The 144,179-nt window shown below is 38.6% G+C and overlaps 4 protein-coding genes and 1 long non-coding RNA gene across 9 annotated transcripts in view; 3 read left to right on the forward strand and 2 right to left on the reverse strand.

The window, feature by feature from the left end:
- Positions 1 to 16,253: 16,253 nt before the first annotated feature.
- On the reverse strand, positions 16,254 to 76,642 carry LOC128876872 (uncharacterized). The gene is made up of 2 exons (XM_054123626.1): positions 76,036 to 76,642; positions 16,254 to 23,295 (listed from the first exon to the last, which is right to left on the reverse strand). The coding sequence occupies exons 1-2, from the start codon at positions 76,090 to 76,092 to the stop codon at positions 21,457 to 21,459; spliced, it is 1,896 nt and encodes a 631-aa protein (XP_053979601.1). The 5' UTR covers positions 76,093 to 76,642; the 3' UTR covers positions 16,254 to 21,456.
- A 22,704-nt stretch (positions 76,643 to 99,346) lies between these two features.
- LOC128876220 (uncharacterized) lies at positions 99,347 to 109,815 on the forward strand. Of its 2 annotated transcripts, none has more exons than XM_054122396.1 (4): positions 99,347 to 99,631; positions 104,796 to 104,890; positions 106,145 to 106,531; positions 107,267 to 109,815. In XM_054122396.1, exons 1-4 carry the CDS (start codon positions 99,617 to 99,619, stop codon positions 107,478 to 107,480), a joined length of 711 nt encoding a protein of 236 aa, XP_053978371.1. In that variant the 5' UTR covers positions 99,347 to 99,616; the 3' UTR covers positions 107,481 to 109,815. The 2 variants fall into 2 exon arrangements, with proteins under 2 accessions (XP_053978371.1, XP_053978372.1); XM_054122397.1 differs by lacking the exon at positions 99,347 to 99,631 and adding an exon at positions 103,372 to 103,415.
- Positions 109,816 to 120,455: 10,640 nt separating this feature from the next.
- LOC128876238 (pupal cuticle protein 27) lies at positions 120,456 to 129,106 on the forward strand. Its single transcript, XM_054122425.1, has 2 exons — positions 120,456 to 121,627; positions 126,370 to 129,106. Exons 1-2 carry the CDS (start codon positions 121,610 to 121,612, stop codon positions 127,261 to 127,263), a joined length of 912 nt encoding a protein of 303 aa, XP_053978400.1. The 5' UTR covers positions 120,456 to 121,609; the 3' UTR covers positions 127,264 to 129,106.
- Positions 121,583 to 124,059, reverse strand: LOC128876239 (uncharacterized). Of its 3 annotated transcripts, XR_008456978.1 has the most exons (4): positions 123,862 to 124,059; positions 123,035 to 123,138; positions 122,005 to 122,169; positions 121,583 to 121,947 (listed from the first exon to the last, which is right to left on the reverse strand). It is a non-coding gene; the product is annotated as an uncharacterized LOC128876239 (long non-coding RNA). The 3 variants fall into 3 exon arrangements; XR_008456979.1 differs by lacking the exon at positions 123,035 to 123,138; XR_008456977.1 differs by lacking the exon at positions 123,862 to 124,059 and having other exon boundaries at positions 123,035 to 123,337.
- Positions 129,107 to 137,822: 8,716 nt separating the features above from the next.
- Positions 137,823 to 144,179, forward strand: part of LOC128876897 (transcription factor SPT20 homolog) — a 25,621-nt gene continuing 19,264 nt past the window's right edge. For both annotated transcript variants that reach the window (XM_054123709.1, XM_054123710.1), the window contains exon 1: positions 137,823 to 137,891. In XM_054123709.1, the coding sequence (XP_053979684.1) occupies positions 137,874 to 137,891 (18 nt within the window). In that variant the 5' untranslated portion in view covers positions 137,823 to 137,873. The remainder of the gene's footprint in view (positions 137,892 to 144,179) is intronic.

A 144,179-nucleotide genomic window follows, 5' to 3' on the forward strand; every position in this document is an offset into this window, starting at 1 on the left:
CAGAAACAGAGTCAGTCCAGAAGCACGAGCTTATCCTCCATTAACGCGGAACACGCCGCTCTCGGTCTTACCTCCGCCTTATTTTCGATTCCGGGTTCGACCAAAAATTTTGACGGAATCCACAGAGCACCATAATGTCTGCCAAGTCGACCGTATGATTGCCATGGGATTACCATTTGCTCTAGTGATCCCGAACGAAAAGACGTTCCGGCTAGGAAGATGTCAACCTAATTTTGCAAGATCTCTTCCTTGGACTCGAGGACGACTTAAGAGGGCCCAGCGTTTCTTCTCCTTTAAAGACAGATCGCCCTTTGATCCTCGATAGACAGAGCACGATGTTACTTTTTGTCGCGAGATTACACGGGCGTCTTAAGTTTTAATCTCTCGAATTGCCGATAGGCGGAAAGACTTTCGAGATTCCCTTGTATTTCATTATTCAGGGTGAACATTCTCTGTTGATCCGTGCCCCAATTTAATCGTTCTTCGTTATAATGTATTATATTTCAACATTCTTCGCACGATTAACTCCTTTTTGTCATATTTTGGAGTTTCGTTGTGAAATTCTGAGTGGGTAATATTTTGTTCTGGGAGGAGAATAATTTCATTTCAGGAAACTGCTCTTTCTGAAAATTTGTAGCATTATATTCCATGGTTCTACCAATTATTTTTATTGGCTAAATATTTCCTTGGAAAGAGTAAAAAAATAGTCGAAATATCGCTTAATAAACAGTACTCCGTTGTAACTACTAAAAAAAAATCACTAATCAATCCAAACAACTACCAATCAAGAATTCAAACCAAAAAGATCAGTTCGCGAATCTTATTTTTGATAAATAATTATTATATCCTTTGTAACTTCGAAAATACCAATGTAGGAAGATTAACGAAACTCCACCCCTGGATACGATCGCCTGATCTATTTTCAATGAGCCTAATCAGTGAACTGCACGCGTTTCGGCACATCATATTTCATCGGGTAGTATCCTGGTCGCGTGATACACGAAATCGTTTTATCTGGTTGGCGATTAGAAAAATGACGTAGCAAGGGAACCTGTTGCTCTTCTGTCTAAGCAGAACAGCGTGCACGAGTTCCTGACGTCTGGGAAACGCGAAACATATGGTCGGATCGATAGCGTACGAATACGAACATCGCCGATGCCCTCGCGTTTTACCTGAACGACGAGGGTGGAAAAGTGGATGTTCTGTCCGATGAAACGAGGTACGATCCGCCATATGCGAAAGTTATGGTCTCATGTGAACACTCGAGCCTCCCCGGTTAAATGCAATTTGACATGGGAAGCGTTCTTTCCCGCGATCGCGAAAATATTACTCGTCAATGATTATCGAGGACTCTCGTATTGGGTTCGGGGGAAACCAACAACTGTGCGGAAATTCTCAAGTCTTCACAATAGTTTCAGGATAGGTTGTTAGGTGTATATAATGAAAATACATGTGAGAATGTACATGCCTCTTAAGTGACCTTAATATTCTGGATACATTCAGGATTTTTTATCAACATGTTGAAATCAATATGCATAGGCACAGAACTTTTATGATGTTTTAATTAAACTTAATGTTCTGGGCATGGGTATTATAAGTTGTATAATTTGTTCTAATATTTTCATGAATTTTTATCGACATGTTGGAATAAATATGAATAGTTTCAACGATTTTATAACGTTTTAACGAGAGTTTTCTTTTGCTCTCCATGGATACAATTTATTTCTTTTTACGTTTAATAATCAATTTATAGGAATAAAGGAGAACTTGAAGTCTCCCACCAGTAAAATGACTTCGTCCCCAATTTTAACGATCAATTCGAAGCACTTGAAGAGCACCTCCCTGCACTTGGCCCACCGTCGTGCCAATAAATAAAATATATCAAAATCTATATCGCTGCAAACGACGAGAGAAAGAATTCGCATAAAATTCCAGAAACAAGTCACGAGACTGAAAAGAGGATGTCGCAAGACGTCTGGCCTGGCAGAGCTACAACGTCCGTTAGTCGGCCGGAAGCCCACTGTTATGAAAATCAGTCGTCGGTTAGGATCTTGAAAAACCTAACGAACTTCTCACCGTTTACGTTACGCGTTTCATTCGACGAAAAAGTAGGCGTGCACCGGAGTGACAAGTAGCTGCACCGGCTACCAGATCAGAAATCAGAGACGCTACACCTCGAGGGGTTGAGAAGAAGGCGAAGAAACTCCTTGAGGTACCTTGCAAGACGTGGATCTATCCTGGGCGGGAACATCCGGCCTTTGGTTACGCATTCAACTATCCAAGAACTATGAAACTGCTCCTCGTTATTGAAAAAGGAGGAACATCAGTGGGAATATTTCTCCTCGATTCAGTTGGCTATACTATTCCCTCCTGCCTCTAAACGTTGGGTCTGACAAGTTGGCAAGTTCTTGCATTGGACACTGCTTCAGCATGTTTTTACCACCAATTCATCAGACATAACTCGTCGATGAACAAGATTTTACTAAGTGATATAAATTGAAGGAATATATTTTGTGGGCTAATTTTGATGCAGAGTAGTAGGAAAATTATTATTAAATACATGACCAAAAAAGCAAAATCCTAAAGCCCCCTTGGAAAAACTCTTCATTTTAAGCTCTAATTTTGTTTAGATGTTCAGGTACTTTTGGAAGAAGGTGTACAGATTTTAAGATAAGAAAAAACTGTAGGTAAGGTCCATGTTCAAGAATAACATGTTAAATTTACAAAGAGAACGTTTGAAATAAATAATAGATAATCCATATACAAAACCACCATTAAATTAGTTTCATGACAGTCTACGTTACTCGTTCTGATTCCATTTTCTGATATATAATCAAAATTTGTATACAGTGCTTCTATTCGCGTCTCCTATACGCAACGACGATGGTTACCAATAATAACAGTAAATTTAAATGAAAACAGTGTCCATCAATCGAACACATCCCTGCAACACCGAACAATCGAACCTCTGCTCTGATATTCATCCCCGTTTCCAACAGCCTATCGCGAGGAACCATACGATCCTCTGCTTTAATATCTATTCAAGCCTTCAGAGCATTTTCCACCATACGCGAACGTATTCACGATGGCGGGCCTCGTTTCGGGCCGAACCACTCCCACCTCTTCCATGAAAGGGCAAAGACGTCTTCTTGTCTCCCGAGCGAAAAAGATCCCTCCGGCGTTCTTGGCTTCGACCATAGCTCGCCTACCCGCACTGACTGTGAGCGAACTTTTCAATGGCCGTCCTGAAAAAGCACAACAGCCTAGCCAGTGACGTAACTCGAGCCCGCTGTCAGTGCTGACAGCGCTTACGGTCGGTCCTTTGTCAGCCCACTAGCTGGCCTCACCTACTGCAACCTACCTTTTTCTCTGCCTCTCCCGTTCAGCATTAGCTTCTCTTTTTCTCCCTCAGGGGCTGTAAGCATGCGAATATGCAGCTACAGTACGGGCTCTTAGCGATCCCGAGGTACCCTAGCTACAGGGGGGGCCAGTAGGCCCCAAACGACGTACCAAAGACAATACTAATGTAAATGTAACGTACGAAGTTGCGATAACGCGAACTGATGGTTGATTTCTGATTGTTTGTCCAAAATTAAGGAGTTTTGTGAGGCAAAATAATGTTAAGAAGAATTGAAATAATAGTATCATGATGTGTGGATCGAGGGGAATAAATGAATATAATGAATGATAAAATTGATAGAACAGAGGACTATCTCTGTGAAACAAGACCAGTGTAAAAAAGAATAAAAATGAATCAATTTAGGAACGTGAAAGTAACGAAGAAATAATTTGGTCATCGAAAGTATATTAAAATTCAAACAACGAAGAATTAACTGATTCCGAAAGTGATCAATTTCACCAAGTACTACGATAACATAGATTAAAAATAACAAACTTGCTACTTCTCAGCACCGATGACGGAATCATGGATATCTTGTTATTTAAATAACACTGTTGAAGAGCATAGATAATCTTTTTTTTCTCGAAAGACATTCGATGCATAATAGAATGCCCCCTCCCTTTCTCCTGTCTCCGTCCACTTTTGTTAAGAGAGGCCCGCACCGCTCTCATTTCGCTTCCAACGGGTCTCGAATTTCGTCGACGCCGTTTTGCCGTTCGCCTCCACCTTTCATTCGCGTTCTCGCAGGTCGATTCGGCTTTTGACGAAGTGCTTCTTTAGTTTGAAATGCGCGTCATTCAATATCCCCCCGCGCCAAACAAAGCGCTTACCGGAAGCGCCATGAGGTTTAACTACATCGCGCGGCGCAGGTAGATCATGCTTACTGATTTCACGAGTTAAAATCACGGTCGCACGACGCTGGGTAATTTTTGCTTCGGGATATTGTCCAACCATTCTTTCCTTCTTGATATCCAACGCGATATCCAGTAATATCAACTTATTCGGTAACGAATTATATGTTTTTCAACATTAATGTTGCGTTTAATTTTAGCTACATATCTAAATGTCCATTAAGAAAAAGAATTCTTTTACTATAAATGTGAATTCATCGAACTATAATCGATGATAATCCACATTGACTGCCACTACCTCATTATAATGTTCAGTTACAATTTTTCCACTGACTCTAAACTGGAATTCAATGTCACATCGACATCATAGCTAATGAACATAAATTTCCTAAAAGATTATTTCGAATAAAATTTGAGAGAAGTCTCCATTCACTCCACCTTCCCAAATGCTACGAGCACATCTCGCACCCTTCAATCTGGATGCAGTTTAAAACGAATATACAGAAATCCTCGTTTGCCTGGTCGCCACCGTTGCAACACACTTTTAATCCACGGTTGACCACGATCGTCCAGGCACACCCTAACACTCGTCGTTTACGGCTCTTTACGCTCGATTTCCGATAATCGCCAAGGGGTTGTTTCGCCGTTTTTGTTGCGGTTTTACGACGGTCATTTTGCGGGTACGTTTTGTTCCCCTAGGTGCAATCGCAAAACGTAACAAGTCGTAGCAAGGTGAAAATATTGCCTGGCGGGTTTTTCCCGCCTTGAGCCTTGGATCCAGCGTTCGCTACCCAATAACCAGACGTTCATAGATCCCTTCGCTGCCATTCTGTCTAGTCTCGAGTGGTTTAATTTATAGACGGCGCACGACTGACCCGAATTCCACTAAACGTCCGCGAGGCTCCATCGTGTCATATCTCATTCCTTGTTGTGACATGGCACGCGACCACAAACGCTATTTATTGAGACCATTCTCTACGAAACCGCAACAATGACTCCACCAATGGGCCATTGACTCCCAGAGAGAGGTTTGCAAGGCACGTCCCTCTTCCTTCATGGCGTCCACTGGCAAATTTACGAAACTAGACGCGAATCTCAGTAACTAACGATCTAATCATCTCTCTTTTCTGCCATCTTTTTTGTGTAGCATGTCCTCCTTCGAACTAAACAATTTTCTCTTGCGACATGTCTTCGTATCATTCCAAGCGACAGAGATATCTCAGGTACATAGCTTAAAAGACTCACCCTGTATATGATATAATACATTGGCCCCATTAATTTTTTAAACAAAATCTACACCTCGATAAATCTTTAAATACACACGCAACAAATAAATTCGACATTCTCTTGTTCATCCTAAATTCATTCTTACCCGAAGCTTGGTCCACGGAAGATGTTACTTCCTCTGATACATCCTAACAACAAAGAAACTTGTGCACCACTTCAGGTAAACAGATATGCAATAGTAATTAAAAGATTGTGCTCCTCGGGCTTAAGTATTCCAAATATTTAGCCCAGTGACATGAAGAATTATCCGCCAGTTCAGGTAAATAGGAATGCAATAATAATTGAAAGTACGCGCTCTTCAGGCTTAAGTATTCCAAATAGCAAAATTAACGCACGTTTCAGTACGCTTAATCCATAGAGATTAGCCCCGGACGAGACTCCTCCCCGAGAATCCGGAGACAAGGGAGTCTTGAACGCTTCTTCTTTTTTTTTTTTCTTTCTTCAGCTACACGGGAACGCAAACTTTCAGTTTAATTTGCGTATACGCCGCGCGAGACAACACAGGATTACGTAGCGCGGCCAGTGCCGTTTGCCCGATGCCAGTGCTGGCTTAAGGATAATGAAAAACATTTTTACGGAAGTATTAACGGTCATTAGTTTGCAAAGGGGAGAGGGGGAGGCCTCGGGTTACGTACCTGACGATCCGTCATAAAAATCGGCGCCGCGCGGATCGTGCATCGGATGGGAACCTTTCTGGCCACCATAAACTCCGACGTGCAGAGGTGAGGCTATCGATTCCCGGGGATACATCGCAAAACGATGCGTTTGTCGAGTGCTCGAGTCGTTTGATTTGTTCGTTACTTTTTGAATAAAGACTAAAATTTGAATTTTAGAGGGTTTTTCCTTAAAAAAAAAATCCTAATAGTGTAGTTTTTAAAGAAAACTGGTCTTCCTTCGTGTGCACAAATAAGGATAGCGTCGAATTTGTATGCGGTAGTTGTGTGTCCTCCATTATGGGCACTAGGTCTGAAGGAGTTAATATATTCATATGTAACTATATTTTATTAATCTAACGTTCTGTTTCTGTTATATAAATATCTGTCTGCAATACTGATATTTAATAGAAATGAAAATGTAATAAATGCAGTTAGCAAAGTTTCTGTTTGCCATCCTGTTTTTCAGGAAACTTTCTTCCTGCAACTTTTACCATATCGCATGATCCTGGGAATATAGCGTATCGGTCGCGTTACACGATACGCGACATGTTCGACGATAATCGCGTTAATGGAATCAGTAATTTGACAAGTAGGGAAAAATTATTACCATCCAGACGTATCGGGAGGATCCGGTCAACCTCGTATTACGATAAACGGAGGTCGAACGAGGGTGAGATCTGCACGATGGGATGTGATTCATGCGAGCAACTCACGACGTCTGACGCGATAGGAGAAAAAGATGGAGAGGGAGCGAGCACCCTGCGAGGAGAAGGAGGGAAAATGGAGCACGTGTTTCTTCTATGGGAGAGTTCACACGGGGACCATTTCTCGTCAGCTAATCTAATCATTTGGTCGTGAGGTACCAAACTCATACAGGGTGTGCCGAGAATCAATCGAGAACGTGAAGAAAATTGGGAATATTCTAAATTTCAGTCTTCATTTGATATAAACTTTTAATCTTTTTAAAATAATTTCGAAGTGGTCAGGGAAAATCTAGCGTTCCTAATCGATAAAAGGAGCATGAAAATTTAGATGTTATATTGGATCCACCATTTTGAATTTTCAAATTTCAAATTCAGATTTGGAATCAGCGACCCCAAAAACTCCTGCGTACCAAGTTTTATCGAAATCCAATCACTTTTCGCATTTTGTGACGTCGTATCGTATCCGCCATTTTGAATTTTCAAATGTTGAGTTCAGATTTGGAATCAGCGACCCGAGAAACCTTTGTGGACCGAGTTTCATCCAAATCGGATCACTTTCCGATATTTTCTAAATTTTTAGTTCAGATTTGGAATCAGCGACCCCAAAAACCCTTGTATACCAAGTTTCGTCAAAATCGTTCGAAAGGAACTCATTAAATATTCAAGACAATTTATGAAAAGGTGATTGTTGCCATCTTCTTCCGGGAAATGCTACGAAACGCACTGTGTTTACGATTTTTTACTACTTTACTACTAGTGCGTACGCACTTCCGGGTGAGAATGTAAGTCATGGATCAGTCACTCATTCATAATTTTCTATTGAATAGGAAACTTTGATGTGACATAACTCGGCGTAGAATCGTTGGATTCGATTCAAACAAAATTCAAATTAAAAAGCAGAATTTCTACTATTTAATGAATACTTATTATCAATGTTAGATATTCTTGAACAATTGTTTTGTTTATTGCCCCACAAAAAACTTTAAACTGTCGTAGCTCAGCGTGGAATCGTTGGATTCGATTCAAACAAAACTCAAATTGCAGAGAAGAATTTCTACTATCTGATAGATAATTATATTAGTTTGTATTATAAATGCATATAATCTGTAGTATAATAATAAAGAATGCAAATACAAAATTCTGAGTGTTTTAAACTATCTCGGGTCTTCATTGAATTAAAATTGCTGCTCCTTCTAAGGAAGCTTCGAAACGATGAAGATTTTTAGATGAAATTTTACTCTCTCTAATACCAAAAAGAAATTGATACAAATCTCGTGTCGGTACCTTATAACCAAATCATTCTTGAAACTTGATGTTTCAGGTAGCAAATGAGGTACGTCATGAGTAGGAATGTACGATACACCCTGTATAGATGCTTGTAGGTGTGAATAGGAGGTTATCACCCTCTCGATACATCCTTGTTGGCATCGTCACGACGTCGATCTATTTACCCCCACGGCACGACATTTCGCAGCCGTGTCAATGCGACCCCCGTTGAGAATTCCATTATCGCGGCCACGATTTATGCCCTCCTTGAGCTGCGTAGAAATGGAGCCTCTCATTTCTCTCCGTGCCATACACGTCGCCAGGAACCGGAAAAATCAGATTTTCGCTGATTTAGATATTCCTCGGTTCAATGCACCGAGCAAAATCGCCATTGTTAATTAAATATTGGTATTTGCTCGCTAGAATACTGTTTCTTAAACATCTTCTTGTAATCTCCTGAATAAATGCAATTTTTCGGCAGAGCTCTTAAAGTAGAATTAATTATTATTTTTTAAGTATATTTTAGAATTGATTTTTAGAAACATGTTTACATTCTATACAATGTAATTTAATTTAGATGACCGTTTATTTCAGTTGAAACTCTTTATTTGGACATTACCAACGCAACAGACGAAAATATGTAGGATAAAAGTTAGAGTGTTCGTCAATCGTAGATCGTTCGACAAGGACTTTTAATACTAAATGAATTTTGTTTACTAAGTAGTGGATGTTGATACTATTATAAATGTATAAAAGAAATTGAGCAATACGAAAACGCATAGTATGGATCAAACGAATAAAAATGATAAATATGAGTACATGGTAGATAATTTGAAAAAATATGTGCTACACAAGGTGGTAATAGAACCATTACGTTCTAAGGGGTAGTACGCACCCTGTTGGCCACCACGCCTCTCCTAACACCCGCCTACAAGAACTTCCTCGCATGCGTGGTGAGTTCATCTCTGAGTTTCTCCAGATACCGGATCATTAACTCGTAATTTCGATATTTAATTTTATTTAATCATTCTTCTTTATATCCCTTTTTGAATTTTAATTAATTTTACTTGATCAAACTTTACTTTATGACTATATGTTCTGCAATAGCCAATTAAGATAAACGAAATGCACTTGAAATATAGGATAATTAAAGACTGTCGGCAGGTGTTCACACTGAAGCGTATTTGACAGTATCATTAAATGGTATTTTAAAATGTAATCGTGAGACACGACATATTACTTCCTCGCTAGAGTAGTGGCTTGGTTGCGTCCCTTGGGAATCCACGTTCGCATAGCTATCATTAGTCAAGTACCTAATGAATAGTTCACAATTGGCGACACATGTTACAATTCGCCTTTGACATTAATGCTTCGGCAATAGGAGAAAACGATTCAAAGTACACAATGCAAAACGAAACACATCACTTATAAACACTACACTTTTATACACTACATATTTAGAACATTGATATTTCGAAATATATCTTGTAATCATTATCTTCGCCCAAGCGATACCAATACAAAGTTGCGATGTCCAGTTTAAAAATGTTATTATTTTCGCCAATACTCGGTATTTGAAACGTAAAATACATGCCGGTGGCGAATATGTTCACATTTTCTCGCAAAATAGATTTCTACACCATTATAAAAAGGAGGAAAAATGATTGGTATATACTATACATTTTACTATCTAAAATGCTCGATCCTCAACGTTCTCGAGAAATGCAAAACAATATACGTCGGCCGACACACGATCGTGGATTGACGTTTCGTGTTCCCTGGAAACTTTCCCACAAACTTCTGACAGGAGAAGACATGCGGGTCGATCTCCGTGAAGGTAGTTTTTTGTCCCTTGAGTGCTTTCCTCCGCTCGAAAACCAACTTGCAAACACAGGAGCGTTAACACATTCACGGACGAAACGCGCACGCCGCTTGAACGGTACACCTTGTCGCGTTGCCATTATTTTGACCCCCTTGCAAAGAGTACGCAGCCCCCTCGCACATGCTCACACCCTGGAGATCTCGGACCGGCACTTGGAAGACAAATATTTACATCGCGAACGCCCGCTGCGCCATTGTTGAATTCGCGGCAACTCTTGCTTCCGTCGAAGCACCTTCTTGCCGTTCACGGTTTCCAACCCTCGCAATTACAGTTTTTAGGGGAGGTCGAGGAGGCCCGCTCTAGAACTGTAAAGACTCTTCAGAGTGGAGAAATGCACGCGCGAGACGGGGAATTTAAGGAAATCGGTTGTGGAGATCAAGGGGTTGCTTTGAGAAACTGGAAGGTAAGGTGAATTTTCGAATTTGTGTTTGCAAACTGTGACTACTTGGGTTAAATATTTGTATAATATTATCTGAGGATATATATAATAAGAATATTTTGTTCTTATACTTCTACTTATTTTTATTCTTCTGTCTATTTTAACTCTATACATAATAATTGATTTCTTAGTTTTCTCTCTGCTAATCCTGGTAATTTTTCTGGTTTTAATATCTCATTCAAAGTACAAAGAAATTGCTAAGGTAATTGCTTTTGGAAATATTTAAAAAAAATATGGACCCATGGTAGTAATTAACTTCACCAATGATGTATGTAGAATAATATATACGTAGAAATAAAGATTGCATATATAAAATAACAAGGACCCATCGTAGTAATAACTTCAGGCACCAATGATAATAATAACATTTGCAAATTTCATTGTACTCCACGTCGAGGAACTTCACGGTTTCTATTTTCGATAGAGTAGATGTACCTAATTAATTCTCGTGTCGAACACAATCACTCCATCGCGAACAACAAGCTTCTCGCACCTTTGAAACATTTTCGAATGGACATGATTGATTCGTCTCCCCGCTCGAGGACGAGGAGCGCTCCGTGTGACACTAATATCTCGTCATTAGCTCGTCCCGACAGGACTAAAAGCCGCCCTCCCCAAAGAATCGGACGTCTACAATCCGCTCCGATAATGCCGGGTCTCCCAGATGGCAAGGACGAATCACTTAACGCGATCTGGCTGTCTGCTCCCCGTTCCGCGTCCTCACTTCGCGGTATGACAAATTATTTTCCATTATCACCGTCGATGGCGAGCACGATCGGAGGGAAAATACGAGGACGATCCTTTCGGAAAGCGGAGCTTAATTAGGGAGATTGTTTCAAGAAATCTAAGACGTCGCGACGTTTTCTTTAAAGAGCTCCGATTAGACCAATGTTGCAGCAGTCGACGTTGTTTAGGTTGGTGGATCGTTTGCATTGAGTTTAATTTCAACAATTTTTGCTTCATGCTTTACATGGTTAGTTTAACTGGACATAGGACCGCGAGAGATCTTGTCAAACTGTTTGTTACGTATTTGCTGCCGAGATTTTAGAGGGAATTAAGTGTTATTATACGTCTCGTTCCGTATAATTATAGGTTATTATCGTTCTTTATTACACGAGATATTAATCTCCTTTCAGGACTAGTAAAGTAAACTTTTAACTTTCAGGAATAAATTGTGTGCGAAAGTCGAGGGCCAACTGCAGTTGTATGTATGATAGTAATACACAGTATTATCTCACAATTCCTACCATATACTCCGTTTCATCCAGTGGAATGGACGATCGCCATCTTCGCCATAACGTGAAAAGGACCGATGAAGGTACACGGACGTGTCATCGGAATTCTATGACAGCTTCGCTACCCCGTAGCATCGCCATGCGTGCTTGTGCACCTCGCAGGATCGAGATGAGACGTCGTTTCCAGCGCGTTTTCTAGGGCCCCGAGACGCACTCGAAGGGCCAAGGAGGAGAGCTGACGAAGGACGGCGATACAAGGCATGAATGGCCCGGGCATTCAGTTTTTAATCAAGGATCTATGCCGGCTGAATGCCTCCGTGGAGTACCTTTGTGCCAGTTCGCGTTACGAGGCGAGTCCTTTCTGAAAAATAAGGGCGTGGGAGGAGTGACGACGGCGGAGGACGAAGGATATGTACGAGTGCCTCTTTCTCCGGAGAACCCCGAACGCTTCGTCGGAGGATAAGGCACAGGTGGCCTCTTCGTACCTTCACGCACCACTAATTTCTTCCTCATTATCCTCCGCAGGCGGTCATTCGAGCTTCCGAGCTTCTTGTTCCGCGTTTACCCACCCATTGTCGGGGGAAGGATCTCGCGGATCGCGTCTTCCCTCTCGAATGTGACCTTCCCTCCATGCTTCGTGAACGCTGAGGATAGATGGCAGGGTTCTTTCGGGGCTGGGAGGAATTTACCTCTCGCGCTCGTAACTTTTTGCGACCATGTATCCAGCGGAATTGTCCCCGTGTGAATCAATCGAGGGATAAAGATTTTCGGATAGGAGAATTTTGTATGTTTTTACTTTTTTAAAGTGTTTCATTGAAGCCATTTAGTTTTACACGAATTATCCCCAATAAATAAGCGCATAAAGATTGATGATTTAAATATATATTCTAACGCCTTATTATACAAATTTCTTCGATAGACAAAGAGGATACGAATATTTATGAGACCGACTGTGTATCCTACTAATTAATATAATAATATTAATATTTCATTTTATATCAATGCATATACCTTCTGGTTATATTTACCATATATCAAACTTGCTTGCGTCATGAACGCATAAGATCCGCAGTTATCTAAAAATGTCGCACCCTTCAATTGTCACCGATAGACGAAGCCAACTAAAAAAGATACGGAGTACTCACGCATATCCCTAAAATTTCCTTCGGAGGGTTAGAAGATCTACACGCAATTCCTGGCTCATGCGTAACCGTCCCGTTACGTGAGAAGTAAGAGGGCAGGGGCTTAAAAATGCTTGGAGCGTTTGCATGCGATGTCACGTGTGCAGCCGCGGGCCGAATGCGTGTCGCGTTTGCTTTCCGCTCTTGCGGCGCGCATCGTTCCGGGGTTACACCCTCTCGAGCACGCACTCTTAAATGCCGCTCGACCGGCTCGATTAAGGTGACTGTCACTACCTCGGCAAAGGGGATTAGTATTTCAATTATTTACACAATGAGACGTTGCGTGTCTTTCTCCGTCTTCCTCGCGCCCCCGTCACGTGCGCCCCACTATCCCGTTGCTTTTAGGGGTAGTACGCTCCTCTTTGTCCAGTGTGGATAACGTCGAGTGGCAGCGTCACGTGGCGATGTTTACTCGTCGACGATTGAAGCTGCTCAAAGCCTTTTGATCGCCCCTGCTGCATCGGTAATCCAAACCGTGCCGCGGTAAGTTATTTCTCTACCTTGTCGACCTCTGTAACGTTGTCGATTTGGTTGCAGGGCCATCAGGCGCGAAACGACTATGAAAAATAGTATAAAATTTAATGCTTTGCACTCGAACGTTGTCTCCCAGGGGACATCGCAAGTTTAGGAAACTCCGTTAGCGATTATGTGGGATATATTTGTGGGGGTGCAAATTCGTCACAAATGCATGATTCGTTATATGTTGAGAAAATTGTTTAAGCACATATCTACTGTGAAGTAGCTGTTATCGTACCGAGTACTAAATTTATTTGTGTACCATGTACTTTATCTACTTATTCACAAATACTATATTTATTTGGGTGCTGTAAGTTTGAGTTAAAAATTGATTCTATACGATATTAAATCATAATTTTCTGGTGGTATCGGCGGAATTGATTCGGTATTATTCCCATCACTACCCAGGACACCAAGGACGTTCGTTGCCCCCGCAACTAAAACGTATAGTGGGTCGCGATAGTCCAGCCTGGCGCCAGGATAATGAAGCGGCCCAACCTGCTGCTCGACCGCGGAGGAAGCTATCGATCTATCCCCACGTATATTCTAATTTATCGTGAATTCTGTCTCCATTGGCTGGGACTAAACTTAACGGGCCTACCCGAATCGAGGATAAATACCTAACAGCGGCCGCGACAAGAGGAAAAAGAAAGATCAAGGTAGCATCAATGCACAACCGTGAAATGGTTGGTTCCGAGCAATCGGGACGATGTCGACCGCCACTGGTAGCGATAGGACTAATCCAGCGACGTAAAGGGCGTTTCAAAAAGGGACATCAGTGCTCTGTGTTTTAAAAACAAAATACAAGTTACCATAGTCGTGGTGGACACTTAGATGGCGTCATTTTTCAAGTTTAACCGCCTAAAGTTGATGTAAAAATTTGTGCAAAAATGGAATATGCTCTACATTATCTAGGCTTTATTAAAAATAAAAATCCCGAAGTCCTAATTAATGTATTAGTGTGAATGTATCAAACATTACATAATTTAATATGAATATAGAAGTATCAGTATAGAAGAGTATAAAGATAGGTAAGAATTAATTTCAGAAGACGTCTTAGTCCCATCGCTAGCCATCGGTTCTCACTATGAAACGAAACAGCAAGGTGGATAAAAAGAACATGAAGGAATTTGACTAATATGGCTTGCATTCGTGAAAACCTGTCTGTGTTTTCGGTGAAAATGAATCGTGGCAACAAGTTCGACTCGAATACACGAACCGGATCAAACACTAACATATTTTCAGTGACTCGAACATTAGGAATTTGATAAAGAATTCGAACGATGCGACTGGTTTGAACCAATTGCTTGGATTCAATCTCGCTCAAACCGGGACAGTTCTAACAATAAAGAAAAGAATAATTTGAAGCATAAAAATTAATAATAGGAAGCACAAACAAAGTGCAACCGACAATTAGAAAATGCTAAACAATACTGTACTTGAGATGAGAAATAAAATTGAAACACATCATACATATATGAATTACTGTTTACACGGTGCACTTGAGGCGAAAATAAGATCGATATTGAAAAGAAGAATGGAATTATTAACGTATGAATTAATCTTCACACTTTGTACTTAACTCACTCGTCCTTCGCGATCAAGAATGCGAAAAATTATGCTCCCAAGCCAAACCGTATACATTACGTTCAATTGTCGTACCTAAAATATTGGTTAAACAAATAAAAATTGATGATATTGATGATAGCATTTCTGAGTCACTGTACCCACTGTAATCATCAAATACTGTACGCCACACATTCGAGACATGTTGTAATTAATGTCATCGTGATCGATGATCTAACCACACCGACAATGTTTCGCGATTATACCCAGAGATCAGCATGAACGTGATCTTTCTACCGATTGGATAAGATTGTTGATACGATGATCAGGCTTCGATATCTGTATTAATCGAATGTTGATTTATCGATACGAATTAAGGGCAATGTTTGCCTGAAATCAAACGGTTTGATTGCTGCTTTCGCTACGACGTATATTTATTAAATTTTTTAAATAGATGGCAGGAGTATCGACTGGTGTAATTATTAAATTTGTATCAATTTCGAATGTCACATGAAAGATACGGCGATAACAGTGGACTTACCAAGTGATTTATTACCCAACTGCGAAACGCAATTAACGTCAGAGGTTGAGGATGGGAAAGAACAGCGTTGTTAGTAGCGATGCGTGTACTTGATTTACATCTAGTCCTCGAAAGCTAAATCAATGGTTAGGTGGTCTGGCTTCCGGATACTCACTTTAAAAAAATGGTCCGTGCTGCTGGCCTCGTGAATTTATTCATCCATATAATAAGACGTCATGAGCGTCAAATATTCCATAGCCGTGGGCTGATTAAATTAATTTTTCTTGAGCCCGGCGATAAAATCGATGCTCTGAGAATCGGTAGAGGCCACGAATTTAACATCACGAGTGTGAATTATCGCTGCGCGATTTGCTTTGTATACGCGTCGAGACTCAGCCCGGCAGTGCCTTATTTTCACGAATTGATCGCTTCATGTATCGGGCGAATCCTTCGAACCCTTTATTATGGGCTCGTCTGAGTGTCGATAATGATCGTGTAAATCGTTTCTTGTCCCAATAAATACCATGTGCGATAAGTATTCTCAATTTTCCAGCAAGCAACCTTGCAGAGGGAGCTTTAGATCTTCCACCTTTTAATTTTAAACAATCATATTCTAAAAATGAAATTAGTGGGATGTTACGAACTATAATGTTTTCCAGTTGAGGTCTATTTAGAGATTTAAGGGTTGGTAATGGTTATTATAATGCAGAAGGAAAAAGAAGAAAAACATGGTCGCTTATCTTATGGCAATGGAATTTATTACAAAGTTGTTTTGAATTATGACAATGGTTGCACAGCGCAACGCATAATATTTTACGATAAACATTAGCTACGATGTACATGTACGTCTAACGTAAGAGAGTCCTTATCGTAATGATATCACCTGTAACATATCGAAATACTTTTATCGTTTAGATACAAAACAGAGACAAATGGACGCGCGTTTAGCCTAGGAGGATGAGCAATGTTCGAGCGAACACGTACAATATCGATTTCGACGCGGCCAACGTTTCGAGGTATCGAAATTATTCTTTCGAGAGCGATGGCGCTACTAAGGCAGCTCAACCTAGTTTTAGATCATTTAAATTTGTTTGTATACGCAAGTATGCAAGGAAATGGTTTCAAATAATATTTCAATGAAGAAGATTATAATTTACAAATCTGAGAGCCTTTTGTTCAAGTATGACTTAGTTGAGATGCTAAAAATATTTATGTCAAATGACGAATATTCTCAAGTTGAGATTTGATTCGATTTTGAGAAATATTAGTCCATGGATAGTGATAGTTATCGCTTGTAGTTTTTCACTTTTTTTTAGTATAATTCCCCAATGAAGTTTTATAAAATGCCGGCAAGTTTCGTGCCATATTGATGTTCGTTGATGTTTAGTAACGTCCTCGTTAAAATTCAGAATTCTGAATAAATAAATTCCAGATTCCTACCTACGAATAAAAAGAAATGAATCCTGCTACCGCTCACCCCGAAGTAACCAACGTCGTACTATGAGAGTAGAACAGCCTCAGGAGGATTCATTTGTTTTTACCTCTACTAATAATTCCAAAATTTTCGTTCTTTATTTTATTAAACATATTTGTCAAACTAAACTTCCAATTGCGCCACTACTCTCGAGGGTTCTCTTCGATGGGAAAAGGTTCGAGCGAACGTATATAATTTAAGGTGAGTACTCGCGTGATACGTTATTTAAATGGCAGGAGGAACTATCTCAAAGATTGAGGTAATGAGGAGGAATGAGCTATTTAACTCTAAAAATAAAATAAACGTTATCCGTCTTACGTCCTACGGTTCGCCCACGAACGCGTGAGCTTCCACGTCGTGGAAGGAGTTCATGTCGACGCTGAAAGCGTCTTAAGAACCTAGGAGAACTTAAACTTAGGGTCGCACAGAGACGCTGCCGTGACAAGTCAGCATGCTCGTCGCAGCTGCGGAGCCATTGAGTGGTGATCACAATTTTCTCGGAAGGATACAGTTAAATTAGTTTCGCGGAATCTAGAGGGGAGGCTCTGGCAGTTGCGACTGCTCTATACGCTTTTTCATCACAGAAGCGTCGCCGTGACGGAAGCACGCGACAAACACGTTCAGTCGATTCTTTTGGGCCTTTCGTTGATTAGTTAGTCGCAATTATAGTAATGGTGCATCGGGTGACGGAGTAATTATTACGTGGGTGACGAGTGTTTGTGTTTTTTGAAGCTTATTTCGGTGCTTCTCTTGGTTTCTTGGTTGTGTTGAAGAAGAAGCCTTGGAATGGAGCACTGACGAGAGCGAGAAATGATGGAAACTGGAAAGGAGACAGGAGAAGGTATAATGCTCAAACTAAATAAGAAGCAGTGAGGAGAAGAAGATTTTTATGTTATATAAAAGTAATGCCAATGTCAGACAAAATCTGTAAGTGGATAATTATTTAACCATATATGAAAATTTTAACAAATCCGTATTTCCCTCATAGCTTCTAATGATTTAATTATCGACTGTGAAATTGGGATGATAGACACAATCAAGGGACTGTTAGACACCATTGTCGTTCGTGCATTTTCGAGTATTTTTCCGCTTTTCGTACGATGCAAATGAAGAAGCTATCACGCAATTAGACATTCACAGACGTCACACGACTTCATTCAGCTTTGAGTATTGCGTAGATACAAATACATAAAAAGATGGCTGCGAAACTTTCGTAAAACATACAGATACAAGAAGTGTACAATTATAATAACAACAGCTGTGATAACAATAAGCTTCGTCAGTATTTTAAAATTGTCGACTGAACCACGAGACACCGTGATTTTTCCACCATTACTCAGTGGCTCGCACTCGAAAACGTCCACCATCCTCGTATTTATATTTTCAATCATAAAGTGAAATATAGATTTACTTTCCGATCCTGCATGGATGAAATATTTCTTAATCATAATAAACAAATAGAAAGCCTCGATTTTTCATCATAATTACTAAAACACATTTAAAATTGAATCCAATTGAAGTCAGTTTTCGTACGACTGACAACTGTCAACATCGAGGGCCTGTACTTCTTAAAAAATTTCAAAATCAGCAATTTGATATCTTAAGCCCCACCTAATTTCACCTAAACTACGACATACTTCGGGTCGAACCAAATTCCAAATATACACAGTTCGGAAATGATCGATGAAGTGCGAGGTTGGTGAACTATTTTCGACGCGGCCGACTGTACCGTACACCTAATCGTAAATCATGACAAATAACACGCTAGCGACTAACGCGATCACAAATATTACGCAACTACGTAGAGCCACGAGGATCTTCTCGACAGCGGGAAACGCGATCGCCGGACGAAGGGAAAAGAAATCGGACGATCCGAGGGGGACGTCGTTGACGCGATCGTCAAAGGCCACCAGGTAGCGCACAAAAGTTCGTACTTTCGCTACCCAAACGAGTAACTTTCATCTGTCACGTTTCGCAATGGCCAATGGCCACCACTTCGGATTCCCCTGGGTCTCGTCCGACCGAGTCGTCCAGCGACCTTTCCGTCTCCGGTCGACGGAATGGACACGCACGTCGACGCCCAATACGCGAGCTTCCTTAGATCCTAGAAGGCCGTCCTTAAAATTAATCGTTGAGGCAGTTGCGTGTGGCAAGAGCGAAAGAATCAGTCGTTTTTATTTTTTTCGTCGATGTCGCTGCAACGCTTCGGGCGAGTCATCGTTTCGACGTTTTCATCGAGCTTCCAACGAGTCTCCCAAAATGCTTTAATCGCTTTAGGCATCTATCCTCCTCCTGAGATCTTTATGTGGCCGTGTTCAGCTCAGTTCCCTTACAAACACGCGATATATTAAGGAAAATGTGAGACTATCATATGGGATCAATTACTTGTACTAAAAGAAATCGAAAAGTCCTTAAACATTTTGTAATCCGAGCCTTAGTTACGCAGATATAAGCGGTTACATTTTGTAATCAAGTGGGTGTCACGCAAGAGCGCACCCAACGCACCCAACGTCGCAACAGTTAATTTGAAGTGTTTATATCTTGATAACGAAGCTTCAGATTACAATGTGGTACGATACTTTTTGGTTCATTTTTCTGCGAGGAATTGACCTTGATAAAAATCCTACACTTTTGTTAATATTCTATCGTGTAACGCTGGAAGTAACAATGATTTTTTTCGATTTAGCGCGTTAAAAGTATTCTGTGTTCGAGACAGGGCTTCAGGGTTTTAGGAACGTACGGTACTTTTAAACACTTAAATCAGTACTTTTTTTTGATACGGGATTTGGTTTATAATTATATTAATGAAAACAACGTTGTGAATTTTTGAAATTTAAAGTGATTTTACTGTCACGCCAAATCCTCATGAGACTATGTATCATGTTGATCACAAAATCTATTTTCCCAATTGTATGAACAATGCAAAAAATCTAAATACGAAAGGTAATAATCACAATTACCGAGTTTCTATAACGTATGCTAACTAGAATTAACTAACAAAAGTGACTTGCGTTTCTTTGACAAGTAACTGTATTGCGTATTACTTCAAGAATATGTACTTTCCATGTACACCTAAAATCCTGAATCCTTCTTTCTAAACACTCTGTAAAAGAAAAATTGCATTGCCGAACAAGAAAACGATTCACTTGTCGTTACGTTTGGAGTACAGAAAAAGTTGAATGCTCGTCATTGAGCTGAACAATACGGTTTTCTTTTAGTCGTTGATGAACAATCCTTAACTCCGTATTCTTTCTAATCTCAACCTCTCTGATGAAAGACTCGATCGCGAAGCCTGCGGAGGATCACCGTGACCTTTTCCAGACCTTAGAAACGACGGAGTGACGACTAACCGAAGATTACCGTCGCCATTAACGAGCTCAACCAGCTCACCTACCTGTGAAACTTAGGCGTACCATGCGTTTATCAGAATCGTTCCCCTAATACACGTTCGGCATCGAATCATCGAAGTTACGCCACGCGTATTCGACAACCGCGTTACGAGCACGTGGAATCCTAAATTCAGGGCGACTCCTTTAACTTCGTCGAGTAATATGCTTCTCTTACTTGCGAGACCAACGTAACATATTTCACGGGTAGGAGGTTCATCGTTCCAAAATATAAATAATAATACAACGTATAACTTAATATAAATTATAACTAGATCGTGGATGTTTACGCTGTTCTTATAGATATATAACAAGAATTGAATCTTAAGCGAAGTGTGTTTTATTTAAAACGGTATAATATGTGTATTTTTGTTGATATTTTATGTACTTTTGCATTTGTGCACATATAGTGCACAATTTTCATTTTCCATAAATGTACAAACATCCGCAGTCTAGTTATAATTATAATTCGTCTGGTTCATCATGTGTTCCTTCTGTTCGATTGAAGGACAGTTTTTCCAAAGATAGCCTGTATCGATAACTTCATTTTCCATGCGCATACTTAAAACATTAACAAATGTCGTTAGGGATGTATTATGACATTCGTTAAACTTTTAAAGAATCCTTGCTCCTACACAATCGTGTAACAGCTCACACCATCTCCACAAACAAGAGAAGCAGTTCAATCATCCCACCTTACCCTAACCTCCGCACGACCTAGTCGCAATTCATAACCATAAATACACACGTCCAAGGAGTTAGAATTCGCAAAACAGCTCCGTGGCCGGAAGTAAGAGTTCGTTTCCCTTCGACTCGTCGCCTCCCGCGTTTCCCAGCCCGGTCGTCAAACGAACACTTGAGAAGTCACCAGAGATCGACCGTGCACCATCGACCGATCGACAGTCGCGAGAGATTTCTTAGATATCCTAAAACATCGTTCCTTAAAATTACATTCTGAGGCAGTTCAGTTGGAAAGAGCAGAAGGATCAGTCGTGTCTAGCTTCGATCCGTCACCGTCGAGCAAAGTCGATCACGGATCGACTCGCCTCGGTTACGGTTCTCTCTATCGCCGTGTCCTCGTCCCTTGGGTCCCTCATAGTGCGAGGAACTTCATCAGTGCGTCGTAAATGAGTCGAGGATTGATGGTGCCGTCGGCAGTGTATCGGACACCCCTCAAGGAACCGTCGTCGTGACTAACAACCCCGTATTCCCCGACGATGAAACCGTCGGGTGTTCTCTCCTCGACCCTGTACTTCCTGTAGTTCCTACCCTCGACGACGTAGCCCACCTTGTGGCCGTCCTCGACCTCCGACGAGTTCGTGGACTCCGTGAGTATCAACTGGGGCCCGTGAGCGTTCCCGTTACTGCTCACGCTGACGGACTCGTCGATCTCGTAGTTGGCTTCGTCAGGTTCTCCGTCGTGCTCGCGATTCAGCGGCTGGCCTTCGGAGTCGTAAATTCGACTGGGTTCGCCGTAGACCTTCGCAGGCTGCGAGTAGATCTTCGCTGGCTCGGAGTACACCTTCGCTGGCTCCGAGTAGACCTTCGAGGGCTCCGAGTAGATCTTCTCTGGCTCGCTGTAGATCTTCGCAGGCTCGCTATAGATCTTCGCTGGCTCGCTGTAGACTTTCGCAGGTTCGCTGTAGACCTTGGCAGGCTCGCTGTACACCCTGGCTGGTTCACCGTATACCTTCTCAGGCTCGCCGTACATTTTCGCTGGCTCGCTGTACAGCTTAGCTGGCTCGTTGTACGGCCTGGACGCCTTGTAGTTCTTCGTTGACTGACTGTAGCCCTTTACTCCAGGGCGATTGTAATGAGAAGTATCGTAGTGTCTGCCAGCCTTCCGACCCTGAGCCTGAAGACGCTCCGATTGAACCTCCATGGGCTCCTCGTTGAACTCTTTCGACTCTGCGTTCTCCTCTGGGAGCTCGTAGTTCTCCTCGGTTGGCAGAGTGATCATGTCCTCGGGCTGGTTATGCGAGTCGGAATTGGCGTGACGTTCAGCGACGGCTGGCGTGTGCCTGTTCACCGGTCTGGGTGTCACCGAGCTGTGACCTTGCCAGCTGGTGCTCGGGGAACCCTCGTCGACCGAGAACTCGCTCCTGTTAGACTCGGACACGATGTTGTTGAGTTCCTCCGTTACGAAACTAGAGGAAGGCGGTGTTGTCGTTGTCGTAGTGCTGGCCATGGTCGTCGTCGCCTTTATCGTCGTTGTAGCTATCGTTGATGGGCTAACAGTCGATACTTTCGGCGTGGGAGCTCTAACCGTAGCATTGTTAGGTTCTTTTGTGGTTTCCTTGGACGAAGAGCCGCTGGAAGACGGTTGTCGAGCGACGACCGTGGCGTCGGCGTTGTCGTAATGCTCCACCCTGACCTTGTACGGCGTGGCTTCCACGGTGGATGTCACACTGACACCTATCACCTTTTGTCGACTCACAGGTTTGCTCGACGGGTTGCTGGTAGCGTTTGTCCTTGACGGGGACTTCTCTTGAGACCCCACCGACGTGATTGTCGTCGACGAACTCTGCGGCGTCAACCGCGTCGAGGATATATCGCTGGTGGTTCCCAGCTCATCGATCAACGACGCTAGGTTCTGCTGTCTGTTCTCCAGCGTTTTGTGACTGATAGGATAGAACCGAACGACCTCCTCTCGACCACTCGAGTTCCGCGCCCTGGAGACGATCTGCTTGTTGGCAGGATTCCGCGAGATTCGGTAGATCGACGCCTCGTGCTGGTGGGATTCCGCTGTCGCGCTGTCCGCGGCCGATGACGCCGCGTGTCCTCCGCGTCTGAAGCCTCTGCGTCTCTGCGGCGGCGTGGCCATGGCTCCGTTTATGAAGACCGACAGGAATTCCGTGCCCGCGAGTATATCGTTCCTCTTCGCTGGAGCGCCGGGTACTTCGTCCCACACCAGTGCCGCCTGCAGCAGTACCTGGAATATGTTTCATCGGTCAACGCAATGCGGAAACTGTTTCGGGTGTTATGGAATGGGTATCGTGGCAAGCATTATTCTAGGGTTACGGTTAAGGTAATATATGTTTTATGGACTCATCGCGGGATTATGTTTATCTCATTTTACACTCTTCGTTCTGTAGTGGTTTTAGTGGATAATAAGGTCTTTTATGTGACAGTCTGCCTTTTATAGTTATGGAGAAGTTGTACAGGGCGTGGAAGAACACGTGAGATTCACTTTGGTGATGGATTGGGAAGGTACGAACAATGAAGAGAATTTATTTGGGCATTCAACGTTTCCTAGAGATGTAGGTATTTTCTTTTTTATAAATCAAGAAGTTTCGATCACATACTGAATCACTGTCTAAATTAATTTGGAAATGGAGATAGTTCGTGAAATAGTTCGTCATTTTTACTTGATATTATTATTCTATTGCTACGTATAAAGTTATAATTGCTGAATTAAACATTCGAATTTTGAGGAATAGATTTAATACAGTATTTATATTTCTGGAGGAGGTATCTTATTATTTCGTGTTACTTTCTTTTATGCTTTCTATTTTACGTTGTAGCAACAAGAATTGTAAAACTCGTATGCGTAAATTGATTAGTATACATATAGTTCATACCTTTCTCATGATGGTGAATAAAAAGAATTTATTTTACTACTTCACAGTCGAAATCTTGCGACTACCATTTTCATTTAGACGTTATTCATTTAATTATTCTATTAGTTCGTTTTCTACGTAGACAAATGTAAACAACAGAAGAATGTTAGAGATTTTCTAAATTCGTAAAATTTTAAGGTGCGTCAATAAATGTTTTAGGACGCAATTGATAGAAACAGGATTAACTTTCTTTTTTCGTCGAGTGAAAGGAATGCTTAGATAGAAAATTTTAACCTTTCCATATTATCTCATGTGTGGCTTAAACCCGGAAAATGGAGACGGCATCTGTTAGTGTCATCGTATTTTAAAGGGATTTCACGGTTTTATCATTGAATAATAAAATTTTATAATACAAGAAGGGTATTCCCGAATTTACGATTGCTCAAGTTTTGCTTTTATACAAAAGCTGTTATATTTAATTATTACATTTGTTCATTCAATTTTCACGTAATATCCAATTTTAAAATCCCAATAATACACTGTGAGAAGCTTTTTAGCAAAAAACGATCATGTCCGATAATGGAAACGTTTCACGTTCAGATTCTTCCATGAAAAAGAGGTTAAGAAGTAAGATCAAGGTAGCAAGTACATGAAAATGTGACAACTAAACTGGGAGCTATAATGCTGCACGAAATTATTAACGAAGTGTCGTCGAGCGAACCGGTTATTTCTGAAATCGACCAGTCGCATTGTGCCAAGGGTCGGTTCATGAAGTGTTTAACTTACGTTCACGGAGTGTCTAATTTACGTGATTCGGGAGGGATCAGTGGAATAATCAGTTCGAATCGGTGGAACGCGTGCATCAAAAGTAATAAACGCCGCGTTTCAAGTACGTGTACCGCGTAGTATGAAACTTCAACAAACTGTTGCTGGACCGTTAAAGCCATTTGGAGTCGGTGAACAAGTTTTTAAGGACTTTATGTTCCGAGCACAGGCGTAGCTGGTGTAGAACCTCGATTATTGTACGAAAGCTTAGTTCAGCGGACACTGTAGGCAAGTGGAGGAGATGGTCACTAAGAATGAAGAAGCTATGGCTGGACTATGAGTAGTTTGGGGATATTCTGAGTGGGGTTGTTACACGTTGGATTGGTTGCCTCGATCATTGCAAAAATTTTTAGCTATGACTTCTTGCAATAATCGAGGTTGCAATTTTTGACACTGTTATATCTTTTTCCATGAGTTCGATGTTAATAGATTCATGAGTAAATCGCGAGTAAAGCACTTATTGTTGATTTAAAATTGCGATATAATTGTCGTATGTTCATCTAATTGTGTTTAATAGATAGTATTATATAATATGTATTATATGAATAATAGTAGTGTGAAGTAGTGGACATGTTACACACTTCAGGAATGTAATTGCATTATATTTATTTAAAATTTGAATAAAATTCAGGAGTCCAGTGTAATTCCTTGGCTAGTGGTCTAAAAGTCTGACAATGAGCTACGCCACTGGCACGGAGGGAACACGGAACACGTCGGATTGCGTTTAACTTTTAATCCGTGAGCAAACGATAAAATGCCTTCGCGTTTGTCCGTCCTGGATACACGAAGGTCGCGCCAGGTGCATTCGAGCAATTTATAAATTACGTTACAGCCGCTGTAAAGTCTCTGAAAGGGCGCAGCTTATTACAACCAGGAAGGGGGAGGGAGGCCTCGGCTCGTGTTTCTGCGATGTCACCTTGTTATCTTCTGAAACATCTTATTTCCTAGCTCATTCGAAACTGTCGGCCTTTGCTGAGCGTTCAAATCGTACGTTCGTTAATGGAGTAGTGATTATCTCTTAAAACGAAAAGCATCATCGCTGGAATATACGATTTATTTATTACTAAGGGTTTCGAACGTTCTGGTGCTTAGTTATTTATCAAACTTTAATTGTTCTAATCGAAGATTTCTGTTTTCCCTTAGTGCAGAAGTTCAGACATGTAACAAGCCACCGTTTTAAATAAATTTCAAACATATTTCAAATGTAAACATGTTTCCATTAAATGTATTCAATTAATCTATAAAAATAATCTACTAAAATCGATACGATAATACCGAAGTTAACAAGCATAATTTAAAATAAAACCAACGTTTTCCATTTTCGATTTTGCAAAATCACTTCCTGTCAATCTCATTACTCCGATATGAGAGTCATTGCCCAAATTTATTATATTAAATACTCGCGCAAGAAAAACGTGTTAACAGGGTATTCGGAGTTATGGCTCCATTTTAAATTTGCAAACAGTAGTTCGCGTCATATGTTCTCGAGATGCGATAATCGAAAAAAGCGAGAGGATCGTCGTTGACGTGTCGGTAGGCACGACAGGTGCGAAACACGTTAAACACAGCGTGAAGCGTTCAGTGTTGCAATCAATATTCATGTATTCGAGTGTTGTAAATTAAGCTAAGTGACAACATCGTCAGCGTGACTTTGACCGTGGAATTTTGGAGCCTACTTGACACCGATCACCTGTGGTAATGGAGTCAAAGAGCGATTCTTAATAAACAATCGTGGATGCACATTAATGGAATATGAATCGACACAGTTGTTCAAGATCTTTTCAACTTTGATTAATACATGGAGTATACCGAAAGATGATCAAGTCATTGAATAAAATTTATCGCGTTCGTTTTCCTTACTTTATCTGTAAACTGATGATAAAAGGACAAATGGCTATCAAAGCGCAGGATCGGAAAGTAAAACGAATCGGTTGGTCGTGCTGACGCAACGACCGTCGGCGACCTTCCGTAAGATTGCAAAAATCCGATTCAGAGCGCTTTACGGCGAGCCCAGTGCGGGACGACAACACTGAAAAAAACAGCAGTAAAACCGAGGTCCAGAGGTATGAGACTCTTTAAATTATTAACGGCACGGCGTCCCGCGCTTTTTCACTGGGAATAAACATTCTTCCCTGCCGCCAGTTCGTTGTCTTCCAACCACGTCGAGGATCACGTAATAACGACATAAATTAAACCTTTATGCCCCGTAGAAAGCGAGCTGTTGTGTTCACGAAGATTCGCGAAATCTCGGAGCTTTTATCGAAACGAAGCATTTGTGGAGCTCCGAATAAAGAGTCAGTCGAATTGATTCGAAATAAAGTCTTCCTTGATTGAGTCTTCCATGAATTGCGACATAAGCATTCGATAGTTAAATAAAATATAATTCACACTTGAATGAAAGATAGGACGGACTGTAATATAGGTATCACACACGATCAGTTTATATGAAATTACAGTGTGTAATAAATACTGCATTAATAACGATCACGGAACTTTGTTTTACAGTTGAATAAAACTTGAAAGCACCAGAAACATCGATAAACGTCGACACGTTTTTATTAGCAGTTTCGCAATGCTTTCCACCTGTTTATATGAAAGTGATTATTATCAGAAATTTGAAAGTACTTAGCTCTTAAACCTGAACGTAACACTATTTCATAACTTAGTGGTAATAATATAAACTTTCGATACTGCACTGTACATTTCTCTCACATCACAGTTTATCAAACAGTATCCAAATCCGAGACTCGATTTTTGAATAAAAGAAATAACAACTTTAGAAAAAGAAACCTATAAGTATTTTGTTTACATGTTTCAGCCAAACGAAATGTAGACTTCTTTGTGTGCGTGTAAATATAAATCTTAAAGTAAAAACTAAAAAACAGATGTTTAACTGGGATAACCATAAGAAAAACACGAGCAGAGACGACTCGAGTGATAAGAATAATTACTGACAAATTTCTGGAGTCTTTGGAATTATCGATGAACATTCCAAGCATCTTCGATCCTTATTATTATACATTTATTTTCCACTTTGCCAATCATTTGCAGTAAATGTTTCATTCGGTCTCTTCCGATACTTTCTTCTTACGGTAATTGGAGCGAACAATTTGCATGACGTCAATAGAATTCTTTAAACATTATGTCTGCTTCTTCCTTATGGTAAATTCTTAAATTTCCGCGAGCACGACAGATAACAAAAATTGGTCCCATTCGTCGTTAAGATTACAGTAATTCTGCTAAATTATAAGAGTCGATGCGATCTGTAGATACCATTAATTTTATAAAATCTCGGCAAGATGGTAAATATAGATATTTCTGATTACTTCGAATTGTATGTTGTGTGGTATGTCCGGAGGTATTTATGATAATCCTTCGATCGGTTAACAGTTGAACAACCTTGAATATAGGAGCACAGGAACGCGGAATTTCAAGTAAATGCAAGGTAGAAATGATCGCATCGATTCAATGGTGAAACGGATCGTTTATGATGACTGTTGTAACATTATCCTCTAGGGTATATCTTGACTTCGTCGTTGGTTATAGTCGAAATTAAAATTCATTTCTTATTATTTGTGTCACAAATTATACTGCGGGCCCACAGAAATTACAAATTATTTAAGTTTGATTATAGAATAATTACCCTTTCACTATACCGCAGCATTCGATACCCAGTTATTTTGCACGGTGTATTTATTATAATCCACTGACAACGTACAACTCAATTTCCAATAATAAACCGATTGAAAAAGAAAATTGGAACCTGGAGGCATTTTTCAGTAAATTATCAATAATTATTATATACTTATAAATATCTTAAAGTAATAATGTAGGTAGTCGTTCGTGATCCTTCGAGCATAAATATTAGTTGAACACTTTCGTGAATATTAAATTTATTCGGTGATTAAGTAAAAATTTCTTTTTTAATTATGTACAAAAAAAAAAATGTAGAAAATGAAAGTTAGCAGTACAAGAAGTAGATGAAATGAATGCTAAAATGAATACAAAATTATAAAAAAGATAAATGAGAAAACATCGAAATTTGTATTTATTTTGTACAGTGTTTTTAATGTACAGTTGTCAAATCAGTACCAACTAGAACGGGATATTCAATCGGCGATATCCAAAATTTTTATAGCCACTTCAGGTTCCGAATAACATAAACAAGCGAGATAATATGAATGCGAATTCCTTTTTGCCGTCTGTGAACGGACGCATGCGTTGTCGTATTTTTCGAAGATAGGAGAAATGGAGTGAAAAAGGAGCAAAGAGGTGAGAACGTGCAATGTGGGTACTCCGACAGCTACTTTATGATGCTCTAGGCTACAATGTATTATTCACCTGTGAATTCTTCAACGACGTCGTTTACACTGAGAGAAATACCACAGGAGGGGTCTCGAGTATACATCCAACTCATTCAAGTAATTTCTGAGACTTGTCGGACACCGATATTATTCACATAGATCAACGTTCCTCCTAATCTTCGTTAGTTATGAACACTTTTATCCTACAAAATTAAAAAATTATAAAATCTCGTAGGCGTATTGATTAATCAGAATTTATTTATTTTTGTAGAATCCTGTTAGAATCAATAGCGACTTTTGTTTGAGAATCGGGAGTTAAGAGTGTTGTCAATTTATAATTTCAATGTGATTGTAATATTTGTTGGATCTAAAGATAACTTATTACTCAAATGATATAGGACTCATCTTATATATGTTTGCAGTAACGCGCGTAGTGTAGGTTCGTTTCACTGAAGGAAATTTCCGAATTATCGTTCGCATGATTCGATGCTCATAAATTTGTTTACCGCATCGACGCGGGGAGAGGAGAATCGTTTAATCGAAGAAAATTAAAGGGCATGCTTGGCAGAGGCGAGATTAATATCACAGCCGGTGAATTCCGGGGTTCACCGGAATTAATAATCACGAGTTCGGCTCGTGCTCCCATAAATCGTGCGCACGCAAGCGTGCATACGCATGGGAGATATTTGCTCGATTTACAAAGTGGCCAGCAGCGTTTAAGCCAGCCAGGACTGGTCTAGAACGGTTTCCTGTTGAAAGGAGAACGCGTATCACCTCGGATGAGGTCACTCGGTGCGCCCACTTATTACCCTTGCAGATGGCTCCCATTCGCGACGCGCGTTATTTTTCCAAAACTCGTAAAACGACGACTTTTTTCAATTACCACCTCCACCAGATTTGATGCAGTAAACGAAATGATCGATACATCGAGCAGTTTTCTAAAGCGATGATCATCAAGGACAAAAACATTCGTTTGATCATTCAAAGTCCTTTTGCACTTCTAAATTCATTCTGCAATTTTCGTACAATAATATACGTAGTTTAGTAATGGTGATAGTGATAGTAATAAGTACATGATTTCAAAAAAATTTTTTTAAATCGTTAACGATGATTCGCTTTTATGTGCAGTCTATTAATTATTCCTGGAAGTGTTCAGAAATGTTCAGGTCAGTAAATCGAGTTATTATTGTGAATAGTCTAAAATCTACGATAACATTAAAGAACGTTTAATACATTTTCCTCTTTCTAAAACATTTACCCATAAAAATTATTAAAAGATTTGTTAATTTATTGAGAAACGTAATAATAAATTTAAAGAATAAACAGAGTATTATAATTAAAATGAACTTTTATTCGATCAATTGCCAACTTCATCTTCGACATTAATTCTGTAGCATTCCATTAATACCGAGACAGGAACCTTGCCAGTGACCTTCTGCGATGATTTCGTTTAAATAGCACCACAGTCATTGCTATCCGATCCAATTAAAGTCACTTCGTCGACAGGTGTCCGAGGATAAACGCTTTTTCAACGATTATCTACATGATAAATCGATCAGTACGGGACAGATACCGAATTTGGCTCATGCTGTCAGGTTTCTTTAATCGTGTAACATCGCATTTGTGAAAATGATAGACGTTCGCTTTATTCTCAGTCAGACGTTAGCAACGGTACGGTCGAAGATTGAAATAATTCACGAACTCGATGTAAAATCAGAATTGCAAAATATTTTTCTAGTAGCTGGTTGTCCAAGGTTAGTAAAGAATCGAATGATTTTTATAATATTGCATGGATCACGTACGGTATAAATTATAGATGATAAAATTTATCATTGAATCTTTGATGTCTCAACGCAATACCTATTACATGTGATGCGATCTCAAATAAATTAACAACAAATCTGAATAATAACTAAAAATTAAAGATCCCATGTCTTGCAATTTTTGCCCATCAGAAAATATAACCTTCATTATTTCATTCCTTGTATTTGCATTCCTCGTCTGTTAAAGGTATGCAAATTTCAGAATCTATATATCAGTAGCCATAAATGTGTTGTTTACAAATTTTTCGGTTTAAATTGTTAAAATTAGCCATCAGACGACGTCGTTAACGGAACACGAGTACGATCGAGTCGTTAAACGCGAATGAAAGAATTTGCGTGGGTACCAAAACATTGTATTGGAGCGAACAGATATATCCGTACGTTATAAACAATATGCAGGTGCGGCGATTTTAAACACAGCCTCGTCACCGTGAAGGAATCGTGGTTTTTTGAAGAGTGCGAATGAGCTCAGCGGTGCAGGACGTCGGTATTACGTGTATTCGATGAAAATAGATTAGACAGTAGCTATTAGATAGTAAGCTAGATTAGATTGTTTTGTAGGGAACATGTGTCACAGCTAATTGCATATTGAAATACTTATACAGGATACGCGAACAGTTTTTAAATAAACTCCAAGTAATTCGAAATCAACTCATCATGGAGGTACTGCAATTTTTCCATTTTCCAAGTCACTCGTCAGGAAAATTTACGAATTCAGACAAGAAATATTCTAAAATGGAAATTTAAAGTATACTGTCGTTAGAAACTGATCAAGATTAGTAGTTAACGTAGTCAAAATATAAAATTATTTTAATTCGTATAATTATAAATTCGTTTTCGTTTCGAAGAAATTCGAAGAATACCTGGACAATGGTAATAATTTTTAATGATCATTCCAGAATTTCTCTACAAACAAATTATTTTCCGCAAGCGTAGTGGTCACTTAACTTCGAATTATTTTTTCTGAGGATGATTCAGAAATCAAAGGTCAACAAATGGAGCTCTGAATTTAATTTTAAATACAAGTAAATATAGGACCTTCCAAACAAAATTCTAAATTGTACACACGAAGCAGAATAGTTATACTATTAAAATTCATAAAAAATCGGTTCGCGTTATTTCAAGTACGTTTAACATTGATGCAATCGAAAGCAGTAATGTAGTTACGATACTGTACGATACGAGGGAAGATATGAATGACGATTCACAGGTGCGGCCGTTTTAAAGGCAAACTCATCGCGAAGGAATCACGGATTTGAGAAGATGCAAGTGGGCGCAAGTTAACCTGATGCTGTCGCCCCCGTTTCGATGTGTGTTTTAATGTCTTGCTGCGTGTAAAAGTAGTCGTCTGACCCACTTATACGTGACCAGCCTGAAGACGGACAACAAACTGTGCCAGACGTAATAATTCAAGATCCTTTACTCCACTTTACTATATACATGAAAAAAAAAAAAAAAATTGAGTGCATTAGATTCGAGTCACGCCTGACCAAGTTCGTACCCGGCAATTATTTTCCTCTCTACATGGTATTGGTCGCTACACTAAGAGTCCAAGTTATTAATAGAATCCGGATGTTAGGGATCTGTGACAAACGTAAATGTGGAAAACCCACGCAGAACGTGTATAAAAGGCATATACTTCTAAGAAATAATATATTTATATTCGGTAGTTTTAAAGAATATTCTGCATACGTTTTACATACGTTATCCATATCGGTATCCGTCCGTAAATGCACGAAATTCGTAATCTACTTGCCATTGCTCACACTTTGCTACGTGAAGAGGTCTAGGTTACGACTAGATTAGCCATAGATTTGACATCGATTATTGTTTACAAAGAGTATGTTATCGCCGTTAACAGGCTCTTGGTTAAAAGAATACAGGATTGATCCAAGTTGGGACATATTTTTCAAGAAAGACAATAAACGCTCGCGTCTCTTTCTCATCGGCGTTGTTTATTTCTGTCGGGGCTGACGCGTCCGGTTTCTTGGCCGGCAGACGTGCCGACGTAAAGCACGTGATCGAGAAATCGTTCGACTCTGCCGTATATGCGAAGTAAATGACACGAGCGTATCAGGTTCTGAGGAATCTGCAAAAGAGGCCAATCAAGGTTGCGACTGGGCGCGGTGCGCAACATCCGTGCAAACGTGCACACCGGGCCTTATCCCTTCCCCGTATGTGGCCCGATCGACTCGTTCCGCCCAATGTTAGCGAGTCTTTTCGCCTAATTGCCCGCTGCGTGACGCACTGTCCGTCAACGATCGCTTTTGTCCTGACAGCTACCGAACGACTATGGTCTCGTTCCGTTCTGGTCCCCCGAGGTGCCGTGTCCATGACGCTGCACATTCTGCTGCTGTCAAGGTCAACGCTTTAATTCGGTCGTTGATTCTTTGTGGTGGAAAAGCGCCGGCTGAGTAATTTCATGTCGCTAATAACAATTTGTTAGGACATAAATTACATTTGCATTCGTAATAACAAGAAAAGTGGTATAATATTACATAAACAAAATTCTCAAGCAATACTGTATAATGGACGTAATGATACTACATCTTCCGGCCTACAAGTTTATTTCAGTAATAAATAATTGTAATTAATTTTATTTAATGTATAGGATATAGTTTTCTTTCAAATACTTCTAATTTAAAATGAATTCCAGAAATATTCTCACTGTTCTAACCATAGTGTCTTAACATGATTTTTGTTGACAAATATCATGCATCATACTTTTATTTGAGTATAAACATTCTAATTTATGTATCAGATATTTTAATGTAAATGTTGTACTTTAATAATAATAATTAGTACATGGAATACAATGTAAGTATCAAAACAGTTAAAAGAATATTTTTTATAATAAAAAGACTTCCATTAGCATGATGTACTTGGTACTTAGTCATTCAATATTTCAACTTCGTAAGTGTTGGTTCGAACATGACTTAGAAACATGAGTCGAAGCGTTGTAAATAATGTAGTGTTTACGTTGAGATTTACAGTATCAATTAATAAGCATCGGAGTCTCGTTGCAACAATGGTAAATTGTTCGATTTGCACGCCGATTGCGCAGGGCTCTCGAGTATTCCCACGCCACTTTTGGAAAAGACCGTGGAATTATGATCGGTGCAACACTAATCACGTTCCATTAAATGAACACCCCGCTCGATATAACGCTGCTTTATATTGAACATCGCTTATGCAAACGCCATAGCAAACATTCCTGTAGCAATAATCCGTATTATTGAGCAACATCGATAATATTATTGTAACGACGTGATGCAAGAAGACTTGGAAACTTTATTTAAAAAAAAAAATCAGAGTCGCAAACTTGAAGTGTCGTTACAACAATTTGCCACTGAAAGTGTTAGATAATTTTCTATTAATGATTCATAACTAAAAAGTTTCAGTGTATCCTAATACAATGGTTCAACAAATTTTTGGAAGAAAGGAAGAAAGGAATTGTAATTAAGAAAAATTTCGAAACAATATTATTAATGGAGAATCACGTTTTAAATTTTCCGTCCCACTTTACATTTTGACTTTTAAAACAAAAGATATTCTTCAAATATAAATACGTAAAAGTAAAGTAAAAAGTTGAATCATTTGTATATACTCTTCATTCTGTCAGTACACAAAGATCTGCAAAGTGTGCATCTCTGTTAATAAAAAAAAAAAATAAAGTCCCAGCCTCGAAGTGCTTCAGCAATAGCCTGAGATAACAGGAGTCAGACATTTTCTTTTTAATGCGTTAACGCTAAGACTCTTCAGTGGAACATAAAAGCTTGGTGTAACCTGTTGAGAGCATTCGATGGTGTCGATTAAGTTTATGATTAAAATAAGGTAGCCAGAGCTACGATTGGACAATAATCGCTTCTTAAGCACCGCGTTATCTAAATTTTGTCACAACATTCCAGTCACTACATGTAGAAAATGCGTGAAATTTACAACTCAATGAAAAAGAGTGCAACTTAATAGCACCACGTTAAATACAAAACAAGAATTAGCTTGCTTCGTAGACGCCTTCGTTTAATTACAGAACCTCGTGTTTTATTTACCTGACACGTTTACCTGCTTTCTATCTACGATCGTACTGTTTTTCTGCGAATGCGAAATGTGCAATAACTTTCTGGCTGAATCATTCTCCTTCCCTCGGTCGTGTCGGAGTGCTCTCACTAACGAGATCATAATCGTGTGTATTTTTTTCTAACCGTGATAAACAATGTCACGGTGGAGTTGTTAAGCAGTTTGTCGGTGTAATTAAGTGGCCCATAAACCTGACTTAGTTTGAAGATGGAATGCTTGCCCTGGGATAACTATCCTTCTAAACCAGTGCTTCTCAAAATGTTTTGGCTATGCAGTGGGTGAAAGGAGTTTCGTAACTCGCCTACTTTATCAATTCTCAGGTGATGTTTTTCATTCTGATCTAGTTTATCTGGCTTCAACTGTTTCTCAATTCATTTACCTTTGAACGTTTTCTGTAGTTGATTTTCTTACTAATGATACATCGTAAATGAATTGTTACAATTTTAATATGGTCTCCTCTTAAAAGCACTTTCTTTTTTCAAGAGTATTTCTCATAGATCTTCAGGTTTCGGAAATAATTCTTCATCTCACCTTACATAAATTAACAATTAACAATTATGTGCTTTGATTGTTCTATCTTTTATAATTTTTAATTAATAGAGAAAATCCAAAAATTAAATGGCCACAAACGATTAAAATACTTTTTACAAAGAAAAAAAAAATTGTATATGGATCGAATAAAATGCTCGACTCATATGTAAGCTGTATGACCTGTTCTAACTCAAAGATTAACCACTCTGAATTCATAAATTCCCGCGTGTATGTATCATTTGAAACCGTGCACGCAGTAACGGAGGGGTTTGTCATCGATAAAAGTAAGGGTCAGTTTTCAATGTCTCACCAGCGAAAGTTTAACTAGCATGCGTGTACGCCTGGCAATGCTTACACAATGCACAGTGGCGTAATTTCGTACTCGGGGACACCGTAATAAATGTTTCAGTCCTCCCACACTCCAGTTCTATATAATTTACGTAAGGTGTGCGGGCGCGCTTTATACAGACAAACTGGAATGCAGTAGTTACGACTGGGTTCTTGTTTGTTTCGGTGAAAAAGTCGACTTTCTTAATCGTTGAAATAATAATTTAATATTATTCACGTATTCCACAATCATGAGAAAATCAAAAGAGAAAAACTGATATTAATCGTCGTATTTGCATGATAACCTTCATAGATTAAATATACAATAAATTCGATTTTTTCCATTTCTTTTTTCAATATCTGGATAACATTTTTCAAGTAACGCCGTGTTAAACGATACTATGAGACCAATTTTTGTTTGTTTGAAGGTTCAATAAAACATCATGAAAATTTTCAGACAACTCATCGTAGAATGCATTTACAAAGAAATTTCTGAAAATATCTTTATTTGGGTCCATTGCAGTGTTGCACCCCTTCAAATTTGAAGTTAGAACTACCAGAAACCCTTTATATAATTAGTAGATAACATTCGTCCAATCTCGTAACACCGATCACAGCAAACCCGTCGCATCGTCGACAAACCGCGACGAACACCTACGCCGCTCCACGGAACCATCGATCAAACCGAAAACGAACAACGTCACTGAATCACGCACAGGGTCGCATGACCTTTCGCTCGGGCTGCAATAGGTCGCGCGAAGTGTGCCGATGAGCGCAAACATCGTCGTGGCGACGAAAGGCCGTCTCGTTTCGGGACTATTTTCGTTACACGAAAGCGACCAACCGGAGTAGATACGATCTTCCGATACGACGCATTTAAGGACAGAGGTGAAAACGTTTACGTACATTCTTTCTCCGGTATTGGATAATCGCGAGGTCACGAACCGGGACCAGGACTGACGAAGCCAGGAGCGCATCTACCTTGAGACCGACGAAGCCTCGACTTAGGCCTGCACGTGAAAGGGGGCACGAAATAGCTCCTTGTTTGATCATTTTTGCAATTTTATTGCTATTTGAAAGCAGGCTGGAGAGATAGTTTTGATTCTTGAAGAATGGCTCGGTTCGTGTGCAAATAAGTGAAGTGGGTATGTCCGTGGTCAGACATGTGTGAAAGATACGAAAAATATAGAAGGAACACTTCCAGCGTACAAACTAAAAGTGCATTACGATGAATGACAATGTATGACAATGCATAACAATGCATGACAATGTATGACAAGATATGTTGATGTATGAGAATAATGGCGTATGAAGATATGTGACGATACCAAACGAATATATGACAATATATGGCTCTGCTTTTCGATGTAGGACACTGTATGGTAATATATGACTGTGTATGACAAAATATACGAAGTTGTATGCCAATACACAAATGTATAGCGATACGTGACAATCAAAAACACTGTATAACAACATACGGCGATGTATGATAATGTATGACAATATAAAACGAATATATGACAATGTAAGGCAATGTATAACGACGGATAAAGATATATGGCTATGTATAATGGTGTCTGACGATGCATGACGATACCACTTACACATTTTCCATGCATCCTGCATTTACGCATGAATTCCGCACACGAGTATATATTCCGATTGTTTGCATATAAAATATCAATCTGCATAAGCACCCGCAGTCTGTAAATAACTATCTGCATATCTGATATTGCAGTGGTTATTCCGCATTGCAAACGTGCGTACACGATGCTCAATCATGCTATATTAGAGAAGCATTAATAGCAAGTAATTCAGCATTATCTGAATAATTTTAGGAGAAACATCATACAAAATACAAATTGTAAGATCCTCTTCCAAGATTCTTAGGATTGAATCCCTAACTACGAAACGGGGTAACTGATCTAATACCTTACTCCAGTTGCGTTACAGCGATAGAAAGTTGCGATTGTTATAGCGCGTCTTCCCCTCGACGAGAATGCATCGAAGAGGAACGCTAATAGGAGAGGAACAATAAGAGAACAAATATTTTTATAGTGACAACTAATGTTTGCCTTTCATAAAACATATTATAAAAGGTACTGACTCTTCGAAGCAATCCTTATATAATCATCACATGTCGAAAAGTAGTCTTATATAATTTGATGTCGCCTGGAGCTGTAATATTGTTCTAATCTACTTGTGACCTGACGATTATAATATTTCGAAGAACATCTACAGGTCGAAGTAGACATCAAATTATTTAAATGAGCGTTTTTCTTAATCCTCTGTTGGCTTATCGAAACACCGAGTCGTCGATGACCAGCTAAAAATCCAGAATCTTTCCAAGTGTCCTGGTAGAAGAAACTTGAAAAAGTTTAGGTATTCTCTTGAATTCTTAAACCTAGCGTTTCTACTTTCAGAACAATCTAAATCTCTCTTATTTTTTGAGAACATATATCAAGAACATGTTCCTGAAGAATATATGCATATAGTCGAAATATTGAATCGAGTACGAATTAACTTACTGTACTTGCTCTTATCTCCTAACAGCAACGCATTATTGTCTCGGATTAATTAGCTTCAGGCTCTGAAAACTTTATATCCGCCACTGGACGAAAGGAGAAGCGTTCCTTTAATAATGTAACGAATAGCCATGTGAAAAGTATTCGGGACATTGCGCGGCCGAGAGGCGCCTAGTATCGGATACATCATCCTAATGACTTCCTTATGCGTGGGCGGGTGTTTGGATTCTTCAGCGGGGGGCCTGGCGACCGTGGCAACGCGGTGACGACGTTTTCGACGCCTGGCGCCAAGAAATTCGATTTGTCTTGGACTTTCGTCATCGAGTCGAGGGAGCCCGAACTCAAAGCAATATACATATTCATTTTCACGAGGAGAGTTTACGAGGATTATAAGTCGAAAACGAGAAATGCTCGTATTCTGGCCAGAGTGAATTATGGCGACTAACAATTGCTAAACGAAAAATAAAGTGGGAGGAAATGTGCGTTGCCCAACAGAAAACGTAGTCTTTATTCTTGGAACGTGGAAGAAAATAAGGGTTGCTCAAAAGGTAGCAGCAGTGCATGATATCATTACAGGTACTGTAATTTCAATGAAACCTACAGTAACATCCTAATTAATGATAATTGAATTTGAACCAAACGTAAAGGTGCAACGACACGAATAAAATATCGTTTTCGATTAAAGGTCATAACCTGATTAAACATGAACGCAGTTTCCTGGGATGAACTGGCACTGGGGTGAACTTGTTAATTCGTCCAGTAGTGATTCAATAATAAAGAAATCCACGATTAATCTCGGACACCAGCGGGAAGCCGCGACGACTTCATTACAAGGCATTATAGGCTCATCAAGTAATTACTCGCGATGCGGTTTTGCGTTACACCGGTTGAACGAAGGTTAATAAATCGTCCAGTCTCGATGCGCGTGTTCATGCACTCGTGCGGCGTGACTTCGTTGCACAGAATATGGTCGCAACGGGGGTTATTATTAACGTCGTTCCTTGTTTATAATTCGTGAAACGCGGGACGATAAACGATTGCCACGACCAACAACACGAAACTTCTCGCGCGAATACTTCGGGAGAAACGATACGGAAACTTGGGGGTTACGCCATCTTTGTAGCTGAGTAGGTCCAGAAACTTCCTTTTCTATGAAGTGCATCCTTACGAATTGAGATATCTCAGGTTTCATTCGACAAATCTTAGTAACGATCATGCCACCCTTGTAGGGAATCAAATATCGAACAACCTAATGGAGTTGTGGCTTGATAAGTGGCTTACGTAGCGATAAGTAACGGATCAAGTGGCAAGTAAGTCTTGTCACCTTGCATTAATTCAAGGTATTATGACAGACACATTTCTAATCTCGAATTTTCTTTTCCTATCATGCTTAACTATATCCTGAAGTGGTTCGTTGAAATAAATGCTAGTTTTTTAGACAAATGCTGAAACCTCGTAACAAAAATTAAAATTCGTGTTTGAGGCAGATGTTTATGAGAAAGAATGTCAGCAATTTTCATGGTTCACGTGGCTTTAGAACTAGAAACTAGACTTAGATTTCATTTACGACAACGAATCAACTAGGTCTAACGACATTTGAATTTCAATGTTTAAGGCTAGTTTGTATGTAAATGACACGCCAACTAGCTTTAACGTTCTACATTTATTGATACCTGTTGGACAGAGTAGTTTGTGTCTGGCTACGTTCAGAAAGTATTTATGCCAATTGCGACATTTTCCTGGAACCGTTTAAGTAATAATGCGATTAGTTTACATGAGATTAATCTGTAATTAAGAGAGAGTATGCCTCCTGATTATAGTAATTGCAATGACTCGTCTAGCAGTCTTACATAGGACAACATTTCGTAGGTCACATGCTCCATATCAAAAGTATCGATTTATTATTCTTATCGCCCATTTATTGTTCTATGATTGGCGTCCATCCATTTCTTTGTTATACTCATAGTAAGAGGACGTAGATTAAATAATGGTTCTTATATTTCTATCTAAAATCGTACTACTTTATATTTAAGCGAGTATTGCTGTACAATTTTGTCGCATGTGATTGTACACGAAGGGCCTAGCCTTACGAGGAATGCGGAAGCGACATGTAGCCTTTCAATGCCAACAGGCTCCCCACACCTGACCTAGACAATTTATAAGAAATCCATCTTTTCACTATCTTACGATGTGTTACGGGAGAGTTGTCGTAACTCTTGCACCGTATTCTTAAAGTACTCTGTGATGGAAGAGTCTCCGTGTACATGGCAAGCGTATAAAACCTTATTAAAAATAAATATTCCACGTCTTCTTAGTGACGCTAACTAGAAAATAATTATACCGTTTATACTTCTACACAACTCTTGTATTTTATAATGTATTAGTTGACCATAGAGCAATGGATTAGCAACGTATTTTTAGACATGGAATAGTATCGTTTAAATTAGAAGTTGATGTTTTACGGTTCCATCTATTCAAGTAGAAAATTTTACTTAGAATGCAAAGGTGAATTATTTAAAATGTTATTCACCAACATAAAGGTTCTTTTTAATGGAGCTACAGAATTTTGTTATTTAATAATAATATGCCTCTGTCAATGTCGTCATGGTGGACACTTGATCGACATCATCATCATCTTTTATTTTGATTTAAGATAATAAAATGGGATTGAAATCTAAAGCTCTTTATAATAAATTGTTTTGGTCAGAAAATAATAGCGTGGTCCTTTGGCTTCTGACAAAAGTGGGACGGCCTTTAACACGAGAATTCACGTGAAAACTACAGCCCGCGAACACAATTTGACGTACGTTCGTATGTAATTTGTAACAATTATCGAAATGAAAAATTTCAAAGGAGATCGTATCGGATAATTCACGATAATCGCTCGCGAGTAGCGCGACGTATTAAAAACGACAAATTGCAGCAGGAAACTGCAACGGATGGATGTTAGGTGAAACGTACCTAACCGTCTGGAATTCGCGACGAAAACAAAAGAACTGGCTCGGCTCGGATATTACGGAGAAAATATGTAAATTTTTCGTTATTATTTACGGTCCCCCGGGTTAATCGCGCTACTTTTCTGATAATTATCCACAACGATTTCTCTCCTGTTATAGTGCTTCTGGATAATTATCGCGCTGGCCCTTTCGATCACCGTGCGAATATTGATTACGACAATAAACGTAGTTCGGTTTCCTGTGAACACATTACTGGCAATTTATATGCTAATAATCCACACATTTTTTGCATAATAAAGCTGATATCTTCGGTAGACGCGTACAATCGTTCCTCGCGAAATCACCGGTTTGCTTCTTGTGTTATTCGTTTTGAGTACGAAATTGAAAATTCCTCCGTTTAAGTGATTTTTTTACACCCTTATTTCTGCTAGAGTAAATGTTAGAATTATTTTACCATCACGAACGATTTCGTCCGATGAACAGTAAATGCTTCGTTATAAGATTATAAGAAATATCGTAAGAAAAAGAAATTGTTTTACATTCACAGAAAGTTTCGTTTAAATCAGAATTTTCAGGTTTGAAATCTTTTCTAATTTCACGTATATTTAATTAGCTGCCGTATTACATGGTTCTGTTAAACTATGGAACGTTTTGATCTTGTTATGCGAGGGTTTATTTGCGTCTACGTTGCGTGCAACACGACAACGCCGAACGCGTTCAAAGTTTCGCGGCAGATCGTTATGAAATCAATTGTTCCTAGCGTCTTGGCGACGAACAGGTCGTTGAGAACGATTTCTTAGCGCGGCCTTGCGATATTACGTCAGGAAAGCAGAGCAGGAGAGCAGTTTATCTGCGGATATGGGGTCTAGAACTCGCACACGCGAAACGTGAACCGCGTGCCCCGTGTCTATCCTAACGCGGTCTTTGATCGTGTGTGATCGTGAAAGGCTTATGGCAGCTACCACGTAAACACTATTAGACGACTGCCGGGACGTGTCGCGTTCGCTGCAGTTCTCATTTTAAGGTGAATAATATAATTAACCTTCTCGGACCGGCTTGAGATTATCATTTGACACGATAATTGATTTTATAGTATATCAAGTGTTACATGTATATAATTGACTTCTGTGCGAGCTCGTTTTTACGATAATTTGTGTTTGTTGAAAAGTGTTGCAGGTAGTCAATAGCAATGCAAAGCAGTAGTAATGTGAAGCAACCCCATACCGAATAAAATTGTATAATACATTTAACACTGCTAGTATTAAAAAAATAAAATAGGAAATGTTACATATAATATATATGTCCATAATTAACGTTTTCATGTTAATAGTATTAATATTTTATTAAGAGTTGCTCTATTTTACCAAAGAATACCCACGAGTGGGACATGTACGTGTGACACATAAAAGTCAAAAAGAAATGGAAAAAAAACGGAAAATTGTAATTTCTCAAATTGCAAATACTTTTGCCTAGAAGTAGTTTTATTTGAAACAATAGTGGTTTGTTGGTAGAGACCATAGACGTTAACTGGGTAACACCGTCGGTCCGAGCGAACTTGTCCACTCGTGAAAGGAGAGTCGAACAACCTGCGGCGGGAACGCAGAGCCACGGAACGTAACCTCCTCCTTATTTCCTCCGTCCACGAGCTGCAAAGTAATTCGAACGACCGCCAGTTTTTACAGCAAGGTTTAATTGAGACGTGAAGGCTTTATACGACCAGCGCAAGGTCGTCAACGGACGTTCGCGATTCCTTCGACATGCAGAGAGCCATGTCGTTATTGGAAATGGCACCCCGTGTCGGTCACTGTAAATATTTGCATCCCTGTTTCGAATTATATCCCAGGACATGCGTCAAGTGATTGAAATGGGAAGCAGACGGAAAGAAGGTCGAAATTCTCGGTGCTCTTCCCCGAACATCGTCAAAGGAACATTATCGGATGCAAGATCTTATAAACGATTCTTTGTAACAAGGGGATGTAGTCGAAGCAGGGTTGAAGTGAATTTTATTTATACATTCCGACCTTGTAATTAACAGTAGGTGGTCAAATTATTGTCTTCTCTTAAAAATGATTAATGATCTATTTGAAGATTGGAGAAGAATGGAATCGAAAATATACTCGATACACAACAAGAATTTTTAAATTTTTAAAAAGGATATTATATTTAATCCTGGACAAATAACGCTTTTCCCAATTTTTTTTAGGTAATTCGTATCAATGTTTTTCTACTAAAAATTGCCTATTAAAAAATTGCTTACAATTCACTACATCGTCTCGTTCTCCTTTAATTCCACCCAATAAAAATACCAGAACACAACATTTCAGTTCAAGTTTCAATGCCATCAGCATTTCACAGTTAATAATTCCTCCACGAAATACGAGAAATTGAATCAAAACGTCCAATTTGCAAGCGAGTAGCAATTACGGCTGTCGATCCCTACGCCTGTCGTTTAATTTCCGACGAAGTGGCTAATTGAATTTTGAAACTCTTCGAACGTATTAACGGACCAACTCGTAGAATTTATTAGTCGTACGTGAAATCCGTAATGCGAAACATGATATCGCGTTTATGCGGTGTCGGGCACGCTTTACGGTAGCCAAATTTGGAACCGTGATCTTATCGGCAATAATTATGACGCGGTTGTACATGTAAATGAGGAACAGCGAATTGAGCCAAACGCAAGCTCGCGGAACACTGTCCGGAAAATTGATGTCCCGTAATTGTTTCGGACGTTACTGTTTACATACTTCATACGTGGCATGTGTAATAACGCGTTTAATTAGTCTGAGTGGCACATCCGACTTTGACACTTGAAGTATCTCTTTCGCTTTTGCCGGTTGAAAAAACGTTTACCGCGAACGTTGTTTTTTTTTCTGGTATATGGTATGAAAGATATATTTTTCACTCTAACTTGAAATATTGAGGAGAAAATAACCTTGATTTTATTTACACAGTGAGTGGTAGGAGTTGTTGCCAGTGTTTGATACCAGTTAACACGTCAACACTATAGCTGTAAAGCTATAAAATTTATTCAATGAAGAGAAATTAAATGAAAAATATTTAACAGGAATAACGTTAAGAGGGAGTTTAAATTCTTTTCCAACATTGAAGAAGAGGAATTTAAATTTAAAAGGAAATGGAAGAAAGAATTAATAGATAAAAGTTTCGGTTATCCAACGAATGCTGATTGTTAGTAGCTTGTTAATTCGATGAACCCAATTCGATTCCACTTAAAAAAAAAAATATGCATCACAGGATTTCGCGAACGAAGTCAGTTACTCGTGACCCGTATGTGAGCTTATTTAATCGAATTCCATAGATCCAAATATGTTCTAATGTTGCGATTGCATAAATATCTGCAATGCAAGAAAGATGCAACATTAGCCAGTCACGAATGTGCAAATGGGATTACACGCCGCCGGCAGACTCATGGAAAATGACGTTCACGGTGGTCAGCGATTTATCCTCGAAAACAGGTCAACGTCATCGGTACACGTTTGATCTTGGCATTTGCGAGGAGTAACGTGTATCACGGTGAATTAGTGTCTTGGCTGTCAAAGCTGGTTTAGCTGGGAATCGGGTACAATGCCAGTGTCAATTGCTGTTTAGATGCTCCGAGTGCTACTTTGTATCCATTATATATTTGTTGTGCAATAGACATTTTCATTCCGTGTGTAGGTAAAGCGAACCGATTCACCTAGATTAGACACATCTATTACTTGATATTTAATAATATTCCACGAGCGATCAAGGATGCCCTCGCACGCGATTAGTCTCCAATAATCTTTTAAAGTTCACCTTATATAATCTAAAATCAAGCTGTTCCCATTCACAAGCTGACCACGGCTGCGGGTCTACATACGTGCCCTGTAACTGTGATCTGTCTTCTTTCGCGATACGCTGCCGATTGCATAATCGATAAGTCGAGACAGAATTTCAATCGGTATTGATAACCAAACTGTTCACAATCTCTTAACAGTATACTATGTTACATAGTGCATTACGGAGAAATGGTTAAATACTGAAGAAGAGCATAAATTACAACAGTAAAAACATCTGTTAAATCGAGTGCTTGTTAAATAAAATTTAAAAAGAAAGAAAATTATTATTCATTCCTGTCTCAAAATACCTATCACCATCTTTTCGTCTTTAATTGCGAGTACTAAACAGAAATTATACAAAGAATATCAGAACACCCTCTTTCCAATTCATAAAAAAAAAACGCAAATCTAATACGGTTACTATCGCAATGAAAAGCAGAAGGCTGCGTCAAGTAGGCTGTCGGTACTTTCACCGCAAACAATTTTTTCTAATTCTTCGGGCACATCTTCGGTAGCCCCTCACTGGAGTCCATGCTCCAATTACGCAACGTTTAAATCATCGGTAGGAAGGAAGCCGCGACTGGGCCAGCATCGACCTGATCGATCGATCGAACCATAGCCCTAACGATCAGGTTCCGACGAAGTGGGCAGGTACATCGCTCTGGCCTCGAATAACGAAACGTCTTTCGTGAATGGCTCGTTTTCGACAAAACGGAGCGTCCCGGCGAGAAGTTATTACTTCCATTGCTCCGCTGGAATAGATAGGCTAGATCTCATCTGGGAGGTGGAGTACGGAGAGCCGCGGCCTGGCATTTACTCACAGTTATGTGAAAGGCATATCGGCCGTACCAAGGTACTCCTACATACTTGCACAATACTTTGTGCACCGACGTTATTGAGTCCGACCGTCGCGTCGGTGAGACGGCAGAATAATTGTCCACGGTGGAGAAACTATGATTAACCAAAAGGTATCCTCCGTATGCCGGGTCACCCCCTTTCTCCTCGTACGGGGGTCTTTCTGATTCGCTGGTTACCAGTAGTTCAGCGAGGTGTTGGAGACGAATAAATAAGTAATAGTGAAATAACTCGTTACTATGTAGTTACTCGCTTAAATAAAAAACAGGAACAGGTGTTGTAGACGAGATGCTGAATCTGTTGGTTGAAGTTTATTTTCGAGTGATTCTTCAAATTAGAATAGCATTCTTGTAAATAGATTGACTGGTATTTGAGCGTTAGTATTAATTTATAACTTCAGCTCTTACTTCATTCGATTCCCACGGTCTTCTTCATACCTTACTATTTATTCTGGATTTTCGTGTTACAGAGTCGCTTTCTTTTAGTTTTTTAAACACTATATTATGACCTGCAGAGGGATCCGAGAAAGCAGATTAAACGTATCCACATGATTAAAAAATACACTCCTTAATAGAACTTCTTCATTCATTATTCCTGATGCTTTAATAACTCATCAAGAAGGAAGAACTCGGCCTTGATATACTTGTTAATTTTATTTGAAGATCGTCACATTTAATAATTCGGTATCGAGAGTTTCTTTTACTTGCGACAAGTAATTCCAAATAAAATCGTGTACATGACATTTTACAATTTATCTTTCAACCTTGATGAGTCCCCTCCAGAAATGACTGTTTATCGAACAGGATATTATAAAGAAAATTAATGAAGACAAAGATGATCGATTGAACAAAGAAGATAGATTGTGCAATCATTTTAATGTTTCACTATTTAGTTAGCCTCATACCACAAAAATGATTGGTAAACACAAAAAGGTAATAACGGGCAATAAAGAGTTATTTTGAAATTGCTGTTCATTTTACAAAACACTTGCAAATATTCAGAAGTACAATAACAAAATAAACAATAGTAAGCAGTGTTTCTACAGGTTCTATTAAAATATTCATCGACAGCCAGGATTCAAATTTAAAAGAAACAGGTTCCTCTGCGAGTTACGTCGAAAGAATTTCCGATAAATATTTAAATTAATTTGTAGCGAACGCTGCCATTTATTTTCCAACGAATAGGAAAAGGACATAATATAAATATTTACCTCCGAAAGAATTTGTATGGGATACCAGAAATTCCTGTACGAAATTGTTGTGTTTCCAAAACTGATGTTTCTTTCCTTTATGCAGTATCGATAATAAACAGGACGCTGGTATTTAGTATATTAAGTCTATATTTTTTGCAAGTGATTTATTGTTTGGACAAAGTGTAGATCATTAAAAAATATTTTCGTGAACATTCTTTGAATAGAAAGCTGTTACTTAATATATTAATCTTTCTTTTTCTGCAAGTGATTAATCGCTGGAAAGGAGGCAAATGTAGACCCAGTAGGAAGACCTTTTACATCGCTATTTGCCAGTTCCCGTGTATGTACACGTGTACGCGTGTGTAAAACGCCCGTGGACTTGTTGCGTCTGGAGAGTAATCGCGATAATCGGTGTAACGTTTCTCGTTAATCGTTCGTTATAACTCAATCGTGGTTGAAAGGCGGCCTTTTATGAATTACAGATAGACGTGGAAATAGAATCGCGGGTCTTGTTAGAGGCGCGCTCGTTCTTCAACAATGAGACGGGGAAAAAAAGACACCTCCGACAGGATTGATTTACGGTTCTCAGTCAGTAGAAGTCACGAAATCGACGATCGATCCCGTTCGATCGTCCGCTAATTGGCGAACGACATAATAAACGGGCGTAGTCGCGAATTGGGAACCGTTAGGATCGTACGCCTTCATCGGACTTTGGAATAATAATTATGTCTCGCGATGATTTAACTGGTTTTAGCTGATCGAGTGCTTGATTGATTAGTATGTCGCATTGAAAATACTGAAGGAAGCAGTTAATATCATTTTGACAGAATGAAATATAAAGGGGTTTTAATGGATGCGTTAGAATTTAATTTTTAGTGCAACACAAACGGTATGGAGCTATCTCTACTTGTTTATTTGAAATGAAAGTATGCATTGCAATTAAACGTGTATTAATAAAATACCAAAGGCGCTTTGTGTGTTTTTGTATGTTAATACGAAATATGAAATCCCGGTCCTTACACGTCACTTACACATGGAATATTGTAACTCAAACAATTTACGCTGACATAAATTAAGGGAATAGACCCGATGGCTCAACACAGTGAACTTTAATTTCTTTGTGATTGCCTAGACCCAGGCCAGATGTTTGACCACACAAATTGAGATAGTTAGGTTAATAAAAATCGATCCAAGTACGAATCGAGCGTCTTGTTCGTTCGGATAATTTGGGTCGAGATTGCGCGATTGATTATCTTGTAATTTACTTCTAAAGTAATTACCTTGTACTGACGTTTCGACCATTTGTATTATGCCCCCCTTTAAGTCCAACCTTAATACCAAATAAGCCAATAACAAAAGAAATTTCAGAAAAACGAAAAAGAAAATTATAAAGATTGTTACTTATAAATAAGATATCAAATATTTTACTGGGAAATTTTCTGAAAATAGTGTCCCGATAAATATACATTTCGGTACAGAAGCGTTTTGTTCGCACCAAGTCGGCAGTCGTAAGGATTATGTCATCGTATATTGTATCGCAATTAAACACAATCGACTGTTACGATGATTACCTGCAGGTAGTAGGTTTAAGTGGGCCGAAGGTGGAATAGCTGCGATTGAATGCACGAAGTTGCAGCAGGTCGAGACCTTATCGGTACACTCGAGCGATGCATCGTATGTCTCCTGTTATTTCCATTCCCTCCACGAGATGCAAACGCTGAAGACGTCTTCTACGAGGAACTTCATACTTATGCGTGGGAACAGTCTTTCGTTTCGCGGCATTTAAGCTGATGATCTCTCGTCTCATTCAGCGTGAATGTCAGGGTCACGTACGAGATTCTTTCGCGAATGTGTCACTTCCGGTGATCGAAGAAAATTTATTTTCACGAATAAAGTGCACCTACATTCGCAGTGGTTTCGAGAAAAAATATTACATCTTCTATCTTTGATAACACGTATACCTAAATTTATCGATATTGGTAGCATTGTAATTATTATTTTAGACATGACAAATAATGATAAATTCGGGTGTGAAATAATTAAATGCATTAAATGCATTGCACTTTGCACATCGCTGTCGTAATGTTTTTTAAATTTACATATTTTCGAAACAGTTAGGATTTTAAAGCTTTCAAATCTTTTAAAATATTTCAGATTTTCAAAACATGTTCGATTTACAAAATATACTTTATATATATATATGTAATCAACAAGGCTTTTTAACCTATTCTAAATACCTAATAAAAACATTCGCGTTGCTTACAATATATTGTGAAAATATCCTCGTTAATGTAAATTCTAACAAGGAACTCCAGTAACTATAACACTTATATAATAAAGAATAAATTATCTTCCAATCCTTTACCTATATTTTTAACAATTCTCTAACGTCACGATTTCTTTAAGCAAGTCCAAATCTCCTCCAACGGTGCCCTTCGTGATTTCGGTCGCGACAGATCCGTGATAGAGGGATTCGCATGACTATTTTACCTCGCGACCGTTACGCATAATTCACAACTCATTAGCCTATCATTCGTTTCCATTATGTCGTTTTTACGTCTTATTATAAATCACCGCGTCGCGTTACGAATCGCTTATGCGACCGTGACAAATTGTGCGAGATGTAAATCTGTTAATACGGCATAAAGGAACGAAGCAACAAGCCGGCGGCGCGACGATACGATCCGGGCGACAGCGGCTGAAACAACGATCCACCGAACCGTCTGATCGATCGCGGATGATTCCGTGCTGCCGAATTTTTCGATGACCGCGCAAGATTCAACGGTGACTGATGACAGCCACTCCCGCTATCTGACCGCGTAATGGATGCTGCATCGTCTTTCGGGCTGGCCATGACACCGTCTCGCGGATTCGCGTTTGCAATCCGCTTGTGAAACGCTAAAAACAATGCACCCGAACGAATCCGTTTGGTGGCGTGTCACGCGAGTTCGTTAACTCGCGACGTGAATTATTGTGGAACGGTCGGGGACTCCAGATCGACTTTTGGAAGTTCTGCGGTACCACGGCCTTGTGCCACATACATCTTTTAATTCTTCAACGTTTGCCGCACGGCCCTCTTAATCTACGCGGGAGATTATGTATAGCCTGTTCCGTTTCTCGTTTGTAACTGGCGAGGGTGTCTGCGAAACGCGATAAATCGATTACTGTTTGGGAGACACAGGAGAATTGGAAAGGATGGCCCATTCCATGGTAGTGCTTTGGATCGATGGTTAACCCTTTGCGCTCGATAAGAACTATTTATATCTTTATTGTTTGTTTCGATTAAAAATGCTGGGTGTTTCCAAGCCAGAGTAATAATCTATCTTAAAGTTATAAATATTATGTGTTTTCTCTACCATTGCATTCCAGTTACATTTCATTAGCTAGAATCGTTGTATGTTTTTGTATTAACTGGGTCTGATGTTAGGTCTACATTATACTTGATTTCTAATTGTAATTTTTGTTTAGATATTATGAAACTTGAAAACTTCAATCACTGTTTCTCTTCGGTCTATTTTATGGCGCTAATGTATTTTTAGATCTACTCTAGCGTTTAAGTATAATTTATTTCACTTTATATTAAAAATTTCGTTGATTCTTAATTTTTTTACATCCCATTACAATATTTTGCTTGAAAACAAATGATTCCAATCCTCAATATAACCAACTTGCCAAAATTTAATTGGTAAGTATTCAGGCTCACTGAGAATGACTCTAGTAAAACGCAATCGCTTGTTTCAGACTGCCTAATATCGTTTCTTATTTTTACACGAGTCAGAAAATCGTAAATGCCCGCGCGTGTGCACACGTGGAAACGGAACAAGAGACGAGGGTGTAGAACGGCAACCAAGCTTTGTCCATCGCGCCGCCATAAATCACGGGAAATACGAGGTGACTTTAATGGCTGTTGCGATTTTTATCCTTTGTCGAAGTGCTCTGCGTATTTTGCAGTCCCGTGGCAGAGAGAAAAAAGTAATTCGTTGCACGCGAAGTGTTGAAAGTATTAATACCGGAGGCGAGTGCTCGCTACGAATTACGAGAAGTTTCGTGATTTATATAGTCTGAATCATCCTTTCAAAATTTCGTTGCAAAATTCGACTAGCGAACGATATTATTTGGTACGCGCAAACCAGTCCGATATAGAAACAAATGGCGACGAGTTGTGGCGTTGAATGAGAACTAAAGTGGAAATTAAAGAGACGGAATTCGTGTTTTCTTGAAATATGTACTATTTTATCCCAATCTTATTGTTTCGTGTGGACGAGGAATCTGGATATATTTTGCAGCTGCATCTAAGAATAAAGTAACGCGACAGGAAGATGAACATTGTTATTCCATTCGACAACGCTTATAATTTCTACATTCCACCAAACTGCAGATGGGACTCTTTCAAATTGCGTGACTCACTTCGAGTAGGTAATAATTTTCGGAACATTTGTTTAAAATAAAAGAACATGTTCCAAGGTGTGCACGTATAAACTGTGGAAATTCTTCTCTTTGTAGCGAAAAGAATCTTCCATCGTTTTAAGGTTTCTTTTTATATCGCACTGCGCAATGTAGTCTGGAACTCTACTGCTCACTCATCTTTAAAAATAACCTTAGGCTTTTAAGATAAATTTGATATCTCATAAACATATTTTATTCTCAAAATATGTTTCCTGACCAGTATGTGAACGTACATATTATTATTTCAAACTTATTGCCCATGGCGATGTCATCAGCTAATTTCTGTCGTGGATGATCTCAATTACTTCGGAAGGAAAATAATTTTCTTTTTCGAATAGTTTTGTTTCGCCATGAAGCAGATAATTGAGTGCTCCTCTTCGATCGAACCACCCTATATATTTTACAAGAATTAAATAATTCGATAAATATAATATTTTATTTGCTTCCTTACGTGCCAGATTATAGCACTTGAATGCTATCAAAATGATAAGGTAATTCAAATTATACATGATAACTATAATTTCTGTATTAAAAGAAATTATTTACAATTGTACAATTTAATATTCGAGATTTTATTTTATTAATTTTCGTCCACTGGCTAAAAACCACAATAGAATTTATGCTACGCCTATCCAGTAATTCTTTGATGAATTGTTCAATGTTTATAAACGATTTAAATGCTCAATAAATTTAAAAGATTGCAAATAGTAAACTGAACAATGAACATTTCCGATCGATAATGTAGCCTAAATTCCAGCTAATAAAATCATGACAGGAATATTAATACAGACCGCGCTCGCGCGACTTCAATGCGTGGTAACAATGCGGGTGACTTCAATGCGTGGTAATATTACGGGTGACTTCAATGCACGGTAAACGTACCGCTGGCCTCAGAATATTACGTTATAGGAATACGTTCTTTCGAGTACATATTTCACGTCACGATCTAACAATTGCCAATTTATGTAGTAAAATTTTTATTCCTCAATCACCTTTAATGGCGACGATAACCTAAATGCATCTCTAAATGACGTGGTGCGAAGTTGATGCTCGTAAAACACTTTAACTACCTTTGCTGGGGAAATGGACTCCTTTCAGGGCTCGAAACAGTCGAGGAACTTTTTCTGTAGGTTCAATTTAAAACGGAGTATTTTTAATAGGTTCCATTTGAACAGTTTAAATGGAATATATTTGATTGGTTTCGCTTAAACAGTTCGAGTAAAAGTTTTCAATGCGGTAAATTTAATCAAGCTATTTGAAAAAAGTTCTTCCATTAAATAACAAATTATACTTAAGAAAATAATAATTACTTAGATATACTTAGATATATATAGACCACGCGTCGTTCTCCACTTCACGGAACAAGATACACACTAAGGGCTCTATATTCGCGCATTGGAGAACGTGAGACTCGCAGTCGAATAAGGATCCAATCAATCATCTCTTTATCTCGCCTCGGTGGGGGTCAGTCCGACTGGCACGTTTCTTCATTCGCTGATTTCTTTAAAGTCTGAGTGAAATTTCAACACGAGCCTGACGCAAACGACACGGCTCTGATAAACCTAATACTTTTTTCTGGGAGCAGAACTGTCGGTGCACCACCGTGATCTTTCGCACGGTGCAGCGTTAATTAACAACGCGTCCGCTACACGTGTCATCCAGGTACGACTCTGGTTAACTCTGGAGATACTGTGATTGCGACTCGCCAAATGGATTCAGATTTACATCCTCGCTTTACAAGGCCATACTTATCAGTGACACATTGCGCTTCGTCTCCGGTGCTTCCGATCCTCCTTCTGGACTTTTTATAATTATCTTCCAGGTCTGTTTTACGACAGCCTGCGTAGTTCGGTGATTACGCTAAGGAGATAACGTTTCTTCATGTATGATCTTGGTTTGGATTGTTTGAAATTAATTATGGACTTCCAGTGGAGTTATAGCAAAGAGAAATACGTAATTAAGGCATTTCATTTATACTTGTTGGGCTTGTAGAGCGATCGGAATAATTGCACTGCCTGGTGTGCAAAATCAAAGAGTGTTAATTATATCTTTCTGCTCATAGACTGATTGAGGACGAGCATACTGATAATTGATAAGTTGAGCTTAGTATTCATTTTGATCATTTTACTTCAATTTCTAAATGAACTACATACGTGCTATATAAATATAAATATAATAAGTATAAATTTATATTCATTTATATCTATATAATCTATATCCATATAAGTTCATATCTATATATAGCAATATACATTTTAAATCCTTGATTAGACAATAAGTACGCATGTCTCACCTTGATTCGAAGGTATTTTCTTATTTCCAAAAGTAACAGTAAATTAATGATTGATCTAGTATGGCACCTGCGTTTCCGATTAAAATTAACTATAAAACCATCTTCAAAATTCACCAACGATGTCGACGTACATAATTTTTACATGAACCATACCTGACATTTTCGAAAACAAAAATAAACTACACTTTTTAAATAATCGATGCGATTATAATATGAAAAATGGAAAGATATTAATAATTGATTCGGTACAAATGGCACCGGCGATTTCGATTAAAATTGATTGCCAACGGAACGTCAAAATTCAGCCTCGATGTCGAGGATCGTAGATAGTCAACCGAGTATCCTGTTACGACTCTGGTTGGAGCGAGTTTGCGTGGCGGTTGGAACGTAAAAATGGTCCCCGGGTGTGTTGTCGTGGCAAGTGGACAAAGTACATGGACCCCGATTCGTGAAGGTCGTTCAATGCCGTCCCAGGTCCGATGGCTCTAAATAATTCCGGCTGGTATCCCGTCTACGAGTGGTTCTAACGATTCGCTTTTCCTTTTTCATTTCTTTTTTTTTTCGGTGGAACGCCCGAGGAATCGGTCCTTTCTCGCTGGATTTATTAGCGGACTGATGCGAACCACGCGAAGAAGAATGTTACGGTTCTCAAGTGATATCTGAAATGGTCATTGACGCAGGAGATGAGTGGCTATTTTATTGCTCGCGGTTTTTTCCTCGGCTTTTATGCTTGTGGAGTGTTCGGGGCATTTTTTTTAAACAGTCGGCTGCATAATTCTAAATTACATTTTCTTTCTTTTGCGATTCCCGGTACCACGGTGGCATTTTAACGGAGAAATGGCGCCTGCTCGGTGCCAGGACGCGATAGCACTTTAAAAATACACCGAGTCGAGGTCAGTGCACCTGATATCGAGAATTTTCAATTATTTCGTATGGTTGGCAGTGGTTTGGGAAGAGCACTGTGATGTAGTGTTTCTTTTTTCTTTTTGTGTAGCTCATTATCTGATGTCCATTTTAATTTTGTCTAACCGTTGGGGCCCAAATTCTTTTTTATGATCTACGTAGCAGTATCATGTTCCTTTCTTTTTTGACACTTCATCCTGTACTCAATTTTCCTTTTAACATTTTTCTTCCGTTTCTACGAACCTACCATTGCCTCATTTTATTTGTGTATTTACGTACCACATATGAAATTCAGCTTTCAATCTACATAATAATACCGTGTTCCACAAATATTCTGACACAGAGCACCAAGCGAAGTAAATCTCGCCCGCAACACTTCCTCCATTATTTAAGGAATAAAAGTGCATTCCATTCGGAGGCACCCTGTACTTGCATTGCATTTTACGTTCCCATATGCAATCGTGCAGATTACCGGCTCCTCTCCTTAATTCGTCGGAATGCATTGCACGTATTTACCGCGGAACTCGGCTGCGGATCCGGTACTGTAATCTGCGGCACCGAAAAATTCCTTTGGAAAGAGATTCGCGTGAATCCACAAAGAGACCAGCGCAACGAACGGAATAAAAGCCACCCTGACGCACGCACGTTTTGTCCCGACGCTGCTCGCCGCATTCGGCCCCGTGAAATTACACAGGAAATATGTCACATTGTGTTGTGGTCTCATAAAGACCGCTTAATTGCTCGTAAGGCTCTCCCGTCGCGGACCCTCTCGCGTATAGGTTATCCATCCGGTTTAAATGAAGTCTCGCAGGCTCACCTTGAAGATGGGATCAATTTAACTTCTTGTTAAAAACCATTTTTGACGTTGCCCTCGCATGTTCGTTTCATGCGGTTTCGCTGGCTTCTCGGCCGCACGGTGCTTTGTTCTTAAACAAACGCTTCGCGCTAAACGAATACGATACCGACGTAAAATCGAATGTTCATTGTTGTATATTGACTTTCACGGACCAAGTTTATTGGAGAGAGATCATCGCAGCAACGGAGAGGCTCGAGGTTCCTCCGAACAATATGACTAAAGAGTACAAAAGTTACCTTGAATACGAGTGTTTATTTATTCTATGTGTTTTGATGATTAAATTCGAACCATTCTAGTACCTCTAGGCACTTCAGTGCCGAGCACCATCAACTACTAATTTCCCAAAATATTCAACTTCCTCGAATCCAAATGCTTTTCATCTCGCCAACACCCGATTCCACAGAATTTCTTCCGAGAATTCTCACCGTGGTGCAATTTCTTCATTCGCTGACGCATTTGTATTTGCACAAAGGACGACTCCACCTCCGAGCGAGAAACAGAATCCCGTCTCCCTCCCGAACAGGATACTTCGCGCCCCGTGGTCGTCGTCGCGATAACAAAACTACCACGGGCGGTGGCCGCCCGTCACCAAAAATTTAAATTGCCAGGGTAAACAGAAAGCAAACAGCAGACAGGAATTCCAGCGTGGAAGCTCGCTAGGGAAACGTCGCGTGGACAAAAGGACGAACGAAGACGGTAGGGATCGAGCCCAGGACACGTGGCTGTTTATCGAGCCATGGTTCAGCTTCGTCCTTGCGGAGGTCCTCCAACCCGACCGTGGACGGCGTCAACGGCCCAAATATATGACGCAAGGAATAGCCACGCCGAGATAAGGATACCGCGAACAGGCGCGAGCGTGCCATGTTTGCAAGGGGGGCACCCACGGTCTCTAGGGGGGGGGGGGGGTGACAGAAATGATAAGCGATTTTTGAGAACTTGAGGAAAGATATTGGGAAGCCTTGGTTGGCGTAGCGTTAGTTTTACCTGTTTTTGGACCGTAAATAAAACGATTTGAGAGCTTTGAGTAGGGTAGCGTTACTTTTACGTGCTTTAGGAACCAAAATAAAATTATTTGGGAGCTTTGACTAGGATAGCGTTAATTTTACGTGATTAAGGAACCATAATAAAATTATTTGGGAGCTTTGAGTAGGGTAGCATTAGTTTTACATGCTTTAGGAATTTAAATAAAATTATTTTGAAGCTTTGAGTAAGGTAGCGTTATTTTTACATGCTTTAGTAACATCTAAAAGAGTATATAATCGAGGAAAGGTAGATATTACTACACTCTACGGGTCGATATTAAAAAGGAACATTCCCTTAGCAAAGCGAATGTCTAAAACAATATATAATTGATCGAAATGTATGTTTTCCAGAGGGTTGGAGTGAAATTTGACGGCACCCAGGGACCAGGTAGCCTAGGAGCGTCCCTGGCTGCGAAGATCCTTTCCAAAAGTCTTGAAATCGACGCGCGAACGCAGTCACCGATATCGCGGACAAGCCCCGCGATCAACGGAGCAGGGAAAAAGGCGGAAAGGCCACGGATTAGTCTACCGTGAAATTCCACAGCGGCATAACTCTCCCGGGAATTTTAGCCAGGCGCGAGGAAAACCGCCGACGATTGCTCTTTTTATCAAATTCGCCATCACTCCGCCGCTCAGAGACGATTGCTTCAGGGAACCCGAAGACCGCGTCGGGCCTCTTGGGAAACGTTGCTGCGCCGAGTGTGAGAATTCGATTGCTTTTGCGCGATGCTTTTGTGCCGCGCAGTGCGTTCGAGATACCCAAGTACCGATTTTCAATGAAATTAATGGAACTCATGCAGCATACGGAGCGATTCTACAAACCGAGGCAAGCTGTAGCACGCTTCTAAGGAGAGATACTAAAAATCGATGCCAGGAGGAAGTTAAATCTTTCTAGGTACTGTGAATAAAAGTATTTCTTTGTTCTTTTATTTCTAAATGGAACTATGAATTTCGTTTTATATAAATCAGATCTTCTCATTGTTCAATATATAAGAGCGTTAGACTATACGTTGTAAAATATTTTATATTTTATGTTATGGGAACTTTTTAATATTGTATTAATTGCTTCTTTAGATTTATAATTCAGAAGCTAACGATGTATTACACTGAAATTTTTTTCAGGAAAGTTTTAGAAGAAAGTAAACGTTACATTTGTAAAGTTTGAAAACAAGGAAAGTATATTTATTAAAAGATTGTATCCACGCTTTATGTGATAATATTATAGAAAGTCAGGTTTCATTCTGCTTTTCATTTGTGAATATGACAGGAGGTGCATTTAAAGTGGAGTATTCTCTAATTTATCAAATAAATAATTACCATATTTACCATAACAAAATCCCTCCAAAAAATGCATCCACCATAAGAATGAAAATTAAATTCCTGTTTGTAATGGCTCATTTTCGTCTCCAAAGGAAGCCAGTTCCTCCCAGTTTCCTTCACTCGATCGAGATCTCCGCCTTTGGTGATTTCAACGCTCCCCGAATGGAACTCAGGGGAAGGCAGAAAAATCTATAACACGTTTCCTCGAAATTCCACGGGACTACGCAACGGTGGTTATTCCCGCGAAAAGTTCCCAAACGATTAAAGCGAACGATACACGAGCCATGAAAGAAATTACACGTGGCGATACCTCTCGATTAAAATAATTGGATTAAAAGTCGAAACGGGAGCAGCGTGTAACGCGATTCAACCGTGAATGTGACACAATCTTCGATCTACTTTCCAGCTGGCAGGAGGATTTACGAAGTGAACTCCTACGCGGCGGGCACGAAGCCCAGGGAGAGTTCGCAGACTAGCCAGATATTTTTTCACGACCTTCCTATCGGGGAATAAGTAATGGCGTGTCGTCGATGAGTTTAGCGCCATCGTGTTCCACCTATGTGTCTACACGTGTGGGTACAAGACTGATCTACAGCTCGACTCGTGTTGCCCATCGGCGTCATTTGAATGCTCGATCCTCTATCCACTGTTTCCCTCTATACCTATTTTTTTCTTGGATAAATCCCTGCTCGATTATTCCTTCGCGATTGGCTTTAACACTTTGTGACAGGTAGATAAAGAAACGCTAAACGCCAAACATAATACTTTTAAATTAATTTTCTTTGGCTATTTGTCTCTTTCCTTTTATAAACAAACAAATTAATACAAAGCTGCCTACAAATTGGCATTAAAATTTCACTTAATCATCTCGTCGATCTCACTCCCCATTCGTCACTCCATTAAGAATCCTTGTAAGTTTCATCCTTTAACCAACTCCAATTCGTATGCGCGCATTAAATTAAACATCGCGTAAAAAGGACAATTTGACGATGGCCAGAAGAAATTACAGCTTCTTTCATGGCGGTACGATGTCATAACCGGCGACATGCGTTTATATCTTCCGCGTCCGTTGCTGAAGAGAACGCAATAATCTTTACAGCTCCGACGCGCCCATGAAGAAGACGGTCTAGCAATTAAATGCATTCTAAAGGTTTTATTAACGAAACTTACGGTTTAGTTTTACGAACCAGGTGCTTGGAGTAACTCGCCCGTTAAAATGTATTGGTCGTTCGGACGGTGCCTCTTAAATCATGAAACACTGATAAGTTTCACAGTGAGAACACTTGTAGCTATTAACACCTGCGGGCATACGTCGCCTTGGTTCGTATTCCATACGAGTCTCATTGCTGGCCGAACTTCCCTTCCTTTTGGACCTGTTCCATCGTTTCACGCTCGGCCATTAATTTCCACCAATCTCTGCGATCTATTGCTCCTTTAAAATCTCGAGTCAGTACCTCGACTTAAGGCTCCTAGACCCGAACGTACACGGGAGTCAAAAGGAGCCGCTAAAACAGCTTATCGCGACTTCCACGTATTTTACCATCGACGACGTTCAATGGGTTCGTGGCTGGTGTTATCTCCATTCAATAAAATTGAAGAGGTTAGTCCTTGGCATAAATCAGACAATCGAAAAATCGCCGAAGCTCCGCCACGTGGGATTCAATCCTGAATTCACGGTTTATTCGTGGGGATTACAATGACGCGGTAGCGAGCGGATTTCCGTTGCGGTAAATCGACGTGTCGTGAACTTTTATAATGTGTTTAATACATGTACATCAAGCGGTTGCTTCGAGTGAAATGATTATTACATCGATGTCCTTCTAAGTATTTTATTATTACTTGTATTTACGGTTCTCTTCCGTGATTTGAAATTCTTAATAAATATAATACACGAAGAAATGTTACATTTGGAGGTTACAGAAGAAAGCACCCTGTCTTATAAATATTTGTGAGAAAGAAGAGATTTGAAGTAATCAAGTACAATACTTAAGGATCTTCCAGCAGAGGCTTTAAGATTTTATTTTTAATAAAATCACTGTTAGAAGACAAAATCTTAAAAATGAAATCATCCTTGACATCTCAAATGCTATATTTCGAGACATTTCAGGTACATGACCCATCTTTCTCGAGATTAACACGCTTTTTGAGATGCCAATCGCGGATTTGTCGCGTTCCAAGGACCACCATGTACACGGGTGTCCAAACAGACTCCCATAGAACGATTGGCGCACACCATTCCAGAGAACCGGTACAAATAATCTGCCCGCGCGACACCCTTCGCGAAACTCCACCCTGCGCTGGCATTCGGCTATATGTAGAAGCCGGAGAGACAACCTCAGTTCTATTAATAGCGGCGGGAATCCTCTGTCCTCCTCGGCGCCACCCACGTCTCGACTCTTGACCGAGTGTCTCGCGGTCCAGGACGGACCTGCCCTTCACCGGCACAACCCCTCGAGGTCTGCGTGATCTCTGATGAAAATCTTGCGACAAACGTCTCCTGGTATCGTCAGACGGGACTGACTGGCACCAGATGGATTGTTTACTTACCATATTTCTTCACATATTCAGTTTCACAGCTTCACTAGCCTATATGTCACTTGTATCATAGATGGTATCAATGGCGGCCACTTTGACACTCTACACATTGATAAATAATAATAAATGACGAATTCAAAGCTCGGTTTAGGATTACATTTAGCAACAAGTTTTCACTTTGTAGTAGGGAACGGTGGGAATCATCTATTTAGGTGACATGACTGTATTTCATTCACTTTGAGTGGGTCATATGCTAGACTAGTTCTTGAATAAAATTTTAATTTGATTACGTGAAAATACCGCCTGCTTGTAGATGGAATATTATTTTTGAATTGATATGTCTCTATAGGATACATAGAAATATAGGATGTTTCATAATTATCCACGTTAATCGTCCAGTAAATAAATAATATTATATGAACTCAAGCGATGTAGGCTTTAGTTTTCACTTCGTACTGAATTCAAGTAAACGCTAAAAGTGCCAACATTCTACTGTAAGACTATAACGCACCCTGCGTCTTAGTAGTAACTCTCGCACTCTCTGTAAGTTAATACCAAGTATCATCCGACATTTGCGTATCTTTCCGTCATTAATTTGTGTCTCATGCATAATGGATTCTAAATGTCTCTAAAAATGAAACTACGACGAAGTTAGGAGTCTTGACTTTGTGTACAGGAAATATATAGTCTGAATTCGATCAAAGCGATTTAGTTTCCACGAATATCGTGAACATTTGCGAAATCGTAGTTAGTTACTACGAATAGTTCAGTTTTGAAAGAAAATGGGAAATTTCTGTCGTCAATTTTCGCGTAACGTGATACGGAGAGAAATTATCGCGAAACGAAACGTCGATTTCTGCCAATGAATTGTCTGCGCCGACTTTGGGAACCGTTTGAAATTATCTGCAGCTAGGATCAAATACTAGGCGCTTTCGTGGGGACCGCGCGTGTACAGAACAATGCCGCCTATCAATTTCAACGTGTCGCAATGATTTATCCGATAAATTGCCTAATGATACGCGGCAGTTTTTAGACCGAGGTTGATAGATACATTTGTATAAACAATGTGGTTGCGGAGAACCGATCGCAACGGTTATTAGAGTGGCTAGGGGCGGACAAGAAAACTTGAATTTCCTAGCCGAAAGTGGGACGCAATATAATTAAGCCATTATCTCTTTACATTTAACAATGTTTACTTGAATCTTCTAGGCTCAAATATTTCCAGACTTTAGTTACCAAAACTAATTTTATTTGACGTTATTAAGATTTGTTTGATATTATCGATTGCTCGATACATTAATTGTTTATTATTATAATTTGTTCCTGGTATTTAAATGTACTCGAACACTACTTGATATTTAAAGTGTGAAATTGAAACATGAAAACTATGAACTATAAAGTTTTGTAAAAGCTTACAGTGCTCGATGTCTAAAAATCTGAAAATCTTGTGGTCAAATTTAAACAGTTACCAACTAGGTTAATAAAATTAATTCTGAAGTTGAAATGTTAAAGAAAATAAATCTATATATGATTAATGAAGGTTCAGAGGGTTTGAAAATTGAGTGGTGGAAATTATAGGACAAATTTAAGGTTAAGTAGAACACGCACTCCATTTGCAGAATAACTCGATCGAGTAGCGAACGTTCAGATGGCGGAGGTCACTCTGTAACGCCCCAAGTAACCCGAGAAAGCGATTCTGCAGCAATATCAATTAAACCACTTTCCGAGCGCTCATTGTCAGATCTCCGAGACACAGACGTCGAGGATCTAAGTCGCGGTTAGTGTTCGCAAAGCGCGCCGCATGAGTTATAGCTACAGTGGACGCGTAGGAGGCTTTTTCCGAGCTTCGATGCTGTGGGAGATCAAAGTGTGGCGAGAACGAGACGCGGGGGTGGCTGCGGGCGATCCGACGTTACGATCCTTGGGGCGACAAGCGAAATGTCGCAAGGTGGTTCGTTTGGCTGGGACAGTTACTCCCTGGGAACTCGTCTAATCGTTGTCAGAAAATCAGAATTTATTTTGTAGATGTAGATCAAATATTTGGTCACTCGATTGTGCTTTACGAAAGTCGAAAACGTTTGTTAGTAATTACAATGCTTGATGTGACTCTCTTAAAAACGAAGCCATGCTTTTCTATGCCGTGTAGGCGAAAGAAGTTTAATTTTTAACATTTCGTAAATATGCTTATTTCGTATTAATGCTTAATATTTGTTTTCGTTAATTATAGATAAATTGGAACACGAAGGGGTTGAAATAACGCTTTTAGGACCGGAAGATGACAGCGTGGGGGAACGTGTGACGCTCTCGGGGCGACAAGCGAGATTTCGCAAGGTGGTTCGTGAGGATTGGACAGTTATTCGCTTGGAATCCGGGCCCGGTCTTTGTTATCGTTCAGGTTTAAAAATACCTGGCGCCATCCGATTCGACTGGCCCGAACACGTCTGGAGGTGTGAGTGCAGCCATACATTGTTTCCGAAATTGTTCTAGCGGCGAAAGTTTCGCACTCCGCGTGCCGCGTGTTTCCAATTTCGCCCACATTCTATTGATCCCCCTAATCTCCCTTCCACGACGGACTCTATTTACTCCTTTTCAAGTATGGTTGATTGGACGGAAAGTTCTTGTCGCATCTGGGCAAATATTTTGTGTTTGATTGGCCGTTTATAGTCCCATCACCAACCTCTCAAATAACGCCCCTTTCATCCCCTTCGTGTTCCAAATTATTTATAATTTACATAAACAAACTGTTCATCGTTCTGACGACAAATATAAACATTTATCACGGTCGGATCATCCAACAATGAATTCTATAAAAACAGACCACGTTTCAGATACCTAAATCAGACAAAAATTGTTATTTAAACAGCACTGGTGATATTAACTTTAATAAATAGGTACCTAAAAAAGGACTCATTAACTAAGTATTAATTTCAACGTTTAAATAAATTCACCACTGACATTCATTTAAGACCACTGACTTAAACGTAATTTACAGATCATCTCCAGCCCCAAACCAGTTATGAAAATTGATATTATGTCTCATTCTATCGTAATATTTCGCGACAACAGTCGGTTCCTTGCACGATGATAATAGCAGTGAGGTATAGCTGATAGATGTTCCACTCTACACTCCCGTGATAAAAAAAAGGGTCACGATACAATTTGAAACAGGAACTATTGAGGAGAAACGACGATGCGTTTTATCAAGGATGCTAGATTGAATCAATTTGGCGCAGCGAACATTTGGTCATGCAACGACAGGAACTTGACAATACACGAGGCGGAGTTAGTAATAAACAAAAGCACTTCGTTCTCGTTATGAACTATTGACGGATGTATCTCGTTGCTGGTACAGGAAATGGGGTAAGGGATCACTGGCTGTGATTTATTCTCATGCGACTAGTGGAAAATGACGCAGCGTAATTCGTCAACCCTTTCCCTCTGGAAAGTTCTTTGAAGAGGAGTCCAAACGAGATTCTGTAAATTACACTGCTTGAAACAAGTGAATTTATTATATTTATTATTTTTGTGCAGCATTAAATCGTTATACAAAATAATGTGGTTTCAAGCTTGTCAGATGAAAGAATTTTATGTAATAATTAGTCTATGCAGGAAAATGAACATTTTTTACTCTTGATCCATTTTACAAAAATGAATGCTATAAAGGTTGATGTAGATTATTAAGTGATGAAAATATTGATTACCACAAACAAATTTTCTTTCTGGACTATACTATACACTATAAATTTCCACGTTATTCCCGCATAACTCAAAATAAAATTTATAGTTTTAAATATTTCTTCCCCTAGTGTGTTCTTCCATGAATGAATTTTTAGTGTTGTAATGTGTTACAATAAAGAGAAAATTACGAAGCTCGAAGATAAATTGTAAAGATGACCTTACTCTTCGACCCGACACCCCGGTTAAGGCGAAATTTGTAAACTTGCAAGAAATATCGATGGTTTGAAGGTTAAGCAGCCATAAATTTCACCTGTGATGAAAATATCTTTGTTTTAGGTGAAGGAGTCAAGAAGAAATGAAGGTCACCTTAAACTCTCCTTGTTTTAAGTGAAGGTGTCAAGGAGAAGTGAAGGTTATCTTATACTGTTTTCCTGATATGTTAAATATTCTTTATCATTTTTCTTTATCCTGTAGGTACCCTGTCATTTTTGATCATGTAAAGGTTTGGTCGCGCGAAAGTAAAAGTCTTTCGTACGAATGTTTTCAAAAATATTTTGATATTTCTCGCGATACATAATTGCTTCTCTTTGTGTGTATTTCAGTTCAACATTTTTATTTATAAATGCAAATGGCCGAAGAAAAATTCCTGAAAAGCTCGACAATTAGTTCTGGTCCTTCCTCGGCATAATAATTCACCTTAAAATTTCATGTCATGTTGTAATATGTGTCAATAACCCTTAAGAAAACTGTACTCGAAACTAGTTTATGCTAAAACTACTTATACCATTGAAATCACTCGCTGGAATTCAAAATATTCTATTCCATCGTTCAACGATTTTATTATTATCCATCTCTAAATGATTAAAAATCGTCTTTCCTCTTCCTGAAGCACCGCAAACCTCCCGACTCGCACGCTGTCCTCATGCATTCCCCAGATAATCCGTGATCTCTCGAAAACAACGACCTCCCGTCGAACGTAATCTCACGCGAGCGCTATCATTTTTTCCTGAATTGTACAGCGGTACACGAGAAATGGGCATCGTTTTCCCCGTTACGGGGTACCGTTACCAAACCACGACAACCTTACATGTACCCTCGCCACAATGCAGCGCGTGAATTCCGCGCGGCCCTAATGCTTGTTAACGGTACTGCGAGCAACAAGCCTATCTTCCCATTTCTTCCGCTTTGTTATCGAAAAACCCTAGGTACAGTTCGATACCTAGGTGGTGAGAACGCCTCTCGATACGATAGCTAAGTACCAGTTCGTTCGAATCGAATCTTGGTGAAAATAAATGTCTTAGTTAATGCATTTGCTTGCCAGGGACGAGCGAAGGTATTTTCGAACACGATGGATGAAATCAATGTTTTCATATACACATTTGTATAATAATAATAATAGTAATCCTACTTATACAGTTTGATAATAACAGTCTTTACTGTAGCTAAATAGTCCAGAAAATAAACGAACCGATTAATGAATATAAAATGGAGAATAGTATGTACATAGAATAAAAAACAAGTGTTAGATTATAAAGTTGAGGTATAGACTATGAGATATAGTCTAGTATAGACTACACGTCAAGTATAGACTACACGATGTGCTCAACAAATCCTCGATTATACTAATTATAAAGGTACAGCAACGTCGCTGAATAGAAAATACCGTAACATCGGAATAGGACGTATCTAAGCGAAAAATAAGAAAGTAGACGATGCTTTCTACATGCAAATCGAACCGAACTTTTTGGTCAACTTGATGCCTTCGAATGCTAGACGTGCCATACATTATTCCGTGTAACTGTGCCCGGTTACGTTGTGACAGACACTTTCGTAACACTCGAGTTCCGGCAATGCTTCTATCGATCTTTCATCAAGCCTTACGTTTGTACTTGCAACACTTTTTCTTCCCTGCTGGACGTCTGGATTGTATTAGCACGAGGGAAGTGATATTGAAATCGAATCGACGTAGTTACGACACGAAATTCTTTCGCGAAACCGTGACGTAAATTTTATCGATCCCGGGCTACTAGGGAGACGAAATTGCCTTCGTGTTAAGGAAACCGATTCTCGTTGAAAACCGAACGATTCAGGAAGTGTAATAAAATTGTTTCATTGTTGTAGGTAGGGTGTTAGTTCACAGGGATACTCGAAAATTCAAAAATGTAAAAGCTTTAGAATTTGCGTGGTTAAAATTAACATTTGGAGAAGCGGAACACATGGAACATTTATGAGAATTTTTACACGTTTCATTAAAGTGCTCAACTTAAGGAATCAACTGATCTCAGAAGGCTCTGAGTGTCTATGTGAGGTATCAAATTCTGGTTTCATTAAAAAGTTTTTTAAAAGAATACAGTGTACTAATGTGTTTATATTGAATGGTTTTTGTATATGTGCATATTCTTCGGTTAGAATTTATGCAAAGACACAAAAAAGTTTGGGACGCCATAGAATGATTCTCATTTAAATTCATCGATTGACTCCAGGAATTGTTAGTACCCCCCGTTAGAACCAAGTCCACCTGATTCGACCTGACCTATCGGTCGTATCTAATGCTACACGCGGTTCATGAATCGCGTGATTTTATGCTTGCACGATCCTCCCCGCCATTAGCATTCTAGTCTCGAATTACCGTTGCGATGTTCCTTGAAAATTATTATTGCCCCGATCTTCGTCCAGCTGAACCATCGCGGGTGACCGTCTGCGAATTTCAACCCTAAAGACGCGTGCACATGAGCGATACACGTCAAAATGAATAAAATCACCGTGCGGAAACTAATTCGTTACGTTTATTCGATTAAAAGTTAGTCGATGATCGAACCAAGATTTCACACTATATCGAAGACTCTGTAAAATCACGCTGCATCCGAATGTTTTATTTCTATTTGCACACTCCGCTATGACTCTCAGCCTGCGTATTATAATGCTTCGTATGAATCTATGCTCATAGTAGCTGTGTGTAGGGAGCCTAAACGAGTCGTGAAAGAAGCAAAGATCAATATTTGACGATCATCGAGGGATCGAGCGATCTGGTGGCATCGTGGTCTTCGTTATTTGTTTTCTATTGTATCGTTGGAATCGTTTCGCGGAACATCAACCACCGATGCCAAGGCGACGACGATAAATCCCCTCGTAATATTGGTAGACCGGTTTTCACCGAAGGTTTTCTGGAAACCTCGCGCAAGGCTGCTGCGTTTCAGCGATCCGACGGTCAAAAAGTGACCCGCGCGAAATTGAAGTTACGCATCCAGCGCAATTGGGACGTTTCTTTGGCCCATCTTTTTCTGCCCCGTCCAGTTGAGCGTTACGAGCTGCACCGAGAAATGTAGTTTGGCATTAAGGAAGTCGATTACTGGCGACTTGGAAATAGCGGTACCTTTTTGTTGAGAAGGAAAGAGTTCGGATCCGAAGGGAACGAAGAACGAATACGCCAGGGATTCGTGCAATAGCGTTCAAGTCCAGGTTTAGTTATCATCGTGTAGAATTGTGCATCGCGTTCCGATGGTATAAAATTGGGAAAAAATTCACGACAGGAGTTCCGTACGATCCTCCAATGCCGATCGTGCGTTCGTGTTTCACGCAGGTGCACCTTCGGATACCACACACACATAAAACAGTGTACCTGATAAGGAGTGCGGTGATTTATGCGTGAATTTCTGCAACCTCTGGAACGCGCGTTACAATACGGTGAACGTACCGTGATTGTTAACACGAAATGCTAGAACGACCGCAAAGTTCATTGTTTAAATTTCTGCTGAGAAGGCAATTCCACGGAATTCTTCTTGATAAGTATTCTGTGCTGAGGCATGTTGAAGAGAATACTCGTAGAAATGAATAGGATACGTGAGGTTTATTTTTTAAAGATTGCCATGAAATAAAATCCATAGCACAAGAGGTTACAAATCCTAGAAAGCAAAGCACTACACTATCCCAATTTTTCCACATATTTTCAGCGATCCATCGAAGCATCAACCAAGACTGCCACGTATGCACGATAAAACCTAACGACATCGTCGATGCGGCCATTGCGAAACGCGCCACGCGAATTTTTATTTAGAACCACCATTGTCAGCCACCGTTTCGCGATTCCCGTTTCGGCTTAACCGAAACCGATTTTTTGCCAGCAACGGGACGACGGGTCGTCGCTCCTTAACCTAGCGGTGTGTATCAGCGGTTTGTATCAATTTTCGCCAAGTTTCAGGACGCGCGTTTGTTCCAGCAGCCTCGCCGTTTAATTAACCGGTACAGACCCCACTCGAGCGCCCTGGATCGTTTGTCGTCACTTCCACGTCCCGAGTAGCCTTCGTAGGCTTTTCAACCCGAGCATCGTCTTTTAAACTGGCCATTATCCAATTATCTTGGACCTTTAAGTCTGGTGGCCCCGGTTGCCGCAATAATTAAACACCGCGCCGTGCGGCCGCGTACCGGGAACTAAAGCGAATTAAGAAACCATTCGGATGTGTCGAGGTGTCGCGTTTAATGCTTCAACTCCGTTATCGTTTCTCCTGGCAAACGTTTCAATTCGTCTTAGCTCGCTTCCCGATGGTGCTCGAGTCTGAACGGTTCGTGACTAGTGCGGTGGGATCATGGTCAGTATGTTACAGTCCGAGTCAATTTCAGTACCTGAAGCCCGAACAAGATTTTATGAACATTATAGCTGCGAGGATCTCTGGGATAATTTTAAATGACGATTCTGTTGTTGTTTCATTTATTTAATTTATTATTATGTCTTTTTAGAAAGTTTTTTGATTAATTTAGAGCAAGGATGAACTATTATACAGTGTAAGGGCTGAACAGAATTAATTCACTGGCGAATTCATTGACTAATTCAGGGTTAGTTTACAGATTAAACTTGAAAAAAAACATGTCTTTTTGGTTGTACGTAATATGAAATATACTTAAACCAATGAAGGAATATTTAAATGGCTGCACTATATTGCCGCCATTTAAATTACCAAATGTAAATAATTACTACAGACTGTCCCTATGATATAGTTCGAATTTCACATTTGATTGAAAATACTTAAATATTATTAACGAACATTCAATATAGATTAAACATTATACTGCATTTAAACATCCACTTCTGTGTATCTCGATATGCTTTACTGTCAGTCGTTAAGTGTTCCATTATTCAGCATATTAATTTCACATTTGCACTTACATCGAACAACCAAAGTTTGATTTTACGCGAGCATCGAGCGATTATTTCAAAACCCTCGACATAGTTACAAATTGGAAATAAATTCAATAAAAATTCGTACGTGGGAACTTGTGCCCCGAGAACCGTGACAGTAAAGCCCGTGTTTCGATCGAAGTACACCTCATCAATGGGTAATTTGTATAAATCGGAACTCCCGTGTTCGCCGCTTCATAATTATCAAAAGTACCACGCGCATTATTAATCAACCAGCCGAGCAAGGAATCTTTCGAAGAGCGGACTCGAGGTCGATTAATCGCGTTTAATCGGTCATTAATCTTCGAAATACCTTTAACACCGGCCATGGGGAGTGTCGTGGCGTCGTTTTGCGGACGCTAATTACACTCCGGTCCCCGTGTGATTATGTGGCCTGCATTGGAAACGAACCTGCCTCTCAACATGTGCGCACACTCGTCCCAATGCCACGGATGCTTTTGGGGTAATCCCACGTAGTATTATTAATGAATGAAACGTTTGGAAATATAGGAAATTTAGCGATTTACGCAATACTAGAAAAAAATAATAGTTTTCAGGATACATCACTCATAGGACACTTTTTACATCACTTTGTAGCAAACAACTTCGTTATACTTCGAAAAAGAAAATGATCTTAACTGAAGACTAACATCTGAATGTGACCTTGATCTTTTCTTGCAAACCAACCGTCTCCATTAGAAGCTGTCCCGCACTGAGAACATATTCCTTCCAACAGTTTATTTATATATCGAGAAATCTTGAACGTAACTGAACACATTCAATCATTTTCTAGAAATCATGACAGTTTTACTTAAGAATAGTATCATCCGGAATCTGTTTAACAATTATACAAATTAAATGTAATTATAATATTTACAGATCCGAGGGTGGCTCGGATTAAATAGTCGAAACGTCGATAAATCGCATGCTCGTTTTTAAGGCTACAAGATGTGGTCTTAATTCCGATAATTTTATTGTGTCTCACTTGGGAGTATTTTCAGCTTACGTAGGAATTTTCGTATAATATTCGAACGAAAGTCCTGCAATGATGTCACAATTTTCAATTTCACTGAGATCAAGGCGCTACCGTGCATCGCGTTCACCCACTGGCATAATACAATGATTTATATTCCTTCGGTACATATGGGGGAAAGTGAGCACAACGCACAAAATTCGCAAACTGGGATTTCGTGGAATGCGTGAAACGACTATCGATTTACGGATATTTTATTCTTTTCCAAGCCAGCCCAGCATTCAGGTGAACTTATTTTCAACGAAACTGTGAAGAAACGTAAGACTTGAATGCAAATACTGCGTCGGCATTTGCAACATCCTGTGAGTTTCTAATTGTAGATTCTGGATAATAATGTTAACAAATTTTGTGCTCTATGGAAAATAGTGGACAATCATTTCTTACTTTGGCAATTAGAGCAAGACAAATACAATTTTGTTTAGGGAAATTCTTTGTAGAACAAGAGAAACAGAATGTTTATAATATACATAAAAAAACGTTATAGAATAACAAAATTATTTGATTAAAAAAACTAGTAATAATAAATCCTTGTTCTCGCATTGATGAATGAGACTTCACGGCGAATAAAAATATAATAAAAATAAAAAGCACGAGCGCAAGACAAAACAAAAATGAATTCGACGAGAATGGTAAACGATGTTCCAGTGCATTAAATAGTTTCACTTCCATCAAAATGGTCGGCCTTCGTCCACATTAAAAGACACACCGTCACGGATCAGACCTTTCCCCGATTTTCTAGATGACAGTTACATCTAAAACGCTCTGGGAATCATAGTTCCATTGCACAAGGCACGGGTCGACAACGCAGAGCCTGCGAGGCGTTTTCAAACGGCCCGTCAATCATTTTACGTATTGTCTGGGTATTGACGATGATTTTTATTAGTCGTTTTTCATATTGTAAGAAACAAAAACACACACTCACACCGTCGTCTTCGTAATAGATCTATATCTAAATTAGAAAAATCCCCTTGTCAATTTCTGATTTTGGTCTCGAAAACAAAAAATTGTGATCCAATGAACAAAGAATCTCATGCAGAATATTTTCAATGAATTCATGGTCGATAGAGAAATGTACAAAATATATATTTTTTCATGTTGTGACAAGAACGATGGAAGTGGTTCAAATGTTTAAATAGGGTAAAATATGTGTACCTTATAAATCACTCTACACTACTCTAAAAATTTAGTTAAAAAGCTTTCGACTAAAGCAGAAGTACTCCTCTCAGACACTCCAACAACAACTGCAATAAATAAACAAAAGTATGGACGAAAGTACTAGGATCGCTAAAGAATTAAAATAAAACCGCTGAATCCTCTTTTGTAAAACCTTCTGTAATAGGTATTCGTCGACCGTCGCCAGGATGTAACGTTGATGTTCCATTGTGGCCAGTGTCGCTATAAATTTTCCAACCCCCTAACGCAAAATAAAGCAACGAGGTCATAATCTTCCAAAAGAACCGCGGCGACTTGCCACTCCACACTTGCATAACGAAAGTGGTGTTCACCGGCAACGACATACGGCTTGCGCATTTGATCGCGAAAGCCGAGCCGCGCATGCATAGGCGTTCGCCCAGCGTGTATCCCGCGTTAAGTATAGCAATCACCGGCCAGATAACGCCTGTATCCTTGACTCTAAGCGCACACGTACCGCTGCGTGCGCCTCCGCACGCCGTATGTGAATGTCACCGAGGCGCGAGTGTACCCATAGATTTCAGGAAAACCGGAATAGCCGTGGCGATCGGTGGAATCGTCACACGCACAGTGTGACAGAATCCCCCGGAACGTAGCTAAAACGTGCGAACGGTGCTCGAAACCGAGATTCGGGGGTTTGTTTCGTAACAGGAAAATAGATATGTCAATGTAGATCGTTTAAAAATCGACGCAGAAGTATGTATAACAATGGAATAGGTATATGTATTTCATACTAATTGGATTTAAATGTAACGTGCTTCCGTTCTTGTCACTTAGACAATTTTAATATAATAATTACTAAACGAGTCTATATACATTTAAAGTCTTTTTTTTTGCATGTTTAGGTTCTTTACAAATCCATAGAGATTACTGGATGAGTCTTGATGGTAGCTTAAAATTCTATTATTATTATGAAACTGTCTTTTCTTACATTGATATTAGTATTCGTGTCTGGAGACCTATGTTAGCGATCTCTTACGTGTTATTAAATATTTTTTAATAGGGTCGATAACGTTCAATTTTACTTTTAATTTGATTTAAAATTTAAGGAGAACAAAATTATGACTGATGAGTAACTAGTTTGTTTTGTACCATCGTTACAAGAAGGTGTAACAACGAATGAATTGGCCAACGTTTGGGTGAAAAAGAGAATGAAAATTCGTGTTAATGTATTTGTGATGTCCAGATTCGTTGGTATCTACTCAAGTGACTCTGAATGCGGAAAAATTGATATTGGTGTTTGTACAATATTAATGGTTACTAGTTGATACTGCAAAGTTTGTACACACAGTGCCTTGCTCCGGGACACAGCACGGCGAGGTGGCGTAATTAGCATATCACCTTGGAACGAGCGTTATCTGCAAGAAATTCTTTTTCGAAAAGCCACCCGAGGATAGTGAGTGATGGCCCCAAGGGTGTAGGCCGAGATGACTAAAAGACAAAAAGGAGCGAAATTTTTCTCGGATGTCAGATAATGAAGATAAGTAACGGATAGTTAAACATGAATATTCTGCGTACGTTATTTATATTATTTTAGATTTTTACTTTTAACTCTGTATTTTATGGAAGTATAATATTTCCTATATATATATTTTTATTTCGCTTAAAAAGTTACAGTATTTTGACAAAAATATTAAAGTAATTGTTATAATTGCAGTAATAAGTGTTTGTTCATGTAACTAAAATGAATTGGACGACTTTTTCACCTTGCTTTTTAAGCAAAAATGTTTCTAAAATATAGATTATTTATGGCTCATTATTCGTTATTGAACAATGTATATCATAAATTAGTATTCCCAATCAATCAATAAATCATAATAAAAGGACTCGAAGAGTCACTTTTGTTAGGAATACGAGGATCTCTTCAAAATCCTTATGTAGGTCAAACTTCAGTTGCATCTAAGGCCAGGCTTATTAGGTCAGCCTTACTGACTCATTCACCAGTGAAACCTGAGTGAAACCCCAATTTATTTCTGTGGTTATCATACTTTGATTAAAACTTTTAAGACTGGAACAAATTTTTGAATGCTTGTAGTCATGTCTGTTTGTATTTCCAAGCATAATCGTGAAATGAGACAAATTCATTTGGTAGTCTTTCCTTTCTTTTAAAAATGAATAAAATAATATTAATTCGTACGTATTAAATTAGAAGGAATGTAATTGAGTAAGGATTACATTATCATTTAATCAAAAAAAGGAACAAAATTATAAGTTTAATAATAAAGAACAACGAAATTCAAATGTCGAAACTTCGTACTTATTTGGCTATTTCAATGAATCGATCCAAAGTTGAATTAACTTGTCCCATTTTTTTTTTATAGTAATTATGGTTGCTAATGCATACATATGAGTAATTTTCTGGAAAACGTTTAGCGTTAAACTTTAATGTTTTATATTTACTTCGCGGAGAGGAGAAGTGTATTTATTCTTCAAATTGAGAAAGCGCTGTTAAATATAGTACGAGAACATTGATGAAATCACTGTAGGAAATGTCACGGTTTGTATATAAAGGGTGGTGTTTCTGAAAGTATATGACGGCTCGCATCGAGGACGTAACAAAGGTTGATGTTAGCGAATTCGTGACATTTATGCTTATGATGTAATTTAGAGTTATTTAGTGTAGATGCTGGATGGTTACTCGGAGTTTGTGAAATAAGGAAATGGTATTCCTACCGAGTATATATGTCTGAGTTTTCTATTATTCATTATCAGTTCTATAGGTTACTCCAAACAGTTATTGCCGATGATAACTTGTATATTTTCAAATGTTTCATAAGCCTCGTAATTCTTCATCTAAAGTCACGCGGTGTCAAAGTATCGGGAACGTAGGATTATGTTATTGTACAACAGATAGATTGGTCATTTGTATAAATGCATATGAATTGAATTGATTAAATAATAACAGTAAAGTGATGGTATTATATATCAAATTATCCAAGAATACAATATCACAGTCATTATACTTTTTTAATATTAGGTAGATTACATGATTCACTGACAAAGTATTAAATGTAATTATTAAATTCAAGCAACTTCATAAATAAATATATCGTTAAAAATTGCATGCAATTTATATTCAAAAATTAGCATAACGTTCTCGTTTATGTTAAATTACATGAAAGTTTCTTAATTAGTTTCCAGGAAAAATGAATAAAATGACAAACAAAGAGAAACAAAAAGGAAAGAATCCGGAACTCTCGGGTCAATTAGACATTAATTTCGCGTTGCTTTTATTCCCACGTACGTTCAAAATTACCGTAGGTCAGTGAGATGCTCCAGAGCTAAATTAGCATGGAACAAAAGTTGCACACGAATCAGGTGTCTACGAAGCGTATGATCAAGTTTGAATTCCGTCGAGTTCACCGTGAATGTTACCATTAGAAAACATAACGTTCGGGTACTGTGCAATGCATCATGAATGTATCGATTATCCTCGCGATATTTATATTCGTATCACAAGTGGCAACACACAAGCTCGTTAACCTTAAGGCACCTGGGATCTAGATTATTCTCAGTATATTCCACTTCCTTCAATTATCGGTATTTGCGTAATTTAATTAAAAGGCTCCTTCTTGCATGCAAATCGTTGTACAGTGTTTAGAAATAAAGAAAGGAGAAATGTGAATACGAATTAATAATCGTAGCTTGGAAGTTCCTATATTGCACGTTTGAATTAACATTCGTGGATAATATTGCTTGACATGACTATTTTGCAATTACATGATCCTTAATTAATTTTATTCTTTCAGCTACGTCCTTCAGAAAAGTTTTTGTTTGAATACAGTCGATCATGCTGGTACTCAAGTTTCAATTTTTTTCGATACTTGCATTTGAATCATTACCTTATTTCATAGTCTTCAACTACTACAACTAGGTCATGCTTGACTCGAGAGGAGACAACTATTTATTTAAAAACGAATGTCTCTACATCATAAACTGATCATTTGTTTTCAAACAAAGAAACTTTCTTCCGATTTAAAGTCATACCTGACAAAATCCCAAATAAACATGTGATTGATCCCAGATGTTACTCCAATGACAACCCTGTAAAACTGATTCATATTCCAACCATATGAAGTGTTCCAAGCTCAAGCGATCGAGACTCGAATACATCCCCTAAGTGAACCCCCTAAGTGGTCTCGCATCGACGAAAATAAAATTCGCGACAGAGGTACTGGACACACGACGGACTTCCTCATCGTCGAGAAATATTGCTGCGCGGTCAATCAGCGATAACAAAGTCGCCGAGACTTTGAACGCACTCCTTCTCCACAAAGGACCTCGCGTAAAAAGTGAAAGTGCCACGTTCCGCGGTGGATCGTTTTATCAAACCTACTAGAACGATGCGCGGACAGACACACGCACACAGAGCGACAAGCGTCCACATACGCGGGAAATAACGACGGGCAAATCGCTACTCACCAGCAGGAAAAATACCGAGCTCGTGGCAGTGGCTTCGAACGATATTCCGCACGCCATTTCTCGCGATCGAACCACCAGGCACCTCCTCTACCAGACCATCCTGAGACTTGTCAGCGAGGCATGCGGCTCCTGGCTACGTCGGGCTGCGGCGCGATTAACCTCCGATCACTTTTCCACCACAAAAACCACCACGATATACGAACAGGCCTCTGCTCTCCGCGAAATGCAATTTCAGGCTCCTCTTAATCATTAAAACTCCCCGAGTCGATCGCCGGAACGATTTTGCAGCCGACGGTGTGTGTGCCTCAGCAGAGATCCCAGCTACGAACAAATCCTCGATCGCTGATTTCTCTCTCTGTCTCTGACCGCTGCTAGATCGATACCACCTTCCTGGAGATCGACTGCGCCAGGATACCGCTGCTCCCGTGGATCGATGCTCTATCGGATCGACGTGCCCCGTTTCCGATCGCCAGGCTTCGGTCAAAGACGCGTTTCGGAGCGAGGACTAGACGACGCGGACGTAAGCCCCAAGTCGATGATAATCGAGGACGATATACCGCGAGGTTCTCTCCTCGTCGATAAAAGGTGACGATTGCACGGTCCTAACCGTAGCACAGGGCTCGGGCAACTGACAGCGGGTCAGAGCCGCGGCACACGGCGCCACGCCGCTCTCACAGCTGATCCGAGAGAGCCGATCGCCTCTACTCGCCTCTCTACCCTCTCTCTAACACGCGATTCTCAACCTCCGCCACCATGTGCTCTCTACGATTTACCTTGGCTAACCGGAACGTCAAGTGACCGGGCTGACGAATCGGCTGGCCCGCACTAGCTGCGTGTCATTGCTGCACCATGCGGGCGTTGCAACCTTTGTGGACGGCGCACGGTGGTCCATACTACTCGGCACCGAGTAGAACGTGGCGTTTTTTCATTTAGTAACCGTGGCGACTGTTATACGGTCTATTGCGACAGATATTCCGTCTTCTTCTATGTTTAATGATATTGTATATTACGCATGGACATAGGAAGGAAATCATGAGTCCATTAATATAAATGAAAGATATAAATGAAATTAGTTAAAATCACTGTTAATTATATATGAAATATAAGCTGAATATTACATAAACTTTGAAAGTACGATTGCGTCCTCTTTTGAATTTAATAGCGCTAAAGGTTCGCCTTTAAGGAGTACTTACATTCGAAACATCGTGTTCTGTATACGTGTCCTGAATACTCGAGTCCGCAGTGGGAGAGTTTTATAAAAATGGTGTTTAAGGTACTACAGAAAGAATTCGAGCGAAAGGAAAATCGGAACGATGATAAGGATTAGGATTTTGATTTTTAATAACAACATACTTTTTACTCCATATCATTTGCGTTTTGACAGAGAGTTAACACCCTCACTTTTAACAAACCTTTCAAAAACAATGTTAATTCAAATTTAATGGAATCTGATTAATCACAAGAATTAGTTTCATCGAATCCAATTTAACCTCTGACAAAATCATAGTTTGATTCACAGCAGACAACGTAAACTTTTGTCAACATTTACTGCAATTTAAGTATACATTTTCTCCTCTGTTAAACGCGTTCGTAGATAAGGTTACGAGTCGCAAGACACGATGCAAGAAATGAAACCAGAAACACTACACCAGGGTGAACGACATCCCACGAAGGCGATTAAAATTTATTCCCGATACCATAGGAAATTTTCTTTCAGCCTTTTATACCTTCCGGTCACTCCTTTAACAACAAATCAAGCGTAGTAACGACCTGATAGCCATCGGTATATTTTTTCCAGGGCACTAGTTCACCTCGTTTATGCGCTAATGTTGTGGCCGTGATATTCAAGTGGAAGTTTTGTTGCGGTACAATAGTGTAAAGAGAAAGTATTGTGAAACACGCATTACCGCACATTACAACGCGGTGTTAACCATAACGATTAAATGGACGTTAATGACGTCAAATTATCGCGTCTTAATCGGCCACGGCGAGAAGAAAAATGTGACATTGATGAATTGCCATGCCCATTTTCCTTTTTCTATCGAGTCGAGAATAATGGATCTGGCACGTCCAACCCTTAACGGTCTCATTGCTTTGTACGTTTATCGTGCGATACAATTTATCCTTAGAGCGTTTAGTACAACTTATAATTGTACGACTAGTTATATCTCGGAACTCGAAATGTCAAACTATTTAAATTAGAGGCGTTACTTTATAATATGCTTTAAATTATTCTCAATTACACTTGGATAGGATGTCCTGCCTGTCGCTCTAGATGTAGTTGAACAATTTATTATTACTAGAATGTGGATGTTTATGGATTTATAGCGAATCGAAATATTGAAACATGTGTGAAAATGTGTGTTTTATAAACATCCGCAGTCTAATTATTACATTAATCAAATTGTCACACGTGATGACAATTCTTCATCTTCTTAGTAAAAATTTGTATAACTAGAAAAGTGCTTCTCTTTCACTGATGTTTTTAACCCACCTATGTCCAGATTCACTACTAAACAAATACTCGCCATTCAAAATTGTTAGAAACGGAGTTGTTGGCAGCGCAAAAAGCAGAACGTTCCTTCTGAACTGAAGAACCAATGGCAACTCTAAACGAGCTGCTGACATTGAACTGTTGTAAAACGGTCGAAGGCTACGAGCATTTTACGGACTGCACATCGGGTCGTGATCTTCCATCGCGAGGTCGGGGACGCGGGTTGCGAATAATTAATACCTTAAGAATTATTTATAAAACATTCATTGCAACCATGCTCGGCTCGCTCCACGTTCCAGATTCGCGTACACCCCGTGGTGGTTTTACGAGCTTACAAAAAGATCTCCTGTTAATTAGACGAATGGTGCTCGTTACCGGGAATCGAAGGTCACGAGCAAACTGTCACAGTGGAGAACACTACGCGGCAGAGGTGCGCAACTTGAAGACGAATTGACTACAGTCTTAGGCGAATTGGAATTTTGTTAACAACTGGGAATAATAAAATTAACCAAACAACCTGAAGACCAGCTTAAACGACAAGAAATGCTTATAAAAAGTTATATCTTATTTACAAAGGTCAAAATTATCCAAAGATATATAAACAAGGATTAGCAAGACAATACATCCTTTTAAAATATACGTTTAATGTTAAATAGTATTTATAGAAATTTATAGTATTTATAGAATAGTATTTGTAGAATCAAGTCACGGTAGTGAATGATTATAGCAGGTAACATTCAAGGCTGCATGTCATGGATCCCTGCTCTACATCAAGTGCTTGTTTGGCGTATGTACAGCCTTCTGAAAATGTCGTCCACGTGCCATCATCGTTTTTCTGAGAAGTAAATTACCCGTGAACCGATTAACGAAATTTTTAAAAAAACTTTTTTTATTCTGTTCTTATCGCAAACATGGCACCATCGTGGGCGATTGGGTGTATTTAATTGCACAGGGTATATTATATCGACAGAATGTACTTCTCGGTACGCGCACTGTCTGCACTTTATCGAACCAGTCCTCACAGAGATTTTCTTCGAGATAATGGAAGAGCGATAATCGAACGAATTATTCAAAAGTCTTGTTACCGTCAGGTTGTTAACAGAGAAGCGAGTATGTTAAATATTAAAAGTCTGATAACCATGGCCTGTACTGAGATTGACATCCGACGTAATACAGTGGTTTCCAAACTTTTTGTAACATGTCTTCCAGATAAGCGAAATGTACGTGTCTGAGATTTACAGAGAAAGAAAGCTTCTTTTAAATATATTCGATTGAATTAATTCGAAATTTCATTTATTAATTTTTGTTTAAAGAATTTTGCACTCTACGCAAGGAAGAAACATCTATCGATTGCCATGCTATTTAATTACTGATGAAATGATACAAATTCGTAGCGAATTATGTTTATTTTTAGACCAAGAACATGCAGACATAAGATGACTCACTTGGATGGATTCTCCAAAAAATCATAAAACTGTATGGACAATTTACAAATTTTATCATACAAAGCGTCCATGGAAGGTCGTCCAAAGTCGCTTTTGTACAGCATTGAATCTCCTCGAGCATGATCCAAGCTTTTATTGCGCGCATAAATTCGGTCCTCGTAACAAAGAAAAAAAAGTCTCTACAAAATAAACTTAAAATCGTAACAACTGCGACAGATACAATAAACTTGAACGATGCATTCCTCCTTCGAACGGTGTTCGTTCTTAACAACATTTTGATATCGATAAAGTCGTTATTTACGGGGCATCGCCGGTTCTGTGGACTATCTCGCGTGATGCAACAAAAGATCATAAACCTCGGGGAGAGTGATTTCGCATCATAAAGCTACGTCAACGTTAATTTCATGAGACAAGAAAAATACGAATTTGCATGCTTGTAGGATAACGAATATTGCATGGCGATTAGCGTAGAGATTGTAGTGCAACAATTTTAAAACTAATCGAACTATTACTTATCAAAGTAATTACTTCGATTCAATTCATACTTTTTACAGTAATTAATTCAAAATTATCAGAACAATTTAAAAATTTGTTTTATTTATTCTTTATTTTCCAACATATTTTTGACAATGTTCATCTTACCTTGTTCATGGACTGTGCTTTCGATTAGCTACATACTATGGAATATATTCTCAATTTAAATATAGATTTTGCTATTTTAAATAAAAGAACACATTCTTAGAATTCAATATGAAGGATGTCAGTTAAGTGTCCGCCGGTAATCTGATAGTCATACCTTGATAATTAATCACAATATTCTTAAATATCCTTTCAAAAACCCTTTGTATATATTCTTCTCCGTAGTTCTTTTCTTTCCTTGTAATTCCCCTGGTGGATTGCACGATCAGACGGCACGGTCTCGAAATCCCCCGGAATCGAGCCACGAAAGAGTTCTGGTATGTCTCCGGGCGTTACGATAGACGGGCGCCGATGACTATTGGGGAATACAAAGCAACTTAATGAAATCCTTGTGCAATAAGCGCGGATGAATAACCGACCTTGCGTACAACCGGCACGACCTTCGTCAAGTTAAGAGCGCAAGTATCCTGCCAGTTTTTCACGTCACGACGGGCCGTGTCTCCGCTTAAGGGGGGATTCCCATCCAGAGGCGTAATTTTTACGATTTTTTCGAGAGAAATCCATAAGATCTTTTACAATGTGATTTTTCTTTACATACTAATGCAGGTTTCAAGTATTTAAAATTAATAGGCCTATTGTCAAAATTACAAACATGGACGTCCTAAATAATAAAATAATAATAACTAGTATTAAATAATAGAAACAGAAGCAGTTCCATGGTATTCATCATTCTGACAGTTCCCTTTATTCGTGACAAAAAAAATATATTAAAATATGTGAGTTTTGCTAGCCAGTAAACTAGAACGGAAATGAAATGTTGAAAATATCGATGGGTTCAATAGATTTTGGGATATCGTGGGTACCAATTGGAAAAGTGAAAATCCTGTTGCTCATTTATTCTCCATCCCATATATTTTCTAAATGCACAAAAGAAAAGATTGATCCTTCCGAGCCTCTAGACGGGAATCTCTTCTTAAATTCGTGCGCTTCCAGGCATCGAAATCTCCGGGAATACCATGCGAACGAGACTTTAACCGTACAGTTCGGAATTTATCGCCCAGGTATTTTATTTCTCGGCTACCGTTCCGACCAGGATCGAATGAAATTCGACTAATATCTCGCCAGTCGGTGCTATTAATAAATATATCCCCGTGACGCGACGTTCTATGGAAACGTAACGGTGTTTCGTGGGCCCACGTACCCGTCCCGTTGTAAAGCTGTAGGTGGATGGAATCGTGTCGCGTTAATGGTGTGTTTATCGATCCCGAGGGCCCCGCTGCAGAATATTTGTCTTCTTTAAGACGATGGGAATTTTGGTGATGCATGACAATTTTGCAGTGTCAAACGAGTTATTTCTTATTTATGTGTCTTTCCATTGAAGTTATCCTTAGATTTATAATATTAGGCAGACTGGAAAGTAATGTCGTTCCTTTTACACCAAATTCAAACAAATTTTTGATAAATTTCTATTTTTAAGCAATTACGTAATCGCCCTCGTTATCATCGGCCACCTAGTGTCCGAATGGTACTGTTAAATTTACTAAAATTAAATGTGACTATAGAAGTAACTAAGTATATCTTTCAAGTAGGAAACCACGATTGTAAAATAGAAAAACTTTTTATTATTTTAGATTATATATGTCTAAGTATCATCGTGAATCTGAAGTACTAATAATGCTTTTGCTTTCAATCAATCAATCTATCCTCTTCTATAAATAAATTAATGACGTAGACTAACGAAACTAATTGGTCTCTATATGACTATATCGACACTTCCTCCTTTCATAATAATATGCGAGCTCCGCACCCTTAACCTACAGCAACTTCCTGCATCATCCGCAAATTTCTCCGAAGACGACCCTCGACTCGAATCGAAATGACAAACCAGCACCGGTCGAACCGCCCCCGCAAACCACCGTCATCCTAATCCCTTCCCGGATACCCAATTTTTCATCCCCCTTAGCAGCTTCGTTTCTTTCTCGGGGCCAGAAGAGTGCCGATCGAAGCCCCATTCCGATCTTGGCGCTAAATTTTCCCTTTATCTGCATTACTCGGATGCCTTGCCGCGGCGTCTCCCCTTCGGTCGGCGCGTTTACTCGCGGCCGCGCTCGTTGGAATTCCGCCGGCTGCAGCAAACGCGTCCGCTTATATTGGAGGTCAGCCGCGACCTAGGCATATCTGGCTGCATTGTTCCGCCGACCGCGGCATTGTTTCGTCCCCGGTCAAGGGGTCAGCACGCGAACGCACGAACCCTGGATGCGTATCTCCCGGCCGCGGTACCCGCCGAGGGAGAATCTTTGCGCGCGCTGCGGACCGCTTCGTAAAAATCACCCCGTCCCCACCGCCGGTGCTCGCGGATAACATCGGTGACTTTTGTCCACCGGTGGGGCACCGTGCACTTTCCGATATAATGAATGCATTACGCCGCGCTATCAGCCGGCAATAAATCCTGGCCGGCGCGCGGACGAAGGCACCGACACGCCGCGTCGCGAATATTACAGCTTCGCTCGCTGTGTAGCGGAGATAAACGTTTGACGAAGGACGTGACTGCGCCCCGTGGGCGTTCGCTGCCTTTTTCCCTCTCTGCTCCCCTTTTTCCTGACATTTTTCATCCATCGCGAGTATTAATCTGTCGCGCTGAGTAATCTCTTGATCGTATCGACTCGAATCTTCTCTGAGGGGAGGCCACGGGTGTCATGTGTCCGGGAAACTCCGAGGAAGCGGTAAGTTAATGTTTGATGTTGGTGGGTGTTGGGGCCACAGGAAAAATTGTAAAATTGAGGACAAAGGAGGTCCCAAAATTGAGTCAAACATATCGGCTCGCTCGATAATCCACGACGGCGATATGTTTAGATTGTTTACCGTGAGAACTGAAGTTTCTTGTTACCACGAAGAAATGGAATGAAACTTCTCCCTTTCTAAAGTCCCTAAACAAAGAAATTAAGAGCGCAAAGGAAGGGAGGACTTTTCCACTGTTTCCTCTTGGAGAACAAAATTGGGAGATGAGAGAGTTTGGGCACATGTGACGATTTGTTATATCAGTCAATTATAATTAATTGAATTTGTAATTTCAGTTTACAAACTTCTAAACAATCCAACCAAATTTACTTCAAATACCGTTGAATACTATCATAACCATCCGTTTACCTAAAACTGTTATGTTATAGTTCGTACGTGTATAATTATGCTTGCATCTGCTTGTATGTCTCGAACATTAGCGTAATAAAGTAGCCAAAGATGTATGAAACAACCTGAGGGCTAATAGTTTTAGTATAGATAAATAAGCGACTGCATTGCTCGACAACCATGAACTCATAAAATGGTTCGAATACTACGCTGTAGGTGTCCGAGGCGATAGCGATAAGGTAAAGAATTTGATCCGGAAGGGTTTGTACCAGTCGAAGCGGTTCTCTCCTCGACTCTACCGTAACTCAGTAGTCTTGTTATTTATACCGACAGAAAGACGCTAACAGTCCATTCGGTTCTGCCACCTTGTGTGCAAAGCACAGTTTGAAAGCAACTGGTGCTTTCGCGGGCAATGCATCAGGCAGAGCAAGTGTGGCGACAATACGAACGTGTATGCGTCGTAAATCTCAACCTGGTGGTCAGGAGGTGTTTAAATTGCAACTTTGTCCTCGTGAGACGCCGCTTGGATTATTGAACGTGGCCAGCTATGGGATCAATGCGGAACATAAAGGTTTCTTTCGAGGGGGATTGAGGACTTTATTTTTTAAGAAAACACGAATGGCGTGGAATATATTCGACCTTTGTATTTCAAATGGCCAGTAGACATGATTATTTCTTGAGGTGAAAAATGTTATTTAAATGTCCACTACTGAGTGTTAAGAAATAAAATTGTAAAGTTCCTTTTAAAAAATCCTTCACGTGGTCGAACAAAATTTCTTGAATTATGAAAATATGGCAGCGGTGGTTTTACAAACATCAGTGACAGAGAGGTGATGCTATCTGTAGTATCAATTTCTATCGTTCGAAAATAAAATTTTATACTCCCTTGTATAATAGTCTTTATTTTTAATAAACATGTGCATATTACACTTGCCCTTAGAAACATAAATTACGCTACAACCTCCATACGATCATCATTAGACAAAAAAAAAAAAAAATAAGGTTTCATACCCGCTTATTTTAAACAGAACAATCACGGAGTAATCAATTACTCCCGACTCTAGTTAACGCTCCTCCAATCGCGTTAATCTCTTGCATCGTTCACGGGACATTAATCATCGTTCGAAGTTCACCGATCTTCATCTTTGAAGCAAATCCGCGCGCTCGGTTCGAAAGAAGGACGTGACTCGTGGTCCTCGATACACTTCACGGTGCAGACGTCCGGGTTCGGCGTCTGTGCGACGAGGAAACAACATCCATACCTGTTAATCGTGCTTTTTCAAACATCTCCAAGGTTGCGCGGCAGCGTTTGTACCGTTCTCTGGTTGACAGAGGAAACAAGACCACGAAGACGCGGAGCTTCGTCGTTTTATTCGCTGAGCATGTTCACGGAACCGGACGTAATCAGTAGCGTGCGTCAACCGAATAGGGGATGTCAAAAGGGTTTCATTTGGCGATGGAACTTGTTTTGATACCATCGACACCGTCGGCGTAGCTGCCATATATCGATGTAACCGAAAATTGGGACTAGGATGATTGTATGACGACTACAGAATCGCTGTATTAAAATGTCATAAACGAAATCAATCAAGGAATTGAATAATAGAGACACTTTTCTTAGAATTTGAATTAAGGACTTGTATATAATAATATTGTAATCCTAAAAGTGTTCTGCAAGCAAAATTAAAGGAGATATTAATCTACACAAATGTGGTAATTATGGATATTAAAATAAATTACTATAATATTGTATCGAACAATTATACGAATTCAAGATGGAAAGTATGAAACCATTTAAATTCATTAAGAATAGTTAAATCATACCTGTATCAATTTTTTTAAATAATTTCAAGTAATAATAAGGAATTATGAATTTACTTCTACTTCCATCCATCAAAACCTATTTTTTATTTAGAGTGTTAATATAAAGGATAAGCTGAGAAGCACTGACCTATATATGTATAATGATGCAGTTATGGTCAATCCGAGTTTTTCAGATGATGCAAGATGATTCAAAGATCTTACAATTAGAGAAGCGAAAGTTTACTGTATTTCACTGTTACCAGAAACTGCATGAGTCAAGGATCGACATGTGTGTTAATGCCACGGACACGTCGACAATATCGACGGCTGGTAACGGAGTATTTCATTAAGCAATAGCTGCAGCCTCATCGTCTCAATCATCGGTCCATTGCCTACCTCAAGCCCCAAACCTTGGAGAGGTATAATTTAATTATTCAACTTCGATCGAATCCAAGTGAAAACGTCACTGACAGCAGTCACGTCCACGCGTCGCTGGAATCCCTGTGATCCTCGTGATTTCATTCATGATTCGTCGGATGCTGTGATTAATATCGACGGAGGAATTTCATCTTTGCAATACCAGATACATCTGATTGAAATTGTTACGTAAGTTTGTTACGTCATTACGAATTAAGTAATGGTGTAGAACTGACGTGGCTTTTAGTTTTTGAGTACATTATTTTCATGACAAATTGTATATTATTGTTCGTATGTTATATATTATTGTACATATTGTATATAGTAATTCTTTGAAATGATAGTACGACATTAAAATAATATATGGTTAGAATAATACCTATCCAAAATGCAATTTCATTAAGTGGTTCACATAAAATTTTATAATACGTACAATTGTTTGATGTTTGCAGAGGTATACCTCACGTATATTTCTAATAAATAATTAATTGTACTTAACTAGTAATGATTCAACTACTTATAATGTAATTCTTACTGTAACATATTCTCTCTAAATTAAAATTCTAAGACGTTTTCTGAAAAACCTTCTATATGATTTTTCGTATTACTCTGTATGAAGAAGAAAGTTTCTAAGGATAGTAGACAGATAATTCATAGAATATAACTGTACAAAGGTGGTTTCTTCACGTTCATGATTCATAGACCACAAAGAAGTCGGTTAACCCATTCGAACGCAAGGTTGAAGAAGGTCGTTACAGGTTAATTTCGTCCATTAGGTAGCAGAAATTAACGGCGAACAAAGGCCTTAGAATTCGTCAGACGATTACGATGGTTGCGTTAGAATTTAAATGACGTAAGAAATTCCGTGTCAGGTCGTCAGGGTTTGACGTCACAAGGACACGGACGAGAAAAATTAGCGAAAATCTACGTAAATAGAAGCGATATCTCCGCTCATAAGTACTACGAACAAGACTTTCATGTCAGATTGACACGTATTTTGAATTACGAGTAGAAATTAAGTTCTCGTGCACGCGAGATTTTTTAGATCACCACCAATGATTACACCGTCTTATGATTCACGGACTCAATAATTATTACCTTTCGCGTCAATTTTGCTAATTTGCGTGAAATTGAGTTTAAGATAGTAACATCCGCAGAAACTTGCTGACGTAGGTATCCACGGCTGTTACAGTGAGATTTCAAATCTCAGAATATTTGTAGAATAGCGTGAGCAATTTTTGTATTAGGAAACGTGATAGAGATTGACGTACGCGAATTCTTCATGCACAGAAATAAATCTTTTCCGTTTCCGAACATTTGCAATAATCAGACGAAGAGGTGGAAATATCGTGAATTGACATGAGACTAAATTGTGCTAGTAATAAAATGTTTATTTTGTTCTGAGAAGGATGGCTATAGCTTTCAGGGAGGAAAATGTGCATTCCTGATGTAAAAAATATTTTGTTCAGAAAATTGTTGTCCACTGTTTTAATTTTCTATATATTTTCGCATTACTTCTAGCTCAAGCAAAAGACAAAGAAGTATATATATATTACCAGTTTCAGAAATTATTTATCAGTGTCAGTTCGAACCCTTCCCGCGCGTTTGACGCGATTTCCGGTTTCAAATTAGCACCGCAACGATAGGCGGCGATCAAGTGCACACGTCCTGCCGTGAACGGCATTATAAGCGCGCTCACGATGAAATAAAGCGCGATGACGCATATACGCGAGTGGATTCCGTGAGGTCGAAGCCGACCGCGGGTTGTCTGTAACCATTACGCCTTGTCCTAATTGCACGTCGCGCAACGACAAAATCGCGCGTAGCTGAGCATCAACGTTGATCAACATTAATCAATTTTCATCGATGTTAATTAATGCTCATCAACGTTCATAAATATTCGTTATCACAAGTCTTCGTCGGTCTTCATCAATTTCCATCTTCATCGCGTGAATATTAATCGTTTCGTTTTCTTCAAAATAATTCGATCGCCAAATAAGTCGATTAATGCACGAAGAAAACTAGTGAAGAACTAAGTGACCTCATGGCAAAGAATTCTATGTTCAACTTGATAAAACTGCTCAACAAATTCTATCAAAAGTAAACATAATCAACATTTAAGTGAAAAGAAAATTTTCCAAATAAGTTCGACAAATATGTTCAATTTTCCGGTTCACCACAAAGAATGCCCACCTGAGAATGAACACCCTGTATACTCGCGACATGATGAACGTCTAGTTTAGGACTACCTAAAATTTCGATAATATCCAAGTATCGTTTATTTTCCTACATCCTTTCTTTCTGCATAATTGATCCGCCAACGTTGCCCCAGGGGAAGATTGCCGGTTAGTCCCTGATCAGTTCTCGTTGTTTTCGTCCGGCGACGTAAGACGGTAGCATGCTCGGACCAGAGATTGACATTAAGATTGGATGCTGTTATTTATAACGAAACATACTGACCGTGCTGCCTGTCCCCTGCTCGCGTATCCATATTATAGACATCGTTTCGGGTAAAATATGACCGGATTATTATCATACCAATGAAATTTGATATTTTGTCCAATGTACGCAGCAAGTGTCCTAGGGAATACTGTCGCGCGTATAATACAGTGATTAAGTATGTTTAACTTGTAATATGTCAAGACGCGATATAATCTAGAAACTTCTTTTTACTCTGCCTCGAAATTTCGTTTGGAAAATCTTGGAAGAAAATTTTTAATTGGTTAAGGACGATCGATTAACATTCGACAGGTGCAACTTTTGTGTAAAAAGAGCAACGTGGAAACTATTCAACAGTTTCATGTTTAATTATTCGAGTACAATTAGCGCTACATTGAAGTGGACCCAAACGGAGTATTAAAACACTAACCGATAAATAAGTAATACTATGTATCGAATTGCTATAATTTTTACAGATTGAAAAGGATCACGCTGAGCAGTGTAACACTGCATGACTTTAAACTCCTTCGAGTTGCATGATCAGGTATTCTCCGTGGCATGTTCGCCGTGTCTCATTAATAATTTCTGTCTATAATGGCAAAAATAATCACCTCGATACCCTTTCCGCTTTCATCGAATGATTTATACGGTTTTTAAACATGAGTTTACAGTTCCCCGTGAAACAGTTTGCCACGGCTCTTTCTGAATAAACAACACGACGAACGTGGAATAAATAACTCGACGGCGCGCTGAATCCGCGCGATACATTTAAACGAATCGAAGTTTTATTTACTGCCGAAAACACCATGTGTCGGACCAGCCGGCGAAAAATATAATTCATTCGTGTGGTTAATTTATGATTTTATCGTAATTGTCAGGATCATTTATATCGACGTCACATATTCACTGCGCGGCGATAAATTTCCCGTCGCGCTACATCATCCCGATCTTTTTTCGAAAAATCGCGACTCCGTGTGTCTTTAAAGATTTCCGTGCTCTTTCGCTATAGCGACGGTGACGATATTTCTTCGTGGCATGCACGACATAATTGCAAACATTATGCACCGATGGAAATTAATTATTTCTTGTTATTTATTTAAATAAATGTATGCTTGTGAACTTACGATTCTTAATAAATACTACAAAAGGACAAGTTAATATGTATATTTACATGTATTTCCACTAATCCCGTTTTCTAAAAATATTGCTCGAGTAAATTAAAAGGTTGAACCAGAGGGTTTTATAATGTGTTATAAATATTTGTGTAATATTTGACCAATATCAAATTAATTAAAAGAAATCGAATGAATCGTATCTATAATAATACTAAAAAATATTTCTAAAAAAAATATGTTAACTGAAGATATAATATCATTCTTTTAGAAACGATGAAGGTTGTGAGCCACTGAATTAAATCAAGAAACGAACCTCGAAAGTCTTGTCCATAGCTACGGGGTGCCAAAGGATGACCAATTCTCTCTCTCTTTCTCTTTCTCTGCTTGAACATGATCGACGAGACACGATGTTCCCGCGTACGATCGATTAACGTCGACACATAGGCCCGGTTAATAAATGCAGGTCGCACGAAATTCCGGCAGATCGATCAATTATCCGTGCGCACGACAGTCAGCTGATTGGTCGACGACAGGCGTCGGTCAGCAACCATGAATATTCACAGTTTGCTGCTTGGCCTGGCGACAGTTCGTTTAAAAGTATATTAATTATAGCTTGAAGCCTAAAGGTACTTAAATCGCCAGAGGATGTCGTTGGAGTCGTCCAAGTTTGTCGGTGTTTATTAATGGGACGAAACGATGCTCTTTAGCAACGTGTGAGGACATTGGCTTTGGACTTTGATGCAGTATGTAGTTTGTAACAATTGGTAGCTATTTGTGTTGGTTTGCGTCAGTTAGAGTGTGAAATTTAAACCTAAACCTAGGAAGTCAGTTGTTATGGGATTCCTGTTTCTATTTTGTGAAGATTGAAAGCCGTTGTTCTAGTTGTGAGTAGTGTGGAAACGTTTGGAGCTGTTGGTAAAAGTATGAGTCGCTTAGAATGTAAAATTGCACGAGTTGCTCGATTGTATTGAGATTTCCATGTTTAGCATAGCTTTACAAATAATTGTTTCCAGTTGTTATAATGCTTCACAAACATTGGTATTCTATAAACCTCTTGGTTTATGTTGTTCGATCTATGTATACGATGAAAGTAGGTGTCGCGTAGGTAGAATGTAAATAGTGGGTTGATACACGGATTCGTGTGGGTTTCCTATGAATCTAGAACACTACATTTGATACATCAACAACTTATTAGTCACAGTATGCTAGGTACATTTATTCCTATGTTGTAAACTTTTTTCAAATATTGTTTTGTGTACATAGAAGCGATCAACGCGTGTAAATTCATTGAAAGAAATTTCTTAAAATAAATAAAAGAGGACTTGCACATCTACATTATTTTATTCAGGTTTTACAAAATAGTGCAACAGAGATTAAAGAGAATATTGATCCACTCAAGTGTAGTTTTTCATCTTTTACACTCAATTATAATCATTTATACTTTCCGTTACAATTTCGGTTTTATTAAAAAAACAAAATCTCAACTCCACTCCTACCCTTGTAATCCTTTATCGTGAACCCTTTATCGTTCTCAATCCTAATCAGACCTATAATCAAAGCATATGATTTCTTTAAAAAATCAACAGCTACAATTATTCAAGAATGTTGTATCCCAAACATCGGTGGTAAATGGCGCCACCAAATGGTCGTCTCCTTCGGACGATCACTTTCCCACGTGGAAAAAACTGGGTTGCATGATCGCGTGTAAACACAATGGAGAGAATTCCGTGCATTTTTCCATCCTGGCGCCATGCGAAAATTAACACGTTCGAAGGGAGCCTGACGGAGACACAATCAAGAAGAAAATCGACGATCTAGTTTTTGCCGCCGACGCCGACGTCCCGTATAATTCGGATCGTTCTTTATGGCCGGGAAGAGGCACTTTGAGATCTGCATTTTTCGCAAGGTGAACCGGTCCTTGCACCACGGCGACAGCATGCGTTGCTCCCCACCACGCGGCTCGAATTTCTGATATCCAGAGGCGCGGATGATTTTTCAAAGTCGTGCCATTCGAAACACGTCCCGATTTGCATAATGCGAGCGAGCGTGGCCCGCTTTTCTGCCCCGATTCCGCACTGGAGCAGAATCAACAAAAATTGAGGAAAAATTCAATCAAGTATTAAATGTGAAAGATGCTATTAAATTATTAGATTAAATTGATCGTTATTCAAGAACGAAATCTTAAAGATTTTAGGATGATCTTTATAATTTTAATACATATTCCTATAACAAATTACCTATCTTCATTTCTGTTTTTCTAATATTACCATAGACCAACGTTTTATTTCATTTATTATTTTAATATATTACTTCCGTTTTTCTTAAGCAGAATTTTAATCATGCGAGAGTCTAGAAAGCATTTTTCTTCTCAAATTAAAATGACACTGATTTGTGGTAATTTATGGTATTTTAAGCTGTAAGGTAATTAAGCCTAAAATTGAGCTTTTTAGTTTCGTGCTAAAGAGACTGCTCGTTTACGTTGACGGACACGCTGGCTATTTAAATCGAGCCGGTACGTTCGAATATTCATAATATTCATCATTTCCGATGTTCAACACGCAGTCTTGCGTTAACGATCAATTATACTCGGACAAAAAACGGCGGAGGGGTAATTTTTCACGCAAGTCACGAGCGTACGTCTGCTCGGTGTAACATGTTACCTTGTCAGATGAACGTACAGTACGGTTCAGGTAAAGCGTTGCCAGTGATTTCGTGTAAGATTATCCAAGCAACCATTTCAAACCGACAAAGAATAAATAGTTCATTTTAAATATAACGTTCAAGTTCAGTTGCTTTCACGTTTTTCAAATCTCCTTCAATGACGCAAAACGCAATTTGCTTATGTTATTCAAAGTATAAAAAATGTTAATCTTAAAAACTAATTCGAAACTCAAATTTGTTTAGACTAGAGGAATATTCCATTTCTTCAAATTTAATACTCCTAATAAAATTTCTCATTTTCCAGAGATAGAAATTTCCAAGAATAGTTTCCAAGCCACGGAGTTCTCCTAAATCATTCTTCTAGTTTTCAAAACTTACTCATACTTTCATACAAAATTTGTATTTGTCAAGTAGAGAAAACAAGGGTCACTGGAAGATTCACACATGCCTCTGTTCTCTGCGTGCAATAGAATCTATACTATTCGAGCAACAATTTAAACAGCACGTTAGAATGAACGATAATGCGCTTTTGAATCCGCGAAAGTAGCTCGTGCAAACGCTGAAGCTCGCGTGAAATCTGGAATCACGATCAACGAAATTAAGTCAGTGTTCGGTTTCGAATCGGAGCATTCTGCATGGAAATTCATTGAATGCGACCGGCGTAATGATTACCCGTGAAAGTTCAGCGAAGAGTTTACGAAAAGCCGGTGGTGTTCATGAATATTCAACGACACGAGTCATGCTCCGCTCACGTTTGAGATGAACAAATAGTCGACAAACCTATCCGACAACTCGTTCCCTTGTCGCCATTAAGCCCACCGCAGTCTCCGTTTCCTGACATCTCTTTATGCCGTCCTCCTTCATTTATATTCACGCATATTTGCTCGATGCATCTGAATTTTTGGTCGGCAGCGATTTTATACGTTTCGTAAACAAATTGTTCGTCCACTCCCTTTTCTATTCGTAGTGCGAGGTATTTTTAATGCCATATTATATATTGAACTGATCAATATAATAATATTTTACTAGTATTCTTATAGTAATATTATATTCTAAAAAAATTTAGAATATAACAATATAAAATTTTTGATATATTTGGTGGACACGCACACAAAATGTGGTTCAACGATTGATTGGCAAATTCATTGATACTTTAACAATTACTTTGCAGGAATTAAGATACCGAGTCTATAAACAAGTCGTTGCTGAAACAAATGTAATATTTTATATTTTCTCCAAACACTTTTATTTTGGAGAACAAAATAATAAATTTGTATTTCTTTTTCGTTTATTAACCTGTGAAAACGGCCACTTTAGAGAAAACATGTGAACAGTATGAGATTCTTGGAAATAAAATTAATTCTTATTGCTATAGGAGAAGCACAGAAAGGAATTTCGAAGAATTCCTATCTTTTTGCCTGTCCTTATCTTGTCCTACACGCGAAAAATGGCATCCATTTCGTAGATTTTAATCTGTATCAAGCAGACACGAATTCGCTGAATATGGACCGTTCTCACCTTTGTTTAGTTTATTTTTGAATATTTCTCATTGTGCCTTGAAAAATATAAACGATACATTTAGAAGCATGAAATTTAATTCTTCATATATTGAGTGATGTATTGGGTATCTATTCCAACATACAAAAACATAAAAAAATAAATAATAATATATAAACCAACTTAACAGCTTAGACAATAGTATGTTTAAGTAATATATAGAGAACCCGGTTTTTCAGACATTTTCATAAGATAATAGATAACAAATATCCCAAAGGAATAGTAAGTATATATCCCCAATTCTAATTTTTACGAAACGAATAAACGGCTGCACGTCATTTATTCGTTGCTCAACATTTTTATTTAAATAAGTCTTCCTTTGTACCACCAATAGCGCAGTCAGAGTGACTCAGATATATTCCACAATGCCGGGCGTCTTTTAAAGTGCGAACTCTACCGGATTACCCGACATCCAGATGAACCGTGTCCAGATTAAGGACGGTTTACCATAATTTGAATAAGCTGCGGTATTCAATCGTTTCGCTGGTGCACTCGCTGTACTCGGGTTTTACCGAAAAAAAACTATAGGTGTCAAGGTTTCAACGTGCACCAGATTATGCGAAGACGAGCCACACCGGGAAACTGGACGGAGTGCAATAACGAATCCAATACCGAGAAGAACGTATCTGGGCAAACGATATTTCTAACTACTCATTCTCTGAATCATCGAATTCTAGTTCAGCAGAATATCTGGTCTGGACCTTGAAGTGAGATCATTTCATTTTATTCGCATTCAAGAGAGAGTATCGACCGTTTATTCGTGGGCAACAGGAAGCTCCCTATTTCGCATGATTTCATTCGCAATTAGTTGGAATCCTGGACTAATATTCGGAAAGGAATTTTATATTGGGTAATTCCAAAGATATCTGCTGAAATGACTAAGCAACATTGTCACAAGTTAAGTATCGCATCCGAGTTGAGAGATATTTGAGAAGATAATTAATAAATTAAGTTTTGTCTCCACCATTTAATCAAAATATGTAAATAATATTCTTATGGATGAACTAGATTAGTTTTCAACTTGTTCGTAACTACGGAAATGTGTGTTTTCCAAACCATGTTGCATCGGTCTGAACAAATGATAATCACTTGGGGCCAGGTCGCACTTTTCGGTGATTTGATGCAATTGATGGTCGTTTTTCTATCAAATTATCGTGTAAACGTTTCAATTGTTGGCAATAACGTTCGGCGGTGACTGTTTCATGTGGTTTTAACAACTCATAAAATATGACGGCTCTCACTGTCTACACTAGTCTACAGTATTCGCAGTAAAATCCACGTATACATAAACAGCGGCTTTCAATGCAACCTCCTAATAATAATAATAAACAAGAAGACTAAATCAATTCCATGTACAATTTCCTTCGTCTTATCCTTTAAATTTAAATTAAAATCCGCCTTCAGATCGCCAAAAAGGGCTCAACTCTTTAATCGAATTAGTAAAGTGTACGTCGATACATTCCCAAGTTAATTTATTCGTGTTCCTCGCGGCAGATACACAGAATCCGACAATACTGCACGCGATGCCGAACTTATGGCGGCACACGCCTCACCGTTTGCATACGTTTGTCCGCGTTCAACCCCATAAAACCGTGTTTCGCAAACGCAGCGACCGTAACGTCGAACTTTAACATCTGCATCGACGACATATTAGGTCCTTGGACGATTTTGCGCGCAATGCCAACGAAGGAATCGAGCGGGACCGGTTGGACCTGGCGCTGAGAACGCATAGGTATATATACAGTGGCTGCTAAAAGTTTCTGCCAATACTGTAATTTCATAGGTATTATGAAATATACTTTGCGTATACATTCAGTTTTTCTTGAAAATATGTATTTCAAGACGTAGTAACGCGATACTTTTAATTTAGGAACTCGACTAAGTATTCGAACAGTTCCCACGGGGAATCTAGGTCAAACACTAGGAGCATAAAAAGATTTTAAAGACTCCGCATCTCTTAGAACGCCATAATATTCTTGCTCCAGTAAAACCAAGAATACTAGTTTCTTTCCTTAATTGTAGCGAGGGTGTGTTTAAGCTGCACGTTCCAATTTATATACAAACCACAGGAAAAAATAAACAGAATAAACGAGAGAATAATACACATTCGATAAATAATTCCTTCAAGGTTACGTGACAGCTTAATGAATATTTAATGAACCGCATTCAACAATCTTGGAATCTTATTACTCGTCTCGTCTTTTCTTCCCGGTACGCAGCGAAATTGATATACACGCGCGTATTATCCACGTTCGGTGGTTCGATAAAGGCGAAGGCTGTTCGAGGGCATACATTATGGTCGCAATTACACGCGGTGCCAGCCGAGTTTAAGTTCAACGCGAACGTGAATCGTTACATCCTGAACTATCACCGGTAGCCGATGGCGGGGCTCTTAACGTTCTCTGTGCGTTGAATTCTCCTCCGTTTGTATCGACTTTGTACAATCGAGACTCGAACACTCACAGTGATTGCCAAAAGTTTCCAGCTAAACAACTCCATCGTGTGCTATTCGGAATAAACCTACGAGAGACTTTAGAATTTTTTAATAAAATACATGCGGTATGAAATATATTCAATTTTAATAGTCTTACAAATAGTGATACATATTTTATAAGTATTTAAAATAATCTTATAGATAGTCTGGAATATTTTATCGATACTCCCAAATCGTATACTTGTCATGCATTGCACTGATTATATTGAAATATAAGAAAGCAATACTACGAGACCATAAGTGTCTACCATGACTACACTGGCGGGTACGTTCTTTTAAAAAATAAACTCTTAAGGCTCATGCAGTTAACACTTCGCTTCAATTTGTATATATACTAGTTTATCTATCTACAAGTACATGTATAAAACATGCCCCAAAACTGCCACATGATTTTCATAATTAAAATTGTTAAAGCCCTTTTTAGAAAATCCTTTACAATGTTTTCCATCTATAATTCGAACACAATTATTAGAAAAATTGAAATCTAACTAACAGCACAATACAATCAGTACAAGTTCATCCAGATAACAACGTAAACCCTTCCGTCTAATTAATTCCGTATGCAGTCGAAATCAGCACACTGGTCATTCTACAAACAACAGAAACGATTTTTCCGAACCTTGGCAGTGGCTATACCGCGAGTTTCCTTGCCATAATCGTAAGCTGGTTGCTTAATCGTGCTCTAAGCTCTATCAATTTAGTTTCGCCTGGGACGAACACAATCAGATACGGAAAATTACCGAGCCAACCGTGCCATTGCGCGCCTTATTACCGGCCATGAGAAACGTTTTAATTGGATGCCACACAGAATTTCCATTTGCATACGAGCGCCGCGGGAAAATATGCGACTCCGTGGCTTTTTAGAAACTACCAAGTCGGCGGTGGTATTTGAAGCAACCACGCGTTTAGGTCGGCGAACGCACCGCGAGACTCGTTTTTAGAAGTTTAACCGCACGGTTCGACGCTGAACACGGCGAAATTACTTGCTATTATGTTCGGTTTTCTGTGCTGTGCGCCGCGTCTTGGTTCGACAAAACATTAGGCGATTAGTTCAAATAAACGCCCGTAGAAACTGAGAGGTTGCCTCTTACGGGACACCTTCTTTCTTGAAAAATTGCATTTTAGTGTGCCATTTAACGTACAAGGTATCTAATGGGTAATTAGAGGAATGGGTTAGTAAGCCCAACGAGGAACTCAATTTCTGAAACATAGGTGGATGTTACGTGAACGTTTTAGGCAATTGCAAATTGTGATCCATCATTTAAAATCGTACACCTACATCGATTTTTTTTTATATAAAGTACGAGTGTGTGGAAACATTAAATGTGCCAGTCGAAAGTCTTTTTTTAAACAACTCTATTGTTAATCCGGGCAATAAAATCAACTACATTTCAAGTGAGTTTAAAAGAAACATAGTAATACGTTTTTGTCCATACAATCTCAGGTACAGAAATGCTCTCTCCATTTTAGAAGGACGCCTTCCAAGAACAGAGTACAAAGTAAAATAAATGTGTAAATAATATATTCGATCAATGTAAAAAGTTTCTATTTCGCATAAATAATTCACGGTTTGCCAATAAAAATTTCCAATGAAAAGATATTTTCTCCTGGAATATATGCAAACTTTAATGCCTCGTCTTCTTTTTGCATTTTAATTGATAATATCTTTTAATAATCTCCTTTCTTGAGATGCTTAACGACCGTGAAGGTGGATCTGTGATTTAATTAAAATTTCGATCGCTCAGGCTCGATTTCCTGGCAGCGTGTAACTTGCCGTCCGCCTTGTGTTCTTTTTTCTGGGATCTTATAATCCTCGAGGGTAGCAAAAACTTCTCGATTTAAGTCAATAGGAGGGATAAGACGTCGTTTCGTGAATTTATAAACGATACATATTATCTTTGAATGTCTTCAAATTCCATACCCTGCGTCAAAAGATATTTTACGATATTACTTTAAGCGGCTTTGCATTTCGTAACGGCACTTGCTTTGTATACCACAAAATCATTATAGTAATTATTATAATAACAGTAACACTATACCATTGTGATGGTTGGAAGAATAATAAATAAAGGTAACTTAAGTTCCAACATTATTTGATATTACAACGTTGAAGTTCTTCTTTCTTGCAACTCGAGGTTTTGTGTTTAACTAAAATATATTTTCATCATCGTTCTTTGTTACAGGAAACCGATCCTCGACAACGACATCTTTCTCAGCTACCGAGAACTGCTAATTGCCGCTGTATAGTACTCACAAGGACCATAAAGCACGCCGATTTATACGCGCCGTCGTTCCAACAAAGCCACGTTTATTTACGTACCGATTCGGGGCTCGTTCGATTGCAGGTGCAGTTTGATTGCGATCCGAATACGCTGCCGCGAACAATAATTGGCTCTCGATTATGATATACGGGACAAAATAATTCGAACGAAATTGAACCGGTTGCGGATCGTTCCAATGCCGTGATTCATCCTTGATTCGAGAGCTAACCGTAAATAATTGTAGCTGCGGTTACCATTATCATCGTCGCGGTGTCTTGGAAATGAAACAAATTTTAACATATCAACGCGAATATTTCAACCTTCCTCTAACAATCTCATGTCATGCGTCTTATATCTCTCATAAAACCCATTAATAATATATGCTCCCTTAAGCTCCCATTATAAACGAACAAAAATTCCCCCAAGAAACGAGAAAAATCGGTAAACGTCACCGAAATTATCCACTAAAATCGGTGGCCACATTTTATTAGTACCTCTTGTTTCGCGATGCCTTACGATTCCGCGATTAGTTCCACCTCGAGAACGTTAAGGCCCTCGACTGGATTCCACCGTCGAAAGAAACGATTCGAAGGGAGCGCGCAGTCGTAAAAAGTTTTCTGCAGCCTGTCTTCCTCACCCTCTCCTCCACCCACGCCCGAAAATCTGTCCCTAACCGCATACCACGACCGTTTAACTTTGTAACACGACGACGGCATTGACAGTTACTGCCGCGGCGCGGCGTCGCGTTCCACCGATGAAATACACTTGGGGTATACGCGACGATAATATAGGCGAAGTGCGCGCCGGAACGATAATTGCCCTTTCATTATACGTCGCCTTAATCTGTTTTATGTGACGTTTCAATTTCGTATATCATGCGCGAAGCGCGGGTCCGCAACGGTGGCGCGAGGAACCCTCGGCCGAGGTCTGAATAGGCCCGCTAATCGAGATTTGTGAATTAACAGAAGATATGGGTAGATTAATCGTCGACGGTCACGGCACCGCGCGGTCCAGTACGGCCAGTATACCCGATAAAGAATCGGTCGAGTCAATTAAAGTAATTGCATGAATATGCAACGTTGACCATTATCGGGGCGAGTTTGTCTCATCTTTTATCATCGAGTCTCCTAATGTGGATCTCTACGGTGGGTAAGTCGCAGAGGACTTGTGTTAGACTTAGGTAGAAATGAGAGCAGAAGTTTGTATAGTGCTGAAGACCGAATTATGGCAGTTTTTTGATTATCATTTGTTATCGTGGCAGACGGCTGAGACCAATAATTCTTGTATCGGTAGAAATAGTAAATCTACGATTGCTTATTGAGAGCAGTTTAGATCTAATTGTGCTTGCACGCGGGCTGTCAGATTCGATTTAAACAAAATTCAAATTGCAGAGCGGAACTTTTTCCATCTATTAAATACTTTGTATCATTGTTAGATACCCTTAAATAATTGTTTTATTTATTGCTACACTGACCCGAAATATGATTCTTGTGTAGTAGTTGATACCCTGATAGTTAACTTAGCGGTTTCAGGCATGTAAATATTAGTATCAAGGACATAATAGGATACTATAATGAAAACGTTAAAATAAATATATAAATTACGTAATAATAATATAATGTTTAACAAAATCCAAGCAAACGACAAATTCATTAGTTCCACTTTGCACCTGATCATCGACTACTCATTCTACTGCGCTGCTTGAACATGTACGAGCAGAAAGGAGCCTGTCACCAACATTGGGTCAGCCTTAATGTTTCTTGATATGAATCATGGTCAGTTTTACAGTGTATAGATTTTTGAAAATTTATCGATATAGAGGGCATTTAAAACTGTCTTCTTCATTTATTTCAAATTTTTCAGTTTCCTTTAGTTATAACAACATTATACTCATTTGTAACTGTAAACAACTGAAAGTTAACAAAAATTGTTCCAAATTGTGTTAATTTAATTAATGTATAATGTATATTATAACGTAATTGTGATAATGCTTATTATCCTATACCTATACTGTAAGCTTGAGCTCATTTCTTGTTTGTTTACTGGTTTAGCTGTTATAATTTATTCAATTCTTAATAATGCTATGTTTCAAGCAGTTACTAGTTTCAAGAAGAAAAATGTTTCACAATATTTATTGCAAGTATTGTTTCGCTATCTTCAATATGCAGCCTTTCGTCTGTTCTCATTCGTATTGCGCAGTAGAATTGGTCAGCCATGGTCAGGCGCTGCGTTCAACTCGCGATTCCAATTGTAACAAGGTGTCGTTACCTTGCGGTGTATCGAAGAACTTCGTTCACAGCAACCTACTTGGTTCTCTAGACATTTCAATACATGTACTCATCATCAAATAATTGTTATCATTACACGTACTTTGCTCTATGTATATTTAAACTTTGAATCATTGCGCACTGATGTACGAAATAGTAGATAAATCGAGCTGTAAGTTTCCTTTATTACCGTAATTCAAAGTGATTTTTATTTTTTTAATATTTGTTTGGAATTCCATAGTTCGTTATAGATATTATAGCAAAAATAAATATCTTATAATTATTATTTAGCGAATCCAATATGTTCGTATCTAAAAATATACAAAATATGTGTAGGATAAACTAATGCAACATAAACAAAAAGTGCATGTAGAATAAATAAATAATTCATTTTGCATAAATGCATATATTTGGGTCACATTGAACACCTATTTTTCATATTTGTATAAGCTGTAAATTCGAAGTTGCAAATTGGATTCAATTAGAGCAGCAAATGCAGGGTCTATGAAGAGACATTCTTGTATGGGCATATATCGCGTAACTCTCCAACTGATACCTGAACGTCAAGAGAAGGAAACGATTCGATAAATGACGGCGTCGGAGTTAGGGTTGAACGACGTCGTGGTTACAGAATGCGAGCACGTTTGAACGACGTTTGTCGACGAAAACAACGAAAGTGAACGCCTCCGTCTTACTATGATAGCACGAACGCCGGCATTAATATCGAATTATAACGCTGTTGCGTACGGGTACGTAACGGCGTTGCATAAATGAGACAAGCCTAATGTCTCTGCGACGGACGAGCATTGAACTCTCCTTCTGGCTCCGGCACGATTGCAACGAAAACGTCGCGCTCGCTTCGACCGCCTTGTTTATCATTCCATGAATACAAATTCCGGAGCACTGTCCTTTCTTACTTTCACTGCAACTGCACGCAGATATTCCCCGCGACAAATCCATTCCGATCACGATCGCTCGCGAATCGCTGGACGATTTTAAATGGTAAATTGTGCGACGCGACGAATCTATTATCCCAGGAATGAAATTCAGATAGAATAGCGTGTGACCTCTAAATATACAGGCCTAAGAAATGATTCATTGAGCATCAGTTGATTCAGGAGTTTCCGGATTTTATTATTTATTAGTTTTAGACTTTTACTTTTGTTATTTGACTTTTTTGGGAAATACTTTGTGAGTAGTAAGTGGAAATGACAATATAACAAATGATGACAGGTAAATGATATCCATTGAAATAAAATGAGTGTTTGATTCTAGGAGTTCTTTTTGCTTAGTGCAATGGAATGTATGAAATAACAGGAAGTACATTTTTTATTAAATTCAAACAATGACTGAGTCATGTATGACTGGACTAATATTTATTTTAATACAATAAATATTGCATTCATTACTTAATTTTATAAATGGATAAAAACATTTTAATTTCACGTGTGTATTAAAATTGTTATCGTTGATCCAATGATGGGAATGCCTAAGGGAAGTTGTGTAACGCCAAAGAATCGCTTAAAAAGATATTATACTTCTAAACGTGAAAGCTATTTCTTCAGAAATTGATTCTCACGAATCGAGCGGTTGGGTTGCAAGATTGCAGAGTGTATATTTCATTCGGTTGAGCCTTATAATGCCCTTAATACTATCACTATAAATGTCAAGAAGTTCTCTTATATGATCGAGAAAGTATCCTCTTAACCGACTATTTGTGTAATTATAACCCTACAACTAGTCTCTTATCTATAACCGAATTCAGGAAACCATAAATAGGTGGAATAATAGAAATTCTCTTTGCATTTTCAAGCACAGTTTTATCTGTATTTTTGTTCGAGGTATATACAATATTGCACACGATGTCCTTGCGAATACATCGTACTTGCCCTGAAGAAGATCACCTTGCAAAGTCACGTTTCTGGAAGCGTAAATGCCCCATATAAACGTACGATCAAGGACTTTCTCTCACTGCAACTATAGTCGTTCCAACGTAACTCGCGGTAATAAAGTTCAATTTTGCAAAATCAATTTCAATCTTACTAATCATTACCCTATGAATATCGAATTCATTTGTTATCATATTAGATCATATGTTTCTATAAATTAAGACGAATTAAGAAGACACTCTTTTTTGGAGAGGTAGATAAATTTACTTCTTTTATATAAAATACATTACACGCTACGTCCTAAACTAGGATATTTTCATTATTTTAAAAGTTATTATTTTAAGTTAAATAAGTATAAAAAATTTCATAAGCTTCTGTCGATTACTTCGCCCGCAAAAAGAAATCATGAAAATTGCCTCGAAACTGGTTAGAATAAGAGTACTAGCATGTTTCGAGACATACTGCGCGACGTTGCAGCGTAATCGATTTTCCTATTTTCCGCGTTTATGCAAGAGGAATGGGCACATCAAAAACCGGAGGCATGTCATGCTCGACGGTGAATGAAAATTGGCACTTTAGAAATTTTCAAAGTCGCTCCTCGGTGCGGTGAACTCGCGCGCTGAGATCGCTGCGAGGTTGAGGCGGTGGTCGGGCCCATGGGCGGGCCCCGCCGCTCCCGAAGGGGACCTATATAAGTTGCCCCGCGGTCGGTGTAAAGCGATCCTATAATACAATCGCGTCTGCCTCATCAGCAACGAGACATGCGTCTTCTCGTGAGTACTCCTCGATTTTCCTCTTTCTCTGACAACAGAGATGGGCACTATTTTTATCTGGATAAGAGTTGCAAACAGTGAATAAAAAAATAAAGGTCACCTATTAATTCATTACTCGATAAATAAAAATTTGAATTTGAACAAAAAGATGAAATATACCATTGTGAAGAAACAAACAAGTCACATCACATAACATCACAAATAAATTACTACATGTTGATCTTATTGTCTATTACAAATAAGGATAAAAATTATACAAATATAAATTAAAATTCCCACTCGAATAAATTCCACAAATAAATTTGCACATGATAGTTTCTTTTTTTGTTATCTATTATCTAAATAAAATGTTGCCCATCTTCGGCTGGTAGTGTCTCATTGATGCCCCGTTGTGGAAACTTGGATTTGTTGTATTGTCATCGACAGTGTTTTTTCCCATTTTTTTTTTCTTTTACGGGACAGGTGTTTTACAAATAATTTGCTGTTACTCGAATTCAATTGTTTGGAACATCGATAGTGCATCTTTACGCGTTCGTTTCTGTGCGAATTCATTCTTCAGGGATGAATTATTCCTATCGTTGTTAATATCAGAACTTGGAATTAATACTTATTCGTCATTTTTTTTTGTATTATTTCAATCAGTGATTTTCCTTCTAACTGTCTGGATAATTTGTTAGTACGGTGTTTTTCTTCTCTAATTGTCTTAACGACCTAGACCACTGCTTTTTCCGCTTCAGCTGCCTCGACGGTTGAAACAAGCGGTCAATTCCTTGTACAACGTGGTTGTTGGTGATTTTGTCTAATGTAATTAGATTTTAACCGTGTGTTTATGCATATACAGAAATGGAATAAAATGTGTTTTATAGTGATTTTAAATGATAGTCTTCTGTGGACTTTTCGTGTATTGATTATTACCCATCACTTGGATGTCATTCTTCATTTTCTACATTTATTTAAAATTATTAGGTAGAAGCAGTTAAATATTAAATTATATGCACTCATTTTCACTGATATTTTATTTGTTCGTGCTGTTTTTAATTGAGATTATCGCGTACTAATTAATACACACAAAACGTAAAGATATTTTGTCTATTGTTCTTTACCAACATTCAACAATACTTAAGAAGCGAATAAATGTATCGCAATGCATGATTCAGAGAATTGCATTATTCGTTACAAGGTATCTTAGCCTTTCCTTTTGAAAGAATGGTTTTGTCAACCGTCCATTCGCGATTTTCTTTTACTGTGAAACCCGGAGGTAACCCCACGTAGAAATGAATTTCAAACGCGCAATCTCGTCACTCGGTTATTTTTTACCGCGCGCGAGGTTATTGGAAAGTATTCGAGTGCCAACTATTTTATGCAAACCCGTGTCACCAGGTGTTGTCTCTCTTGTTTTGCGCTGGCCTTGCGCTCGCCCAGCACAATCAGTACGCTGTGACCACGCCGGTGCCCATTTTGAAGCAAATAAACAAGTAAGTACCGCTTTACTATCTCTACTCATTTAACGTACCTAACATTGTATTCCAATCGCATTTGGAAACTTACAACCTTACTATCTGCTCGGAAAAACTGAATTTCTTAATAGAAAATATCTCTGTGTAAAAATTGAAAAGACGTATTCTTTTGATCATCCGTATTCGTTAAATTAAAGAATTAAACATTTAGTGTTCATTCCTTTCTATTCAATCACAGAAATGTCATGAATGGAACGACCATTTAAGGAAGTGTTATTATGTTTTATAATGTCGTTATAATACAATTCTATTTTGTTTAATGTTTCGACCACGCAACGTATGATCTTCTTCGGGAGAACTAAGTAACTAGAATATGATAGGGATTAAATGAAGATTTTTAAACTTTCGAGAATAGAATAGAAATTTTATTTCCTTTGATCCTTTGAGAAAGTGTTGCAGTAAAATTGTAAAAGCTACGAATGTATGCGTTTACTTTGACGACCAGGTGTATTGTAATAAATTTGAAAGCATACTGTCCAGACCAGAAATATCTCCTAAACGGAAATGGAAATTTGTTTCACTCGAGAAAGCGCTACTGCCTGCACACGCCTAATTTATGCAGAGATTCTTAAGCAACGAGCGACTGCGAAAACTGCGCGTAAACCCTCTATGTGGGCGTAGCGGTGAATAGTTTTGTAAGAAGTTTCGATTATTCTGCAATTTCAAGGGCAAGTCTATACTTTTCACCGATTCTGCAACAGATAGACAATGGCTGTATTGCGTTAGTCTGATTTCGTGCGTTTGTGTAATTCCTCTGCGGACATTCGTGACCGATTGACGTAAGATGCAATGCTAATCGCTGACACATGAATCATCTAATGCATTTAAATTATTTTGCAAGAATTAATTCCTTTTCCCTATTATTTTTAAATTACACGCAGTGTCTATGCAAGATAATTCTTTGAAAGTGTTCTCTTTTGACAACTGTTTTAGTAATTAAGTAGTTGTCAATAATGTCAATTGCTTTTAGGTGTATCAATTACTGATGGACAAAGTAGCTTAACAAGCATTTTTCTAATTTAAAGGAGGAGTGGTTTTTAAGAATGAAAATTACTAATAAAGTATATCAATACAGAATTTATCAATCATAAATTGTTTCGAACGATATGTAAACTTAAAATTATATTATATTTTATAAATATCATACAAAGTACGGTTTTGAAAATTGATATTGGACCACTGAGTTGTCTAATTAATTCATATCCTGGCCAGGCACAACGAAGATGGCAGCTACAGCTATGGCTATGAGGCAGCTGATGGTTCGTACAAGATCGAATCGAAGTATCCAACTGGCGAAGTTTATGGAAAATATGGATTCGTCGACGATACCGGAAGCGTTCGCGAGATTGAATACGGCGCATCGAGACGTGGTTTCGAGCCTGTTGGTCCTGGGATAAACGTCCCACCGCCCACGTTAAGGGGTAACAGCATCGCTGACCCTAACGAACCCATCGACGACGGTTCGTACAAGGAAGACCCGTCTATTTATTACACGGATCCTCGATACACTAATGGGGAACGTTACGAGCCGATCCCTCGGCAACCACTCGTTCAGAATACGCCTAAGCCGATTCCAGCGCCGATTTATAATCCACCCAGGTCAGTGACTAATCAATTACTCTGATTATTAGTACTTGCCTTACGCTGGAAGCAAAGAATCAATTTATCTGTTATTTCTGAAAGAATCGATCGATTTGAGTGGGGAAAATCGTTTTGTAACTCCCAAGACTGCACAAAGTTAAAGAGAAACTGATTTAATTACAAAATTAAATTTTTAGTAAAATGCGAATTCCGTAAGATTTTATCGTATTTAACAGAAAAATAATTCCCTTCATATTTTACATATTCGTAGACCCACGTGAACATCTATAATTCCTGTTGCCAAATATCTCCTAGATTCATACAGGGTGTGCCAAAAGTATCTTGAACAAAACCAGATTAATGCACAGATTAATACCTGAAATTAATAATAATCACAGAGATCTTTAAACATACAAAACTCAAAGCAAATCCATATAAGATGTAAGGGTTGTCAATTCCAAGTAAGGTCCTTAGGAAAGAAGATGATCGAAATCCCATCGCTAACAATGTTCCCTGCGCCAGATTACGATCGCGAAATGGCCATTACCATTTCCACGAACCGTAGACGGGGAGGGGGGACTTCCTCAACATGAAGTTCGCGCATCTCTGTGCAACGAGCCACGTAAATGTCAAGTGAATCTCACTTGAAAGTGCAGCGAACGTGACTTGCTCGACTCGCGGCTACTCCCGACTCGGCTCGCGGGAAAATAAACAGCGGTATTAACTGGCAGCATCTGTTTCTCGGCTTTCCAGGTATCCCACGCAAGTGCAGTACCAACCGAAGCCCCAGTATCAGCCAGAGTATCGACCGCAGTACGGATCCCAGTATCAACCACAATATCAGGGCCAACAACAACCTCCCGCGTATCGCGTCCCGCCGATACAAAGCGGAATTCAGGGTCGTTCAGGCCCCAATGTCGATCCCAATGCCGGGTTAGCCTCTTACACGGTTAATTACAGGCGATAGAGATCCCGCCACCGCCTCGCCGCGTGTAAATATTGCGTTATTAACGCCGATTCCGCTGACGCGTCTGTTGGGGCCAGTTTCCACGAATCGGTTCGATCACAGAATAATGACAGGCTGCGGATCTTACCCGTGGCGTATGTAAATCATTGGCTAACTGCAAGAACAAAATTTCTGGATTTTATTGAAAAGATAAGGGAACTGTTAACTTGGGATCGGTACCGTGAGTGTTTTGTTTTTAATTATCTCGTAAAATATAATTTGTTGAGGGAGTCTCTTTGAAGAAGTTTTTGGAGTTGAGCAATTCAAATAGCCTATTGCAAAGTGATTGGACATTTGCGCATCTCCCTTGCGCATAGGAGCCAAGGAAAGCCACGAAACCACCTGAAATGGCGCGCGTACTGAAGCTTCTGTATCTGTCATTATTCCGTGATTCAATCCGTGAATATCGAAGCTGACCTACACGTAAGCTTGAAATGTTATAGATTTTCTTCTGTTTAATTGTTATGGATTTTTTCGACTGGAATTGTTAACACTTGAACGACTGAACAAGTTCGTGGGCATTGAGTTTGGAAACTGAAATTTTAAGATACGATGGGCACATTCGCGAAGTTAATATTCAGGAGATATCTTGTAAATTTAGAATCAATGAATTCGTGGTTACCAAGCATGCTGATTGTTTACGTGCTTGTTTGAGGTTGAAATTTTGTGAGTGACTACGTGATGCCCACAGGTTATCCAAATATTTCATGGACTCTTACAAACTCACCTGAGTTGGAGAACGTGGACCCAGTTATATTACCCAAACCCAGTTATATCACTGATATTTACTAATTATTGATTACAGATAAGGATACTTTTTAAGACGATAGTTTGCCACCTTACCTTCCGCATGATTTTCACGTCTTTTGTCTTCGCGATTTTTATATCGAGTCTTATAAGTAGTTCCTCTGTAAAGCTCTACCTCTTTTTCGTTCTTCTACCTGTTCTTCTACCTCTTTATACTCTCGTAACTCAATTGTTTACATCTCTTAGTGTTACACGTTTCTTTTTAGCATCTCTTAGTTTTAACGCTCAAACCATAATGACTCAGACTATTCTCTGCGCGTGTGTTATTTTGTGATAAAAATTGTACAGTAACTCCTCGATAAAAGATCCGCCCCTTATGCGTGTTATTTGCGTCTTTTATCAAGGAATTATTAGTTTACACCGAATCGTAACGGCATCTCGCGTTCGGTAGGTTGTTCCGCTGTTTTGAAATACAGATTGAGTGACGTCGACTGGTAACTGCGTTCTTCCTCGTCGCCCCGTGACAACTGGGGTGAACAATTCGCGAGATATGCGCTGGCGAAATGGAATCCCGTTCATGTTAATCAGCGTGTCGCGAGCAATTGCAAATGCGAGCATGGGTGAACTTGACTCGTTGGCAAAAAATCGCGTAGTTGGAATGCCTTCGAGCCGGCCTTCCGATGATATCAATCGATCCATGCATGCTGGCGACCCGTCCAGCACGCGTCGTAGGCGATCCACCTTAAGAATCGCGATTATGTCTGCGAGATTCCTGTATGAATAACAAGGAACTGAGGAAGGCGAGATACTTACATTTCATTTTTTATAAGTTCCCTTCGTCGAGGATCAATAGGAAATGCAAATGGATTGCGTCGATAGATTCATGCAGAGATGGGCGAAATTCTATTCAAAGATGGCAAATAAAAGCGACGCATAGCGTGTTATATGATTCTATGATTAAAATTGTATATTTCACTGTAAGATTCAGATGTTCTTTATCGTGAAGGTCTAAATTATGTAAGTTAATTTTTGTGACGCGTACATTTAATGTATTTTTACGCGTTCATTTAACGTTAAATTCAGGGTTGCTTGTAATTAATTCTCAAGCAAACTACGTGGTTTCTTTCAGTTTATATTTCCTCTATAATTGTATTATTTTTAATATCCAAAGGAGCCTGGAGCATAGTTTAAACCAAGCTTGAGTTAACGTATTGTAGTAACTCCCAACAATATGTACAGTGATTTTTGGTTTAAGGATAAACAGACAATTGTCTATTTCTTATTCTTATCTAAATAAGAATTTTGTCCACCTCTGATTTCTAAACATTCATGCGATTAACAGAGAAGCAGTAATCGATGACTGGACGATGTAATAATACACTGAATATCATGTATCTCGTATATACAATCGTCAGAAATTTCTGTAGCCAAGAAGAGATACTGTTACAAATGTTACACGTGTTAGTATAGTAAGGACATTAATTTTATGTGCTATCTGCATTGTTTTATGGTAATTTACTGTACTGCGTAATAAAGTATTTATGGAAGAGTGCGGTGACAGTTGTTTTGATCATTGGAGTATGCGACCCCCTTTACTACGGGTGTAAACAAAGCTGCGTATTTATGCTAATAAGCTACATAGTTTTATCAATCTTTCTTGAATTATTCCTCGTCATTTTTTTTTCTAGTTGCCTTTCACCTTCTCAAGAAATAAGACAGTTGAAAAAGATGAACTCTATTACTCACCAAAAACATTTTTAAATCTTTTGTAAGTCAAGATTCCTAGCTATTAAGAATTCTCTACCTTGTTTTTGTTAAAAAGCTGTGTAACTTGTTATCGTTAACAAGTTTTCTAACAATTTCATATGTCATACTCGTAGATATCGAAAATTATGAAAGTACCCAATAACAAATATAAATCGACGAATCAAGCCAGCTTCCCTTGTACAAAGTGTCCGGGAACTACGAGTAAAAAATTCACTGGTCAAGAGAGCTCGCTCCAAGCCCTTCACTCTGACTACAAATTTCTCTCCTCGATGCGTGGCAAGAAATGAAAAGCAAGCCTCTCCTCGTTTACAACGCCAACGACTACCAAAATGGACGACCTTGTCTGGACGCACGAATGGCTCAGACGCCATCGATAGCCATGCAACTGCATACACCTTGGTAGTTTTTTGTACTTGCAAGGAAGGCTGTCGCCACACCCAGGAATTTCATCCACGGTCTTCGACCATCGGATGCATTGTGTAATTATGTGGGGCACCTGTAGGTGAAACTTGCTCACTGAACGTGCTCTTATTTTTGCGCGCCAACAGAGTCGATGAGAATGAACGCTTTTAGATTCAGACTAATTTTTGCTTATCCTTCCACAGAGAGTTCAATGGCTATATTTTCACCGCCATTGACACTTAAATAGCTACCGATGCTTAAACAGTCACAGACACTTAGACAGTTTATTGCTACTTCGTACAGCGAGGTCGGCATTTGCAGAGTTGTTCCAACGCGCCACTATAATCGACGTTGACCCATAATGGCGGGCAACGGTCGTTTTGCGAGAGTTATGAAACTGCAAAGAGCAGCGTTTGAACGTGAAATTCGTGGCTAACTTTCTTTTCCTTGCACTGTTCCTCGGTCAGACGTTTCTGAAGTTTCTCCTCGACGATTCGAATCTACACTCGCTCTAACATCGACTGCACGTGCGGTGCAGCTTTAAAATTAGACCGACATAGTAGAAGCAGATTTTCCTTATTGCAGAATTATTAACTATGCAATATTGTGTCTCTTTATATTTATATTGTGTCTCTTTCAAGCTCGTAATTATCATTGGAGTTAAGAAATAAATCGAGGAATAAATTCTTCTGGCGCTCCAAACAAAAACTTCATTTTTCCTGAAACTTTCGCAACGAAATTCTAACATTTCAATTTTTATTTTCGAAACCAACCATCCTATGAATAAACTGTAAATATAAAAAAGTTTCGTCTCATCGTCCCTTATAAGCTGATATTTTTAAAAAATTGATCTAACGAATACAAACGGATCTCTGAGCCCATTTCTCGAGGGCGTACGTATATAATGTTAAGATTCTCCAAATTTAACTCAGGAGTCTGTAAAAGTGGCGATCCCCAGGTCCGCGTAACGCAACCTTCCACGTCAGCCTTCCAGATAACCCAACCTTCAGAGATTTCCTTTGTTCACCGTGAAAATGAGACCCAAGTGGGCGACTGGCGTCAGCGAACAACCGAGACTATTCTGAACGCCACTATGTGGGTATAACAGGAACCGTTGGCTGCCTTCATGCTCCAACCTTTTATTCTGATCCTGAACTGTCCCGCACGCGGACATGCACGTTACGCATACCTGATACGTGGAGACTGCCGCGGACCACCGCCCATGCCCACCTTTCACAATATACGTGCCCTCGCTTCGGGCTCCTCGATCTGGCCGATCTACTTGCCGATCGGGGCCCGCTGGAAGCGTACCCTGATGCCCTTTACCGAACTTACGACGACTCGCGGCGTTCCCTTCTTTATTTCGAATTTTAATGCATACCTCAGCGTATGCTGCTTATGTATTCTTAGAAGGATAAATATCATCGACTCTCAGGATGTAAATTAATTATTGTGTCGCATACATTTAACGTATTTCGTATTTAACGTTAAATTCAGGATTGCTTGTAATTAATTCCCAAGCACTCTTCGTGGATTCTTTCAGGTCACATTTTCTCTGTATTTATAATATTTTTAATATTCAAAGGAGCCTAGAACATAGTTTAAACCAAGCTTGAGTCAACGTATTATAATAACTCCGAACAATATTTACAGTGATTTATCAGCGATGAATTGTGTGCATTGTTCTGCATGAGAATCGTGGGATCGCTGAACTGTCTACGATTGGAGAGCTGGAGGACCTTGAATGGAATTGTTATTCAGCGAAATGCATTTTTACGAAGAGGTTACTTGAGTCCTTTGCAGTCGAGAGGTGACTTTCAAATACTATATGGTTTTATGTGATAATTCGAGTCGTTACCGAGATGACAATCTTTATTTATGTTAAGTTACGAGTGAAGATGTCACGAAGCGAAGTTACATCTATGAAAAATACAAATTGTTATTGGAAAATCTTCGTTGACCCCTACATGCTGTCTACCGATCGCTCGGGCCATAGTAAAGAAGAAGGTATCCCAACAGGTACCTCAATACCCTACAAATAAGACATTATAAATAACAGGTTAATAATTGACGAATAACAAATTCATTTAAATTACATTTAGAATCTCTAAATATCAATATATAGAAAGAGGACACAATGTTTCGTATTTCTATCAAAGAACTTTACCTCTGCTGTAACATTTGTTTGCCGTCTAACAGGAGGTTACGCGGCACCGCGAAAAAGTATAAATAGAACCGAAAGTTACATAGCAAACGCGATAAGAAGTCTGGTATCGAAACAGAATCCTTGTCTTGAAGTTGAAGCAGGAACCGCGGCAAGAAAACACGAAGAAAACGCGAGTCATAGTCTGAGAAAATGAAAAATATTTGATCTACCGCGACAGAAGGCTAGGTTTATTTTCTAAGCACCTATGAGCATTTCATTTATACAGTCGTACGCAATTTCGTGATTCCGCGTTCGCCTTTAGTGACATTCTGATGCAAGGCGTGGTACGACAGTCTATCGAGCCAGATATCGATAGAACTTGCTTTCCTTTACTCGAGCTAAACACACGCACGACTTTCATTTCATCTTTTACTGCGCCTGTGTGATTAAATGGTTCGCCACAAAATTTATTAAAGTTCGTTTATATCGCACCGACGACTGATAGTGGACCGTAAATAATACGAGAATTAAAACGGATTAATTTATCGCTGGCCGATCAAAGTTTTACTCTCATTAATGATTTGTTTAGAAAATGACGCAATGACACGAATAAAATATTTGCGCGTATTCTCCCTGTTTCTCTCGCTTAATTGCGCGAATATTTTCTCATAACTGCGCCGTACATCAAGATGTCCGTGAAACTTGGATCGTGAGAGACTAAAAAGTGGAAACAAGTGCAACGTCTGTATTGTCATAAGAGGATCGCCGGAGGATTAATCGTGATTAAGAATTCACATAGTATGACCTTCCATAAATAATGGACAGCAATTGTTGGGTCCAGAAGATAGGACAATAAGTTCATGGAAATTCCCATGTTGAAGAAGTAATCTATCCGGTTGGTACGGAAATTCGCACGAGAATTGCCCTGGCATCTTGTTTCGTAAAAGAGCAAAGGTTGTGACGTTCGCAACCACTTCTCTGTATAGATTATTTCAGTAACAAAGATAATAATAATAAGCTTGTACTGTAACAAGTTTATATGCATAAGAAATTCAAAATTGAATGCAAAGAAGAATGACAAAGAAATGTATGTAAATTAAATGTTAGGTACCAAAGGCAATGTATATAGGTATACACGATTACTAACCTAAGCAGTAATTGGTCTAAAAATTCACGTGAATGTTATTTCGCCTTCACTAAGAATAATATTTATTTCAAATATACCCACTCATACAAAAACATCTAAATATATACTTCATGTTTCGGACGAGATTTCAAACAGCTTATTTGCAATAACGCTTAATACTTTCTATTGTGAGAGGAAAAAGTCGAGCGAGCGAAAAAAAGTATTTCTCAATCACGAGTGCAGCAGAGTTTAATCACGTCTTTGCAATAACACTTCCAATTCGAGCGTGATCTCGTTGTTGGCAACGCATAGATGTAACAACGTTTCGGATTGTTACATAGAAGTAGAAAGTGGAGTATGTTCAATTAGAGAATGCTGCGCCCGCTGAAAAGAATGCCAGTGAAAACAACATCGACGGGGCCACGGTAAAAAATTGTTACAAAATTCCTTTGACATGTTAAGATAATACCCATTCGACTTCCAAAGTAGGGTGCTCGGCTTCGCGTGGTTTAATTAAAAAGTATAATGCATTTATATTCGTGCAAGCCAGCTTTTCCTTACCGTGGCACTGAAACGTATTAGAAACAGCTGAGGGTTGTGAAATATGTGATAATATTTCAGGCAATGTTAGATGATAATACTTGTGGCTCCATTTGCTCGGTTATAATTGATATTGTGTAAGCTACAAAGGTTTTCTTATGCTCAGAATATTTTTATTCACCTATTTCTCACATGCTCGAAATTTAACGTTCTATCATTGTTTATATCAAAATTCATTTAAATCTACTATTTTCTTGTTCAAATTTCTGGTTATCCGAATCATCTGATCAGACCGAGTACGATGTTTTGACCTTTGATTTTTCTTCAACAGCAGCTGATCTTGAAAACGTAATTATACGAAGTACTACGAGTCAATAAAGCATTCCACGAACGTAATTAATCATTCGAGTCACGTCCGTTATAGTGGATGCAAAGTAGATGCTCGACAAAGTGAGTTCCTCGTTGGGTAATTTCCAATGCAATCGAATCACTGCCAATGTCCCTTGGACGTTAAGTTAATTATGGAAATCGCAAACGATAGCGACGTGGAAAAAAAAAATGTATCGCTCCAACAGTTTGATTTAATTCCACGAGTGGCCTCAAATTAATCGTTAACGAGTGGCGTGGCTCTGCGCATTTCCGAAGAGGGTGACACGTGAAAGGCGAGAGTTTGCAGTTCTATTCGGGCTGACCTTGCATACCTTCCAGTAAGTCATATCGTTCTACGGTTCGCGCGCTGAAACGGCCATAATCTTTCTCTTGGATTCTACCGGAAGTTTCTGAATCACCCGCAATGTTTCCGCTCCAAATCACGCTCGAAACTGGTTATTGGCCAATCGAAAATATTCGATAAACCCCCGTATAATTCTATTCCTGAAGAATCGATTCCGTCGTTAACACAGATACCATTATTTATGACGACAAGACTGGACCATATGTGCACTACTGCTCGTAGATACTTTAAGAAATATTCCAGAGTTGAGTAAATTTGATTTCAATCAGTGAATAAATCACTGAGATTTAGTCGTGAGTATCCAGTAATGATTCTAGTCGACGAAACGTTATTCGTTATTTATGGATAAATGTGTATTGTTATTTCAGCGAGAATTACTCCAGTAAAAATTTATTGGATACTCTAGAAGATTAACAAGACCAGGAGGTTGTTTCTCTTCGATACACATTTACATAATAATCTTAATTGTAACATTTACAGGTTCTAAAATAAATAGTCCAAACGTAAAATGAAAGCTTGAAAAACGTATCAAAATATGCTTCGATAAATAATAAACAAAAAATCTTTATAATTAAAAGAACAAGTATTTTTATGTTCTGTTTCTTTGGCCCAATAAATCTAACATTGCATTATTAATTTGCTTCTTCGTGCCAACCATAAAAAAAGTTCACTAGACCTACCATGCCCACTCAGACGAGATACATCCGAATACAAAGGATTGAAACTGATAAAATCATCTGCTTCGAGGCCAACAAATTTCTTTTTTTTTATTTAACAGTAACGAGAAAGAAGCTGGTTACGTATTCATCTTCTACTCTTTGAATAAGGTTAAAAGACGGCGCGATTGCTTCTTGATGGACACACAAAATTGACCATCCGATCTCCCTTTCACCGACTGGCATTGAGACCACGCCACAAAGAGGGGTCATCGACGAAATGACGTTGGACGAAGGCGTAATCTGGGTCGTCGGTGGTTAATTACCATGGCCCTTAATCGCTTGGTGCACGCCCCACGTGGGGTGTTGCACCGAATGAAATCTTCCCAAAGGCCTTGAAGATGTAATAAAATTACGCAATGATGCAATTCTATTGCATCTTCAAGGAGACAAATATTGTCACTTCGGCAATTACTTCGACGTCCGTTGCGGCTACGTAATGGAATCGTCCGTTGTTATAATTAATATGGGAGCCATGAATGGGATTCGAGTGGGTCATGCATGAAATTCGCGTGGGAACCACAATGGAGGCCGATCTTTGTTGCAAGGAGCGGCGATCATTGGACTTTTAAGAGGGCAAAAGTTGCCATAGGTTTATTTACCTTTGTGGGTTCTGTTACGTGAGCGGTTTCTTGGTGGAACTGTGCTTTCTGACTAGGCTAATTAATACTTGTGCCTGAGTTCAGAATTCCAGTTAATAATAATGCAACTGCGAAGTAAAATTAAGCCATTGTATTATAAAGGGTTTGTGTCAATGCTAAATTGTAATTATAGTAATGTATAATTATTATATCTCATTTATGAAAAATGGGATACAAAAATAATAATTTCTAAAATATTGAGGACAAGAATAATAATTTAAGAAATCTAGTACATTGGTAAAAGAAAATTGATATAATAATAAAGTATACTTATAATATATCAAATACAATTTTTATGCTAATAGGTACCACTTTCTAATAACGTTATCGATTGAATTAGTTATGTAGCAATTAATTATTAATGTCGTACGTAGCAATGGATTGGAGTTATATATTTGAAGAAAGTTACGGAAGCAAGAGGCCGAGACACAAAGTATTGGCCTACAACAAATAATACGCCAATAGAAAGTTGCAAAACGTAAATCCCCCGCTAATTTAACATTAGGCTCCGAGACAGTCAGCTGCCTGTTTCGTAAAAGCCAAGTGAAAACGCTCGGCGCGTTTCCAAAGGTCGGACACTGTTTTAACAAATCGCGATTCAGCCTTGCGTTCGGTCAGTTTCAAGGTAACAAGCAAAGCACTCGATGCTCTCTTTACCCGTTCCTTGCACACGCGGCGCAAATTTTCACTCGAATTCCACGAGTAAACGTAAAAGTGAGTCGTCGCGCTATGCTCCGCCATTTTGAAGTTGCAGAAGTCGAATCCCCAATATAAGAACCGTTTAGAAAGCTGAGGAAACAAACAGGGAAGAATGTTAATTTAAACTAGGACGACGTGAAGAAATTGAGCGATTATTATTTTGTACAGCGTTATGTAAATTGAATAAATAGTATACGATCCTTCTTTTGATGAGTTTTTTCGAATCGTTTATCGAGTAGTTTCCTTTATTTGTCAATCTTGTGCAAAGCAGGACTAGAATGCATGATGGTTTTATTTATTCTTAACGTTCTAATCTCAAATCGAATCCACTTCAGGTATGATTGTGAATTCAGTTATCCTCATATTCCTAATATTAAGCATTGTGGGTATTAATAATTAAAAGACTCTTGTAATTCGCGTATTATATAAGTATATTAAATTAAGACATGAATTTTAATGAATTCATTCTGATTTTATCAGTACTCTTTACTCGTTGCTATTCATAGAAAATATTCTAATTTATTATAACTTGTTCGTTATGGATAATACGTAACAGATCAATATAAATTCCTGATCTAATAAATTTACTGCTGCTTGGAAATATAATAATACGATAATAGTAGAAATTTAAGGTAGGTGTACTGTTCTAACTAGTGCTTCATCAGTCACAACTATATAATTAAATGATTAATTAATTTCGAGGGAACCAGGTCTGCCAATTTGAGTATGTAAGAATTAAATTAATCTCATAAACGTTACTTAATTGAAGTAATCACTCTTACATCATTGAAAGTAAAGTCGCATACAGCGCTATAATTAGATATTTAGCGCGTGCTAGCTGGTTTCTTCTGTCTCATTCTATTCCATAAATGTATGACCGGTATGTATGAACCGACAAAGTAACTTGTCCGTTTTCAGCAAACTTCATCTAATAGATTGCGCAGCCTATAAAGCACTATTAGAACAGTATGAAGTATATATAATATCGTAAAAAACAATAAATGAGATTAGAAAATTGCAGAAACATTAGTCGAGTCTTAATTGATTACACGACACATTAATTAACTCGAAGTCCTCGAGAACTTAAATCTTGCAATTAAAAATATATATTATATATTTAAACAGGACGTGTTAAAATTTAGATATTGCAAAATATAAAGTACAACGTTGTAAATGAAATAAAATATTTTTTCTAAATTTTAGCTTCGTTTCCTACTTACACTATTTTAAATAACAAGATTCTCATTTGCAGAGAGTAATTTTTAGTCGACGTAAAACTATAAACCCTCCAATTCATCAATCAACGTTCGCAGGCGTCATTATTCTTTATGCACAATTTCACGACGAAAAGGATACTCACGAGTTAACTGCAAGGTGATTAAATATAGGCAACAGTGCTCGTAACGGTAGTTCAAGTCTGACATTTGAACTTTGAAACTTTTTCACCGACACAAAGCTGAAGGACACATAATTATTACATGCAACTCATAGGTTAACACGACGCAACGGGAACTTTACATGCATTCGTTCCTTTTGTTTCTAATTCTGTACCACGCTAAGTCTGAATTGAAGCCATTTCGCCAATAGATTCGAATTGCGAAAATATTCGAGCAAATGAAGCAAGGTTCGATGAAATTTTAATATTTCGATTAACCAAATGAGATAAATTTGTGTCACCCGAATAAAAGTATATATCTAGTATCCTTCAGAAAATTATATAATTCCTTTAGATAATTATTTTCTGAATTTATTTATACCTAATCGTATTTTTCCTTCGTGGAGATTAATTCCACGAATGAGCCTATGTGTAACAGAAGTTGCAAAACTCGTTAAGTTAGCAGACCTGCATCACCTAAAGCAAATTCTTGAGTGGAAATTTCAGACGGCTAATAGTGGAATATTTTTCACCGACTACCGGCCAAGCTGGAAATAGTAAAAACAGGAATAAATTTTGGAGCACTGGTTCGCGTTAACGCTCCATGGGGTTCGCTAAATTATTTTATTCAACATTTATACGTGCATAATTTCTCTTACGTGACCTCATTATCTGGATCGCTACTTTTACATAATAATTTCACCGCAGAAGCTTACTGCAGAACAGTAATTCAACGCAGGATTCAATTTTTCATTGGTCTTCGCTCTCGTACTATTAATCACGCACGCGAAGGACGGGTTTAAAAATTCTAGAATTAATATTGTTATGCTTGACGTTTGAAAAGTACGACGTACAGTGCGCTTACGGATGTCGAGTGAAAAATAATTAAATTATTAATTTAACTGTGCCGCATATGTCGGCATGTTTAGATTAATGACTTTAGGACAGTTGTATGCTATAATGTTTGTGGTTCTCAGATTTATTTTTGATGCGAAACAATTAATTTCTTCTTATCGCAAATAGTATACTTTTTTAATGTAAGATGACCTATATTATAGTATCGTTAATAGAATATGATTCGTGTTTTATATACAGCAATGAATAATATAACAATAAACTGAAATAACTTGATCTAATAGACTAGATTAGGTAACACTCCTATACAGCAAAACTAAACTAAACTAAACTAAATGAATATCACTTACAACTAGCCAGATATTAAATTGGGTTGTAAATGTGTAATAAAAATGTCGCAGGAGAAATAGATACTTTAATGTATATTATTTTTGTTACCCAAAAATGCAAGCAATTTATTCTCCATTTATCGACAAACGTTCAAAAATTCTTCGACTCGAAGGAAAGTATTCGATACCGATAAAATCGTGCAAGGTGTAATGAGACACATATGGCGAGCGAGCATGTGAGTATCGAGCATACAGTGAAAGGTTTAAGGCGGACAATAAAAATTCGTCAGCGCTAGATCGTTAGTCCAATCGAGAACTTAAGAATGATTTTCAAGTGTCACGAGAAACTGGAACAACCTGCCAGGCAACGTGTGCTATATACTATATACTATATAGTTACAGCAATGGTAATACAAGAGGACGACAAATTAGATCCATTCTCTCAATCAAAAACTGGCTGGACGCTCGAAACAATTTTTCATCGATAGCCACCCACGAGCGTCGATGCACGCGAAATAATACTTCAACGTCTTAATGGCTTATGTAATAATCGCGAAGCCAGCGATTTCATTGCGTCGAGAAGAGCTCGAAAAAAGAGTATTGCGAACTGGTTTCGTAACCACCGACTTCGCACTCTTGCTTTCCTTATCAAGATCTGCGATCGGCCAACCGGCAAAAATCTGTAGCAATTTCGGAGTCCTCTCCTGCATTTCGAGTAGACGAGCAAAACTGAGGCGTGATTCTTTTTTTGGAATAATAACGGGAAGAATAAGAAAAAAAGAATAAGAGAATTAGGTTTAAATATTTGATGATATTTTTGAAAATTGAATACTATATTACATCTATTATTAAATCGAATATTATAATTGAATACCGTATTCGTTATCTGACGTATGTGTGACATGGACGTTCAATGTTTGCGCAGATAGAATAACGAATTCAGTATTTGACTATTCCAGTACAATTCGAATATTTGAAATACTGTTCATGTATTTGAATATTCACAGCATGGATTATGTGGACTATAATGATTTGAAAAGAATCGAAATTGAAGTTTTCTCAGAAAGTATCTCAGATAAAAAATATGCATATGTAACGATAAAAAGTGGTATCCTGAATATAGATTTCAAATTTCATGCCAATCGGATAAGTAGTATCCGTGAAAAGTTATCCACCAGTTTGAAAAACCGGTTTCGAGAAAAAGGCGTTTAAAAGTTAAGGATCGATTACTTATCGCTGCGACACGCTTCGTGGAAAACGTTATATCTTCGTTAATATTATGAATTTCATATGAATATGGTATTCTCAAATTATTTTAAGAAGTCACAAAAGAAATTTAATTTCGTTAGAGTATCAGCCTTCGTTGTAACGAATCATACACATTCATTTGGTTTTACATGTACACGTGCTCTCTTGGAATATATCACGTAGGAAAAATTAAACGTTCGTATGCTTTTTCTTCATAAATAAATGGTAAGTTTACCTCGGAAAGATACAGAATTAATTTCTACACCTGATAGAGAAGACCGGACTGAAATGTTCGGAAACGGTCGTCGAACCGATCGTGGCAGTTTTGATGTTAAAACTCCATCCTGGCGACGAGTACGCACAGAATGTCCCATTATCAAACTGTCGAAACGGTAGCAGCCGTACTCGAGACACGCAGGAATGCGAGTCTCATTTGGCCGATAAAACTCGACCGGCGTCAAAGTCGTTCGGCGGTCCGAGACGGTTGCGATCGATTTTCCAGATTCTCGAGAAACCGGGCCAACCTGGTGGGGAATATTTAGGGAATATAAGGTGCTGTAACAAGACAAGGCGGCCGTATATACAGGAGTCGAATAGATAGTGAAAGTCCCCCAGAGCTAACAGGAGCGTAGAGGGCAAGAGGGGGGTAGGAACGGGGGACCCCAGTAAGGTATATGAGGGCCTCAGTTCGAGCAACCGCTGGTACTCTAGCCTCGCTGCCTACTTACATTCACACACACTAACACAACTCACCACCTGGAACACAATGCACACCGTCGCGACGGTACGTATTCAAGTGCGCCATCATCGTCATCGTTCTAATTCCACCAGCCATTCGCAACAATTTTCGCCAACGACGAATACCTAAAACCTTCGTCGATCGCGTACTCGTTGATATCCGCCAGCGTCGTCGATGATCGACGATCGATCGATCCCAGCGTGGAACGTGATCTCGCGTGTGATGTGATCGTTTCTGGTCGTGACGGGGACTGTGCTTGTGATTTGTGCATTGGTACACCGCGATTGGATCACGACAGCCGCCCGCAGGGGAACACGCAATTCGGCGATTCCGTTAGCTGCTCTCCATCGAAGATTTTGTAACGCCTGCGATTACCAAGGTATTTTAGCGAATGATTAACGAGAATTACGCTTTGAACTTACTGTTTCGTTTGCCATAGTTAGTTTTCTTCTAGTCGTCCTCCCGCGACGACTCTCTCAACGACGGAAGTTTTTGAAAGCTGTCTCGAGAGTGTTGGCCATCTCGTGCCTGTAGCCACGTCCTCGTAGTCCTTTTCGAGGCTTTCATTGGTATCGAACCGTTTACTCCTGAAGTTTTGGGAAAAGGTAGAAGTCGCATTAGATAGCAATGAAGACTTTGGCAGGACTTGGAGGAAGTGGACCGAGGGTGCAACGTGGTCAACTCTCTCGTGGTGGCTTTTAAGAACTTGTTCATCGTTGAGGGAGATGCGTGGCGAAGGGAGGACATTGTGTGGAAAAGTAAATATGAGAACTGAAATGGTGAGTTTCAAGTATTATTTTTGCTTTTCATTCGTTAAAATATCTTGATTTTGTAGGAGTTATAAAATTAGAGATATTAATTTTTATTCGATCAATGTACGAACAAAATTGCTATTCAAATAATAGATAAGGAACGAAAGTTCAATTTTAATAATCAGCAATATGTTAACGACCTTTCGATTGAATGAACTTCAAGATCTTTGATACCGATAGTTATCTTAAATTTCTGACGAAAATTTCACAAAACTAATTTTCATATGTATCGTTCATCAGTAAAATTCTGCTAACAGTTTTAATTTGTAGAAATTGTGATATTCGAAAGTAACGAAAGAAAGAGTATTATTAGATTGTATTATGAGAGAATGAATGAAATTACTGACCTACAAAATAAATTTTATATTAGAATCTAGAAAATCATTCTTATTTCGTGGTTCTGCTGTTTATTATCATAAACATTATCTATCCAAAATGTTTTATGAAATTCTAGTTTAAAACTTCAAGGTAATCTTTATTATTACAGATCTTCATAATGATAATACATAAAGTCGAAACTTCATTAATAAATTGCTTGATAGATTGTTGAATGGGCAATTCAATTCTTATTTGCTCATTGTGAAACCTATAATTCTCTAATTCAAAATTTCATTTTCACTCAAGTTAAACATCACCGTACCAGATTGCGGTCCCGCACACGGCTCAATTCTACGAACGCGGAGAAATATGCACCACCTCGTGTATCGGCTATCGAGTTCGCGCTGGTTCCACTAAGATTATTATCTGCCCGTGAAAACGTTGCAACTGCATTACGATTACGGTTATACAACTCGGTCGCGAGATTGGACGTTGTTATCCAACCCTTTTATTTCTAAATTATTACAAATTCACAGTATTTACGAAGATAATTTGCTGGTTGAAAACTAGATTCAGAACTTTTTTCATACTATGTTTAATGTGCATATACATATATGAAAATTTGCGTTGCAAAGTCTTCACGGAGGTTGAAGGTCCTTTCTTTTATCCTTTATATTTTTTAAACGATATGATACCACCTGGTATCAAATAATTTTAAATGAAGCGATAAGATTTTTGTATGTATATGTTTATATCAGGGTGCCCTATAAAATTCTTTTATGTTTAGTAAATATTTAAAAGAAATACAGCGACAGAACGAAAAATTCTAACCGAAGGGGCAACATATGTTTGTACCCGTATTTACATACAAATCGTCCTTGAAAAATCAGTTCTGTTTGGTAAATATTAAAAAATAAATGTTTAAATTCAGTTAGACCTACTTCAGTAGTACAACAAACATCCTTTAAGATTCTTTCATATAATGCATCTTAAAACAAGGGATCACGCATGGGGGGGTGCTACTGCTACCACCGTTCACAAAAATTAAAAGAATGTACCACGCATTCGCAAATTAGAAAATCTAGATGACATTTAACACGATAATTCGAAATGTGTCGCCATACGGCTGGGAACGAAAGGGTCAATTACGATTGTGTCTGGAGGGGGCAACTATTCCCGTGCCTTTCCACGTTGCCCCGAAAATTATGAAAGTCGTTCGCTGCGCGCGCGGAACGGCTTCGTTTCTTCCACCGTCTGCTCGAAGAAACGAAATTATATAATGAGTTACGCCAAACAGGAACACATTCGAGAATTATGTCGGCCAGCGTGCGTGGCGATAGAAACCGTTTCTCGCTCGTGGCCATTCGGCCGGAACTGCGCCCGTTGCTCGGATCGAACCAGTAAAACTCGTCGGGCTCCGACCACGTGTAATCTACGCGGGCGGATTCAGTGGGCACGTAACGTTCATGCGCCAACGAGCAGCCAGCTAGCGGCTTGATTAAGCTTATTGTTGCGAGAAAGAAAGATCAGGCCGGTCGAGACGTATAACTAATAATAACTTGCTTCACGCACCCCCAAGAATACTACTGCATTTAGGAATTTTAAGATCGAATATCTTTTTAATTTAAAGGGAAAGGATGTAACCGTAGGAAGGTCACATTTAAGTACATATATCTTGTAATATTGGAATTGGAAAATATTGGAAAATGGCATCGGATTTTCATTTGAGAGAGCGTTTGATTGAAAGAAATTTTAATTAAACGATATGGAGTTGTAGGAAATATTTGCCTGATTGATTTCAAATTTATTTTCGTCATTTGCGTCATTATATCGTCATTTTGTAAAGTATTCATATTTTGGGGAATCATAGGATATTTTGAAAAATGAACAATCCCCAATTTTGACTAAACTTGGCATACTGATAGGATATCGAAAAGTATTAGACATCACTTTCGATTTATCGGCCGATATCGTATTCAAGGGGTGAAATCTACCCTCGATGTATCGACTGACACACCTGTCCAGGAAACTATGTACAAAAGAATGGTGAATCGAGGCTAGGTTGGAAAGTAGCCTCTGGCTGTACCACACCCTTGTGCAAATTACTTATTCTTATATACAGCGTACCGTGCACTGTTCCTATACGTGCAATAAAAACGTCTAATAATTGAAAAAGTGCGTAGCATGAACATTGTTCAGCTATTAAGAATCGATCTATTTTACGTTCCAACTCTTTGATTTAGTGTCACCTTCGGAACATGGAATGTTATGCTTGAATTTACTAAATTAATTTAACGACACTTCTCATTGTTAATGGCAGACCTCGCTATCTGACTCAATACAGTTCGCTGTTTCTTGGACTGATCTTCCTTTCTCCCTCGAATATTCGCCATTCGCGTGACATATTTCCGTGGCGTCGAGACTTTTACCAAGTACTGCGGAGTCACGATCAAGAATCCGGTATCCTTCGAGTGTGGTTATCTGCCTCGACACGGTGTAATAAAGTCACGTCTGGCGGTTAAGGCTCTGGTAACGCCGGAGGGTCATGCATCATTGCTTTCGGACCTTTCTGCGAGCAATTACGTTTTATGAAGTCTGAACTTAACACTTTGGAGTTTACACGATGCCGGCCGCACGTCGATTAACCGCGTAACATTTTTACTGGCGCCACTCCACGATTATAAATGATTACATACGTGGGTCATACAGAAGATAACGATAAGATAATCGATTACAGAAGTGATTCAAATTTATTCGAATAATTATATTTAATTTTGCTCTCTCATTCTTTTCATTACAACATGAAGTCTTACACGAAATAAAATTATAACATTTAAGAAGCATATCAATTGAAAATTATACTATTATCAGAGTGTGTTACTTCCCAGGTACGAATTACGTATTATAACTCAGGTTCCTTGGAACGTAAATTTAATTGTATAGCTTGACTTTTCCGCGAAAAGTCACCCATTTTCCCCAGGAAAGAAACAGCGGAAGTGGAAGGTAGTCTGGTAATTACGGTCGTGATCTTTACGAGTAGTGCTTGCAAACGGTTGGAAATCATTTACCAGAAACGATTGGAAACGACGACGCTGGCAATATCCGACTCGGCGAGTTGAATAGTTTAGTAACATGGATAGTTTAAACACTTTGAAAAACTGGGTTCATACGTAAGTTTGTGCAATTTTATTTTACCCAATATTTTGCTGTAAAAAGAATAATTACTTGGCCATGTGTGTTATAACATTCTATAGCTCCTTCCCTGTTCAATTTCAAGAATTAATTCCCTATCAAGGAACAACTCTAATCTTTCGTATAAACACTTCGCACGCTTCACATTGACCATCTGCTATGAAAACAACCACATACGAAACGATAGAATACTCTTACAATATTTCCTAAACAAGACCAAACACTTCTCAATATTTTTTAACACACATCCCTTTAAAGTGCTCCACGTACATCAAACACACTGCAGAACACACAGCCAAGAAATTCCCCTAAAAATAGAATCCAATTCAAAACAAACCAGCACAAACTTACGCGAACCCAACAATTAAGAATCAATAAAGAACAAGAGCGCATAATCACCAGCATCACGATCATATAATTTCCACTCGCTTTCCCGCTAATAACACGTCTCTGCGCTTCCTCCAGGTACTATTAGCGGTAGCTGCCATACTCTCGGTATCGGCGCAGCAATACCAGCAGCCAGGTGGAAACTACGTCGACGAGTACTCGGGATACGAGTCTCCCAGACCAGCGCATCCGACACCGCGAAGCTACGCGTCGGACTCGGCATCGTCGCGGCAGTCCGCTGGCCCGACCACCCCTAAGCCGACACCAGTGGCCATCTTGAAGCAGATCAACCGACACAACGAGGATGGCTCGTACACGTACGGTTTCGAAGGTGCGGACGGCTCCTTCAAGATCGAAACGAAACTGGCCACGGGAGACGTGAAGGGTAAATACGGATTCGTCGACGACACTGGCAAAGTGCGCGTTGTGGAGTACGGAGCGAATCAGTTCGGCTTCCAACCGGCTGGAGAGGGTATCACGGTGGCACCGCCGACGCTGGAGGACGAGACGACCAGCAAGGAAGCCCTGGAAGCTCTGAACTACCAGGACGGTTATCAGCAGCAGGTAGCCAGGCCAGCGCAGTCCAGACCTCAGCCACGCCCAGCACCCCTTCAGCAGATCCAATACGATCAGTCAGCCTACCAGCAACCCCAATCCCACACCCAGGCTGTCTACGCCCAAGCTCCAAGACAACAGGCCATTCCCAAGTCACCGATTTTCACGCCAGCCGGCGGACCTCAGCCCGGATTCCCCAGACAGAGCTCCATCCTTCAGGGCGACGACCCCTCGCCACCTTCCCAACTCTACAACCAAGGCCCAGCTCAATTCGGTCCAGCACCAGTCCAGGAACACCGTTCCCAACCCCAGCCGCGCAGCCAGAGCGGCGGAATTCTCGATCAGCTGGCTAGAGACTACGCTCTGCCCCAGGGAGGCGCACCGCCCTTACACGACATCAGCTTCGGTTACTACTAAGTCTTCTAGTCCCTCCCGTGTCCGCCAGGGTGGCCCTCGTTCATTTTGGTCTTTTCGTATCGTCTGAAGACGCGATGCTGCGACGGCGTACCTGGTCCTCGAGATCGCTGCGCGCCGTCGATCGTTGCCGAAGGAAATGGTCAAGGGCTGTCGATACAGAGAGAAATTGGACGGGTAATTGCTGCAAGATAAATTAGTGGATTTTTTTCTGGTAGCGAGAACGATTGGTGGAATCTTCGTGAGGTCATGTTTTGGCTGGAATTGGTAGACAAATTGAATTTGAGAGCCGAATCGATGTTCAGGTGAAATTGAGATTTAAATGATTGATGGACGATGAATATGAAATAAGAATATTTGAAAATGGCAATGCAAGTAGTAGCAGGAATATTAAATCAAAAGCTGAGAGTAATAAAGAGGAATAATGAATCAAACTGAAAATGATATGTCTTGCATTTAACAGAGTAAGCAATAATACTTAAAAATGGTAATGCAAGTAGTAGCAAGAATATTAAAGTAAAAGCTGATACTAATAAAGAGGAACAATGAATAGAACTGAAAATAATATCTTTTGCATTTAACAGAGTGAGCAAATTAAGCTCTGTAGAATTGAACACCAATTAATTATCGGACTCTTTACGTTCAGAATATTTTCTTCATAAATGTCCACCGCTCAAGATATCACTAACTCCTTTAAAAAAATATACTGATGTTCAATTCTGCAACTTTTAAATTATCTAGTATTTATATTATTTCTCTACCCAAATAATAGACATTGTCCATCAATTATATACCAAGCTTGAGAAAACCGAGTATTTCTGGTCGAGATGCTACTAAATAAATTATGTGTACGATTGATCCTCACCACCAAAGAAACTACTAATTTCATCTACAATTGTTTCAAGAATCAAGAACAAAGTGATCAATGCATAAACCATACATATCGTTTCTTGTTCTGATTAAGTTTTTTTTCTCACGCGTAAAGGATGTGTCGAAGGTCCTTGATCTTTGTTTCGGTAATACGAGCGAGTCACTGTCATGTCTGCCTACCGAGTCGTGCTTTTGCTTCTTCGATGAGAGCACGGGGTATATTCTTGCCATTGGAAACAAACGCTAAGGGAATATTTGATGAAAGATTGCTCTGATCGTAAACGTCCGTGGAGTGGAAATGTCGGTACTGTTCAAGCAACTAAAATTTTAATGCAATCCCTATAAGAAAAACTTGAAAGTCTTACGAAATTCGAAACTTAATTTTCCCTAGAAATAATTCTACAATTTTTAATATAATTCTACAGTGTCCAACTAATGAAATTATTTTAAACGTGATTGAAATTTTGGGTCATCCCATTGCGTTTATATTTAATAAAGAACTATAGAAATTTAGTAAAACAGTTAAAGGTATACTTGGCGCGTTAGTTTAAATGCCACGATAATAAGTGGCACGATCTTGTGGGATGACCTAACGTTTCCCCATTTACACTCCACCCCCTGAGAAAAATACATATCGTTGTAAAAAATGGTTAATGCCGTGGCGAGGAAGGTTGTAAAAATATTGTAAATAAAATTCCACGATCCACGGTAGGCGCCCGTGCTGGTTTTAATCCTAGAGAACGCAGTTTGCACGTTGCGGAGATACCGTTGCGGATTTCATTTCAAGGAGAACCTCGTTTATGTCAAGCTGCGTCTTCGAGTTCGCGTCTCGCGGGACTGCATAATGAATTCAGCACGCTTACTATATTGTAATTAGATTATTGTAAGGTAACTAGATTGGAATAAAGTAAGGCCAAACCAACAAGACAACAACTGTAATCGTAACGTCGACCTATTTGTATCTAACGTGAATTAAAATCTGTTTTCATCCCGGATTCTCATTACTGTCCCGACAGATTCGGCGCTGGGCTACTTTTCTTTTTAATTTTCTCGATAAAAGTGAGATAAACACCGACGAGTATCCCGAACGGAAGGTGAAATTGGAGCAGCTTCGACGACTTTCTAAGAGTTCCTGTCTTTTGAACTGGTTCGGCTTACGTAACAACGCGCGACGAAACGACCTTTCGAATTATTCCTTCTATGATAAAAATAACAGAATCGAGTATCGAGTTGTTCCGGAACTGTGCTCGATGGAATTTCAGTTACGAAATTTCAGCGTCGACCTTCACGGTTCTACCGCAGAAAGGGTACTCGGCTTACGCAAATATTACAATGGTGGCGAAGGATTACGAGAGGTTTTCAAATAAGAACTAACTCGGCGAGTTTGCTTGTACGATTAAAATCTCGTTCTTTTATTATAGCGATTTTTTCTGGAGGCGACAGGATACGAGAGGTTCTCACAATGCATATACTTTTAGAACGTTTAGCGAATATTTCAATTTTATCGGAATATGTATCGTTGAGGAATCGTGGACTGTTCCAAGCTGCTACATCAGGTTTATAATTTTGTGGCAAGGCTCGTGCGTTTACGTCATATCGTGGACACTTTCGCGACAATTTTCTCACCTCTTACTTGTATAAATTCTTTAAGACGGTGGCCGATTGGGTAATTACTTTCTACGGTGAACCAGTACAAGTTTGTGACAAAATTTGCATACGCCTTCTCGATCCTTCTATGGGGGTCTCGACGTGTTCTTGATTAAATTTGATAAAAATTAGTATCGTTTTGAGATGCAAGTACTGATTAGTCTATAAGAGATTATCCAAGAGATTAGATGAGTGGCTAATCACGAAAAATAATTAAAGAACTTCGTGTACTTGTCAAACTTATAATAATAGAAATAATAATAATATTTCATGACTCGAACAAGATTGCACACAAAACAGAAAATCAATTATTAACTGATAAAAAGAAAGAATCAATGTGTAGAAATGTGAATAGATGTTCGTAACAGTACAAAGGCGAGGTACAGCTTTGCATTTGCTATTAACCTAACTTGATCTAAAGTATGGCCTGTTTCTCTTTGTTTTCCACTTATGCTTCCATGTTCCAGTGACTCGTGCAAGCTTGCAAATGAAATGCAATAATAAAATAGTAATTTTGGATTTTGAAAAGAATTGTTAGACTCGAGATTTCATTACATATGTTGGGACCACTTCAGGAGTCTCAAGTTTAAAAATAGGTATTGCAGCGTGTACTAGACGTTCATCCTTGAACGATTGCAACCAGGATTGCACTCTTGTAAAGTGGGTTTCATATTCAGTTCGGCGCCACTGTGCAGAGTTGGTATCAATGCTTCCCAAGTAAATTCTAACGAGAAAGATAATGACCCTTAATCTTGAATGCTTCCAATTAACAATTTAAAAGATAAATAAGATTAAATATTCAAAAAGTATTTACCTACTGTGAGTAAGACCTTTTTGCAAACGTGATAGTGTGGAGTAGTCGATAAATTATTAGACTTCTAACGCCATATTCGAATGCAGGAATGGAGAGATTACCCAGTCAGTAAGGTAGAGTATTCTGCCAGCAACGTAGTACACACTGTCGATAAGACTCGATAGTATAGAACTCTTACTTATCGATGAATCAATCAACAGAGTAACCTACATTATCAACATGATATCCTTTAAAGATAAAATGCTATAGTTGAAAAATGTTATGAAGTTACACTTTTAACACGCGGCATTTCGCGCACCCACTTTGTTTTTATAGTTCATTCAAAGTCTCCCTTTGATTCTATTGAACTGTTATTTCTGTAGAGAGTTGATATCGACCCTGAGATTAATTAAGTGTATATTATTATCGATGAATGTTTTCGCCTTCGAAACAATTCCTTTTGCGCCTACCATCGCCAATTCTTGCATTCTATTAACCTAACATTGTGTATTCTGTAGTGACCAAATATCGACATTCACTCTTATTTCGTATTCAATCATGCTGTCGAGTATTACATACTCCTGTATCTTGGATTTGAATACCGATTGGTGCTTTCTATATTCGGTATCTGATTAGTAAAGAACACTTGCGTTCAATTTCACTGATGAATTAGAAATACAAAAATTCAAGATGAAGTGTAGCGTGCTAGCACCACGAGGACTACCTTTATATTCTAACTTTTGATTTAGAAAAACCAAACTAAACTGAACTTATAACTTACAGGTACTGCTTAGTAATTAAATCTAATTACTGTAATACATTACCATAATTTCAAATTAACAATTTAGTGAAGTATTCATTATTCAAATACTTCTTTCAATACATTTTTCTGATCCACGTATAAGGATGCTTATTTTCCTAACACTAAACAATTCATAATTCTACACTTAGAGATGCTTGAGTCTTGAATATGCTCCTTTACAGTTTCGTTGCCCTAAATCTGAAGTATTCGTCGTCCTACTTAAACAATTCCATGTCATTACGCCAGGTTGTCTCAGTTATAAAATGACGAAACTGGAATGAACGAAAGAAAAGGATTTCCATCCAGTCTCTCACGTGACAAACAAGCTCAAAAGCGTCGCGAAATTCTATTTTATCGGTCGGATCTTCGCCACCGAAATTCGTACTGTTCTCCCGCGCGTCCTTTTGTTGCAACTTAACAGTCATCTATGCTACAACGACGTTTCCTTCCATGTCGTCACAGGGACCATTCTCTAGACAAGACGTTTAATATATGTACGAGGTAATTAAGGCAGCTTTGTCCAACGAATTAATACTCTATTCAGAGGATCTCGAGGATTAATGCGACGCTATTGTGTCATTGAAGGACATGAATATTCATGATTGTTTTATTCAGCATAGTAGTAAAGTACGTTTAACGCATTACGTATTGTCTGACGAAATCGTGAATATTGTTTCAAACTTAAACGAGTTAATACTACATATTTGCATACATGGTTGTAATTTGAAGAGTTTTCTAGATTTACTAATTGTTTATTTTGAAAGTATGTGAAACTTTGGTTAGAGTCGATCGTGAAAGGAAGGTTCGTAACGTAACTGTTATGCTATTTATTTATTTTGTAGGAAATGTGCAAGTATCACTATTAATCTAATTAAATGGAAATATTGACGTTGGTTTTACCTTCTTTTGCAAGAGTCAAAATATTGGCAGTAAATAGATATTTACACTTGGAATGGAAATAATAGCGTACTTTTTAGTGTTATAGTATAAGTCAAAATGGAATTAAATAATGTATGAAATTTAATATGAAATTTAATATAAAATATAATACGGGATTTAATATGAAACAATAACATAAAGATTGACCAAACGTTTCACAAACACTGTATAGAGAAAGTGTAATAACACTGCCCCGTGAGTTTTGTCACGTACCCCTCATGCTCTTGACAGGTTGCGTATTCAGGACTGTGTTGTCTCAAACAATGCGTCATAGACCTAGAAGCAAGTCAGATACTAAATATAGCATCTGACCGATACAATTTCGTTTAATCAATTCTTTTCGAGACAAACATCATACCTCGAAACATCCTGTTCAGCGATCCAAATTAATTTCGCTCTACAGATTCAGAAATCGCGTTCCCCTCTGTTTTGCTCTATGTCTCAAGTGTCGTTTAGCGGAAAGACTTTTATATATGGTGCACTGATGTCACTACAGGTATTTTTTTTTTCTTTCAATATTTCTCCAGTAATCACAGAGTGGATGATTCTTTTTTTTTTTTTTTAATTGTTCTTTCATTCCAGTGACCACACAGTGGCTGGTTAGAAATTTAGACTGTTGGAGGCACGAACACTGTAAAAACTTGATCAACTTTTACATATGAGACATCGATACCACTAAACTAGTTGGTCTTAAAATATTTTTGAAAATTGCGAGCTTCTTCCACGCGGAACGCAACTTACGAAGATAATTACGAGGTGATTGCATCGCGTGTGGCGGTAGGGACCAACCTTAAATTAATATGAAGACGGTGTTGAAGAGTACAAGTACAAATTACAATAAATGTCTCGGCACCGTGCCAAACGATAACATCATAATGCACCTCTGCTCGAGGTGAGCATTACTCCATGCGCATTGACCTTCTTCGGTGCAACGCAAGGCTGCCGCCATCACGTTCGTGGCGCAGGTGTAACGTTATATGAAGAAGCGCAGCTTGCGTAATCGCGTATAATAATATCCACGCGTGCATGAAGTCAGTGACTTCGGGCATGTAGAAAGCCGTGCTCGTCAAAACAATTTTGATTTTCTTCCGCGTTCCTTTCGATTGTATCATTTTCCTGTCCTGAACATTTTTGAATGTTGGACGACGTCGAACGTGGAACGATGAAGAAATGTAACACGACATAAAAATATGAAATATTCTCCTGAAAAGAACCCTATCTGACCTATCAATCCTAATAACGATTACGTAATCCCTTTACCGACATTATAATGCAGGGAAAAGTTTGGACGGAGTTTGTTATCGTCTAACCGAGTCACGCAAAATGTGTCTACGAGTTACAACATTGCAAGCCACAGTTACAGAACCTGCCTACTTTGTCGGAATTTATCGTTAACGCTGAAGTCGCCCATCGATTGATGCAAGTCGTGTAACCTACTGTCGAGTCCAGTCTGTCTGAATTATAGAAATCGTGTTGGTAAACCTCGTCCATTGGCCATTTGTCTGCGACAAGAATGCAATTTGTGTAAATTACTTAACATGACGCAGATTATTGTGATAAATTAGATTTTATGCAAGTGTTTATAGAAGTATTTTATAAAGTTCTGTGTGACCTATTAATGTATCATTGTACCACTTAAAGATATCGAGTCATTTATCTTCATTTACAACTATTACATTAATAATTATGTGTTTTGTACGGAACAAGGATTCTACTAAAAAATAATTAGTTCATTTTCTTTATTTTTTACTGTGGAGGATTTGAATTTAGGAGTTGGAATGCCTATGCTACTGCTAAAATAATATTTTACTGATAATACAATATTATGTACTATAATTTTATCTCATAATCTTGATGCATTTCTTCTCCATACCAAAACAAATACAGCATAACACAATCCATACTTAATTAATACTTCATGTCGAGAAATCTCCGTGTCAATGTATGAACTATTTGTAACATTCAAAAGTGAACTCATTTTTATGCTACTCTCACTGCACACTGCGCCTCGACTGAAGTAAATTCAACATTTCTTATGTGTTAATTAAATCTCTTTTTTATGTTTGATAGTCAGGTGGAACGGAACAATCGCTGTACACGACGAACAGTGTAAATGAACTTTATATCCGTGCTTTCATTTGCTTCGTTTTTTCCATCGATGGCGCCGAAAGCGATCTCGATCCTCGCCCCCTTCTGGCGGCAATGAAAGTAGGTAAGTGCATTTTCTTCCGAGAAACCGGCTCCGAGATCAGGCATAAATCATGACAGATAAAGCAGGTTGTCCGCGTTGTTGATTCCATTCCGTCTGCCAGTGTTTCATGTCACGTTAAAATCAGCCATGGATAAAAATTAATGGTCGTTTAATGTAATTCACTTTCTATATTACAGGAAGATTTGCAACGGTTGCGTTAGTTTTTTTTTTTTTTCATGTTGAGATCTCAGGAAGTTTCGCGAGAATTTTTGACTAATTAATCTGATGGGGCCTTTAGAATCCTGTACGTCAATTTTGAAGTATTATCCGGAGCAGATTTTTGAAAGTGGTTGTACTTTTGCTTCTTAAGTTTCTCATTATTTTGCACCTGTATCTTTCAATCAAATGGAAGAACTACTTTCCAAATACAAAATAGCAGTGCCATTAGCGATGATCTGATAATTTGGACGTTCTAATCAAGTTCCTTTATTAATTTCTTCTGTTTAATTTCAACAGGCCAGCAGATTGAAATTACTATTATTATTATGCATCTCATTTCTACGTTAAAACTTTAAATCCAAATATGACTAAATTTGTAAACTTTGTGTCTTTTAATAAACTTGATCACTTGGTTCTACCATTTTACAGACGACATATTGAATCTTGTTTATTATGAAAGATATTTTAACTTTCACTACACTTTTCGTTATTTTAATCGTTTATATTTAATTACATTGAGAAAGCATTTTCCAAGTGTTTTATTATTATTATCGTCAATTCATTTATATTAATTTGCCAAAATTCAATGCACTTTTCGTATGTACAAACCTCTCAAGGAGAAAGTTTTCGTTTCTTTATTTTCACTTGAAGATATTGAAAAAAATATCACACTTCTTCGCACTAAGCTTGCAGGTGTAAATTTAACCTTCGCGTGACGTTCAAATTTTATGTGAAACAGCACTTTGTAAATTCAACTCTTGTGAAATGTTGTACACAATTTTACCTGAAGCGGCACATTAGCTTTTATTGGCTATCGAATCATGCATCCCGTGCACGATAATGAAAGTCGGTAAACTTTATGTAAATGAAATATTTTACCAGTGTTACTTAAATATAACTTTACTCTAATAGAATTCAACCTTTTTGTCTAAAGAAAAATATTTCTGAAGCAATTAAATCTATTAATTTAGTGAACTGGAATGAATTACTGAAACAGAAATCTAAATTAGCCTTCTAATGGCTCGAAGGCCACGAATGTTCCGTACACGGCGTGTGAACTAGGAACATCAATTATAATAGCTCTCCCAAATGAAAAAGCAACATTTTCAAGGCGTTTTAGATATCATCGATGATCGCTCCACGCGATATAAACCATACTTTCATTTACCAGATGCACCGTGAGGATCACGCCGTGAGCATTCAACGCAATTAACACCCTATTACATTACACTACGAAAACATTCAATGCTGTACTATGCTTCCTATTTTCTAATTAATTTGAGGAAGACAATGCTTCAACCTGTTATTTACTTACACGTTTCTACCCTTTACTATAGAATCGTGTTCAGAATTTATAATGTTGCATGTTATAATTAAATTAACATACAAATGGAACTCGTACGGAAAGATTTAATGATATCAAAATCCATAGCGCTTGAATCTGTTTACAATAATATTTTGTGTCGAACATAGCAAAATTTAATTTCTTATTACTGATATATGTAGAGAGGAATCACATTAGTGAATAAAAAATTTGAATGCCAGACACATCAACCTAATAATTAAGAAGCATGTTATCAGTAAACTAAGATGATAACACATATTATAATAAGTGTACATCAAGCTATCATGATTCAATTTAAATATTTCGAATCTATAAAATGCGATTTTTTCTACTTAAAAATATATCAGTAATTAAATTGTGTAAGAAGATTACGACATACGTGAATTACTGTACAAATAATGTTCAACAAATTATGTTGTTGATCTATATGTATCATAAATAACATTAATTTTGAGCACAACTTGTATTATATACTTATCAGGCAAAAAACGATGAAATTGTTGAAAATGTTATTAAGATCTGTGAGGCCAGGAAGACAAGGATTCTATTAGTATATTCGCACACTTCTCAAGCATACACTGCTTTAGGAGTAGCTTTGAAATAGTATCTGACCTAAACAGAAAGTAATTTCACCGAAGCAATGATATTAGAAAGAATATATCAGCATTGGAAACTCAGAAAGGAGAAAGGAGGAAATAGCTAAATTTTCATCCAAAGTTTCTTGTTTCAGTTCGATAGCAGAATATTCTCTAATAAAGTATCCCTCTATATGTGAAAATTCAATTAAAGGAATAATATAGGTAAAACCATGCCCAAGTTTGAACATGCGTCCACTTTAAACGTTTGCTTTCAGCTTCGAACAAATCTGTTCGCTTCTAACACTCGAAAAGTATACACAACACACACATCGAGTAAACTAAAATTGATTAAAAAAACTTCATAATATATTGACAATAGAAGCAAAGTCTAAATTAAAATAATAAAATATAAAGTATAAAATAAATTAGCTTATAATTCGAAATTAGAAGATCACATCAACAATACGAGAAGTAATTACGCGTTTCAAAAGAGACATTTGAAACCAAAATGACAAACCCTTAATGACACTCACTTATCGTTTTCACAACTTCACAGAATCAATCCTGAAGACAATCTAAAAATAATGAATCGAAATGTTCAGAAAGAGTGGAACTCTAAATGAAACACAGAACATTCTAGAGAGTCCACTGAATGCTTTCTTCTGAACAAAATAATTAATTACACGTTAAGTACACATAAATGAAGGAATAATTATATTTCCATTTCTTCAAATTAACAGTTGTCTCAAGAGTGGCGAGGCCTCATTCGTTTACACTTGAAAAGGCCTGTGTTGACGTTGCCGTTAAAAACAGCTGTAAGATCTCGTTGTCAGTCAGGATCGCGAGATCATTATCAAATCACGATTATAAAACGCTTCCGTCGGCCTGGGATCGACCTATATCCAGCCAACCGGACGCGTTTCACGCGGGTTCGAATAATGTAAGTTACGTTCACGCACTCCCATACAATTTGGCAATGTCAGACCCGCGACGTTCTGGTTTGGCAATGGCCATGCCAACGTTCGACCTCCGTGAATCTAATTTACGGGTGTTACACGCCGTCGAAGAGGACGGAGTTACTATCCACGGGGGCCCCCACTATAAGCAAAACCGTTCGTATAGGTTATAAAGGACCGAGCTCGGTACTATACCACTGCACTCTCTCAGTGAAACTCACGGAGGATCGATCCCCGGCTACTTGTACCCTCCTCATCCGCAACGCGTGCACCATGAGGATTATAACTTTGGTACGTAGCCAGCCATTATCCAATTTCGTCTCGATCAACTTTTCGCGTGGACTTTTGCACGGACTTTTGCATGGGGCGGGCTTTGAATCGTGAATTTGTTAAAGTGTGACAAGGTAACGGTGATTCTTTAGAATAATATCGGTAAACACTCCCCTAGTAATCATCGAAAGTGCTCTGACTTAACTTCTATTAGGAGTGGATTTATTCTTTTGGGCTGGACAAATATTTCTTTGTGTGTTTTAAATTTTATGGATAATTGTAATCGATTAGAATTAGGATTTTAATTATTATAGTGGTATCTATCGATAGTTGTTGGCTCATATTTGGTGCGAAAGTTCGTTCAAGTATAAATCAACACCTCAAGTTAACGTATATAAATATTCGCGAATATTACTACTTACATTGATATTTCTTGATAACGAACAAAGATATTTATTGACTGTAAGAGTGGCACTTGGTCATTTATAGTTTAAATGGAAGTAAAGGTATTAATAAATATGAAATTTTCCTCCCAAGAAATTATTAGGCGAACGTGAATTCGTAACTTTGACGAAAAAGACTTAGATATCATCTAACCAGATGAATGTTAAGATAGGGGATATGAATTATGAGTTGTTGGATGGTGATGGAGAAACATTAGTGTCGCTTCGTACTGAATTTTCGTATAACCCGCTCGAGGCGTGTTGCTATGCTCGTCGTCTGGTTGGTGATTTCAATGCCGGGTCAGTGATAGCGCGCTGGTTTCGAAGTGTCAGTTTCTGTTGAAAATTATGCAATGAACTGTGATCGGAATACATGCTACAGAGATAGACGTTCGTGAGTGTGTTTACAAATAGCCTTAAGTAACATTTTCAGATTAAAGATAGACTCATCGTAATTTCTATTAAATCCAGCGTCTGTTAATAGGGGAAAGATAATTAACACTGATACTAAACTTTTATTTTACAGAGAGTACTTAATTATAATTGACAGCATTAATATTTAAAAATGTATGTGTATTTATCCGTCATGTCGACAATTGATGGAAGTTTAACTACCTTCTTATTTTATATTTTTCTTATAATTGAAATGGTATTTGCATCCTGTCCTAATGTTTGAAAAACATTTCTAATCAATTATTATTTCTACGAATAGAAGATTCTCCTTCTTGAACGATATTATTAAATTCGCAATTCAACAATTTCGAATATATAAATTTACCTTCTTACTTCGCACAGTAACCAAGTCGTGCAGAATTCTTATTGAACGGAATATTGTTCGCACAGTCGCTGCAAACGTGCAGCGAACAATAGTTTCTGTTACCACGTATATTCATTCAGACAATAATTCATTAAACCCCTATGTACACAGGCTTCATCCTGTTGTGGGTACACACGTTGCTAAAACGACTCGTTAAGAATAATTTCCTATAACATGAGACTTTATATTCCACCTTCAACTTAATCCCCTTTATGGAAAAGTACAATCTACAATAAATTACACAGTCTTCTGCTTATTTAATGTTCTTCTCAATACTTCTACAGAAGTTTAAAATGATTAAAATACGAAGAAAATTTATTCCTGGATTTCTGTTGGAAGTAAGGGTGGTTAATCCATAAGTGACGTTAATTATTTATCGGTGGAAAGAAAAATATTGATCATTTTTATTTAATTTATGTACTTATAAAATTCGACAGTTTCTTTGACTGCCGTTCGTGGAGATATGGTGTCCCACAAGTGATGTTAATTATTTATTAGCGAAAAGAAATATATTGGTCAATTTCCGTTCCATTTATCCATTTTCTGACATGTCTGCGTGTCCTTATAGATTAACAAGTATGTGCCTATATGGAGCAACGAAAGTGTCGCAATTTATGTGCCGCCTTACGTGCCGGTGCTTCGCCATTCGTTGAAAATTAATCGTAAATAACGAAAGCATTTTCTTTATGTAGTCAGAGAAGCATTCTTTCCCCCTTAATTCCTGTGGGAACTTTCGTCCGCTACGGATTTCACTTATGATCTTCTCGCGTGAGATCGAACAATTAATTGTGCGAAACTGCGTAAAAGAAACGTAAGTAAAATTTTTATTTCTCCGTTTTTCCTGTGTGACGATTGTTCATTCGTGAAGGAATAATTAATTATTCAAGTTCAATTCTTCTATTCTTTTCCCGTTTTGTGGTTAATTTTCTCCTTTCATGAGGGAAGCACGCGTATTCTGTGCACGAGTAAATAACAATGAATTCTCTAATTGTCCGATCAACTGATAAATAATATCTGATTTGAATGAATTATGAATTCTGTGGAGTTGTGAATTATTCCCATTTTAAATGAATTATTCGTTATTTCTAATTCTGAGTTACTTCCTGTGACATTTTCAATTGTATGACAAATTGCAAGACAAAATGTTCACTGCGGTTAAAACACTTATTCTTAAAACAAGTATTCTTCCGTTCTTCTCTCATTTTATGGTTACTTGAGCAACTGATAAATTGTTTCCATTTGTGAGCTACTTTCGTGATTCTTCATTACACTAAATACTTGTAGCATAATTGTAAAGAATGTTCTATTTCATTCTGAATACTTGATGAGTAGTTTATGGTTAACACCAGTAAATTTTAATTACATCTTTACTAAGTAACTGGATGATTAATCCGCAAAGCTGCAAACATTTAAATATTATGGTACATAGCGATTTCGAGTAATTTGTCCTTGACTGTATCGCAATTATTCCTGCAACTCGATTTTTATCGTACATTTCTAACGTATGCGACGTTGTTAGAAACGTCGTTAAAGAAAATAAAAGTGGTGAAAGATCAGCAATGTGGTTGACCGGCGAGTTTTATTACGGCTGCTTTCACCAATTTAGACCGAGACCCGTTATTTCGTACATTCTTTTCACAGTAATAAACTAACGTTTAATTTCATTGTCGTGAACTTCATTGTCAAACGTTACTTAGTCACGAAAGCTGTAAACCAATGTCAGAACGAGACAGTGATTTACATGTTACAAATGGTCGTGTGAATTTCAAAAGTCACGTTTTGAATGTAAAAATATTTTAATAATTGGTAGTAATTTCATGGAAATGAAAACCCTAAATAATTAATTTCCTATTATTTCGCGAGCTTCGAATATAATTTTATTAACAGTTTTGTGGACAGTAATCTGTGTAGTATGTGTTAAATTTTGTGAATGATCCTCGTTTGAAGAAACACCTTGTGTGCTGCTGTACTTTCTACCTGTCTTCAAAATACTACGACATTAGATTCACAAATCGATTTCTACAGTGAAAATGGATCGATATGGTTTTCACTTTCGTTTTAGTCTAGTCAACCATGAATAACAGCAGACGGTGCGCAATCGAAACCGGCATGCCAGGTTAATATGAATATTTCATACATTCCAACCTGCTTCTAATGCATTTCACAGTTTCATGCCTGGTTCAATTGGTGACCATGCTTCACCAAAGGTTTCTCAATTTTAACTAAATTTTGAACAAACAATTCTGAAGTAGTATGTATAAAGTGAAATTTCTTTAATTTGATATCATGGAAGTAGTCATCAATTAATCAGTTTATACTTTCTGAAAAATATATTAACAAAGATATTCATTTCAAAATATCGTATACCAATTGCTGGTCTGAAAAACTTGATTCTTCTGCAAGTGTCGCTCGACTAGAACCTACCTCACCGATTATTCGATACAAATCAACGGATCCTATCGCACGTTCGACAGAAACGTGACCGTCATAACAACGACCAGTCGATTTTGAACGCGTCGTCGCCGAGACCTAGATTCGACTCATAGAAACCAATGACGGTGAAACTAACCAGCAATAAATTGCGAAAGCGAGTCTAATACGTACGACGCGGGGGTAAATCGTTGTTGCTTTCTTCGGTTATAGTCATCAAGCATCGACACTTACTCTCTACCGCGACACCGATAGTCCAAGCGAGTTGAAATATAATATTTACTCGTCTGCCACGAATCAAAAACGACGTCATAGGCAGTTCTGCCTATATTTTTTATTATTCGAGGTAAAAATTTAGTTGAAAACCAGAGAACACATCTACTTTTGCTCTGAATTATGTTTTATATAAGAAATCTATTTGGTTTCGGAGCATTGAACGCAACATCTGTGTTAGAAACCAGAGAAAACTGACGTTGCAGTCATTACTCTTCAAAGTAAGAAATAAAATACGTACAATGTCATGCAATGGATTACGCTATGTGTTAGACTGAATGTGTTGGCCAAGTAAAAACATTTTCAACAGAAATCTGTTATTTAAACCTTTTATTTGATCATAATACACACTGAGAATACTTTCCTAGTCATTTGAATAGTTTTTATTAACCTTAGATTAAAGTATGATTAAATTCTTTGATTACGCAACAGTAATGTGCTTGAAATGTCACGCGTAATTTCATCATAATCTAGCCAAGTAAAGTACTCGTAAAATCTTGGTAGATAAAAAAATTTCTAAGCATGCTATTAATTAGCCCCATTTGAGTTTGTCACTCAACAATATTTTACTTCATTGTAAATAAATAAGTAAATGGAATAAAATAAAAATTGAGTACAAAATGTTTAAGGTATCAGTGAAATCTTACTCAGTGCCAACATTTTCAAACGTGCCATTAATCAGCCTCTTCTAAAAGTACCAAAATTAACTGCTCAAAACTTTCAGCACCGAAATGCTAGCATTGAAATATACATCCATCAATAGTAATAAGAGAAAAAGAAATCGATCTAAAAAGAGATCGAACGAGACAAAAATTCAGTAAAAAGTACGTATCAACGTACTTGATTGTTGAACGTATCAAAACTAATCGCGTACCAAAATTGGCAGGCGTGCCATTAATTTTCCATCGGCGCGGTAAACCGAACCGTGGGCTTAAAAAGGTACAGAACCGCTGCTTTAGGAAATTGGCGTAACGCGAAACGGTACGGTAACAGTTTCCAGTAAACGGGGTTTTAGCGCTGACTTTCCCGTTTCTGCACGCCTTCGCAGGAACGGGCTCATTAGACAGCCGTGCCGCTGAAAAAGTGAGAGCGAAAATAGTTCAGCTCAGGAAGAACCGCGTTCTCTACGAGAAGTAACGCACCTCGCAAGAACTTCGGTTCATTACAGCGTGGCGTATTCATCAGAAAACCTATGACGATAACAAATCCCCCTAATTAACAGTCTAACGCAGACTTTCTCAGTCTTGCGTCTCACCTCCGAATAATCTTGCGGCTTAATTAGACGTTCGATGAACTACGACTACCAGGTGCTTTCGTAATTTCGTTGGCACCAATCATTACGTGAAATATTAATAGCTAGTATTTTCTTTACTTCTCCATGGTAGATAATCTTCGAAGATGATTTATTATTGGACCTCTGCATCCAAACGTATACGTTTTCAGGTGGACGTACATTTTTGTATAGTAGTTGAGACGGTTAATTAGAAAATTATATTTATGAGTTTTTTTTTACGTTTCTGAGAAAGATGAGAAAGTACCATTCTATTCTTCTGAATTCTAGATCTACACAAATTTGTACCTTGTGATTTTATTTGAAGGTTTCTACTTAAAAAAAACAATTTTTCAATTTTCGATATTCGATGAAATTTTGAAACATGAACGGTAGAAAGTATAAATTCTCGATAAATCATACAAGAAAGTACTTCGATTTCCTGTCAGTTCTCTTATCTGGATTCCAACAAATATTTTTTACGATCTTATACTTCAATTTTCACCAAAGAAATCATTAAAGTATTTCCTCAAATTAAGTTTCTACTCGCTCACATTTTCTTCATCTTTTGTCTGCAATTATCAAAAAAGACCATATAGATTTTCACCGAAGAAGAAGTTAAATTAAAAGGTCAAAAACGTCCCAGTAAACTTCACGTTCGGTGAAGCATGAATGACTTCAGTTTTTGCTCTGAACAACCAAACAAACCCTGCAGTCACTGCTTCGACAGATAACGTTCAACGATCGCCGATATAAAGCTTCCTGTCATGCCTGTCGACGATTTCTTCAGCATACACAAGAGAAGCGACAGTTTCTCTTTCAACGCCTCGGCTATGAATTTTTTTTCGCTTGCACAGAGATACGCATCGCTAGCTGCCGGTGCAACGACTGCTGACGCCGTGCTCCCGAGGCACGAGAAATTTTTCGACGTGTCTGCGGCGGTGAAATGTGAGAAACGAAATGCAAAATGAAGTGTGGGAATCTGTGAAAGAAACGGGCAAGAGTGAAAATGCGAGGCAAGGGTTAAACGTGGTCATGCATCGTTGGTTCGCAGCGCACCGATGCAGCAGCGCGGT

The sequence above is a fragment of the Hylaeus volcanicus genome, chromosome 5 (assembly GCF_026283585.1).
Source record: "Hylaeus volcanicus isolate JK05 chromosome 5, UHH_iyHylVolc1.0_haploid, whole genome shotgun sequence".
Taxonomy (NCBI): Eukaryota; Metazoa; Arthropoda; class Insecta; order Hymenoptera; family Colletidae; genus Hylaeus; species Hylaeus volcanicus.

What these genes read in the sequence shown, in the direction of transcription:
- LOC128876872 (XM_054123626.1), bottom strand. Translation starts at nt 76,092, where the DNA reads ATGGCGTGCGGAATATCGTTCGAAGCCACTGCCACGAGCTCGGTATTT. An exon ending in GCTCGGTATTTTTCCTGCTG is followed by an intron (nt 23,296 to 76,035) that starts GTGAGTAGCGAT and finishes AACATATTCCAG; the next exon opens with GTACTGCTGCAGGCGGCACT.
- LOC128876220 (XM_054122396.1), top strand. An exon ending in ATTTTGAAGCAAATAAACAA is followed by an intron (nt 104,891 to 106,144) that starts GTAAGTACCGCT and finishes TATCCTGGCCAG; the next exon opens with GCACAACGAAGATGGCAGCT. An exon ending in CCGATTTATAATCCACCCAG is followed by an intron (nt 106,532 to 107,266) that starts GTCAGTGACTAA and finishes TCGGCTTTCCAG; the next exon opens with GTATCCCACGCAAGTGCAGT.